This window comes from Microcaecilia unicolor, chromosome 14 (assembly GCF_901765095.1).
Source record: "Microcaecilia unicolor chromosome 14, aMicUni1.1, whole genome shotgun sequence".
Lineage (NCBI taxonomy): Eukaryota > Metazoa > Chordata > Amphibia > Gymnophiona > Siphonopidae > Microcaecilia > Microcaecilia unicolor.
In genome coordinates, this window is record NC_044044.1 from 48,363,815 (window position 1) to 48,507,993 (window position 144,179).

At 45.4% G+C, this 144,179-nt stretch overlaps 2 protein-coding genes across 3 annotated transcripts; one reads left to right on the forward strand and one right to left on the reverse strand.

Moving 5' to 3' along the window:
• Positions 1 to 2,690: 2,690 nt before the first annotated feature.
• On the reverse strand, positions 2,691 to 27,661 carry LOC115458346 (SLAM family member 5-like). Its single transcript, XM_030188242.1, has 4 exons — positions 27,520 to 27,661; positions 10,462 to 10,791; positions 8,271 to 8,561; positions 2,691 to 3,720 (listed from the first exon to the last, which is right to left on the reverse strand). The coding sequence occupies exons 1-4, from the start codon at positions 27,578 to 27,580 to the stop codon at positions 3,641 to 3,643; spliced, it is 762 nt and encodes a 253-aa protein (XP_030044102.1). The 5' UTR covers positions 27,581 to 27,661; the 3' UTR covers positions 2,691 to 3,640.
• A 10,736-nt stretch (positions 27,662 to 38,397) lies between these two features.
• On the forward strand, positions 38,398 to 110,922 carry SLAMF1 (signaling lymphocytic activation molecule family member 1). 2 transcript variants are annotated; one of them, XM_030188240.1, is made up of 7 exons: positions 38,398 to 38,448; positions 71,113 to 71,448; positions 72,234 to 72,509; positions 93,054 to 93,167; positions 94,853 to 94,906; positions 102,983 to 103,050; positions 110,355 to 110,922. In XM_030188240.1, the coding sequence occupies exons 1-7, from the start codon at positions 38,400 to 38,402 to the stop codon at positions 110,532 to 110,534; spliced, it is 1,077 nt and encodes a 358-aa protein (XP_030044100.1). In that variant the 5' UTR covers positions 38,398 to 38,399; the 3' UTR covers positions 110,535 to 110,922. The 2 variants fall into 2 exon arrangements, with proteins under 2 accessions (XP_030044100.1, XP_030044101.1); XM_030188241.1 differs by having other exon boundaries at positions 102,986 to 103,050.
• The last annotated feature ends 33,257 nt before the right edge of the window (positions 110,923 to 144,179 follow it).

Below are 144,179 nucleotides of genomic sequence, written 5' to 3' on the forward strand. Positions count from 1 at the left end.
ATGGTAGGTCTATCAAGTCTGACATGTATGCTGGGGCATCGCCATGGATGATTTTACGTACTAGGGTACATACTTTGAACAATAATCAGAGCGGTTAGGTAAATTGTCCATAGTAGACATGTACAGTCTCCCCCCCCCCCCCCCCACACACCCATGCCCCCAGTAATAAGTAATGTTTGCAAATGTTTTCTTTATTATTAACCTTTAGACTTTAATATAATTTCAACATTATATGGAGCGATCATTACAAAACAAGTTGAAGAATAGTAAACAAATTTCTTGGCCAAAAAGAATACAGACGTTCAAAAGGACCTGCAACAAGGTCGACAGATCCTTATCAGTGAGGAACCTGGATTTTTCTAGGCTGTAATGCTTTGTATTAGACCGATACCAGGATTTACAAAACGTGATGTGCATATGAGGTTTCATTATTATAGGTATAAAGGGGAGCTGGTTTCCCAAATATTAATACATATAAACACAGAAACCCAGTTATATATGTAAGCAAGAAAAAAGTCCTTCTCAAAGGATACATTTTTTCTGATATGTTCTGATAAATTACAGGAAAAAAACTTTTAAAATTAACACGGGGTTGTTTAAATTCTTTGCCCTTGTTTCTGGAGAGTTTTTGAACATCACAAGTTCTATTTACGGCCGCCATGTTGAGTGGACGGCTGCCCTTCATGCAACCGTCGGCATTGTGAACGGATTGTAAGCAATGATATCCTTATGCAAGAATGTTTTGCTTGGAGAAGTACAGAATTTTGAGGTTTTGTCTTTTTTCTTTTAGTATTCATGACCGTTGAATTGTCTAGCTGAACAGCTGTGGTCCTGAAGCAGCGTATGTGAAACGGGACCTGTTGACCACAGTTTGATCACGGTCTGGAAAGAAGGAGGCTGCCAGCCTGCCTAAGTTAAGTAATCCTTGAGGTTGTTTGGCAGAGCAATTTTGTTTATTAAAAATTTTTTTTTTTTTAATAATTATAATCAGGAGGTTTTTATCGCCAATGATGATGAAATTCTAGCCCTTGTCCCGCTATAAATACGGGAGACGTTTGTCTTGAGGCGTTTTACTCCTTTGAGAAGGACTTTTTTCTTGCTTACATATATAACTGGGTTTCTGTGTTTATACATATGAGGTTTCAAGCCACAGAGATTACTCTGAAGAAGGACCCCTGCCGTATCAAAAGCAGATGCACCTCAGCTCCTTTGCATACGTCTTCTATTAGGTCATTCAAAGGTTTGGCCTCTCAGAAATTGATACAGATGTTATGATTACTGCATCCAGCCAGTCCACAATTCCAACATTTTAAGAGGTGCAGGGTTTGAAAGTTGATCGATGGCTTGTGTCTTGTTCCATACTTTTAATTGTCAGTTTCAGTCTTTTGTTGGAACTGCTGATCTCTTCTCTTTGTAATTTATGTATGCTCAATTGTTACTCCTTCTTCTACTCTCTGCTCAACCTCTTTTATGCTCAAGTCTTCAAGAGATATTTTCTGTTTGCCTTAGTTTCCCATCGTGGAAGGTTGCCTTTGCACATCTGTCGAGAACAAATGACATCCTACCGACACAAACCTTTTTGGTTAAATAATGATCATAGGAGCAGTCAACTTCAATTCAATCACAAACAGTGGATGTGATGTTATCTAGGGATCCTCAACATCTCTGTAATTAAAGCTACATCTGTTTTCACTGGATATAGGTCCAGACAAAACAAGAATGGTGAGAGGGAATGTCCCTGAAATAGTCCTCTTCAAATCTTGATGGATCTACTGTTTCGGATCTCTTGGATACTTCTTAGTGACTTGGACTGGCTGTTGCTCAGGAGTGTGATGAACACCTATTTAACCTGGCATGGCATGTCTTAACATCCTTAAAAAGACCCCAAAGTGAGTTCTTAGAATCAAGAATTGACATTCCCTATTATATTACTACTTCTGTTTACACCACAGAAAGGTTTCTCCCACAGATGGGTCTACTGTACTTAATAGCCAGTTAAGTTTCCAACATTGATGCTGACCCGAGTTGCCTGTATATCGTCACCATACATTGCTTAATGTTCTGAAACACAGAGTCAAGCAGGTATACCAGTGAAAGATGAAGTTGGTTGGTTCAGTCATCCAGTGCTTGATGGTGGTATTCAAATATATTTATTTCTAGTATTTGTATCCCACATTTTCCCACCAATTTGCAGGCTCAATGTGGCTTACATTTGCCGTAATGGCGGTTGCCATTTCCGGGTAACAGAATTACAAATGGTAATGCGTTAAGTTGCATACATACATGGTAAAATACATGGAACATAACATACGTGGAACAGATTACTACTACTACTACTACTATTTAGCATTTCTATAGCGCTACAAGGCATACGCAGCGCTGCACAAACATAGAAGAAAGACAGTCCCTGCTCAAAGAGCTTACAATCTAATAGACAAAAAATAAATAAAGTAGGCAAATCAAATCAATTAATGTGAACGGGAAGGAAGAGAGGAGGGTAGGTGGAGGCGAGTGGTTACAAGTGGTTACGAGTCAAAAGCAATGTTAAAGAGGTGGGCTTTCAGTCTAGATTTAAAGGTGGCCAAGGATGGGGCAAGACGTAGGGGCTCAGGAAGTTTATTCCAGATCATGGTATAGATATATATCGTGTGCATATACATGGTAAGGAAGAATAAATTATGGTAATGCATGAAGGTTCCTGAGTAATAAATTGGGTTGTAGCATAATTTAGGTCATCGACTATGGAGAGACCATATTGACCATATTCGACATATATGGGGAAGTTCAGTTGATTTTCTTCTTTATGTAGGGTGCAATGAGGTTCTTAAGAGCATTTATGACCATTGGTCCTCAACGTTTGTCCAGAAAATCAGTCTGGGCAAGTGTGTCTCAAGGACTGGGTTAGAGAAACATCTGTGTGAGATGATTTAGATATACCAGATCCTGTCTGGTGGTAGGTAGTGCAGTAGATGCCTCTTGAGGCCTCTTTCAACATTGTCTTTTCTACAAACAACCAACATGATATTCTTAATCCATGTGTCCTGGACCGACCAAAAATACCAAAGTAATATGAAACTACAAAGAAATACCATATAGAATACAAAACATTAATAGAGCAGATACTCCCAGGTCTGATCCCACAGACATGCTCATGACATAATCAAAATGGTGACGAAGAAAATTTTGCTTGGAGACGGACCTTGGCACAGCCTACAGTGAAACATGGATTCATGTCTGTGTAATACGTCTCCTTAACACTTGGGAAAGTGCAATGCTGAAAACTCCTAATGAAAATTATATGGAGCTAAGTACTTTTTTTATATACACGTTTATGTGGGAATTTGTCACAACAATATAAATGAATTGAAAAAAAATATACAAAAATTTCAAATGCAAAGATATCAGATGTAATACCGGATCGATGACGATTACATGCCCGCCCTGATCGATGTTCTAGCTTAAGAGAATTGCCAATGTAGTGGTCGCATTCGCATCTGACAGATCCAATAGTATTACTTTGTAAGAGGTTTTGAGAAGAAGTGATGCCGTTGGGCGCTGGGAGTTTCTATTGACGCATAATCGAAGATTTGATACAAACAGCCTTTGGGAATAAAATAGCTCCTGCTTCCATTCCTCATCCCTACTCCAGCAACACCAGCAAGGAGAGCAGAAGCCCCACCACTATGGGGGTCAGAACACTTCTCTGGATATTTCCTGTTCCTGTAGATGGAAAGAAAAAAAAAGACATCGAAATTTAATTCACAAGTGCAAAAACAATGAAGTTGTTCTGCACCCCTAGCCTGCAGGACTATCAGTGTTCTCACAACGAATACGTATGATATAGAAACAGTGGCGTAGGAAGGGAGGGGCGGTGGGGCGGTCCGCCCAGGGTGCACGCCACTGGGGGGTGTCGACTCTGCTGGTTCACTGCTTTCTCTGCCCTGGAACAGGTTACTTCCTGTTCTGGGGCAGAGAGAGCAGGGAAACAGCGGAGCCGATGCAGCTCCCAGCGACGTGCACTCGGGGCGGAGCGGCCCTCCCGTCCGCCCTCTTTGGGGTGTGCTCGTGCGCTGAGGGGGGGGGGGTGCGCCGTGCTGCACCCGGAGGGGGGGTGCGCAGTGGCGAACCGCCCCGGGTGTCAGCAGCCCTCGCTACGGCACTGTATAGAAACACATATACTGCAAGGTATAATCCTAAACAAAGGCATAGAGGAGGTAACTTGCATGTTCTGCACAGAGTGGCATCTTGCTGGGCAGACAAGACGGACCATGCTAGTCTATCTGCCATTTACCACTTATGTTACTATGGAGCTCATTTTCAAAAGAGAAAAATGTCCAAAACGTTGTATAAATCTGCATTTGGACGCTCTTCTCACAAAAACATTCAAATCAACATTTTCTATGAAGTCCGTCAGAAGTGCGTTCAAATCACAAGGGGGTGTGTCAGGGGCTTGTTAAGGGTGGGATGTGGGCATTCCTAACACTTGGACATTTTTCAGCCATAATGGAACAAAACAAAATTGTCCAGGACTGAAACTAAGATGTTTTGAGCTAGACCTGTTTTTATAACGAATAAGGCACACGAATGTGCCCTAAATGACCAGATGACCACTGGAGGGAATTAGGGATGACTTCCCCTTACTCCCCCCAGTGGTTACTAACCCTCTCACACCCCCACCCCCCAAAAATGTGATTAAAAACATTAGTTGCCAGCCTCAGATGTTATACTCAGGTCCATTAGAGCATCATGCAGGTCCCTGGAGCTGTCTAGTAGTGGGTGCAGGGACTGCAGACAGGTGAACTCAGGCTTCTACCTCCCCCTACCTGTTCCACTTGTGGAGGAAACTGTGAGCCCTCCAAAACTCACCAGAAACCCACTGTACCCACATATAGGTGCCCCCTTCACCCTAAGGGCTATGGTATTTATTTATTTTATTTATTTAGGTCATTTATACCCCGCCTTTTGCCACAGTTTTGCAGCCTCAAAGCGGCTTACAATGAACTAATTAGATAATTACAATGAGAGTTGAGAAGGTAGAAGGAACAGGGAAAGGAAGGGAGGAAAGGGAATATAAATGCAATTTTGAAACAAATAAATAAGGAGGCCGGGAAATGCAAAAGCAAAGAAAGTGAAGGAAGGAAGGAAGAGTTCAGAATCAGGTCTTGACTCGCTGAGACTCATGAGGCAGGCGAGCAGGACAGCAAAGCCGAGAAGGCAGCGCCTGATGTTGAGACAAGCAGTGTAGGTGACGACCGTGGCCTTGCCGCTTGGTGTCAGGTTGAGCCGGCAGTGCCGAAGACAAAGATGAAAATTAAGATGGGGGTAGTGGGTTTTGAGGGGGCTTAGCAGACAAGGTAAGGGAGCAATGGTGAGATGTGTACTTGGGAGCATTTTATGAAGTCCACTGCAGTGCTCCCTAGGGTGCTTTATTGCTTTTCTGTGATGTCAGGGGGACCAGTCTACTAAAAATACTGGCTCCTCCTACATCCCAATGGCTTTTTAATGGACCAAAAAATAAAACATTCAAATCACAAAACTTTGTTCAAAACAGTATTTTCGAGAAAAAAAAGATTGATATTTTTCTTTTTTGAAAATGACCTTCTTTCCTATTCAGATTTTGGATGTCTTTTTTGCAAAATGTCCAAAGTCAGTTTTAGACGTCATATCGAAAGTGCCCCTCCGTGTTATTTATGTAAGTGCTGGTCCACTGAAAATTTACCCCATGACTTTTTTTCCCCCCTGATAGCTTGGTTCGAATCATTTTATTTGATAACATAATGAGACCTCTGTATCCAAACTATCCATCTTCTCATTTAGATGTAAAGTAGGAACCTGTTTCAAAAAGTACAGAGACTAGGGCACACTCCATGAAGTTACAGAGTAATAGTTTTAAATCAAATAGGAGAAAACATTTTTTTTTTCATGTAACTCATTGTTGTGCTCTGGACCTCATTGCTAGAAGATGTGGTAAAAGCAATTAGCATAGCTGGGTTTAAAAAAAGGCTTGCACAAGTTCCTGGAGGTACAGTCAATAAGCTGTTATTAAGGCAGACCTGGGGAAAACCACTGGTTATCCCTAAGGCAGTGGCGTTCCTAGGGTGGCTGACACCCGGGCTGGATCGCCGATGCGCCCCCCCCCCCCGGCGAAACGCCCCCCTCCCCGGGTGCATTTTAACCTGCTGGGGGGGGGGGGTGCCGCGCGCCTGTCGGCTTTGCTCGTTCCATGCTCCCTCTGCCCCGGAACAGGAAGTAACCTGTTCCGGGGCAGAGAGAGCACGGAACGAGCGAAGCTGAGAGGCGCGTGGCACCCCCCCCCCCCCCAGCGGTGTGCACCCGGGGCGAACCCCCCCCCCCTAGGAATGCCACTGCCCTAAGGGTCAGTAGCATGAAATCTTGCAACTTTGTGGGAGCTGCCAGGTACTGTTAGAAGCAAGATACTGAGCTAGATGGATCTTTGGTCTGACCCACTATAACAATTCTTATGTTCTTACGTTCACACACACACGTACACGTTAGATCTTTCTACGGTTCAGAGAAGGACAAGTTGGAAAACTTAGACAAGTCCAGCAAAGCATCAATGAAAGGGAACTTGGTGGTTGTACAATTGAGAACATGGAAAATGTGCTGAGGTATAGCAATTTACATGTTCTGAATTTCCCTATCCATAAATTTATATCAGCTGAGGAAATAAACAGGGTAACCTTGGTGACCATTTTCTTAGAGGCTTCAGAGAGAGGATATTTTAATTATATTTTAAGAATTGGATATCATTGTTTCAGTACAACATATTTGGGAATTTCCAGATGCGTCAGCTGTAACAAAGGAAATTAGGAAGAAATTTCTATTATTGAGACCTAAGTTTTAGCCTTTCAGATTTTTTTTAATGCCTCAGGAAGTGCTTAATTAACTACAATGAACGATATTTATTGTTCATTGTGCCTTCTCAGTTGAAGGTTTTGTTGGTTGGTAAACAGTGAGAGTCCATTTCAATCCCAATTAAGTCGGTCCAAAGTTGTTTTTTTCCCCCATTGCACTAGAGTTGCCAATTGCCATCTTATTCAAGGTCCATATGAAGAAATTGGCCCAGTTCTGCATTGTCCCACGGCACTAAGAGCATGCCATCCTGTTTTTTCATAGGGAAATTGGAACGACATCACCATGCATTCAGTAAGGCTAAACCAGAACCGAGTGGATCTGGGATCAGGTGGCCAGTGGCAATCCTAACTCAAAGCCTCATGGGATAAGCTCGAGCAGAATTGACAATAAGTAATGCCACACTGGGAAAAGAGCAAAGGTCCATCGAGCCCAGCATCCTGTCCACGACAGTGGCCAATCCAGGCCAAGGGCACCTGGCAAGCTTCCCAAACGTACAAACACTCCACACATGTCTTTCCTGGAATTGTGGACCTTTCCCAAGTCCATTTAGTAGTGGTTTATGGACTTGTCCTTTAGGAAACCGTCCAACCTCTTTTTAAACTCTGCTAAGCTAACCGCCTTCACCACATTCTCCGGCAATGATAGGTCAGCATACAGCCCCCCAAGGTCCTGTATGGCATTGCTACCACATGGCTAAGCCACTTTTTTGGTGATTGAGAATCCTTCGACTGGAAACTCTTAGTTGCAAGCATGGAAGAAAACTCTGGTAAATTTTTAACAACAGGCTCTTTCTCTGGACGTAGCCAGCTCTGCAGTTGGAAGGGCTAGGGGTGGCCGGGGTGGGGGGGGGAGCAACACTTGCCTCTCTCTCCTCCTTCCCTTCGTGCGGGCACGCTAGGCATACCTTTGCTGGCAGCCAATAAATGGACTGCCACCACTCCCAACGTCTTGCTCTGAGCAGCATGCTGAAACTTCCCACACATGCTGAAGAAGTCCCAGCCTGCTGCTCAGAGCTGGAAACAAGGAGCGGGGAGCAGCAGCAGTCTATTTACTTGGCTGGCAGGGCTCAGCATCCCCACCAGCAAAGTAAAAGAGAATTCAGCAGGGGGCCCAAGCCCACATTTTGGGAGCCAGTTGTTAAAGCAGCCATGAAGGGCCCTACTTTAACAACCAGCTCCCAAAATTTTTTAAAACTTAACAACCGGCTCTTGCGAGCCTGTGAGAGCCTGCTCCAGCACACCACTGCCTGTGGTGCACTCTTAGGTCAATCAACCCTCTTTCAAGCCTTCTACATTCACATTGCAAAAATGACCAGAAGCCTACATTGGAAAACGTGTTTCTTCTACAATTAATTACATTAGAACAAAACCAACTCTGTTTTAGGAGACAATTACCATTACCACCGAAGGCCATATTATTTTTGCAGTAGACGAAGGGCCTGATTTCCTTGAATGCCTCGCTGACAGGGTTCATTGCCTTGCAGGCGTAGGCGAGTCTAGAATCATCAGCCGTGAGGCTGAGCTGGAGAACGGGCCCCGCATAAACCTGTTTATTTTCACCTCCCTTGCTCCAGGTGTAGACAACCCCTTCTCCAGCCTCTTTCACTGTACAGCTCAGCGTCACCTTGCAGTTCATACTCGAGCCTTCCACACTGGTAACATTGATGTCTGGAACTGGTACCCTCTCTGGAAAAAAATAGAAACAAACTGATCAGTCAGCTCTGGGAACTTGTCTCCTAGTTTACCAGTTGAGTTCCCTTACTGCCAGTAATTCATCTCTTTTGGTGGTTCTTTATAAAGTCATTGTACGTCATTTGTATCATGCTGGAAAAGCCTCCAGCGACTCATCCTATAATCTAAAGATGATGCGCTGTTATACTCTGCTGAAAATCCAGAGGTGACACAAATGGCATATTAATAGCTCATAAGTACATAAGCATTGCCACACTTGGACAGACCAAAGGTCCATCAAGCCAACTGGCCAATCCAGGTCACAAATACCTGGAAAAATCCCAGAAAAGCTCAATACATTTTATGATGCTTATCCCAGAAATAAGCAGTGGATTTTCCCAAGTCAATTTAATAACGGTCTATGGACTTTTCCTTTAGGAAGCCGTCCAGGCCCTTTTTAAACCCCGCTAAGCAAACCGCCTTTACCACATTCTCTGGCAACGAATTCCAGAGTTTAATTACACGTTGCGTGAAGAAACATTTTCTCAGATTCGTAATAAATTTACTACTTTGTAGCTTCATTGCATGTCCCCTAGTCCTAGTATTTTTGGAAAAAGTAAACAAACGATTCATGTCTACCCGTTCCACTCCACCCATTATTTGATAGACCTCTATAATATCTCCGCTCAGGCGTCTCTTCTCCAAGCTGAGGAGCCCTTACAGATCAGCAACGCATCCGCGCTGGAGAAGAGGACTTTGGCTGGCTGCAAAGGTACCCGACGATGGCGGGAGGGGGGTTCGAAGGGGTTGGCGGGGGGGGGGGCAGGGCCAAATCTACAGGGGTCCATGCCCCCGTGGCCCCACGTAGCTACAGCCCTGCTACACACTAACTTAGATCAGTTCTTTATCTCTTGCTGAACTATACAACGAACTTGACTTGACTTTAAGAAACTATCAAATTATCCCAACTGTTCCCATTATAGATCTGCTCTTGGTCCCTCAGCTATATGGAAAGCCATATTGTAGAAAATCTTTAGCATCATATCTCTGTAAATTGAATGTTCTAATGCGTGATTATTAGGTATATCATTAGTATTATGCTAACATTGTATTATATCGTTAACATTATAAGTTTTGAACCCTGGCTTCCTTGGTTCTCAGCCACTCCACCTCCACTCCTTTTGGTTGGTCTGATGTAGCCTCCTGGGTGCAAGAGTATTGGCCACTTAGGCAAATCTCCAGATTTACACCCAGTGGCCACTCTACCATTAGGCCACCTAAGGCGAGGGTCTCAGGCAGCACTTTTACTGGAGTGGCATCTCCCCCCCCCCCCCCCCCCCCCCCACTTCCTTCCTCCACTCCTTTTCCTGAATTTACCTTCCTTGCCCATTTTCCAAAAGGCAGCCGAAGCGGTTCCCATATGCAGCTCTGCTGCCGGCACCAGCCTCGTCTCTTTATTGTGGCCCTCCTCTCCGATGTCACTTCCTGTTTCCTCAGAGGCGGCCGCTGTAAAGAGAAGAGGCCGGTGCTGGGAATCGCTGCCGCCTTTTGGAAAATGGGAAAAGAAGGTAAACTCGAGGAAGGGGGTGGAGGAAGAAAGGGGGGAGATGCCAGATCGTGGTCCCAGGGGGAGGGGGCGGCAGCATGTCAGCCCTGCCTTAGGAGACATCTTGCTTTGGGCTGCCTCTGTTTACATCCCTTTCAGGCCCCTAATTTGCCTCCTTCAGTACATCATGCTTTTAAATAATAAGCTTTGTTACAAATGTGTGTGTTTTTCTCCATCTCTCTCTCCCTCTCATGCCTGTCAGGATCTATTGTTTGCATTGACTGCAGCTGCTCTTTGACACTCCCCAGAGCTGCCCTAGGTGACTGCCCACTCTTACCTAATGGTTGAGTCGACCCTGAATACACTTACGGAATACTTGAAGTTCGTAATCTCTTTTCATCGTGGCCAAGTCTGAATAGACTGTGACACTGTAGGAACCACTGTCCTCCATTTTCAGCCCCTTGATCTGTAAGGCGTAGTTCTGATTTGGGGTTTCCACCCTTGCTTGATAGCGCACATCTCGCACAGTGATATCCCGATCTGGCCTTATCACTGCTATGATTTTCTGCGACGCCACCAAGATCCAGATGACAGATATCACATGATATTCTTCTGGAATCTCAGGATGGAACGTCACCGACCCTCCCAGAATCCCGTTGAGTTCCACTGGGGCTTGCAGGACTTCTGAGGAATGAACAGCTGGGAAGGCAGAGCACAAGAAGACATTGTAACTAGGAAAGGGAATCTGTACATTTCAGGACAAATACATAGATAAAACTATGCCACCCAGCTCCCAATACAGTTATGAATAAATCATCGTAGGGAATGTCTTAGGACCCCAGCTACGAAGATGTTTGAGCCACGCATTCTATTACTTAAAGCTTTGTTTAATAACTACTAATAATTATCAGCTTTTTCTATATGCAAGATTAGTTCTTAAGTAACTTCATAATCGGTATAAACTCTTTCCTTCCCCGTGGATGACAAAATTCATTTTCTCTGATGGCCTAGTGCCCCCTACCGTCTTTCCTCTCCCAAGCCCTGGTCGGAGGCTCAAACTCCTAGTATACAGGTGTTCCCTCCTTTAAGCCACACCCCTTCTAAATTAAATTCAAGATGGAAGTTCAGGATCCCATAATCCCTCTTCATCCGAAAGCCTGATTGCACCCCAAACTACAACAAACTGGAAGGAGGCGGGAATAATCCCCATTTCGCTCCTGCCAACAGAAAACCATGTCTTTTTCAAAAACAGAGAACACAGATACTGCCTCACCCCGTATAGAATAAGTAACCACAAACTAAACAAGGAAATATGTAGACAAAGATTAAACAGAACCCCCATGAAGCCAGATTCTGCATACAATGCAACATCACAGTCCTTGAGAGGACCTTAGTGTCCTTGGAAGTGTGTAGGGGATCGTCCTATTCTTCAGGTTCTCAGGGCCATTTCCTTTAAGGGCCTTGAAGATCAGACCTAGAGTTTTAAATTTAGCCCTGTATTGTTCTGGTAGCCAGTGAAGTTGTTGCAAAAATGGTGTGATGTGGTCATGCCGCTTGCAACCTTCTACGAGTCTTGCTGCTGCGTACTCAATCAACGGAGCTGGCGCAAACCCTTTGTAGTCAGACCATTGTAGAGTGCGTTACAGTAATCCAGTCTTGTAATTGTCCCATCGATTTCCCTTAACTAATGTAAACTACAGGTCCGTGCAAAACCAAGACTGGATCAGCCCGTTTGGTCAACCTGGAGTGAGCTGGCAACCCTAAGAGGAACAGGCAATGCCACGCCCTTGGCACAGCACTAGGAAAAGAGTTGCCACAGTGACTGTTTATAACAGGGAGCATTTCCTGCCCCACGTTGGTAACCACAACAAAGATTCCCACCTCTCCTGCATTTCACTGGGTGTTTGTCATTAATTTCCTTTCATGTTTCATGCTTAAGGGCCTCTTATCAAGCTCTGGCACCTGGTGCGGTAATGCGGACTATGCCCTTTTTTGCTCCATCACATTGGCGCGTAGGAACTGCTAGCGCAGCTCGATAAAAGAGGCACTAATTATCTTTTTATTTGTATTTTATTTGGGGGTCTCACTTTTGCCATTTAGGGTGTCATTTTAAAAATCATTAATGTACATAGAGGGTTCCTTTATAACAGAGTGGTCTATTTATTTATTGGAATTTATTAACCACATTTATAATGAAATTCACTCAAGGAAGGGTACAGAAAGATGACGATTTAATAAAAGCTCAATAAATAATCAAACAGTAAGAGTATATAATATCATCCAATAGACAGAACTCTACGACCTTAAAGCTTTCAAACAGGTAGAAAAAGCGACGGCCAAAGCCAGAAGGATGTTTGGGTGCATAAAGAGAGGCATGACCAGCAGGAAAAAGGAGGTGGTAGTGCCCTTGTATAAGTCTCTGGTGAAGCCCCATTTGGAGTACTGCGTGCAGTTCTGGAGACCACACCTCCGGAAAGATATAAACAGGATGGAGTCGGTCCAGAGGGCGGCTACAAAATTAGTAAGCGGACTTGAATGCAAAAATTATAGGGACAGGCTTATGAATCTCAACATGTATACGCTGGAAGAGAGGAGGGAGAGAGGAGACATGATAGAGACGTTTAAATATCTCAAGGGCATTTATGTACAGGAAGAGAGCCTTTTTCAAATGAAGGAGAGCTCTGGAATGAGGGGGCATATGACTAAGTTAAGAGGGAATAGGCTTAGGAGTGACCTAAGGAAGTATTATTTCACAGAAAGGGTGGTGGAGGCGTGGAATGGCCTCCCGGTAGAGGTGGTGGAGTCGAGGACTGTTCATGGGATAAGCATGTGGGATCGCTTAGGAACAGGAAGAATTAGGGGTTACAGAGGATGGGCAGACTGGATGGGTCATTTGGGCTTTATCTGCCATCATGTTTCTATGTTTCTATAATAATAATAAACACCTTAGAAACCAATTTCAGGAACCTCAGCGATACCACTCTGGTAGCTCATAGTCATCGCTACCTAAGCTTTATGTACCAAAGTCATCGTTTCTAAGTTTTGCAAAAATGCTTAAACGTTATGGGGCTGATAGTTAGACTGCCAGAGGTAGCCAGCCAGAGCTGAGCTCAGATATTTAATGCCAGGCCGTTTCTGCTGACCAGCGTTGAATATCGAGTTTATTTTTGGCTGGTTTCTACTTGGCCGGCCAAGCCGATTTTGTGCGCTGGCCAGTTAAGTTGAAATTAGCCAAAGATATATCTGCTGTTGACTTAGCCAAATATGGCTGCCAATCTTAGCCAATGATGCACCGATATGATATAACCAGCTATCCACTAAGTGCTAACCGACAATATTCAGTGGGAGACAGCAGGTTAAGAGGGTCTTTTACTAAAGCACAGGGGCGTAGCTACGTGGGGCCATGGGAGCCTGGGCCGTAGATTTGGCCCTGGACCCCCCCTGCTGACGACCCTCTCAAGCCCACCCCTCCCACAACCAGCCCGCCGTCAACCTGCCTTCGTCTACCTTTGCTGGCGGGGGACCCCAACCCCCGCCAGCCGAGGTCCTCTTCTTCCTTTGTTCTCTTTCTGAGTCTGACGTCCTACGTCAGACTCACAGAAACAGAATGAAGCCTTGTAGATCGCATAGGCTTTGTTCTGTTTCTGTGAGTCTGACGTCCTGCACGTACAACGTACAGGACGTCAGACTCAGAAACAGAACGAAGGAAGAAGAAGACCTCGGCTGGCGGGAGTTGGGGTCCCCCGCCAGCAAAGGTAGGCGACGGTGACGGCGGGGCAGGAGGGTTGGCGGCGGGACGGGGGGGTCGAGAGGGTCGGCGGCAGGAAGGTGGTGGTGGCAGCGGGGGAACTTGGCAATGGCGGGGGGTGTCGGCAATGCTGGGGGGGGGGGCTAAAATGTACCCCCCTCACCTCGGGCTCTGGACCCCCCCTCCCGCTGAAGTCTGGCTACGCACCTGCTAAAGCGCGCTAACATTTTTAGTGTGCTCTAAACGCTAGAGATGTCAATGTATTCCTATGAGTATCTGTAGCGTTTAGCACGCACCTATTTTTAACGTGCACTAAAAACGCTAGCGTGCCTTAGCAAAAGACCCCCTAAGTGCCATTTAACCGGCCAGGTGCCGTTCCTGGTCGGTTAAAAGGTTTTGAATATCGGGCGGTACCTTTCTTTGTTTATATTCTACTTCACAGACAAAAAAAGGATAGTGGGAAGTAGACCAGGAGCAACGCAAATACTTCTAATGATGATAAAAACATTTATTGGTGAAGACGCGACACAGACCTATGTTTCAGCTGTTAGCCTGCGTCAGGAGTCTTCATATAATGTGTGTAAAACACAAACAGGTGAATGGTGGTTGATAACAGTAGATGCACTGTTATCACGATTCACTTGTTTGTGTTTTACCCACATTCTGTGAAGACTCCTGAAGCAGGCTAACTGCCGAAACACAGGGTCTGTGTCGAGTCCTCACCAATAAATGTTTTATCATCATTAGAAGTACCTGCGTTGCTCCTGGTCAGCCTGGTCTACTTCCTACTATGCTTCTTTGTCTGTCTGTTATCCTGAGATTTCAGAGTTCCTCTGCTTTGGCAGCCTTTCACTATATATATTCTAATTCACTCCAGTGTAATACATGAATATAAAAGTCAGGAAAGCACTTAGCTTAATCCTAAATTGTAACAGTAAAGTAAAAGCAACACAAGTGCCCGTGTGCCTTTCTAAATTAAGAATCCAAAGCCAGACCCAACACTCTACAAATTTGCACCTTCTCTGAAGAAGGTTTAAATGTGGGTGGGGATATTACACATATGGTAGCACGTCCGCCCATTGTGCTAGGACTGAGGGTGACCCCAGGGGTGGGTACACACATTGGCAGGGCGGCCCAATCGTTAGGCCACCTGAAGCGGGGGGCACCAGGTGGCATTCTTCAGGAGTGGCATCTCGGGGAGGGGGTGTCGGCTTCGCGGCATTTTATCTGGTCATGGTGACTTTCCAAACTCAGCAGCAGTAGCAGCGATTCCCATAAGCTGCACTGTTGCTGCTGGCTCCCACCTCTTCCCTTTGCTGTGGCCGCCTGAAGTAACTTCCTGTTTCGCTCATGCAGTTTCAGTAAAGGGAAGAGGCAGGTGCCGGCAGCGGCAGGGCAGCATATGGGAATCGCTGCTGCTGCTGAGTTTTGAAAGTCACCGTGACCAGGTAAAACGCCGGGGGGGGGGGGGGGGGGGGGGGGGGGGGAGGGGCATGCAATCTCTGCTTCAGGCGGCATCTTGCCTTGGGCCGACACTGCACATTGGGTTGATATTCAGAAGGCGGCAATCAGAGTTTTGCTGGCGTTAAACCCGGAAATGTAATGCCGAGCCTTGTCCAGGCTTTTGGCATTGAATTTCTGGGTTTGCGAAGCCGGCTAAAACACGGTCAGTTAAGAGCAATATTCAGCACTTAACCGGCTATGGTGAACTGCATAAAGATAGGACTGACTTCTGAATATCGGCACTTAACCATTCAAGTGCTCACTCTGCCCCCAGAATGACCCTTAAAGTAGCTGGTTTTGAAACAGATGACACTAACCAGTTAAAAGCTACTGAAAATGATCAGTTAGTTCCAAACAAGAAATTTAATCAGCCGAAACCCGTTTCTGTCTGGTTAAATCACTTTGAACATCAACCCAATTATTTTTGGTATCTGTGGCGAGAGAGAGAGAAGAGGAGGAGCTTAACGGTTAGCGCACTGGGCTGACAAGAAGGGATGCCAGGTTGAAACTCCTCCTTGTGATCTTGGGCAAGTCACTTAACCCTGTCTATTACCTGTTACAAACTTAGGGGTCCTTTACTACTACTACTTAACATTTCTAGAGCGCTACTAGGGTTACGCAGCGCTGTACAAATTAAACAAAGAAGGCCGGTCCCTACTCAAAGGAGCTTACAATCTAAAGAACGAAATGTCCAGTTGGGGCAGTCTAGCTTTCCTGGGTAGAGGTGTAGAGGTTAGGTGCCGAAGGCGACATTGAAGAGGTGGGCTTTAAGCAGTGATTTGAAGATGGGCAGGGAGGGGGCTTGGCGTATGGGCTCGGGGGAGTTTGTTCCACGCGTGGGGTGAGGCGAGGCGGTGGTGGAGAAGGGTACTGAAAGGAGGGATTTGTCTTGAGAGCGGAGGTTACGGGTAGGAACGAAAGGGGAGATGAGGGAGATGAGATCAGGGAGCCCAGGGAAGAGGTGTAGATAGAGAAAAGAAGGGGTCCAAGGACAGAACCCTGAGGGACTCCAACAGAGAGCGGGATAGGGGTGGAGGAAGAACCATGAGAGTGTACTCTGAAGGTACGATGGGAGAGATAAGAGGAGAACCAGGAGAGGACAGAGCCCTGGACAGAGCCTTTTACTAAGCTGCATTAAAAAATGGGCTTAACACACCCTTATGTGGGTCCTTCCCATGGGCTAAGCCCATTTTTAGCGTGTCCATGAAAAAGGCCTTATTTATTTATTAGGATTTAGTTATTTATTTACAATGAAGTGATATACCGTGAAGGACCAAAAAAATGTCTTCTATGCAGTTTATAATGAAATCAAAGCTGCCTAGAGAAGAGAAGAAAAAGCTGAGTTAGTTGGTAGAGAGGTACAGAGCCAGCCCAAGGCAAGATGACTCCTGAGGCTAACATGCCGCCCCCCCCCCTCCCCAAGGCATTTACCTCATCACTATGACGTTCCAAACCCAGCAGCGACATCGATTCCCATACGCTGCCCTGCTGCCGCCGGTATCCGCCTCCTCTCTTTACTGCGGCTGCCTGAGCCTCTGACGAAACAGGAAGTTACTTCAGAGAGGCAGCCACAGCAAAGGGAAGAGGCGGGTGCCGGCGGTGACAGGGCAGCATATGGGAATCGTTTCCACTGCTGGGCTTGGGACATCACCATGATGAGGTAGAACACCACAAAACCGGCCCCCAAGATGTCGCTCCTGAAGAGTGCCACCTGAAGTCCCCACCTCAGGTGGCCTAGTGGTCAGGCCGCCCCTGGAGAGGTATACCATTGTGAAGAGGTATTTTTTTAGACCTGCCTTAAACTTCACGTAGGAGGTCTCTGAGCGGAGGTGGGCAGGGAGCGAATTCCAGAGCCGTGGACCAGCATAGATGGCAGTGGAGCAGGTCATGTCAAGGCGAACAACAGAAGGCAGCAGTAACCAAAGTGTAACCAGCAGTAGAGGAATGAAGAGGTCGAGAAGGCGCGTAGGGTATAAGCAGGCGCGCGAGAGAATCTGGCGATGACAAGAGGTGAGATTTGAAAACAAGAATGTAAACTTTGTATTGAATTCGAACGGAGAGCGACAACCAGTGTTCAGTTTTGAAGCAAAGGTGTAACATGCTCAAAGTGCTTTGAATGATAAAGTAAGCAGACTGCGGTGGATAGAACTAGTTGAAGCCATTTAAGGGAGGAAACAGGAAGGCCTGTATAAAGAAAATTACTGTAGTCAATATGAGTGATTACCAAGCTAAGCAGGAATGAGCAAAAAACTATGTTACCCTGGAGTAGAGTCAAAGGGCAAAGGCCATAAATCGTGAGGCCCAGGAACTTATGATCTGATCCTTACGGCCAAACAGGCCTGAAGGAGGAAGCATAAACAAACATGGGAATGTGGTTTAGCAGGTGAGAAAAACCAGATGACTTTGAAAGAAGGCAGGATGATCCTGGGTAAGATAGCTTGTTGAGGCATTGTAAATCATTATTAAACACAAGTGTATAAAAATAGCTGTTTCAGTCCAGTATGTTGGAGCGATAGATACAGCCAGCATATTTATGCAGTAGTTCTATTCTCCCATGAGAAAATTAATTGTATCAATACTTGGTAAGTGAATAAAATTACCTCTCATAGACGCGCAACCTTGGTCTTTTACCTCTGCAAATTGTGGGTAACTGATATATGAAGATTTGTAGAGGTGGTAAAAAGACCTAAACATTTACACCGTGTACTAACCAGTTAAGTATGCAGTAAACTGTTCCGGGGCAGAGGGAGCACAGAACGTAGCGGGCAGGCACGCGGCACCCCCCCCAGCAGCGTGCACCCGGGGCGGACCACACCCACCGCCCCCCCCCCTAGGAACGCCACTGCTGGGCAGGTGTCAAGAAGGCAGGTTGTAAGCCGTAGGCCTTTCAGGATTTTTTCAAGAGCTTCCTCTGTGACCCGGTGGAATGAGTTCCAGATGGTTGTGCATGGTAGGGGAGATGGAGCGTTCTCCTCATTAGGTGGTGAGAGCTTTGAGGGGGCTGTCTGTAGGTCCTGATAGAGACCTTGAATTTTGTTGGTAACGTATGTAGCAAAATCATGGCTGGTTGCTCTAACTGGGAGGGCTGGTTCTGTTGGGGGGTTTGCAGTAGGCTGTTGTTCAATGTGTTGAGAGAAATATTGTGGTGGTGCATTGCCATGTGTTTCTTACAGTTGAGCCTGTCTCCATCTACGTGAGATTTTCACCGTTTTCTTTCCAGTTGACGTCCTTGATGCTTAAGGACACATAGTTCTGGGGAGAACCACAGGGCACATTTGTGCGTAGAGCTTATGACCTTTCCTCTTAACCTATCACTTCCCTCGGTTCCCGTCTTAAGTCTACTCACCGTGCCGCCTTTTTCTGTACTGCCCCGTCTCTCTGGAATGCCGTTCCCCCCAACCTCCAATCTGAGCAGTCCTTTTCTCCCTGGTCTTTCCCTTAATTTCCAATGCAGCTACTAATCCAAGCCTGTCCGTCCAGAGCTACCTGACCTCTCCCCAACTTCTGAACTGTTCTATCCCTGTTCACGCTTTGTTGCAGTTCCTTTCCACTGTTTTAATTTGTAATTTTTAATATTTGTACACCGCTCTGATTTATCTCTGAAGGGCAGTGTATCTTCTTTAGAGGGACTGTTTTTGTCTAATGCCATTGCATAAGCGTGCATTCCAGATATCAACCTGTGCTGACACCGTCATCATCTTTTTATCCCCATGGGGATATGACAAGACCTCTAGGAGTTATCAGCAGTCAGATTTCTCATGTCTTGAATTTCCTTCCAAACATTGGTTGGGTACATCTGTTTTATATAGCCCTTAATAGAAATTGTGATAAGAAAATGATTGGCCCATGATGGGGGGGGGGGGGTATCTCAATGCCACCAGCCTTGTGTTCAAAGTTGTCGACCCCTTTGCAGAACACCAAGTCTAGCATATGGCCCTCACTGTAGAAATGATTTGTAGTAGTTGGGAAGCTTGCCAGGTGCCCTTGGCCTGGATTGGCCGCTGTCGTGGACAAGATGCTGGGCTCGATGGACCCTTGGTCTTTTCCCAGTATGGCATTACTTATGTACTTATGTACTTAGTAGTAGTAGTAGTTCATGGGTTGGAGATTTGATCACCTAAGTAAATCCTAAAGCTGCCATTGTATCAATTAATAAGATCCATAAATTTGTACGTTCTTGCCATGACTTACAGCTATGATTCATGGGCCCTTGAACCGTCTAGTAATGAAAGTCTGCACTGCAAAAGAGTCTCTGCTGCTGAGAATGTTTTAAAGGACAATTAATATGACGCTAATCGTCACGCTGCAGTTCATGCTGAGGCCCCGCTCTTCCTATGACCCATCCCAACACACATCTCCAGCAGGGAACCGTTTCCATGTGTTCATACAACACAAACAATCTTAATTGATTCTGCTAATTTTTTTTTACTCAGGAAAAGGATCACAAAGGGGCAGAATGACCAGACCCGAAGATCAAAGATTTGGCAGCAGCTGAATCGTTTCCTCAAGCTGTTTGGAACATGGAAAGTCTCTTTTTTCACCCCTTTAATGAACTTTCTGTTCACTTGAGACTTGTCTGTGCTCTTGACACAGGTCAGCAGGAACTGATGTGTACTGTCATGAAAGGGATTGTGTAAAGATGCACTCACAGGTTCTGGCCCATCTTGGATGTCGGTTCTGAGACGCCTGGCCAGTTTTAGGTATTTTGAGGTACTGAGAATATTTTGAGTTGAAGTTCAGATTTTGGGGGTCAGTATTGGTTGGCATGATTTGGATTTTTCAACTTAGCTTTCTTCCATTATAAATAGAGCATGCCTTCTGTCCCACCCCACCTGTCCACAGTCCTGCAGCTCCTCTTCCCTTCTCTAACCCCCCACCTCAAATCACCAGCATCTCCCATTCCCTATCCTCCTCCAGTGTCCAGCATCTCTCTCCTTCCTCAACCTCAGGCATCCTTTCTATCTCCTCCCCCAAAGTGTCCACCATCTCCCCTTCTTCCGCTCCCCCGCTATTGCTGCCTCTGCCCCCACCATCAGAGCTGAGCTGGGAGCCCAATCCACAGGGCATGACTTTCAACATCTGCACAAGGCCTGCCACTTCTCACCCTTTTGAAATCTCTCAGAGGGGCACCAGGACATGGCAGATCTCAAGCATGTGCTGGCAGATGCTGCAAAGCCTGCCGCTAATAGAATGTTGCTGCCCCCAAAGCCCGTTGCCCTAGGCGGAAGTCTAGTCTGCCTAGTGGCTAGGCTGGCCCTGAGAATATGTTAATATGCACTCCTTTAAATAAATTTGGCTGGAGTGTGCTCCAACTCATCAGAATCTAATGCAACGAGAAAAATCCTCTAGGGTCTTAGGTTACAATTCCAGGAATAACATGTATAGAATGTTTGTACGTTTGGGAAGCTCGCCAAGTGCCCTTGACCTGGATTGGCCGCTGTCGTGGACAGGATGCTGGGCTCGATGGACCCTTGGTCTTTTCCCAGTGTGGCATTACTTATGTACTTATGTCCTCTACTTGGCTCACTTTTATTACATAGAGCAGTGATTTAACCTATTGTGATGTCATAGTGGCTCATTCCACCAATAAGAGCCAACCTCATTAGTGATGTCACAATGGCTTGATTGTATAGAATGTTTGTACGTTTGGGAAGCTCGCCAGGTGCCCTTGGCCTGGATTGGCCGCTGTCGTGGACAGGATGCTGGGCTCGATGGACCCTTGGCCTTTTCCCAGTGTGGCATTACTTATGTACTTACTAGAAAAAAATGCCTGTTTCTGAAGGGAAGGAAACGGGCGCTAGCAAGGCCATCCCCCACCCTTCCTCGCTGTTCCAGACTCCGCCCTCCCTCCATTTTCACCCCCTCCCCCGCACCGCGTTACGGACCCCTGTACCCCCCCTTCCGCGACCCTGTCGACCTCCCTTGTTGGCGAAAACCGTCCCCCGCCGCCGTGGAGTACCTGTGCTGACGGTGGACCCCAACCCCCGTCAGCTGAAGTCCTGTGCTGGCCTTTGCGGCACTGTTTCCTCAATGATCATCTGTTGAAGTTCCTCTGCGTGCGTGTGACGTCAGACGCACACAGAGGAACTTGAAGAGAAGCTCTTTGAAGAAGGAACGCCGCGAAGGCCAGCACAGGACTTCGGCTGATGGGGGTTGGGGTCCCCCGTCAGCAGAAGCACTGGACGGCGGCGGGGGACGGTTTTCGGTGGCAAGGGGGGTCAACAGGGTCGCGGAAGGGGGATACAGGGGGCTGTAACACTGGGGGGGGTGTTGAAATCGGAGGGAGGGCGGAGTGTGGAACTCGGTGGGAGGTGTGTGAGGGGACAGGGGGTGTTGATGCTCGTCGGGTGGGGGGACGGGTTGGTGATGCTGATTCCCATGCAGGTGGAGGAGTAGGGAAACACGCTCCTCCCCTTGCTTTGGAATCAGCTGTCACTGACGTCAGTGCTTGCCACCTCTGAGGGAGGCACGGTTTCCAGGCACATTAGAACGTTGGAGGTGAGAATTATTATATAGGGTGTACTACTATTTTGGATACTCAATTGACAATGAATCCAAAGATAAATTATTTAAGAAGTTACTTTTATAAATTATGACGATCGAGGGCAATAGATCTATGTTTTTTAGTGAACATTTCATATATTGGTTCAGGCTATTGTACTACCTCAGCTGAATTAGTGTAGTGTTTTATACGTTGGATTAAGTTCAAGATTAGTTAAATGGTTACAGTTATTGCAAAATACTGGAGACAAAATGATCTTTGACTGTTCTCACTATGATCACATCCACATGACACCTTTGCCTAGAAGCCTACACCGGTTGCCAGCCTTTAAGATGGCTTGTATTGTATTAAGTGTACTACAGGGGAATTATTCCTCCCTTCTTCCACAGTTGAGAGCTTACCCAACTCTACGAACGAATTCCCGTTTTCATTCTACTTTATTGTTAGCATTTCCACCTGTTAAAAGAGTTTGCTATAAGCAATTTCACGACGGCTCTTTTAAATTGTGGAATTCTATATCTGCACAAATTTGGGTGATTTTGGGCTATTTAACAATTCCGTAAATGATTGAAGACCTATCTTTTAACAAGTAGTTACTACTACTACTTAACATTTCTAGAGCGCTACTAGGGTTACGCAGCGCTGTACAGTTTAACAAAGAAGGCCAGTCCCTGCTCAAAGGAGCTTACAATCTAAAGGACGAAATGTCAAGTTGGGGCAGTCAAGATTTCCTGAATAGAGGTGTTGTGGTTAGGTGCCGAAGGCGACATTGAAGAGGTGGACTTTGAGCAAGGATTTGAAGATGGGCAGGGAGGGGGCTTGGCGTATGGGCTCAGGGAGTTTCTTCAAAGCATGGGGTGAGGTGAGGCAGAAAGGGCTGAGCCTGGAGTTGGCGGTGGTGGAGAAGGGTACTGAGAGGAGGGATTTGTCTTGAGAGCGGAGGTTACGGGTAGGAACATAAGGGGAGATGAGGGTAGAGAGGTAATGAGGGGCTGCAGATCGAGTGCATTTGTAGGTTAGTAGGAGAAGCTTGAACTGTATGCGATACCTGATCGGAAGCCAGTGAAGTGACTTGAGTAGTTGAATGAATAACTTTTGTAGGGCCTTTTTGATTTTAAATCGAGCGTTTTTGAACTCATGTAACCTGCTTAGACTTTGCAATGATATTAGCGGAATATAAATACCTTGAATAGAATAGAATGAAGCACAGATGGCCCCTTTTACTAAGCGGGCTCACCGCTCACTAAACAGGCAGTACCGCCGGGCTACCGCAGCAGGCCCGGTGGTACTTCCCATCCCTAGCGTGACGTCATATCCGGCGCTACAGAAGTATATTTTAACTTCAGGAAGTCACTGAAAACCAACTTGTTTAAGAAGGCCTACCCCCCCCCCCCCCGACCCAAATTAACTTTCTACTTCTTGCGACACAGCAAAACTATGGACCGTATTGGACTTTTATCACCACCCCCTCTTTATTTATTTGTTGCTTTTATTTACGTTTCTTATATGCCTATTACTATATTGTGTATTTGTATTTTCCCGAACCGGAGCCTGCCTCTACGGTATTATGTAAGCCACATTGAGCCTGCAACTAAATGGGAAAATGTGGGGTATAAATGTGTTAAATAAATAAATATTTATTTATTTTTGCAGCTCCGGAGTGTACCCGGTGGTAATTGGGCAGTGCCACACGTTTGCCAGTTGCCGCCAGGAGAGCATGGGAGCCCTTACTGCCACCTCAATGGGTGGCAGTAAGGGTTCCCCCTGAAACGGCAGTGCGGCAAGTATTGTACTTGACGCACGGCCATTTCCTGCAGGAAAGAGACTTCCCTTTTCCCTGCTGCGGTAAAAGGTGGCCTTTGCGCGCGTGAAAAACGTGCGCCGACGACAGCGCAGGCCCCCTTTTGCCACAGCTTGGTACAAGGGGCCCAGAGTTTGTCTAGGCTGGAGAAAGATGTCCAAGCCTGGATGTTCCACAGGTTTGGTACAATTTTCTGAAAGATTCACTGAACACAAGCTTACGGTAAAATATATCTCAGGGTATGGAAAAAAATTCAGATAATCAAACATTTTGCAAAAAGAGCAACAGCGCTTGAGGCTTTGTACATATAACTAGCGCCAAATACACGCGTTAGCGGTAGAATTTGCCAAACTGCACATCTACGAGGCAGTAGCTACAGAGACAAGCTCCAAAACGCCAGCTTTACTTTTTGCTTTCGTAGTGATTTTCAGCACCAGAAAGGTAAATCCAATTCCACCTCCTCATTCCTCCAGACAAGCAGTTAGTCAGTGCGACTCAGAGCAAGAGAAAAGTATTATGAAGGGTACGTGCATTCCCGTAGCAAACTCAGAAATACACACATACTGAGAAGGTGTGTCCGAGCTGTGATCAGAACATGGCCGCTTCCGATCTGGGTGTGTCATCTGCATAAACTTAGAATCAGCGTCTCTTCTACAACTGCTAATTATACATGCAAATGAGGAGGGCTTTTTTTTACATGCATAAACCATTTTAAAATTGTCTCAAAGCACAAATGCAACACAATAGTCGAAGAGCAGATCTTCATTTGAGCCCTGTGCAGACATCACATCAATACAGTTAAGGCATGACTACAGCACAGACAGCTGAACATTGGACCTTTATCAGAGACAATGGAAGCATAACACTGATACAGGTAAGGCATGACTACAGCACAGACAGCTGAACATTGGATCTTTATCAGAGCCAATGGAAGCATCACACTGATACAGGTAAGGCATGACTACAGCACAGACAGCTGAACACTGGATCTTTATCAGAGCCAATGGAAGGATCACACTGATACAGGTAAGGCATGACTACAGCACAGACAGCTGAACATTGGATCTTTATCAGAGCCAATATAAGCATCACACTGATACAGGTAAGGCATGACTACAGCACAGACAGCTGAACATTGGATCTTTATCAGAGTCAATATAAGCATCACACTGATACAAGTAAGGCATGACTACAGCACAGACAGCTGAACATTGGATCTTTATCAGAGTCAATGGAAGCATCACACTGATACAAGTAAGGCATGACTACAGCACAGACAGCTGAACATTGGACCTTTATCAGAGACATATATGCATCACACTGATACAGGTAAGGCATGACTACAGCACAGACAGCTGAACATTGGATCTTTATCAGAGCCAATGGAAGCATCACACTGATACAGGTAAGGCATGACTACAGCACAGACAGCTGAACACTGGATCTTTATCAGAGCCAATGGAAGGATCACACTGATACAGATAAGGCATGACTACAGCACAGACAGCTGAACATTGGATCTTTATCAGAGCCAATATAAGCATCACACTGATACAGGTAAGGCATGACTACAGCACAGACAGCTGAACATTGGACCTTTATCAGAGACAATATATGCATCACACTGATACAGGTAAGGCATGACTACAGCACAGACAGCTGAACATTGGACCTTTATCAGAGACAATATATGCATCACACTGATACAGGTAAGGCATGACTACAGCACAGACAGCTGAACATTGGACCTTTATCAGAAACATATATGCATCACACTGATACAGGTAAGGCATGACTACAGCACAGACAGCTGAACACTGGATCTTTATCAGAGCCAATGGAAGCATCACACTGATACAGGTAAGGCATGACTACAGCACAGACAGCTGAACACTGGATCTTTATCAGAGCCAATGGAAGGATCACACTGATACACCTACAGCAAGAATAAAGCATGTACAGCTGAAGAACTGATCTTCTTTAGAGCTCCATGCAGTCAGGATACTGATACTGAAAAAGCCTGAATACAGCATAGAAAGCTGAAAAGCAGATCTTCATTTGAGCCCCATGCAGACATCACACAGATATATGTGAAACATGAACACAGCATGGACAACTGAAGAGGAACTGTTCATTGAAGCCCCATGCAGGCACTATGCTGATACACATCAAGCATGAATACAGCACGGACAGCTGAAGATCAGTTCTTCATCAGAGCTCCATGCAGGCTTCATACTGATACATATAGGTGCAGTTCTAAAATTGAGCACCCATTATTAGGTAACCAGAGGGCGCTGAGTAAGAGCTCATTCTATATAGGGTCACAGGAGCTTTCTGCCTTCTTTCCTGTATACACAGTGTCCGGGAAAAAACAGGACCCCTTACATTGTTCCAAAATACTTTGTAATTGTTTAAACATTTAGTATGACCTTTGAAAACGCATTAGTATAATGGGTTTCTCTCTTAGTTGATTCATAATTTGTGTTCAAAGTGTCCCCGTTCACACTTGACACAGTCACGAAATCTTCGACACGGCTGAGCTGTTGGCTCAATGAATTCTGGGGTTTCATTAATTAAGACCTCAACTGTTTTGCGAGCTCGAGGCACTGAAGTTCCATCCGGTTGGAAAATAAAGGAGTCAGAAATGTCTCCAATTCCAGGCAGAAGTCCCTGCTGCAGTAGGATGATTTTGGGCTATTTGGAAAAATGTTGGGGTCCCATTTTTCTGGATACTGGTATACATAGCAATGTAAGATACTTGCATGTTTACAGAATAGAGTTTAGACGGAGCTGGTCATATTCATGCATGTGTATTCACATAGACAACGTATATAAGCATTATTCCAACCACCTATGCATGTAATCAACATGTAACTGTAAGCACATTCTTTATAAAATGGTCCTGGTAAGACATGAATACAGCACAGACAGTGATCTGACCACCCTAAAGCTTCTGCAAGAAGACCTGCAGTCATCTGTGCAGAATGCATTATTCAGAAGGCAAATTCATTCCAGCCCCTTATTAAAAACTGTTTTTACAACACCTAGTTACTGCTCTGAGAAAATGGAGCATGAAGCTCAGGATGTGTTTTTCTCGTAGCCAATTCTTTGGCCAGATGCTTGGAGATGTCTTTAAAAATCATTTGACTGCATCGGTCCTGGAGATAAGTAGAAATTCTGAACAGATGCTCAGAGCTTTTATTGTGGGGCTCAGGATGAATCAAACAGGGATGGTGAACTTGGAAAAGGGGACTTGTATGGTCTCCAAAGTTCACACAGGCTAAAAATGTTCATTTTGTTTAGTTTCTTGTGTCCTTTTCAAGATTTTTTATTCTGATTTATTTATTGCATTTGTATCCCACATTTTTCCCACTCTTTGCAGGCTCAATGTGGCTTACAAACATCATGAATGGTGGAGAAAGTATAAGAAATAAACATTAGTATTACAGAAGGATTGTGGTACATTATAAAGAAAAAAATCATGATAACAGTATAGCACGCAGATATTATAAGACAATTCTGGGTGTATGTGGAGGAGTTCACATTTTTTTAAGAGTTTTTTTTTGTCTTTTGGAAGCAATGTTGTAAAGATCATGCACTGTTTCACAAGAGTGTGCCCTTGTATTCAGATAGGATACCCATTGCTCGCGGTACTTTCTCGTGTCATTTCAAACTAACTTTTGTATTAGAATTTATTTACACCTTTTTTGAAGAAATTCACCCAAGGTGGGGTTGTAGAGCTTCACATCCCTTATCATGTCTGGTCATTTTATACGATGTCCAATAGAAAGGTATGGGACCCTACGGGGAATCTGAAAAATCCCGAATGGACCCATCCTATGACAATTGTTCAAAAACAGAGGAGACGTTTACCTCCAAAGCTGATGAGAGACAAACCGCACAGCATTCCTTTCTCCTGTATTGATTTTTTCATATGCCCTCCACTGCCATGTCCCCTGCTACAGTGCCGTGGCTCCTCCGCTGGCTTCTCCGTAATCTTGGACTGAATGAAGAGGACAGCACGCTGTTCCTCAAAATTATACTCTCCATCTCAGAAAGGAAATAAGGAAGCTAGAGCTGGTGCATCCGTGGAAAGGAAACTGACCGTATCTGTCTGAGCTGCAACTGTGTTCATTAATCGAGATCACTGCGGTATCCAATTTATAATGGACCGAATTTCTGGATCATTGGAATAGGGTTCAAAAGGGGGTGGGGGAGGGAGGATGTCTCTCTCTGGCTATTTGTATTAACTAGTGGACAACTTAGAGGCAGGGATCAGTCCGATGCATCGACAGCGGCACATCAGAGCAGATAGATCATCACACAGTAGTAGCAGGGGCAACAGCTACATGGGGACACGGGGCATGGCCCCTGTAGATTTGCCCTGTCCCCCCCCCCCCCCCCCCCCCCCCGCTGCCAACCACTTCGAGACCTCCCCCCTCCCGCCGCCCGGATACCTTTGCTGGCGGAGGGTCCCCAACTCCTGCCCAGCCGAAGTCCTCTTCTCCGGCGCGGCCTGTAACCAGAGGTACCTTTCTTGTGCAGCCAAGGATAGAACAATCTCGTTCCCCGCCACAGGCTCGCCGGTACAATTAGTAGTTCCAATTCTCATAACAAAGGAGAATAAAGGAAAAATATGAAGAAAAGATTCAGTACTTTCAAATTCCCCTATTACTCTGTAACCCATATATGCAATAAAATAAAAATGAAATGAAAAGATACACAATAAAATAAAGTGATGTGTGAAATATAATGTACAATATAAAACAAATAGACCACCAAGGTATTAAAATTGTTTAAAATATATACCACAACTCTCTGACTCAAGAAGACTCCGACTTTGTCTGTCAATCCATAATTGTCTGACAACACACAGAAAAAAAATAAGTAAAAATAAAATAGTCACAATTAATATCTTATACACCAATATGCCAGCCGTCAACAATATGAAGCTAGCAAGGGATCAATAATATCACAATTCTCATTTAGAGCACAAACACCCTTTTAGAGAGAGTGTGTCATGATTTAGGCTCTACACCCTTTCCGATGTTTGGTGCCACCTTAGTAAGGCCAACACACAATCTCTCCACTGCAAAACACTATACACAAACTTGTGCAAAAAACACCTCATAACCTTAACAAACCATAACAGCACTAATTCCAAGGACAGAACGAGCTACAACCTTATATGTAGCGTGGAAAGGCAACTGTAATTACACCGGGCTCTAAAACACCAGTGCACAACCTAGTGAAAAAAACAACAAAAAGGGCTGCAAACTATACGCTAGCAGAATACTGCACCTTCCTTGATCACACCTGAAAAACACATGAAGGCAAAATACTGAACTGGAAAGTTACCTCAAGAAGTCAGACTCAGCATCCAGCAATACTACGCCAAGCCCCCTCCCTGCCCGTCTTCAAGTCTTTGCTTAAAGCCCACCTCTTCAATGCTGCGTTCGGCACCTAACCCTTACCGTTCAGTGAATCCAGACTGCCCAATTTGACTGCCCCTATCGGAACCGACTGTTCACATTGTCTATTAGATTGTAAGCTCTTTGAGCAGGGACTGTCTCTCTTTGTAAATTGTACAGCGCTGCGTAACCCTAGTAGCGCTCTAGAAATGTTAAGTAGTAGTACTACAAAAATTGAAACTTACATGAAAAATATCACAGATGCACATTTCCAAAAACTGACATATTCCAATTAATAAATCCTGAATAAAATAGTTTTTTCTACCTTTGTTGTCTGGTGACTTTGTTTTTCTGAACATGCTGGCTCAGTATCCGATTGTGCTGCTATCTGTCCTCTTAACTCCGTTTCCAGGGCTTCCTTTCCATTTATTGCTTTACTTTCCGCTTTCTTCTTCATTTCTTGCCACTACATCCGTAAGTAAAAGCTGGGTCCTCCGCAGACTTGACTGTCCAGTGGATCTAGCTTCTGCCTATTTTCTATATCCATGTGCACTTTTTCTCCTCTCTTCCTTTTCCCTCACCTCATCTCCTTCCTCACTCTTTCCCTCGCCTCCATCCATGTCCACATTTCTTCTCTCTCCTCCATCCACCCATGTCCAGTGACCCTCCTGTCCCCCCTGCCTTCCATCATGTCCAGAAACCTCCCTCCCCTGCCATCCACCCATGTCCAGCAACTCCTGTCCTCCCTGCCTCCCCTGCCATCCACCTATGTCCAGAAAACCCCCCTCCCCTCCATCCACCCACTGTCCAGCCGACCTCCTGTCCCCTCTGCCTCCCCTGCCAACTGCCATCCACCTATGTCCAGTAACCCCCCGTCCCCCCATGCCCTCCACCCATGTCAGCGACGTGACTCTCCTCGCTCAACTGACCAGCATTTTTTTAAAAATCTACAAGCGGCGGTGCCTCGCATCCATTGGCTGGCCTTCCCTCATGTCCCAGAAGTTACATCGAGGGCGGGACATGAGGGAAGGCCGGCCGACGGACGAAGCGATTTTCTTCTTTTACTCAGACACGATGGCACCGCCGCTTGTAGATTAAAAAAAAAATGCTGGGTCAGGTGAAGTGCCGGCGGGGTCATGTGGCAGAAGAGGGTCGTTTGGTGGGTCGGGCAGGGGGGGCTCAGACGGAAGGGGGGCTCAGGTGGCTGGAGGGAGAGGGAGCAGGGGAACGAGGAGAGTCACGTCGCTGGACATGGGTGGAGCGCAGGCGAGCAGCGGTGGTGGTCCGGAGAGGCGAGGCAGAATTGAGGCACGCCGCGTGGGCCCCCCTTAGGCGCGGGGCCCTATGCGGCCCGCCTCGGTCGCCTCTGCCTAAGACCCGGCCCTGTCCAAGGGTTTTCAGCCTGCAACTTTCTCTCCTGAACTGAACTCCTGAGACTCCTGCCCACCTGCCTAATCAATCCCTGGCTTCAGCTACCACCACCAATCATTCTCCTTCCATTAGCTTCCTCCCACCCATACCAGCTGAGAAGCATTAGACTAATCAGACCAATGATGAACTCCTGCACACAGGGTTTCCTAACTCTCTTTCCACCTAGTGGCAGCCACTCTACACAACCTGCCAACTTACACCCATGTCTTTCCCGATTGCAGCTAGGAGTTCAGTCCGGGTTCTTCATCTCACCCTCTGGCTCCTTGCCTGCAATGCCTTCTGGGACTTGTATTTCCGACTGAAACTGCCTTAACCCAACTATCCTGGATATGACTTTATCACAGGCTGCATTGCTGATCTGCAAGGCTTCTGTTTCTGTGAGTCTGACGACCTGTACACTGTGCGTTGCTGATCTGTACCAGCACAGGGCACTTTCAGGCCTGCCTTAGTAAAAGGGCACCTAACTTCCTAACAGACCTTTAAATTTAGTCCACCAGGTGGCAGCAACTTCTCAGAACCCACTAAGAACATTTCAAAGACGAAGGGTCAAAAAAGATGAATTTATTCCCTTGACAGTGAACAACGGATTTTCAAGTAAATTTCATGCAGAAAGTGATACCTAAAGCCTACTACTGTAAACTGGTTAAATGAAGATAAGAATAAGAACTTAAGAATGGGTCAGACCAATGGTCCTTCTAGCCCGGTATCCCGTTTCCAACAGTCGTCAATCCAGGTCACAAGTCCCTGGCAAGATCCAAGAGAGTAGCAACGTTCCAGGCTACCATCCCAGGGCAAGCAGTAGCTCCCCCATGTCTATCTCAATAGCAATCTATGAACTTTTCCTCCAGGAACTTTCCAAATCTTTTTTAAAGCCAGATATGCTAACCGCTGTTACTACATCTTCCGGCAGTGAGTTCTTGCACTTAACTATTCTTTGAGTGAAAAAATATTTCCTCCTATTTGTAATCCCATTGAGTGTCCTCTGGTCTTTGTACTTTTTCAAAGAGTGAAAAATTGATTCACTTTTATCCGTTCTACACTACTCAGGATTTTGCAGACCTCAATCATATCTTCCCTCATCCATCTTACTCTTACTCTTCACTACCAATTATAATGTTCTAGTACATATTGTGTTGTCATTGCAAGTAGTATACCATGCCATACTTTGTATTGTTGTTCGAATATTTTTACTGCTGTAATTGCCTACTGCTCATGTTTGAGTGGTGGGAGGCGGGACTGTTGGTTGGGAGGCGGGGATAGTGCTGGGCAGACTTATACGGTCTGTGCCAGAGCCGGTGGTGGGAGGCGGGGATAGTGCTGGGCAGACTTATATGGTCTGTGCCCTGAAGAACACAGGTACAAATTAAAGTAGGGTTTACATAAAATTAGCACATATGAGTTATCTTGTTGGGCAGACTGGATGGACCATGCAGGTCTTTTTCTGCCGTCATCTACTATGTTACTATGTACACCGCATTGCGTGAATTTCTTCAAAAAGGCGGTAAATAAATCACACCCAATTTTAGTCTGCACCAAAAACGTGAGTGCGCCTTAGTAAAAGACGGCCTTACTGCGCCTTTGTAAAAGAAGCCTTAAGTGTCAGGGACTGTGACATGCACAGTATGCTGGTCTTATTCCTGGTTCCTCTATTTCTGACCCCTATCCCAGCTAATTTTCACAGGAATAAGTTTGATCCCTCTTTCCTCCTTTTCATGTTTCTCATCTTTGTTCACCTCCTACAATGTGGTTTATTTTATACAGATTGCAAGACTCGAGGAAATGAAATCCTTGTCCAGATGTTGTAGCTTGAAGACAAAGATGTGCCTCAAGGATGAGAGCAGAGCTTCACAGACATGTCTTGGATGCTCCACAGCCAATCAGGTTTTCCGGATATGCGCAATGAATATGCATGAAATAAACTGGCATACTCTAGTGTATGCAAATTCAATATTGAGAATTGGCCCAATTTCATTTAGCCGGCAATTCTGTACCAGTGCATCTATACACGTTGGGAGGAGTAATCCATAGGGGTGCTTTTACTAAGCCGCATAGGCCCCTATGCCTTCCCAATGCGCATCAATTCACAGTTACCACCCGACTACTGCGTGGCCCGGGTGGTAATTTCATTTTTTATGCATGTCCACTACGCGAGCCAGAAAATAATGTTTCTTTTCCAACGTGCGGCAGAAACCGGGTGGTAATCGTCATTCTATGCATTTAGACCATTACCGCCCGGTTAACGAATGAGATCTTACCACTAAGTCAATGGGTGGCGGTAAGGTCTCAGACCCAAAATGGATGCGCGCCAATGTTTATTTTGCCACACGTCCATTTGCTGCCCCCCCCCCAAAAAACCTTTTTTTGCAAGTCCACTGAAAAATGGGCCTAAGCGCATCCAATACATGTGTCTACACCAGCACCTTAGTAAAAGGACCTCATCGTTACCTGATGCTAGGGTCCACCTTGGGAGTCAGCACCCAAGAAAAAGATCTAGGTGTCATTGTAGGCAGTACGCTGAAATCTGCTGCCCAGTGTGCAGCAGTGGCCTTAAAAGCAAACAGGGTCTGCCTGTTCTTCTTTTTTTGTGACCCACATTGAGCCCTAATGAGTATTAGCAACGTATAAGAATTTTATCTAATGTAATGCAATTATTAGGAAAGGGATGATAAGACCAAGAATATTATAACATCTCTATATCGCTCACCTTGAGTATTGCGTTCAATTCTGGTCGCCGTATCTCAAAAAAGGTATAGCGGAATTAGAAAAGGTTCAAAGAAGAGCGATCAAAATGATAATGGGGATGGAATTCCTCCCATATGAGAAAAGGCTAAAGAGGTTAGGGCTCGTCAACTTGGAAAAGGGATGGATGAGGGAAGATATGATTGAGGTCTGCAAATTCCTGAGTGGTGTAGAACGGATAAAAGTGAATCAATTTTTCACTCTTTGAAAAAGTACAAAGACCAGAGGACACTCAATGGGATTACAAATAGGAGGAAATATTTTTTCACTCAAAGAATAGTTAAGTGCAAGAACTCACTGCCGGAAGATGTAGTAACAGCGGTTAGCATATCTGGCTTTAAAAAAGATTTGGAAAGTTCCTGGAGGAAAAGTTGTAACATATAGATGAGTAAGAAAGTAGGAAGAATTAGAAAGCAGCTTACATAGTAATAGGTAACACAAAATTTTGTTATGTAAAGTAGGAAATTAAGTATAACATAATAGAAGGATGGATGGGTTGAATAGTCAAGAGCTTCCAAGTCACAGGGACAGTGAACCCACGCTGGTCTCTTTGGCATTTTGACCACATTAAACATCTTTTTGATATATTTTCTGTGTATTTGTAAAGTTCTTTTGCAGCTCTGGATGTTTTTTTGGTTACGTTTCTGACCTGTATACGTTCTTATATTCCGCATACATCTTCACAAGTTCAACATGGATCTCAAACAGAGTGATGTGGACTTACTTCCTGGAGCGTTAGGTTCTGAGAATTGGCCCATTAATGTCTTATGTTCATTTGTAATCAACTGAGTATGAAAAGGAATAGCAGACTATAAATCAGTGGCATACCAAGGGGGGGGGGGCGGTGGGGGCGGTCCGCACCAGGTGCACGCACGCACCAGATGCTACTCCTAAGTCTACCTCTCTGTAACCTCCATTCATGCCCTTTAGTTCTACCACTCCTATGTCTCTGGAAGAGGTTTGTTTGAATATTAATACCTTTCAAGTACTTTAATATCTGTATCATATCACCTCTCGCTCTCCTTACCTCTTACATGTACATATTCAAGTCCTCGTCCCTTCTCATGCGCCTTACGACACAAACCCTGTACCATTTTTGTTGCCTTTCTCTGAACCACCTCAAGTCTTTTTATGCCCTTGAAGAAATAACAGACTCCAAAACAGGCCACAATACTCCAAGTAGGGCCTCACCAATGACTTGTACAGGAGCATCAACACCTCGTTTCTTCTGCTGGTTATGTCTCTCTCTCTGCAGCCTAACATTCTTCGGGCAACAGCCATCGCCTTGTCCCATTGTTTTGCCACCTTGAGATCCTCAGACACTTCTTGATACTATAATTTACACACATCCTCGCTAACATCTAGGCATGGAAATTAACGCCAACTCTAAGGGCTGCTGTAAGCAATTGCACCTTGTGTTTTTAGCCATTTGCTAAGAAAAGAAAAGTGGGCAATACACAGTACTTTTATTGTCTTTGGTCTATATTGTCCTTTGCTTTTTCTTTCTTCTCTTGCCAACCTTCTTCATCTGCTCTCCCTCTCATATCTTTGGTTTCCTAAGTACATAAGTTCATAATTGCCAGACTGGGTTTACCTATCCTGGCTTAGGAGTGAGGTTCACTGCTGTAATGGTATATTTCATTTAATTTTGGTATTTATATACCACTTAGACCTAAGCAGTTTACAGTTTCATTTTACAGGTACTGGGTTTGTCCCTAGCAGGCTCACGATCTAAGTAGTACATTGTACTACTGTTGTACCTGGGGCAGCAGAGGCTTAAGTGACTTGCCCAGGGTCACAAGGAGCTGCAGAGGGAATTGAACCTGGTTCCCCACGATCTCAACCCACTGCTGACCGTCAGGCAGCAACAGGAATTGACCCAGTTCCACAAAAATAAGCCATTAGGTGAAATTGCCACCGGGACAAACCAAAGATCCATCAAGTCCAGTAACCTGTTTGCAACAATGGCCAATACAGGTCAGAAGTATCTGTCAAGATCCCACCTTAATAATGGTTTTATGGGCTTTTCTTTTAAGAACATGTCCAAACGTTTTTTAAAACCCTGCTTCGCTAACCACTTTTACCACATTCTCTGGCAACAAATTCCAGAGTTTAATTACACATTGAGGAAAAGCATATTTTCTCTGATTTCTTTTAAATTTACTACTCAGTAGCTCCACTGCGTGCCCTCTTGTCCTTGCATTTTTCTAAAGAGTAAACAAGTGATTCACATCTATCTGTCCAACTCCACTCAGTATTTTGTTGACCTCTATCATATCTCCCCTCATATCTCCAAGCTGAAGAGCCCTTGCGAACACAAGAACTGAGCTGTTTTTAAGATTTGGTGATATGCCATTAGAGAGCTGTTGCTAAAAACAGGAAATATTTATTCACTCCACGAACAGTTAAGCTCTGAAACTTGTTGCCAGAGGATGTGGTATCAGTGGTTAGTGTATCAGGATTTAAAAAAGGCTTGGGCAAGTTCCTGGAGGAAAAAGTCCATGGTCTGCTATTGAGATAGACATGGGGGAAGCCACTGCTTGCCCTAGGACAGTGATGGGCAACCTTTTGAGCTTGGTGTGTCAAAATTCGCCAAAAAACCAAGCATAACTCGGTGGTGTGTCACTTCGAGAAAAATCACTGCTACTAGGACCGCCCCCAGGCCCCCCCTACCCGAGATCGCTGCCCACCCGAGGTCGCCGGGCCCCCCCTCCACCCGCTACCGGGCCCGGAACTAACCTTAAAGCCTCCTTTCACGTCGCAGCAAGCAGCAGCAGGGCAGACCTCTCCTCCTTCCTTCTGTGCTCTGCCCTCACGGACGTTACGTCAGGCGAGGGCGGGACATGGAAGGAAGGAGTGGCCTGCCCTGCTGCTGTTTGCTGAGACGTGAAAGGATGCTTTAAGGTTAGTTTCCGGGAGCGAGGAGGGAGGGCGGACCACATTGCGGCGGCGCCACGTGTCATCAAAAATGGCTACGCATGTCAGTGCTGACACGCGTGTCATAGGTTCGCCATCAGGGCCCTAGGATTTGTAGCATGAATTCACTCCAGATGGTGTACAGTAAGAATAAATCAAACATGAGCAATAGACAATTACAGCATGGCATGGTATACTACTTGCAATGACAACACAATACGTAATAAACCTTTTAATTGACAGCGTAGGGTATAAGCAAAGATGGAACATATAGATAGGTAAGAGAGTAAGAGGAGTTGGAAAATAAGGTGACTAATTTAAAGGAAGTTGTACATGAGGTCAGAGAGGTGATTAAATATTATCTCAACTAGGGTAGGAGTGGATAAACATGTCCTGCTGCAGTATATGCAGCCCGTGTCACTCCTTGTGTATATGAGTGAGACTAAGTTAGTTACTTCTTCCATTAAAGGCCTGGTTGAACAGCCAAGCTTTCACCTGCTTCCTGAAGTAGAGATTGAGGGGCATTTTCAAAAGGGTTGTCCAAGTTTTGATTTGGATGTCCTTGCAAAACGTCCAAATTCAGGGGTGGGGAAAACCGTATTTTCGAAAGAAGATGGACGTCTATCTTTTGTTTTGAAAATACCGTCAGGTACGACCAAATACTTAAATTTGAATGTCCCTAGGATTTGGACGTCCTTAGACATGAACGTTTCTGACTTTCAGCAATTTTCGAAACCAAAGACGTCCCATGTCAGAAATATCCTAATGCAAGCCATTTGGTCATGGGAGGAGCCAGCATTTGTCACTACACATCATTTGCACTGGTCCCCCTGACATGCCAGGACACCAATCGGGCACCCTAGGGGGCACTGCAGTGGACTTCATAAAATGCTCCCAGGAACATAGCTCCCTTACCTTGTGTGCTGAACCCCCCAACCCCCCCCCCCCCCCAAAACCCACTATCCCGAACTGTACATCACTACCATAGCCCTTACGGGTGAAGAAGAGCGCCTATATATGGGTACAGTGGGTTTGTGGTGAGTTTTGGAGGGCTCGCTGTTTCCTCCACAAATGTAACAGGTAGGGGGGGTATGGGCCTGGGTCCGCCTGTGTGAAGTGCACTGCAGTACCCACTAAAACTGCTCCTGGGACCTTCATGTGCTGTCACGGACCTGAGAATGACATCTGAGGCTCGCATACAGGCTGGCACAAAATCTTTTGAAAGATGTTTTTTGAGGGTGGGAGGGGGTTAGTGACCACTGGGGGAGTAACGGGAGGTCATCCCCGATTCGCTCCGGTGGTCATCTGGTCATTTTGGGCACCTTTTTGTGCCTTAGTCATAAGAAAAACACAACCAGGTGAAAACGCCCAAGTGTTCATCAAGGACATCCTTGGTTTTTTCGATTATGGGTCAAGGACGTCCAAGTGTTAGGCACGCCCAAGTCCCACCTTTGCTACGCCTCCGACACGCCCCCTTGAAATTTGGACGTCCCTGCGACGGACTGCAGTTGGAGACGTCCAAAATCGGCTTTCGATTACACCGATTTGAACGTTTTTGTGAAAAGGATGTCCATCTTCCGATTTATGTCGAAAGATGGACATCCTTCTCTTTCGAAAATAAGCCCAATAGTCTACTCCGGAGAAGGCTCGCTTTTGGAGAGGGTGTGCTTAGGGATACCCCTTGGAAGGAACTTAGTGTCCTTGGAGGTGTAGCCTAGTGGTTAGGGTGGTGGACTTTGGTCCTGGGGAACTGAGGAACTGAGTTTGATTCCCACTTCAGGCACAGGCAGCTCCTTGTGACTCTGGGCAAGTCACTTAACCCTCCATTGCCCCATGTAAGCCACATTGAGCCTGCCAGGAGTGGGAAAGCGCGGGGTACAAATGTAACAAAAAAACAAAAAAAAAAAACCCTCAAAAAAACTATTTACCCAGATTATTCTGGGAGGGGTGCTGCTGAGGTGATCATGATAGCTGGGGTCCCAAGGGGTCTGAAAGTTCATCGGGAAGGCCAGAGGCGCATCCTGTTCTCCAGTATGACCACTGAGAAGGCGAAGCTCTCCACACTGAAGTGACGCCCTATCCAGAAGTCTCCAGTCAGCTTGAAAATACGATTAGGAAAACATGAAAGCATAATAAATTAACTGCAGACTCTGATGATGAGTTAAGTTGCTCCTTCCCTCAAACGGAAACCAACATTTTGCATAAGCAGAGAACGGGGACGCTGGTAGGAAACATTTGGTTATTTCCTCCAGAACCATGGACTGTGTTTGCTGGCTGTTACTCATTGCCTCTCTGTTCACTGTAGGTGAGTTTTTATTAAATCCATTTCTAACAGCCAAGATTTCACTTTGCATAGCTATGACTGTTTATTCTGTGGTGTTCAGTAATGCTGCCTGTCCTGTATTAGCCTTACTGCAGAGTTCTCTTCTAACAAACTTGGTTTAGAGTTTGTTTAGATACAGCATAAAGCAGAGACAGCCGGGGGATAATGACGTCACTGGAAGCACTCTGGTTATTAATTATACTGTTAACACGACACGGCTGTGTTTCGGCATGTGCCTGTGTCTGAGGTCACATACCTTAGCCTCTCATATAATCCAACTGATATTGGAACAGAAAGTTTTCACAAGCTCAGACATTCATGGTTGCTGCAAGGATAAATGAAACGTCTGAACGGAGTCGCAGTATTTTGTTTGGGTCCACTGATTGCATGAGAGGCTACAGTTTTAGCTACATTGACAGGCTAAAACCGAGCATGTACATTCCCTGAGGGGAAGTAGGGCAGCCAATGTGTAGAGGACAGCGCTGGAGAAAGGCTTCAGCTGATGGGGGGGGGGGGGGGGGGGTGTTGGAGACCCTCCTCCAGCCGAGGTATGTGGGGTTGTGTTGGGGAGGAGGGCCAAACTGTGCCCCCCTCCCATACTTTGGGTTCCAGACCCCCCAAATGTTGAGGTCTGGCTATGCCCTAGCCCTGCACAAATGATTTAACTAGCCAGCAGCCTCTCCTGCCTGGTTAAATCGCTTTGAGCTAGATGGACCATTGGTCTGACCAAGTATGGCTACTCTTCTGTTCTTATTTAGAACTTAAGAGTTTGTTTTGTGACTTTGTGTGTGTGTGCTTTCAGCTGCTTTAGGACAGATGGTTAGGGTGTATGGAGATGGTCTAGGGGGATGGTTAGAAGAGAAAGGATAGTTTGGTTGAGTGGTTTGGGTGGGAGGTGCATAATGAGGATGGGGTGGGGGTAGAAATTTGGAGACGACACTGGATAGCAGTTACACACTTCCGCTCTGTGTTCAGAATAGATTTCCAATCAAATTTTGGTTTGCTGATTATATGAGCCCCCCAGCTCATTATTTTACATAGACTGATTCCTATTGACCCCTGATGTAGGTGTTTGATGCTGAAACATGGCCCGTGTCGGGTCTAGGACTCTTGACTTTGCCACATTTAAAAGGCCCTTGCAGTTTTTTTAGGCTGATTTTAATTCCAGAGTTCAATTACACGTTGAGTGAAGAAATATGTTCTCCAATTCATTTTAAAATGTACTACTTTGTAGCTTCATAGTATTTTTGGAAAGAGTAAACAAGTGATTCACGTCTACCCATTCCACTCCACTCATTATTTTACAGACCTCTATCATATCTCCCCTCAGCTGTCTTTTCTCCAAGCTGGAGAGCCCTAGCCGCTTTAGCCTTTCCTCATAGGGACGTCATCTCATTTTCTACTACTACTTATAATAACACTACTAAACATATGCAGTACTGTACATGAAAAGACAGTCCCTGCTTGAGAGAGCTTACAATCTAATTAGGCCAGACAAACAGGACAAATAAGGGATAAGGGAATTACTAAGGTGGGAATGATAAAACATGAATACTGAGCAAGTGAATAAGGGTTATGAGTTAAAAGCAGCATCAAAAAGGTGGGCTTTTAGCCTAGATTTGAAGAAGGCCAGAGATGGAGCTTGATGTACCAGCTTAGAAAGTTTTTTCCAGGCTTAAGGTGCAGCAAAATAAAGGAACGGAGTCTGGAGTTAGCGATGGAGAAGAAGGGTGCAGATAAGAGAGATTTACCCAGTGAATGGAGTTCCTGGGGAGGAATGTAGGGAGAGATGAGAGTGGAGAGGTACTGAGGAGCTGCAGAGTGAATGCACTTATAGGTCAATAAGAGGAGTTTGAACTGTATGTGGAAACGGATAGGAAGCCAGTGAAGTGACTTGAGGAGAGGGCTAATATTAGCATAGCAACACTGGTGGAGCAGAATTCTGAACGGATTGAAGGGGTGAGAGATAGCTAAGTGGGAGACCTGTGAGAAGCAAGTTGCAATAGTCTAAGTGAGAGGTGATAATTGAGAATGGTTCTGGTAATGTGCTCAGAAAAGAAAGGAAATAAGGATGAATTTTGGTAATATTATAGAGAAAGAAATGGCAGGTTTTAGCAGTCTGTTGAATATATGCAGAGAAGGAGAGACAGAGGAGTTGAAGAAGACCCCAAGGTTACGAGCTGATGAGAGAGGGAGGATGAGAGTGTTATCCACAGAGATAGAGAATGGAGGAAGAGAAGAGGCTGGTTTAGGGGAAAAGATAAGAAGCTCAGTCTTGGTCATGCTTAGTTTCAGATGGCAGTGAGAGATCCAGGCAGCATATCAGACAGACAGGCAGGCTGATACTTTGGCCTGGATTCCTGCTGAAATTTCTGGTGTGGCGAGGTAGATATGGGAGTCATCAATATAAAGGTGATACTGAAAACCATGGGATGAGATCAGAATACCAAGGGAATAAGTATAGATGAAGAAAGAAGAGGTCCCAGGACAGACCCCTGAGGTACACAAACTGATAGTGGGATAAGTACATAAGCACTGCCATGCTGGGAAAAGACCAAAGGTCCATTAAACCCAGCACTCTATCTCCGACAGCGGCCAATCCAGGCCCCAAGAACCTGGCAAAAACCCAAAGTTTTCAGCACACGCCTGCTGCAAATCGCCAAGGTGGAGCGAAGCATTTGCCCACCAGCTGAGATATTTTTTTTGGGGGGTGGAGGGGAAGAACACTTGGTGCCCATCCTCTTCTTGCCTAGGCCCACCCAAAATCTGCTGTCTGGCTACGCCCCTAAACTTGCAGTTTCCTTTGTTAATGATTTTAAAAAGCTATAATATGGTAGTTTCTGTTAGGACGGGCCTACAGAAGTATAGTTATACTTCCATCATTAAAGAGTTCCTTTGTACCAGGGCATAAGTTATTTTCACAATTATGTTAAATGAAAAAAAGTAATATATTTACATATTTCTCACAGTGCCACTAGGCAGTTTACAAAGTAAAAGTACAGGAAACATGCATATCCATGTATGAACATATGTATATAAATGTCAATATTTTGACCAAGGCCAGTTTTAGGCAGGGGTGACAGGGTCGGCTGCACAGGGTCTCATGCTTCCAGGGGCCCTACAGCCCCATCACGTCCCACCACTGTCACTCGGAACCAGGCAGGGACCCCCTTGTGCAACGTTCCTTCAGCTCTACGTTGCTTTGTGCAGCAGTTACATAGAGGGGAATAATCGAACGGCGCCGGCAAAATAGATTGCCGGTGATCTATTTTGGCGGCGCCGCAAACAGCTGGCCGGAACCGTATCATCGAAAAAGATGGCCGGCCATCTTTTTTTCGATAATACGGTTTAGCCCGGCCAAATGCCGTGGAGTTCGTCGGGTTTGAGATGGCCGGGTTTTTTTTTCAGCGATAATGGAAAGTTATGTCGGCCATCTCAAACCCCGGCCAAATTCAAGGCATTTGGCCCTGGGAGGAGCCAGCATTTTTAGTGCACTGGCCCCCCTGACATGCCAGGACACCAACCAGCCACCCTAGGGGTCACTGCGGTGGACTTCAGAAAAGCTCCCACCACGTGCATAGCCTCCCTTACTTTGGGAGCTGAGCCCCCCAAACCCACTACCCACAAATGTACTGCACCCACTAAAATTGCTCCAGGGACCTGCATACAGCCTCTAGGACTTATTGCTGCTGTATAACTTTGGCACACCAGTTCACACCTGAAGACTAATCTCTCTGAAAAAGTCCTTTCTTGAAATAAGCACGTTTACTCACAGTTAACTGCAGATCAGAGGTTGTGCCCCACTGGCAAAGAGTCCCCTGTTATTAAGATTAGCAGTAGGTCAGAGCTGGCACAATGGTGTACAATGCCCTCTTTCAGCACCATTCAAGGTAAGAACTACGTTCTCTAACGTGGGTAACACAGGAAAGGGAACTAAAACTGGCTTGCAAAAATGGCCACTACCGCATGGACTACAACAGGAAACAAAACAGGGCACACTCTGACCCAGTTAGCAGGGGGGGGGGGGGGGGAAAGCACCAGGGGAGTAGAGCCCAGTACCCTACACCCACCACAATGCATTGCTAATGTGACTCTGCAGGGCACCTAACAGAAAAGGTGTCACACTCACCCAAGAGCCACATCGCAACCAGGGAAAGGCTGTCGGAGGATACAACACATTCTGCTGTCATGGAGGTGGGTACGGCATTTGAGGCTGGCATACAGGCTGGCAAAAAAGGTTTTTAGTTTTATTTTTTTAGTTTGGAAGGGGATTGGTGACCAATGGGGGAGTATGGGGAGGTCATCCCCCATTCCCTCCAGTGGTCATCTGGTCAGTTGGGGCACCTTTTTGAGGCTTGGTCGTGAAAATAAAAGGACCAAGTAAAGCCTGTGAAATACTATTTAACGCCGCTTTTTTTTTCCATTATCGGCAAAAGCCGGCCATCTGGTAGCCACGCCCATGCCCGCCTTCGCTTGCCTACCGATACGCCCCCTTGAACTTTTGCCAGCGAAGCAACGGGAAAGCGGCAATGCAGTCAAAAATGCCACTTTCAATTATACCGATTTCGCGGCTTTTAAAAAATCGCCGGCCATCTCCCGATTTCTGTCAGAAGATGGCCGGCGATCACTTTCGATTATAAGCTGGATAGTAACATAGTAGATGACCGCAGAGAAAGACATGCACGGTCCATCCAGTCTGTCCAACAAGATAAACTCATATGTGCTACTTTATGTGTATACCTGACCTTGATTTGTATCTGCCATTTCACAGGATTCCTTTATGTTTATCCAACACATTTATGAGTTCTGTTACCATTTTCATCTCCACCACCTCCCGCGGGAGGGCATTCCAAGTATCCACCACTCTCTCCGTGAAAAAATACTTCCTGACATTTTTCTTGAGTCTGCCCCCCTTCAATCTCATTTCATGTCCTCTAGTCCTACCACCTTCCCATCTCCGGAAAAGGTTCGTTTGCGGATTAATTGGTTGAATCAGTTGATGCATGGCATGCACTGGACAAAGTCGGCAAACAACCTCCTCCTCCGAGTCCCAGCCAATTAGGAGAACCCTTTTGGGCACCAAACAGCTCCCTGACCAATCATTGCTGAGTTGAGAGCAAGGGTGTAACTACCAGGGGGCCTTGGGGGCCCAGGTCCCTCCAAGTCTGGTAGCCAGTCAGGTGCCTGGTTTCTTGCCATGTTTGCCACTGCTGACGGTGCTGAGTGCATTGGGGGCGGCAGCTGTTTTGTTGTGCCTGTCCCTGTCTGCCCCCCCCCTCCCGCACTGCCCGAGGTCAGCTTGGTGGCTCCCAGACGCAGACAGCAGGCAAGTACCCAGACCTCAATTTTTGGGGGGCCTGAGCCAAAAGGAGGGAACATTTTTAGTACATAAGTACATAAGTAGTGCCATACTGGGAAAGACCAAAGGTCCATCTAGCCCAGCATCCTGTCACCGACAGTGGCCAATCCAGGTCAAGGGCACCTGGCATGCTCCCCAAACGTAAAAACATTCCAGACAAGTTATACCTAAAAATGCGGAATTTTTCCAAGTCCATTTAATAGCGGTCTATGGACTTGTCCTTTAGGAATCTATCTAACCCCTTTTTAAACTCCGTCAAGCTAACCGCCCGTACCACGTTCTCCGGCAACGAATTCCAGAGTCTAATTACACGTTGGGTGAAGAAAAATTTTCTCCGATTCGTTTTAAATTTACCACACTGTAGCTTCAACTCATGCCCTCTAGTCCTAGTATTTTTGGATAGCGTGAACAGTCGCTTCACATCCACCCGATCCATTCCACTCATTATTTTATACACTTCTATCATATCTCCCCTCAGCCGTCTCTTCTCCAAGCTGAAAAGCCCTAGCCTTCTCAGCCTCTCTTCGTAGGAAAGTCGTCCCATCCCCACTATCATTTTCGTCGCCCTTCGCTGTACCTTTTCTAATTCTACTATATCTTTTTTGAGATACGGAGACCAGTACTGAACACAATACTCCAGGTGCGGTCGCACCATGGAGCGATACAACGGCATTATAACATCCGCACACCTGGACTCCATACCCTTCCTAATAACACCCAACATTCTATTCGCTTTCCTAGCCGCAGCAGCACACTGAGCAGAAGGTTTCAGCGTATCATCGACGACGACACCCAGATCCCTTTCTTGATCCGTAACTCCTAACGCGGAACCTTGCAAGACGTAGCTATAATTCGGGTTCCTCTTACCCACATGCATCACTTTGCACTTGTCAACATTGAACTTCATCTGCCACTTGCACGCCCATTCTCCCAGTCTCGCAAGGTCCTCCTGTAATCGTTCACATTCCTCCTGCGACTTGACGACCCTGAATAATTTTGTGTCATCGGCGAATTTAATTACCTCACTAGTTATTCCCATCTCTAGGTCATTTATAAATACATTAAAAAGCAACGGACCCAGCACAGACCCCTGCGGGACCCCACTAACTACCCTCCTCCACTGAGAATACTGGCCACGCAATCCTACTCTCTGCTTCCTATCTTTCAACCAGTTCTTAATCCATAATCCATAATCACTGTCTCCCTGCTGTTCTTTGCCCCCGCCGTGACCCCACATACCTGGGCTGGTGGGGGTCCTCTCCACTCAGGTTAAAAAAAATGTATGATCCATGCTGAGCTTTTGGGAGGGGGGGGCAGGAGATTGAGAAAGTCAGGGGTTGATGCTGGGCTGTGGGGTTTAGAGCTACATTGATGGATACTGTGTTGTGTTATGAGGGGCACAGGATGGCAAGTTTTGGGTGGTATTTTGTGGGTTCCTTCACCACTAAGCCTTCGCGGTGGGAATGTGCATGCAAAGCACGGAACGTGGCATGGATGGCACACGGTCAATAGCCACGTGCACTTTATCTTTACTCCTGGTGGAATTCTACGCTACCGCGCAATGTAGAATTTGCGCAGGATTCCCCACCCGCAGAATCCTGTGCAGTCTGCTTTTGCAGTGCAGAGAGGAACTTTCCGGCTGCCTCCCTCCCAGCACACTTACCACTCCAGCTCGGGGAAAAGGAAGAAGGGTGCTGCACTGCTGGAGGCTGGGCTGTTTCCTCTTCTGCTGCCTCGGTCATCGGAGGTCCACACGGCTCCAAGAACAATCGGGCCGGGGACAGCAGAGGAGCAGGAAGCCGCCTGATTCATTAGAGTCTCAAGAGAACCTTCTATAATTGATGAATATCTCTCCACTGCTTTATTGGTGAGTTTGGTGAATAAGGAGTGGCCTAGTGGTTAGGGTGGTGGGCTTTGGTCCTGGGGAACTGAGGAAGTGAGTTCGATTCCCGGCACAGGCAGCTCCTTGTGACTCTGGGCAAGTCACTTAACCCTCCATTGCCCCATGTAAGCCGCATTGAGCCTGCCATGAGTGGGAAAGCGCGGGGTACAAATGTAACAAAAATAAAATAGATACTACTGGAGATTCTACATGGAATGTTGCTACTGTTGGAGATTCTACATGGAATGTTGCTACTATCGGAGATTCTACATGGAATGTTGCTACTATTGGAGATTCTACATGGAATGTTGCTATTCCACTAGCAACATTCCATGTAGAAGGCTGCGCAGGCTTCTGTTTCTGTGAGTCTGATGTCCTGCACGAAGCAGAAGCCTGCGCGGCCACATTGGTGATCTGCAAGGGCCGACGTCTACATGGAATGTTGCTAGTGGAATAGCAACATTCCATGTAGAATCTCAAATAGTAGCAACAGTGGAAGTCACTTAACCCTCCATTGTCCTATGTAAGCCGCATTGAGCCTGCCATGAGTGGGAAAGCGCAGGGTACAAATGTAACAAAAATAAAAAATAAAATAAATAATGTGGAAAGAGATAGACTGTTGAAAATATATTTCTGTTATATTGATTGTTTCTTTAGTGGATCTATATGTGTCCTGATATTTCCAAGGAGACCCAGAAGAGCAGAAAGTTATTTTTGCTTCTGCAGCTTGAAGTGCTCTAACTGAGAGCAAATGTTTATTTAAAATCCCCCTGTAAATGTTTTGTGATTTTGTCTTTAGTGAAATATGTCTTTTTGGGAACCTACACACTTGACCATCTTATTTTGGCTTCTAGGGGATCTCTAGTGTTGCCTGTCTGAATTGGTGGGTTACAGTAATAGGGGAAATTGAAAATACTCTGTCCACATACCTGGATTTTTTGCTTAGTTAATTAATATTTTTTTTCCTTTATTCTCCTCTATGTTTTGAGAATTGGAACCCCTAATGGGCTTGAACTCAATAATTTCTGGTTAATTTCATTGCTTAAGACTAGGTTTTCAATGATAGCATTGTGCTTATTTGAATCACTTTTTCTGCTTGCCTTGTCTTTATTTAGAATTTCAAAAACAAAAAATAATCATTTTTATCCATCTTGTCAATGGGGGGGGGGGGGGGGAGTGCAGGGCTAGGCAGGAAGCCCCATCGAACTGGTCTACACAGGGCCCCCACAATTGCTAAGACTGGCCCTGATTTTGGCTACACATTATTCTATGTTTGGCATTCACATGGGCACAGTTTGGGTGGAACCTTGCTGGAGTTTGGGTGGAGCCTGGGCAGAGTTTGGAATTTATATGGGCGGGGTTTGGGTGGAGCATGGGTGGAGTTTTGAATTCACATGGGCAGAGTTTGGGTGGAGCCTGGGCAGAGTTGGAATTCATATGGGCGGAGTTTGGGTGGAGCATGGGTGGAGTTTTGAATTCACATGGGCAGAGTTTGGGTGGAACCTTGCTGGAGTTTGGGTGGAGCCTCGGCAGAGTTTGGATGGAATTCACATGGGTGGAGTTTGGGTGGAGCCTGGGCGGAGTTTTGAATTCACATGGGCAGAATGCACATGGGCGGAAATAAATTTACACACATAGATTATGGAATACTGTAATCTGCATGTCTTCATGATCAGTTGTATGGGCATGTGAGTGGTGACACCTACAATATACCCACATATATTACTGGTTATGCTGACACTCTAGAAAGGAAAGCAGGCACCTACATTCTTTTATAAGACACGATCCAAACAGCCTATCCTTCTTGGCACCCAAGGGTAAGCACCCTTCATAGACCTGCCCTCTGTGTAACTTTTGTCACCTCACCTCAGGTCAGTCAAACAGGCTGATCCAGTCCTGCTTTTTTCCCCACTGTGTGGATGGAATTGTAGCTCTTGATGATTTTCTAAAAAGATCCAAACCATGTATCTATACAAGAACTGGGACAAAACCAGGACAGGATCAACCTATGCAGCTGACTCAGGGATGATGTGGCAATCCCAGTGTGCCCACTGTTATTTCTGGTGTCTGACTCAATCTGTCTACTTGCCAAATAAATGGACAGTCCAGACAATGCTCATGTGAGGATGTTATAATGTCGTTGTATCGCTCCATGGTGCGACCGCACCTTGAGTATTGTGTTCAATTCTGGTCGCCGCATCTCAAGAAAGATATAGTGGAACTGGAAAAGGTGCAGCGAAGGGCGACTAAAATGATAGCGGGGATGGGACGACTTCCCTATGAAGAAAGACTAAGGAGGCTAGGGCTATACAGCTTGGAGAAGAGACGGCTGAGGGGAGACATGATAGAGGTATATAAAATAATGAGTGGAGTGGAACAGGTGGAAGTGAAGCGTCTGTTCATGCTTTCCAAAAATACTAGGACTAGGGGGCATGCGATGAAACTACAGTGTAGTAAATTTAAAACAAATCGGAGAAAAGTTTTCTTCACCCAACGCGTAATTAAACACTGGAATTCGTTGCTGGAGAACGTGGTGAAGGTGGTTAGCTTGGAAGAGTTTAAAAAGGGTGTAGACGGTTTCCTAAAGGACAAGTCCATAGACCGCTACTAAAGGGACTTGGGAAAAATCCACAATTTGGGGAATAACATGTATAGAATGTTTGTACGTTTGGGAAGCTTGCCAGGTGCCCTTGGCCTGGATTGGCCGCTGTCGTGGACAGGATGCTGGGCTCGATGGACCCTTGGTCTTTTCCCAGTGTGGCATTACTTATTTACTTATGTGAGTTTGAATTGACACCAGACCCCTCCTTCCTGTAAGCACTCACTTCAGAGAAGCCCGGAGCTGTAGGTAGGGTTGCCAACTGGATCCAGATTCACTCAACAAGGCTGATCCAGTCTTGGGTTTACCCCAATAGTTCCCAAACCTTGTTCTGGATGCACCCTAGCCACTGAGGTTTTCAGGATATCCACAATAAATCTTCATGAGAGAGATCTGCATGCAGTGGAGGCAGTGCGTGCAAATCTCTCTCATCAATATTCATTGTGGATGTCCTGAAAACCTGTCTAGCTGGGGTGCCTCCAGGACCAGGTTTGGGAACCACTGGTTTACCCCATTGCTTGCAGGGACTTGTAGTTCTGATTTCCCCATTGCATTCCCTAAGCAAGACTACAAGTCCCTGCATGCAATGGTGTAAAACCTGGACTGAATCAAACCTTGTGGCAAATCTGCATCCAGTTAGTCCAAGAGGCTAAACAGCTATGCAGTGTGGTCACTGAATACCAAATTGCAAAAAAGACAGAGATGCTTTACTGTCTTGTACTGAAAGGCAATGGGAATGTCATACCTCTCTTAAACAGTCCTAAAAGGTCTGTATATTAAGAACCCTTCTAAATGTTTGTTTTCCCTTGCTAATAACCTGACTGCTTTGTTCCAGTCTTCCTTCAAATGCCCGAACCTGAGATTCTAGCATGATTTTTTCATGAAATGGTTGAGGTGCTTCAACATTCATTTACTGGTACAAAACCCCCTAGTCTAGTGGATAAGGAGGTGACTGTGAGACATTTCTCTTCTTCAGCAGTTCAGTCTGATGTTAGTCAAATTTTCATGCTATATCTTTCTAAGATTCTGGTTGATATCCTTCAAGTACTTCCCTACTTGATCCTATTCAGTCAACCTTCATTTAAAAAAAAATCCAGAAACAGGTCCCTTTCAGTCTGTTCTTCACCTTGGTAATCACAACCTCTGAAAATGGCATTTTCCCTTTTTGTTGGATAATGGATGCTTCGGTGCATCCACTATTAAACCTAATATTGACCCTCAGTCTATTGTGCACTACCATCCCATCACCAATACACTTTATCTTCCTAGATGCTGGAGAGGGTTGTTCTGTCATATGAATGCCCTTCACTTTCACAGTTCAGCTTCCGCACACTTTGAAGCAGTAAACCTTGTTAAAATACTTTATACAGTGATGATTTGGGGAAATTTGTACAGGTAATTGTTATTTCACGATCTCTCTGCTGCCTTGACATGTGTCGGGGAGCATGCTGCATGTCAGCATGATACCAATGAACCCCATAATAAGCACGCATTACAACATTCAAATAACACAGATATAATACAATGTCAGCATAAGATTAATGAGTCACAAATAAGCACGCATTAGAACATGCAATAACAGATATACAATGTCAGCATAAAACCAATGAACCACCTAATAAGCACACATTAGAAGATTCAAACAACACAGATGTAATACGTCAGCATGATATCAATGAAACACCTAATAAGCATGCATTAGAACATTCAAATAACACAGATACATAGTAACATAGTAGATGACGGCAGAAAAAGACCTGCACGGTCCATCCAGTCTGCCCAACAAGATAACTCATATTTGCTGCTTTTTGTGTATACCCTACTTTGATTTGTACCTGTGCTCTTCAGGGCACAGACCGTATAAGTCTGCCCAGCACTATCCTCACCTCCCAACCACCAGCCCCTCCTCCCAACCACCGGCTCTGGCACAGACATTATAAGTCTGCCCAGCACTATCCCCGCCTCCCAACCACCAGCCCTGCCTCCCGATCTTGACTAAGCTCCTGAGGATCATTTCCTTCGGCACAGGATTCCTTTATGCTTATCCCACGCATGTTTGAATTCCGTTACTGTTTTCATTTTCACCACCTCCCGTGGGAGGGCATTCCAAGCATCCACTACTCTCTCCGTGAAAAAATACTTCCTGACATTTTTCTTGAGTCTGCCCCCCTTCAATCTCATTTCATGTCCTCTCGTTCTACAACCTTCCCATCTCCGGAAAAGGTTCGTTTGCGGATTAATACCTTTCAAATATTTGAACGTCTGTATCATATCACCCCTGTTTCTCCTTTCCTCCAGCGTATACATGTTTAGTTCAGCAAGTCTGTCCTCATACGTCTTGTAACGCAGGTCCCATACCATTCTCGTAGCTTTTCTTTGCACCGCTTCAATTCTTTTTACATCCTTAACAAGATACGGCCTCCAAAACTGAACACAATACTCCAGGTGGGGCCTCACCAACGACTTATATAGGGGCATCAATACCCCCTTTCTTCTGCTGGTCACACCTCTCTCTATACAGCCTAACAACCTTCTAGCTACGGCCACCGCCTTGTCACACTGTTTCGTCGCCTTCAAATCCTCAGATACTATCACCCCCAAGATCCCTCTCTCTGCCCGTACCTATCAGACTCTCCCCGCCTAACACATACGTCTCCCGTGGATTTCTATTCCCTAAGTGCATCACTTTGCATTTCTTGGCATTGAATTTTAATAGCCAAACCTTAGACCATTCTTCTAGCTTCCTCAGATCCTTTTTCATGTTTTCCACTCTCTCCCGGGTGTCCACTCTGTTACAGATCTTAGTATCATCCGCAAATAGGCAAACTTTACTTACTAACTCTTTGGCAATGTCACTCACAAATATATTGAACAGAATCGGCCCCAGCACCGATCCCTGAGGTACTCCACTACTCACCTTTCCTTCCTCCAAGCGAATTTCATTCACCACCACCCTCTGGCGTCTGTCCGTCAACCAGTTCCTAATCCAGTTCACCACTTCAGGTCCTATCTTCAGCCCCTCCAGTTTATTTAAGAGCCTCCTGTGGGGAACCGTGTCAAAAGCTTTGCTGAAATCTAAGTAGATTACGTCCATAGCTCGTCCCTGATTCAATTCTCCTGTCTCCCAATCAAAGAACTCAATGAGATTCGTTTGGCACGATTTCCCTTTCATAAAACCATGTTGTCTCGGATCTTGCAACTTATTGGCTTCCAGGAAATTCACTATCCTTTCCTTCAGCATCGCTTCCATTACTTTTCCAATAACTGAAGTGAGGCTTACCGGCCTGTAGTTTCCAGCTTCTTCCCTATCACCACTTTTGTGAAGAGGGACCACCTCCGCCGTTCTCCAATCCCTCGGAATCTTTCCCGTCTGCAAGGATATATTAAACAAATCTTTAAGAGGACCCGCCAAAACCTCTCTGAGCTCCCTCAATATCCTGGGGTGGATCCCGTCCGGTCCTATGGCTTTGTCCACCTTTAGCTTTTCAAGTTGTTGATACACACTTTCTTCCGTGAACGGTGCTCTATCCACTTCATTCTCAATTGTATTATTTCCAGTCCATCGCGGTCCTTCTCCAGGATTTTCCTCTGTGAAAACAGAACAAAAGTATCTATTTAGCAAATTTGCTTTTTCTTCATCATTTTCCACATAGCGGTTCGCAGTATCTTTTAGTCTCACAATTCCCTTTTTAGTCATTCTCCTTTCACTAATATACCTGAAGAAATTTTTGTCACCCCTCCTTACATTTCTAGCCATTTGTTCTTCCGCTTGCGCTTTTGCCAGTCGTATCTCTCTCTTGACTTCTTTTATTTTCATCCGGTATTCCTCCATGTGTTCCTTTTCTTGAGTTTTTCTGTATTTCTGGAACGCCAACTCTTTAGCCTTTATTTTCTCAACCACTTGCTTGGAGAACCATATCGGTTTCCTTTTTCTCTTGCTTTTATTTACTTTCCTTACATAAAGGTTCGTGGCCCTATTTATAGCTTCTTTCAGCCTGGACCACTGTCCTTCCACTTCTCGTATTTCCTCCCAGCCCATCATCTCCTTCCTCAGGTATTCCCCCATTTTATTAAAGTCAGCACGCTTGAAATCCAGGACTTTGAGTTTTGAGTGTCCGCTCTCCACTTTAGCTGTTATATCAAACCAAACCGTTTGATGGACACTGCTACCCAGGTGGGCACCCACTCGGATATTTGACACGCTATCCCCATTTGTGAGCACCAGATCCAATGTCGCTCCCTCCCTCGTGGGTTCCATCACCAATTGTCTGAGCAAAACACTTTGGAAAGCATCCACGATCCCTCTACTTCTTTCCGATTCCGCAGACGGAACCTTCCAATCTACATCCGGCAGATTGAAATCTCCCAGCAACAGCACCTCTCTCTTGCTTCCCAACTTTTGAATATCTGCGATCAGGTCTTTATCTAATTCCTCTAATTGTGTCGGAGGTCTGTAGACAACACCTATGTAGACAGAGGTTCTATCATCTCTTTTTAAGGTGATCCATATCGCTTCTTCCTTTCCCCAGGTCCCTGTCATTTCAGTCGCAGTGATATCATTCCTCACATACAGAGCTACTCCGCCACCTTTACGACCCTCTCTATCCTTCCTAAATAGATTATAGCCTGGTATGTTTGCATCCCATTCAGGGGAACCATTTAGCCACGTCTCTGTGATTGCAACAACATCCAAGTCTGCCTCCAACATCAGGGCCTGAAGGTCATGAACTTTATTGCTTAGACTGCAAGCATTTGTGGTCATCGCTTTCCATCTACATTTCCTGGTATGCGTTTCAACATTAGTGATTTGGGGGTTTCTTTTCTCTTTGGGTACCTTCATGTCTTTTTGTTCCACTTTCATTGCTTTTTCTTCGGCTTCCGTTCTGTTTTTAAGAACATCGCGGTGCTGTAATGGAGTAAAAGAATTTTGTAGGGGCAACACTTGTGAGGTCGGATGTTTTCTTGTCATATAACGAAGTCTGCCTGAGCCTACAGTGATCCATCTATTTTTAGGTGGTTTTATCCTTTGTGGTAGTGGTGATAATTTGGTATGATTCTGTGCAGTATGATATTGTGCGGTCCTAGATGCTGCTTTAAGTGCATCTAGTTCCTGTTTTACTTTACTGAGCTCGTGTTTTAATCTAGTGAGCTGCAGACAGATAGGACAAGCCTTAAGTCTCCAGATAATTGGTCTTGAAACTAAAGCACCACAATTATTACAGAGAATAAAAGTCATCCTGATTGATTGAAATGGGTATGAACAGGTATGATATAGTGAGAACAGCAGCCTATGGGTCTGTTGGCTGAGATTCTTATTTTTAGAGCAGTAATCCTTAGCTGGTGAGTAGAAGACTGGGGATTCCTGTGATAATGAGGGGTTTTCTTTTCAGAGACCGTTGTAATATGGGTGGAGTTAAATTGTGATAATTAGTGTATTTGTGGAAGTTATTTATGAAGTGTGCGTCTTGGGGTGGGTGGGTTGAGGGGCAGGGTGGGTGGGCTTAAGCTTACGACTGTAGGAATGTCTCCTCTGTAACCTATCTGAAGAGCTGCACTTAAATTCACCAGAAGAATTGTCTAGGTGTACAGCTCTAAGGATTGGGACATGCAAATCACTATTTTAGCAGAGTATGTAACAAAACAGGAAAGATATAAAGATATAAATACAGAATTAAGCCAGAATTAAGATATAAATGCAGAATTAAGCCAGAATTAAGGCAGAGCAATTCTTATTTGTGTGCATCTTTCAGGCAGGAGCCAGTGAAGACCATGTGGTTTAACTGCTCCTCCTACAACACAACTCACCTTAGCCTACAGATTTACAAGCCAGATGTAATACAATGTCAGCATATCAATGAACCAACTAATAAGGACGCATTAGAACATTCAATACCAGATATACAATGAGGCTCATTTTCAAAGCACTTAGCCTCCCAAAGTTCCATAGAAACCTATGGAACTTAGCCTCCCAAAGTGCTTTGAAAATATGCCTCCTTGTCAGCATAGAACCAATGAACCACCTAATAAGCACACATTAGAAAATTCAATAACATAGATATATAATGTCAGCATAAAACCAATGAACCACCTAATAAGCATGGATTAGAACAGTCAAATAACACAGAAGATGTAATACAGTGTCAGCATAAGATCAATGAATCACAAATAAGCATGCATTAGAACATTCAAATAACATAGATAACAGATATAATGCATTGTCAGCTTGATATGAAACATCTAATAAGCACACATTAGAACAATGTCAGCATAAAACCAATGAACCACCTAATAAGCACGCATTAGAACATTCAAATAACACAGATGTAATACAATGTCAGTATATCAATGAGCCAACTAATAAGGATGCATTAGAACATTCAAATAACACAGATATAATACAATGTCAGCATAAGATCAATGAATCACAAATAAGCATGCATTAGAACATTCAAATAACATAGATAACAGATATAAAGCATTGTCAGCTTGATACCAATGAACCACCTAATAAGCACGCATTAGAACATTCAAATAACACAGATGTAATACATCGGCATGATACCAATGAACCACCTAATAAGCATGGATTAGAACAGTCAAACAACACAGAAGATGTAATACAGTGTCAGCATAAGATCAATGAATCACAAATAAGCATGCATTAGAACATTCAAATAACATAGATAACAGATATAATGCATTGTCAGCTTGATATGAAACATCTAATAAGCACACATTAGAACAATGTCAGCATAAAACCAATGAACCACCTAATAAGCACGCATTAGAACATTCAAATAACACAGATGTAATACATCGGCATGATACCAATGAACCACCTAATAAGCATGGATTAGAACAGTCAAACAACACAGAAGATGTAATACAGTGTCAGCATAAGATCAATGAATCACAAATAAGCATGCATTAGAACATTCAAATAACATAGATAACAGATATAATGCATTGTCAGCTTGATATGAAACATCTAATAAGCACACATTAGAACAATGTCAGCATAAAACCAATGAACCACCTAATAAGCACGCATTAGAACATTCAAATAACACAGATGTAATACAATGTCAGTATATCAATGAGCCAACTAATAAGGATGCATTAGAACATTCAAATAACACAGATATAATACAATGTCAGCATAAGATCAATGAATTACAAATAAGCATGCATTAGAACATTCAAATAACATAGATAACAGATATAAAGCATTGTCAGCTTGATACCAATGAACCACCTAATAAGCACGCATTAGAACATTCAAATAACACAGATGTAATACATCGGCATGATACCAATGAACCACCTAATAAGCATGGATTAGAACAGTCAAACAACACAGAAGATGTAATACAGTGTCAGCATAAGATCAATGAATCACAAATAAGCATGCATTAGAACATTCAAATAACATAGATAACAGATATAATGCATTGTCAGCTTGATACCAATGAACCACCTAATAAGCACGCATTAGAACATTCAAATACGACACTAATGCCTTTCTATGTAGCTGAGGGGCCAAATGCAGATATATAATAGGGGCCAAACTGTGTGGTACAGAGTCAGTTGGGATAAATAGATGGGTGGCTAAACTCAAGTTTTTTGTACAGTTACACACGGTATGAAGAACTGGTCTAAGATGTAGGATGTTCAGCTAGCTAGAACAGGAACAGAATGAGTGTATAGTCAAGTCACCATTCCCCAGATTCTATACAGTGTGACCGAAATTACACACTTAAATCCGGTATTATTCTGGATTTGCGTGCACAATTTGATTACTTAACAAGCACACAACTGTGGAACGCATTACCAAAAGCCTTGAAAACTATGAATGACCACCTAAACTTCCGGAAAACACTAAAACTAACCTGTTTAAAAAGGCATACCCTACCGATCCAACATAAATGCCTGATCTCTGCAACACAACAAAACTAAAGAACGTAATGGACGTAACACAACTCTTCCGTTGTACGATTCCCTAGTGTGGCTGTGCCACATGAACTTTATCTTACCACAACATCACATTGTATTATGAACGCCTCTCCGGTACTATGTAAGCCACATTGAGCCTACAAACAGGTGGGAAAATGTGGGATGCAAATGTAACAAATAAATACAATAAATAAATCGGTACCAATACTTGCCACTTAATTATTGATACAAATTGGCATTAATTAGAATTTACACTCAGAACTTGCTAAGCGTATTCTGTAAAGTGGTAGGCGTAAATCTTAATGCGCACTGCCAAAAAGGGGGCATGGCCATGAGTGTGGAATGGGCAGGTCGTGAGCGTTCTGAAATTTTACGCACAGGGTTATAGAATTCATCTGCTCCGAACCTAACTTAGGCCCTGTGGTATTTACACCAAGTTTCACTGGACAGAACTAGAGTTAGGTGCAGGCATGACTGCTATACATATACTATAAAATGTGCCTAAATCTAGCACGGTTTATAGAATATGCCTAGGCGGAAATTTTTTCGGCGTTGATTTTACAGGTACCATATGTAGAATCTCGAGTCCTTTCCTCATTTGGGTACCTGCCGTCACACCAGATCTAGGGCTAAATTTTTATTGTTAGGGGTGAAACAAAATCAAATTGTGGATTCAAATTTTATGATTGATAGAAAATTATGTACGTTAGATCGCTCTATTAAGATTCTGAGAATTGAATTAGATGACAAACTATCTATGGAATCTCAGATTAATTCATTAGCGAGAAGTTCTTATGTTATGAGGAAACTAAGTATCATCCGGAAATATCTTTCTGAAGATTGGTTTAGACTGGTGGTTCAATCTCTAATTCTTAGTAAACTAGATTATTGTAACATCGTGTATCTGGGTTTATCAAAGTGTTTATTGAGAAGAATTCAAACCATTCAAAATACAGCTGTGTGATTAATCTTTTCTCTTTACAAATGGGATCGAATTATACCATTTTTTAATTAAGATACATTGGCTTCCTATCGAAGCTAGGGTATTATTTAAATTGGGGTGGCTTGATATTTATTATTTTGATTTTTTTATTTTTGTACCCCGCGCTTTCCCACTCATGGCAGGCTCAATGCGGCTTACATGGGGCAATGGAGGGTTAAGTGACTTGCCCAGAGTCACAAGGAGCTGCCTGTGCCTGAAGCGGGAATCGAACTCAGTTCCTCAGTTCCCCAGGACCAAAGTCCACCACCCTAACCACTAGGCCACTCCTCCACTGTTGCTACTATTTGAGATTCCATGTAGAAGTCGGCCCTTGCAGATCACCAATCTGGCTGTGCAGGCTTCTGCTTCTGTGAGTCTGACGTCCTGCACGTCCTGTTGCTAGTGGAATATCAACATTCCATGTAGAATCTCCAATAGTAGCTATTTTATTTTTGTTACATTTGTACCCTGCACTTTCCCACTCATGGCAGGCTCAATGCGGCTTACATGGGGCAATGGAGGGTTAAGTGACTTGCCCAGAGTCACAAGGAGCTGCCTGTGCCTGAAGCGGGAATCGAACTCAGTTCCTCAGTTCCGCAGGACCAAAGTCCACCACCCTAACCACTAGGCCACTCCTCCACTTTAAGATTAGTTATGGCTTGATACCCCAAATACATGATTACTCTTGTTTGTTTTTCAAAATTACGACAATTTCATAATGTTCAAAATCTCTCTCCATTTTCTTTTCATAGTCCCCAAGGGATTTTGTGTTAAAGAAAATTGTTTACCTACATTTTTGCATACGAGGTAGCTAGCCTATGGCGTTCTTTTCCACTCAAATTCAGGCATATTAGCGTTTATGATCTTTATAAGAGAGAGCCGAAGACATTTTTGTTTGTGAAACACATCATCGGGAAGTAATTTGCTAGTTTATGCTAGTTTTTGAAAGTATTGCTATCTGACATGAATTTCTGATATTAGTGATGTTGATTGATTTGTTACTACCTAGATCTATCTGGATCTAATATCTTTGATGTCATCCGCTGTGGACTATATGATTGGTACTAGTGGACTACAAATGAATGAATTGTAGCTGTAACTTCAGACACGCCAATGCCGGATAACGCTACTATTCTGTAATGGAATCTGGACGCCCAGATGTCCTTACAGAAAAGAGTCTCACCACATAGCTTCAAGGCACCTAAAAGGAGGTGCTCACTTTTAAAACTGTCTTCAAAGACTACTGCAGTTTCTTCATGCTCTCCCACTCCCATCCAAAACGTTCTCCATTGATCCAGTTTCAAAGCTGCTTTCTGGGAGAAATCTCAGTATAGTAACATAGTAGATGATGGCAGAAAAAGACCTGTACGGTCCATCCAGTCTGCCCAACAAGACAACTCATATGTGCTACTTTTTGTGTATACCCTACTTTGATTTCTACCTGTGCTCTTCAGGGCACAGACCGTATAAGTCTGCCCAGCACTATCCCCGCCTCCCAACCACCAGCCCCGCCTCCCACCACCGGCTCTGGCACAGACCGTATAAGTCTGCCCAGCACTATCCCCACCTCCCAACCACCAGCCCCGCCTCCCGATCTCAACTAAGCTCCTGAGGATCCATTCCTTCTGCACAGGATTCCTTTATGCTTATCCCACGCATGTTTGAATTCCGTTACCGTTTTCATTTCCACTACCTCCCGCGGGAGAACATTCCAAGCATCCACTATTCTCTCCGTGAAAAACTACTTCCTGACATTTTTCTTGAGTCTGCCCCCCTTCAATCTCATTTCATGTCCTCTCGTTCTACCACCTTCCCATCTCCGGAAAAGGTTCGTTTGCGGATTAATACCTTTCAAATATTTGAATGTCTGTATCATATCGCCCCTGTTTCTCCTTTCCTCCAGAGTATACATGTTTAGTTCAGCAAGTCTCTCCTCATACGTCTTATAACGCAAATCCCATACCATTCTCGTAGCTTATCTAATTCATCTGAGAAGCAGCGGGGTCAAAATTAAATTTTAAAAAACAATAGCATGGAAATACTACTGAAGAGACTTTCATTCAAAACAAAAAAGAGGGGTGGGTGGATAAAAATGTACTCATCCAGGGCAATGCACAAGTGGTAGACAGAGTTCAATCAGATGAATGAGTCATTTTCCAGGTCCTGAAGTCCTTCCCTTCCTGTGTGACACACATATTTTTTCCATGATTGAGCTTGTAAGCATCACTTTCAGAGAACAACAATGTTGAGGGAGAGACGCTTTGAATCCAGAATCCCCTTTACTGGGTCTGGGAAATATGAACATGCAGAAAGAGGAAAGTGGAAACACTGATCCTTAGTAGCTCATACAATTTCAACTTATAGGCACAGGCATGGCCGCTAAGTATATACTATAAAACGCGCCTAAATCTAGAATACGCCTAGGCAGAAATTTTTTGGGTGCCGATTTTACAGGTGCCATATATAGAATCTTGAGTCATTTCCTCATTTGGGCTTATAATCTTAACGGTGAGGGTGGGGAAGTTAAAATGAACTACTTGAGATCACACAGAGCGAGATGATGGAACTGGGCTGTTGTAGCAACAAAAACTTTTGGATTGATTCTGCAAATCTGAATAAGTTGAAAAGAGCACACTTAGCATGTGACATAATAGCGTGTTTCCCTTTTCCTCCCAAGACTCCAACACTTCACAAAGCAGGACAAGGAACAGTGGAGAAGACAAGAGCTGGTGTACAAATGCCCTTTAATAAATTTCTTCCCATCGATCCAACGACTTGACACAAGCTGTATTTTGGCTAAAAAGCTTGCCTCAGGAGTCTCACAGTGTACACATGGTTGACGACAATGTAGCACCAAAAGTCTACAGTCAACAATGAGGTCTTCGATAAACAGAAGTAAATTTCCTCCGGGAGAGTGACCTCTTGTCACCTTCAGCAGGGCAGAAGGAAAGCCCTAAAATATAGTGGTACAGTTAAAGGGAGAAGTGACAAGAGGTCAGGCTACCGGAGGAAGTTTATCTTCTGTTTACTGATGACTTCATTGCTGACTGTAGATTTTTGGTGCCACGTCAACTGTGTATACATTGTGAGACTCCTGAGGCAGGTTTTTTTTTTTTTAGCCAAAACACAGGATTGTTTGGAAGAAATTTAGGCTCTTAGGGAGACAGCTGAAATCCAGATTTTCCAGGGTGGCATTTTCAGAAATGCTTCCCTTCTACCCACAGGACCCAAGAGTCAGGTAAAGCTCCGAAGTCTGAAAGCATAGTTGAGATGATGGTGCAGGGATGTGGAATTTAGATTTGTTAGAAACTGGGCAGAATTCTGAGGAAGGGAGAGCCTATTCCGAAAGGATGGACTCCACCTTTACCAGGATGAAACCAGGCTGCTGGTGCTAACATTTAAAAAGGAGATAGAGCAACTTTTAACTATAATGGGGGGAGGGGGGGAGCTGACAGTCACTCCAGAGCATATGGTTTGGACTGGGGTATCCTTGAAGGATCCCAATAGAGAGGTTTCAACAATAATGAAACAAAGCCAAGAGTGTTTAAGGGGAAAGCAGAGTAAAGGAAGCAAATTATCCCCATCAACTTGTAAGCAGCTTGTAGATGCAAGGAAAAAACACAATTTGAAGTGTCTCTATACAAATGATAGAAGCCTAAAAGATAAGATTGGAGAGTTAGAGTATATTGCACAAAATGCAGAGGTAGAAATAATAGGTACTCTGAGACCTGGTGGAAAGAGGACAATCAATTGGACACTGTGTTATCAGGATACAAATTATATCACAATGATAGAGTGGATAAATGTCACATCAGGGACTGCTAGGGAGGTAAAATTCCTAGATGTAATAAATGACTGTTTCTTAGAGCAACTGGTTCAGAAACCAAGTGGGAGCTATTTTAGATCTAGTCCTTAGTGGAATGCAGGGCTTAGTACGAGAGGTAACAATGTTGAGTCCATTGGGGAACAGTGATCATAACATGATCAAATTTGAGCTAAGATCTGAAGTGGTCACTAAGGAAATCTACTGTAGCAGCATTTAATTTTCGAAAGGGTAACTATGGTAAAATGAGGAAAATGGTTAAAAAGAAGCTAAAAGGATCAGCTGCAAAGGCTAGGACATAATTTAAAAGTACCATCTTGGAAGCCCAGACCAGATGTATTCCACATATTAATAAAGGTGGAAAGAAGAGCAAATGACAGCCAGCATGGTTAAAAAGTGACGTGAAAGAGGCTGTTGGAGTCAAAAGAACATCCTTCAAAGAATGGAAAAAGGATTCAAATGAAGAAAATAAGAAGCAACATAAGCACTGGCAAGTTAGTAGAAAGCATTGATAAAGAAGGCTAAAACAGAATATGAAGAAAAACTTGCCACAGAAGCAAAACTCATAGTAATAACTTTTTCAGGTCTATCAGAAGCAAAAAACCTGTGAGGAAATCCATGTGACCATTAGATCATCATGGAGCATTCAGAGAGGATAAGGCCATAGTGGAAAGACTGAATGAATTCTTTGTTTCGGTCTTTACTGAAGATGTAAAGAAATCTTGGTAAGCCTGGAAGATGAACTGAGCCAAATCAACAAACTAAAGAGTAGTAAATCAAGTGGACTGGATGGCATGCACCCTATGATACTGAAAGAACTCAAATTGCTGATCTGCTGTTAGTGATCTGCAACCTGTTAAAATCATTCATAATGTCTGAAGATTGGAAGGTGGCCAATGTCACACTGATTTTTGGAAAGAGTTCCAGTGGTGATCCGGGAAATTACAGATTTGTAAGCCTGGACTTCAGTGCCAGGCAAAATAGTGGAAACTATTATAAAGAATAAAATCATTGAATACATAGACAAACATAGTTTAATGGGACGGAGTCAGCATGGATTCAGCCAAGGGAAGTCTTTCCTCACCAATTTTGTTCATTTCTTTAAAGGTGTAAATAAACATGTGGATAAAGTTGAGCCGGTTGATATAATGTATCTATATTTTCAGAAAACGTTTGTAAAATTTCTCATGAGAGACTCATGAGAAAATTAAAAAGTCATGGGATAGGAGGCAATGTTCTGTTGTGGGTTAGGAACTGGTTAATGCATAGAAAACAGGCCATTTTTCTCAGTGGAAGAAGGTGAATAGTGGAGTGCTGCAGGGAACTGTACTGGGACCAGTGCTATTTAATATAGTTATAATGATCTAGGAAATCGGAACAGCAAGTGAGGTGATTAAATTTGCAGATGTCACAAAACTATTTGAAGTTGTTAAAACACATGCAGACTGTGAAAATTGGAAGACTGGGCATCCAAATGGCAGATGAAATTTAATGTGGACAAATGCAAAGTGATGCACATTGGGAAGAATAATCTGAATCATAGTTATCTGATGCTAGGGTCAACTTTAGGAGTCAGCTCTCAAGAAAAAGATCTAGGTGTCATTGTAGACAATACTTTGAAATTTTCTGCCCAGTGTGCGATGGCAGCCAAAAAAGCAAACAGGGTGCTAGGAATTATTACCCCCACCCTCCCACTCTGTCAGACTGTCAAAGTAATGCTTTGATGTTTCTCTTATATATACTATCTGCTAACACATTTGCTTATTTCCGATCTGACGAAGAAGGGCAACCTTCGAAAGCTAATCAAGAAATGTATTAAGTTATGTCCAATAAAAAAGGTTTCATCTTATTTTCTTTTCCATGTTTTATTTTGTTTGATTTCTATTGATAACCTTTAAGAGTGGACTAACACGGCTACCACACCTCTCTACTTAGGAAAGGGATTGAAATTAAGACAGATATTACAATGCCTCTGTATCGCTCCATGGTGTGATCTCACCTTGAGCATTGCACGCAATTTTGTTATTATAACTGAACTAGAAATGGTTCAAAAAAGGGTGACAAAAATGATAAAGTGGGTGGAACTCCTCTCATACGAGGAAAGTCTAAAGAGGTTAGGGATCTTTAACTTGGAAAAGAGATGGCTTTGGGGGGATATGATAAAGATCTACAAAATCCTGAGTGGTGTAGGAAAGGTAAAACTGAATCATTTCAAAAAGTACAAAAGGCAGGGGACACTCAGGAGTCCTTTTACTATGATGCGCTGCAAAATGGCCTGTTATAGTGTAGGTGAGTGTTTTGGATGCACGCAGATCCATTTTTCAGCGCACCTTGTAACCAGGTGCCCCTAGGTGCAGCCAAGGATAGAACAATCTCCTTCAGCCACAGGCTCCCGGCACAATGAAGAAATAGATGTCCACCAGTAATTTCAATCTTAAGGACTTTTATTCCATGCAGGTTTCTAGTTCACAGTTCCAACAGCAGCATAGCACAAAGCAGGATTCAATACAGGCTTCAGTCTGGGCTCTTTATCCAGTGCACAATAAACAGTACTTCAATTCCCAAGACAAACAGTTCTTTCAGTTCATCATCACAATTCAGTCACCAAGCAGCATTTTCTACCTTCTATCCTCTTTACCTTCAGGAGAGTTCAATATTTTAGGGACTCCTTCTACCCAATGGTTTTCCCCTGCATCAGCTTCACAATGAATTCAACACTTTTGGGACTTCCTCTCACCCAAGGAATCTCAGCCTGCTTCAGTACTTTAGGGACCTCCTTGCCCAAGGATTTTCAGCCTGCAAATACTTTAGGGACCTCCCTGCCCAAGGGTTTTCAGCCTGCAACTCCTTCTCTCCTTCTGCCTCTCTCTCCTGAACTGAACTCCTGGGACTCCTTCCCACCTGCCTAATCAATCCCTGGCTTCTGCCTTCACAACCAATCATTCTCCACTCATTAGCTTCTCTACACACCCATACCAGCTGAGTTGAGCATGAGCCTAATGAGGAGCTCCTGCACACAGGGTTTCCCAGCTCTCTTTCCCCCTAGGGGCAGCCAATCTACACATCCTGTCAGCTTACACCCATGTCCTCCCTTATTGCAGCTAGGAGTCCAGTCCGGGTTTTCCATCTCACCCCCTGGCTCCTTGCCTGCAATGCCTTCTGGGACTTGTAGTTCAGACTGAAACTGCCTTAACCCAACTATCCTGCAGGTGACTATCACAACCTGTAAAAAAATGCCCTTTTTTTGGCCGAATATGGACATGCAGCAAAATGAAAATTGATGCTCGTCCATTTTGGGTCTGAAACCTTACCTCCGCCTATTCACTTAGTGGTAAGGTCTCACATGTTAACCGGGTGATAATCGTCAACGCACATACAATGCCAATTACCACCTGGTTAGCGCCGCGTGCCAGAAAATAAAATATATTTTCTGGCGCGTGTAGTGGATGCACGTAAAAAATGAAATTACTGCCCAGGCCACATGGATATAATTATACCTTCAGAACCCTTTAGTGTCCAATGTTCCCGTAATAAGCCATATGGGAACAGATTGATGGGAACATTGGACACTAAAGGGTTAAAACAAATAGGAGGAAATACTTTTTCTCGCAACATATAGTTAAGCTCTGGAGCTGGTTGTCAGAGGATGTGGCTACAGTGGTTAGCATATCAATCTCTCGCCACCTTTGGATTTCCGCCCTCCAAGTGCATCACTCTGCACTTCTTTGCATTAAATTTAATTAGTTCTCTTCTGATTCCATATTTATAGCTGCTTTCAGCTTGGACCACTGTTCTTCCACGTCTCCTATGTCTACCCATACCATCAGTTCTTTCTTCAGATGCTCCCCCATTCTGCTAAGTCAACACGTTTGAAATCCAGTACTTTGAGTCAGGGACGTAGCCATGGGTGGGCCCAGGCACTTTCCCTCCAGGCCCACCCATCCACATCCTTGCTCGCTGTTGCTGCCTTTTCTCCCACGGCTCCGCCGGGTACAGCCTTCCAGGAGGCAGCGTTCAGCGTAGCCTGCCTGTCCTTAATTCTTCTCCCCAGGCTCCGCTTCGCTGCGTCGCTCTACCGCTCCCTGCATTCTTCTCGCCTGTCACGCAGCGTTGCCATTCACACAGGCAGCTGCGCTCCCCCCTACCGCGTCCATCCGGTCCTAACAGGAAGTGCATCAGAGAGGACCGGATGGACGCGGCAAATGGGAGCGCAGCTGCCTGTGTGAATGGCAGCGCTGCGTGACAGGCGAGTAGAAGAATGCAGGGAGCAATGGAGCGATGCAGCGACGCGGAGCCTGGGAAGAAGAATTAAGGGCAGACAGGATTTGCACATGTGCAAAAATTGAGCACGCGCAGGACAGAGCCAGTGGCTGACAGATGTGGCTCGCGGACACTGCCACTGGCCACCCAAGAGGAAGGGAGGAAGTCTTAAGCTGGCGGGGCTTGAGGATCCCTGCCAGCACAGGTATTCTGTTTACTTTGGAGGAAGGGGGCACAGGTAGGGGGAGGAGTGCAGATGAAATTTTTGACCCACCCACTTTGGCCTTGGGCCCACCCTACATCGGCTGTCTGGCTACGCCACTGCTTTTGAGTCCATCTGCACTCTGCTTTAGTTCTTATATCAAACTATTGCCTAGTTGGGCACCAAAACACTTTCTCCATTTGTGAGCACTAGATCCATTGTCACCCCTTCCCTCGTGGTTCTGATACTATTTGTCTGAGCAGAGCACTTTGACGGGCATCCACGATCTCTCTGCTTCTGCACGATTGGTTCCAATTCACATCAGGCAAGTTGAAATCTCCCAGCGACAGTATCTCCCCCGTCATTCCCAGCTTATGGATATCTTCCAATCAGATCTTTGTCCAGCTTCTCTGTTTGTGCCGGAGATCTGTAGATAACGCTTGTGGTTCCATCTTCTCTTTCCAGGATGATCCGTATCACTTCCTGTTTTCACCAGGTTCCCTGCATTTCAGCCACTTTAATATTGTTTTTCATGTAAAACACTACTCGACCACCCTCTCAGTCCTCCCTATTTTTAAAAATTTTTTTTTATTTTTGTTACATTTGTACCCTGCGCTTTCCCACTCATGGCAGGCTCAATGCGGCTTACATGGGGCAATGGAGGGTTAAGTGACTTGCCCAGAGTCACAAGGAGCTGCCTGTGCCTGAAGTGGGAATGGAACTCAGTTCCTCAGTTCCCCAGGACCAAAGTCCACCACCCTAACCACTAGGCCACTCCTCCACTGTTGCTACTATTTGAGATTCTACATGGAATGTTGCTATTCCACTAGTCGGCCCTTGCAGATCACCAATGTGGCCGCTCAGGCTTCTGCTTCTGTGAGTTTGACGTCCTGCATGTACGTGCAGGACGTCAGACTCACAGAAACAGAAGTCTGTGCAGCCTTCTACATGGAATGTTGCTAGTGGAATAGCAACATTCCATGTAGAAGTTAGCCCCTTGCAGATCACCAATGTGGCCGCGCAGGTTTCTGCTTCTGTGAGTCTGACGTCCTGCACGTACGTGCAGGATGTCAGACTCACAGAAACAGAAGCCTGCGCAGCCTTCTACATGGAATGTTGCTAGTGGAATAGCAACATTCCATATAGAATCTCCAATAGTAGCAACATTCCATGTAGAATCTCCAACAGTAGCAACATTCCATGTAGAATCTCCAATAGTATCTATTTTATTTTTGTTACATTTGTACCCCGCGTTTTCCCACTCATGGCAGGCTCAATGCGGCTTACATGGGGCAATGGAGGGTTAAGTGACTTGCCCAGAGTCACAAGGAGCTGCCTGTGCCTGAAGTGAGAATCTTCCTCAGTTCCCCAGGACCAAAGTCCACCACCCTAACCACTAGGCCACTCCTCCACTGTTGCTACTATTTGAGATTCTACATGGAATCTTGCTATTCCACTAGCAACATTCCATGTAGAAGTCGGCCCTTGCAGATAACCAATGTGGCCGCACAGGCTTCTACATGGAATGTTGCTAGTGGAATAGCAACATTCCATGTAGAATCTCCAATAGTAGCAACATTCCATGTAGAGTCTCCAATAGTAGCAACATTCCATGTAGAATCGCCAAATTTTTGTTACATTTGTACCCCGCGCTTTCCCACTCATGGCAGGCTCAATGCAGCTTACATGGGGCAATGGAGGGTTAAGTGACTTGCCCAAAGTCACAAGGAGCTGCCTGTGCCTGAAGTGGGAATCGAACTCAGTTCCTGAGGACCAAAGTCCACCACCCTAACCACTAGGCCACTCCTCCACTGTTGCTACTATTTGAGATTCTACATGGAATCTTGCTATTCCACTAGCAACATTCCATGTAGAGTCTCCAATAGTAGCAACATTCCATGTAGAATCTCCAATAGTATCTATTTTATTTTTGTTACATTTGTACCCTGCGCTTTCCCACTCATGGCAGGCTCAATGTGGCTTACATGGGGCAATGGAGGGTTAAGTGACTTGCCCAGAGTTACAAGGAGCTGCCTGTGCCTGAAGTGGGAATCGAACTCAGTTCCTCAGTTCCCCAGGACCTGAGTCCACCACCCTAAGCACTAGGCCATTCCTCCACTCCAACCATCCTACAAATATTATAGCCCAGTATGGAGGGGAATCGTGTCTCTGTAATAGCAACAATATCCAAGACTGCCTCAAACATCAGGGCTTGCCTGACCTTTATCAGTCAAACTGCAAGTGTTGATGTTCATTGCTTTCCATTTGTTGCTAATGAACGATTTTGTTTACAAGTTTTTTTTTCTATTAACTTTATCTTCTCTTCCACTGTCATGCTCTAGCAGTTGCTGGTGGTGATTTCCTAAATACCTCTGCTTTGCTAGTTTTCTTGTGTTTAGCTTTCTGGTTTTCCCGTGTGTGTTTTCCTTTGCTTCTGGAGCTTCAGCCCTAGTCCTGTCCGCTGCCAGTACTCCTTGCTACTGGAGCTCCAGCCATAGTCTTACTGCCTGCTGCCTGACCCGACTACTGCCTGAACCCGGATATTCTCTGCCTGTGGCCAGACCTGACTATTGCCGGAACCCGGACATTCCCTGCTTGTCTGCCTTGCTTTCGCCTAGGTGCCTGGGGGCACTTCTGTATCCTGATTCCTGTTGTTCCTGCTTGCTAGTTCCAGTTCAGGTTTTCCTGTAAGCCCTGCCGGCTGCCCGAACCTGAGGGCTCAACCCTCGGGGAACGGTGGCTAAGCGTAGGTGAAGCCTAGGTCCAGTGTGTTCCTGTCCAGCGGGTTCCGGTCCCGTGTGTTCCAGTCCAGTGGGCTCCACTCCAGTGTGTACCAGTCCAGTGCGCACCCGTCCGGTGCGTTCCAGTCCTGTGTAATCCAGTGCAGAACTCCAGTCCGGGGTTCCAGTCCAGCCTTGCCTCGTCTCTGCTTTGAAGGTGACCTTGCCTGCCACTGCCACTCCACAGTAGTGGTCCAAGGGCTAACAAACCCAGTGCTTCCAGGAAAGAAGCCTGACAACAGGGTCTTTTGGACTGACTTACCTTCTTGATCTCTTGCTCCATCCACCTCAGAACATCACAATGCTCCAGTGTAGCAAAAAAATTACAGAGGAGCAGTGACTAGAAGGAAGAATGCGTCTGTCTCATAGGTTTTATTCATGATTTACATGGTAACATAGTAGATGACGGCAGAAAAAGACCTGCACAGTCCATCTAGTCTGATTTGATATACCACTTTAGCTGTCAGGCAGGACACAACAGTTAATCCAATAAAAGGTAGAGGAAAGGAACTAGAATACATTATGGAAAAGTAGCCGGGGTTGTTTTATACTCTATGGCAATAAGCTGCAATTCTAGATAAATCAGGAAATGGTTAGAGTCTAAAGAAAACAAGTGTGATTTCTTTTAAAAAGCAAAGAAGCGGTAAACTGCATGAAAGCGGAATAGAGAGATATAAAAATAGAAATTGAAAGAAAGCTAAAGCTGTAACCTATGAACCTTGAAATCCTTCTCCCCAAATCAAATGTTGAACTAGACTTTTTAAACAATGATATACCTTAAATCTCAGAAAAGCGTTTAGAAAATGAATTTCAAAGGGGCTATGTTAATTCCAGCATTTTATTTCCATTAAAAAAAACTCCCAATTCACCCAAGTTCTTTGAAAATTATAAAGCAGTTCTTTGGTGAGGACACTTGTATTTATTGGGATTTATTTACCACCTTTTTGAAGAAGCTCACTCACGGCGATGTAGGAGCAAAGCAATCTGAACACAGGCAACAGACAATTTCGGCAAAAATAAATATTAAGGGAATGGGACTTGATATACTGCCTGTGTTTTTTGCAACTATATTCAAAGCAGTTTACAGGTATTTATTTGTGCAATGGAGGGTTAAGTGGCTTGCCCAGAGTCAAAGGAGCTGTAGTGGGAATTGAACCCAGGTCCCCAGGAATCAAACTCTGCTGCTCTAACCACTAGGCTACTCCTCCACGAGCAACATTCCATGTAGAATCTCAAATAGTAGCAACATTCCATGTAGAATCTCAAATAGGCTGGGATTCTGGAATCTTGCTATTCTTTGGGGTTCCATATGGAATGTTACTACTCTGAGATTGTGCATGGAAACTTTTTTTTTTGTTACATTTGTACCCTGCGCTTTCCCACTCATGGCAGGCTCAATGCGGCTTACATGGGGCAATGGAGGGTTAAGTGACTTCCCCAGAGTCACAAGGAGCTGCCTGAAGTGGGAATCGAACTCGGTTCCCCAGGACCAAAGTCCACCACCCTAACCACTAGGCCACTCCTCCACTGTTGCTACTATTTGAGATTCTACATGGAATGTTGCTATTCCACTAGCAACATTCCATGTAGAAGTCGGCCCTTGCAGATCACCAATGTGGCCACACAGGCTTCTGCGAGTCTGACGTCTGACTCACAGAAACAGAAGCCTGCACAGCCTTCTACATGGAATGTTGCTAGTGGAATAGCAACATTCCATGTAGAATCTCAAATAGTAGCAACATTCCATAGAATCTCAAATAGACTGGGATTCTGGAATCTTGCTATTGTTTGGGGTTCCACGTGGAATGTTACTACTCTGAGATTGTGCATGGAATCTTGTTAATAGGACTTGACATACCACCTTTCTGTGGTTTTTGCAACTACATTCAAAGCGGTTCACATAGTAAATACAGGTACTTATTTGTATCCGGGGCAATGGAGGGTTAAGTGACTTGCCCAGAGTCACAAGGAGCTGCAGTGGGAATCGCTGCTCTGTTCCCCAGGGTCAAAGTCCGCTGCACTGAACACTAGGCTACTCCTCTGTAACTGCATAACGATCATGTGCATAAGTGTTAGTATTGCATCATGATAAATCTACCTCTAGGACTTCATCAACATTCAAACAATATTTCCATTGGCGGGGGTTATATCACAACGTAGATCACTTCAAATCATACCCAGCACCCATCTTCTTGAGTTGGAATGATGGGCGCTGGGTACGATTTGAAGTATTCTATTATGAGCATAATTAATACCTAACTTTAGGAGACCTGTTATAGAATGAGGGGGTATATATTTTACGTTGCTTATTTTTATATGTTATATGTTATTTTTCTATTCCACTGAGGACTATATGAATTGGATTACTGGATTATAGATTTTTAAATTTAAAAAATGAAGTTAAATAAACTGGCTCCAGATGGTCAGAGTAGGTCAATTCAGTCCTGGTTTTATCCTACTGCCAGCAGGAAATTCTAGGTCCAGTGTCTCTAATTTATTTTCCTAAGAAATGCAAGGCTGCAATTCCCCAGAGGAGAGGGAGTAAAACCAGGATCGAATCATTCTACCCTGAAAATGTGGAGTCAATTGCCAACCTTATATATAACACGGAGAAACTACATCAGATTAACGAAGCAGCTTGACTGATCATGTGTGCATGAATTGACTTACAGTTACTGCTGCCTCTAGGCCAGACCAGTTGGCCAGAACTCTTGAAATGGGGATAAATCAATGTTCGAGACAATCTGTGACTTCCGGGATTTTGTTATTGGGATAAAATGTTATTGCTTCTTTTTTTTTACTGCAGGGATCAACCTCCAGTCTCCCACCAGGATAAACGGGATCCTAGGAAAACCTCATTATTTATCCCTAGAGCCAACCGAGACAGAATTGGCTGGGTTTGACACAGTTCAGGTGAAGCTGGTGGTGAAAGAAGATACCAAACAGACCATCTTTTGTTGCAACGTGGCTAGAAATGAGACTCCAGTCTATGGAGGACATTTGCAAAACCACAGCAGATTCCACCCAGAAAACCTCTCCCTTGAGATCTATGAGATCACGAGACAGAACGCAGGATTCTATGTGGTGGTATGGACTAAAGGACATGTTGACAAAGAAAACTACCTACAGCTGGACGTATACGGTAATAACTTGTTTGGCTTTAAGATGGGGAAATGATGTAGGATAAGCAATAGACGTAAAGAGATAGGGAGATGATTCAGGGAGTGGGGTAAAATTCTGGATGGCACTGAGTTGGGGAAGGAGAAGAGAGTGCCATGGGAGGAGGGGTGAAGTTCATGCCCTTTGCTCTCCATACTAATTTTCCTACCCCCCTCCAATTAGTCAAACTGGGCTTATGAGTGACTGCCCCATGATGAATAATTACAGCACTAGGCCCTGTAGAAAATGAACTCCCTCCAATAAAGTATTACAGTGATTAACCTTGCAGGGGGAAAAGATCCTTAAAATGCAACATTACAGAGACTGACTCTGGGAGGAAATGACTCCTGAGGTACAGTTGCAGAAATCGATAAGAGATAAATGACCCTCATGAATTATAGTATCTGGGTCTATGGAATAAATGAATCTTATGATGCAACTCTATGGTGATCAAATGTGAAACATGGCAATTATTGGAAATACTGTGCGAAGCTTGTAGGGGAAAATTTATTCAGCAAAACTATATTAGGGATGAGCAATTTTGAAAAAGAGCTGTTCCTTTAACTGAAACCACTATTAAGAGTGACTCAAAGGTGACACCTTGTGTTTGTAATATAGATTCTGGTCTTCATTCCCTTCAGACTTGGTTTTTCCCTTGGAGTTTCTGTTTCCAAGTTGACGTGTGTTGAGTTCTTCATCTAGAATAATTTCTGCTGTTCTTGTCAAGCTAAGGTACCTAGAAAACGCCAGTCTGTGTCTCTTCTCCAGAGCAGATATCAGCTTCATCCATCCCCGTTACCAAAATGCTAGAGAATGAAACCTGCACCATGCTGCTGAACTGTACCGTGGAGAAAGGTGACAACGTGACCTACAACTGGACCCAACGCCATGGAAACATCACCCGGCAACTGGCGCACAACGCCAGCATTCTGACTATCACCCCAGCACCCGGAGACACCTCTCTGTCCTACGACTGCATGGCCAAGAACCCCGTCAGCCAGAGCTACCACGTCTACAACCCATGGACGGAGTGCTACCCTTCAGGTGACCAGCTCAAAGGATTCCTACTGACATGATCTTAGCACCAAACGAAAAGGGAGTCTTGTAAAAGACAGGATTAAGTGTTAGGGTACTCAGAGGGGAAAATCACACAGTTCAAACTGCATTGACATGGGAATTTGTTTTACTGATCTACACAGCATGCTCTACACTTTCATAAACCATATTCATGTGTAAAATGCTGATTTACATGCATTAATGAGCATGTAGGAAATTATGTCACCCATAAAATTATGAGCAGTGCAAGCCAGCATGCACTTATACAGTAGGGGGGGGGGGGGTTATTCTACAGATGGTGCCTCGTTTTAGGTGCTCCAATGCCGCATGGAGAGCCTATTCTATAATGACATCAGGGTGTCCAGATTCCCTTATAAAATTCTAGCAGAACCTGGTTTTGGCAGGGCCAGTCTTAGGAAGGGGCAACAGGGGCAGCCACTCAGGGCCTCAAGCTCCCAGGGGCCCCACGGCCCTCCCCAACCCTACCTTAACGCAAAGCACACGGTGGTCTAGTGGCTTCTTCAGGGCATGAAAGAACCCCATTCTTTACTGCCCGCTGCCACTGTTGCTGCGTTCTTCAAAATGGCTGCCAAGACTTCCGCGGAAGTCTCATGAGGTGGCTGCTTGAAGTCTCGGCAGCCATTTCGAAGAAAGCACAGCAGCCAGGAAAGAATGGGGCTCTTTCTTGCCCTGAAGAAGACCACCAGGGAGCATTAAGGTAGGTTCAGGAAGGACTTCCTGAGGCTCAGTGGGGTGGGGAGGGGAGGTCATGGCACAGAAAGGCATAGCACCTTGAGGCTCAGAAGGGAGAAAGGGCAGAGTCCTCCGAGGTTCTCTCCTCCCGTACACATACATTTTTTTAGAAAGAGCGTTTTGTAAGAAGGGGGTGGGACTAGCTGGGTGCAGACTGGCAAGGAGCCGGGGGTGCAGCCCCTCCAAACGTCTGCACAGGGCCCCACAATTGCTCAGACTGGCCCTGGGTATTAGAACACCTAAAATCTAAGCCGTAGACCTGGTGCAACTCCAGGCTCATAAATGCAGAAAGGGTGCATGTAACTCACTGTATTCAGTAAGGTACATGCCTAAATGGGAGCCCCCCCATTCCCCCTCCCATGAGAATAGCCTCTTGCACTTATGTACTATGCCACTTAAGATCATCCTTACAGAATAGCGCTGAGGAGGAATATTGGCATTTACTTGTGCATGAAGAGATGTACGTGCTTCAATGTCAGGATTCTGTACACTTATGCACTTACCCCTTAATCTACTACTACTACTTATCATTTCTATAGCGCTACTAGACGTACGCAGCACTGTACACTTGAACATGAAGAGACAGTCCCTGCTCGACAGAGCTTACAATCTAATTAGGACAGACAAACAGGACAAATAAGGGAAAAGAACAAAGAGTAGCAAGATTCCGTGCAGAATCTCAAAGAGTAGCAAGATTCCGGAATCCCACTGTAGCAACATTCTGTGCAGAATCCCAAAGAGCAGCAAGATTCCGGAATCCCAAAGACTACTACTACTACTTACCATTTCTATAGTGCTATTAGACGTACGCAGCGCTGTACACTTGAACATGAAGAGACAGTCCCTGCTCGATAGAGTTTACAATCTAGAAACTTGTACGCCCAATTTTATACTTAGCATGCAACGTTGTTCTTACAAGTTACATAAGAATATAAGACTAGCCATACTGGGTCAGACCAATGTCCCATCAAGCCCAGTATCCTGTTTCCAGCAGTGGCTAATCCCAGTCACAAGTACCTGGCAAAAACCCAAATACTAGGAAGATTCCATGCTACTGATCCCAGGGACAAGCAGTGGCTTCCCCCATCTCTGTCTCAATAGCAGACTATGGACTTTTCCTCCAGGAACTTGCCCAAACCTTTTTTTAAACCCAGATACACTAAAGGCTGTTACCACATCCTCTGGTAACGAGTTCCACAGCTTAACTATTCTTTGAGTGAAAAACATATTTCCTTCTATTTGTAGCTTTTTGAAAGAGTTAAAATTCTATTTACTTTTACCTGTTCTACACGTCAGTCAGAATTTTGTAGACCTCAATCCAATCTCCCCTCAGCCGTCTCTTTTCCACGCTGAAGAGCCCTAACTTCTTTAGCCTTTCCTTACTTGGGAGGACTTCCATCCCTTTGATCGTCTTGGTCACTGTTCTTTGAACCATTTTCTAAATTGTGCTCTATCTTTTTTGAGATATGGTGACCAGAACTCTACACAGTACTCAAGGTGAGGTCGCACCACGGAGCGATACAGAAGCATTGTAATATTCTTGGTCTTCTTTTCCATCCCTTTCCTAATAATTCCTAGCATCCTGTTTGCTTTTTTGGCCACCACCGCACACTGGGCAGAAAATTTCCGTGTATTGTCTACAGTGACACCTGGGAGCTCATTTTCAAAGCAAAGCACTTATAGATTTACAAAGTTCCATAGGTTACAATCCACCTTATAATTGAAAGAGAAAAACGCCTAGATTTCGACCCAAATCGGGAGATAGACGTTTATCTCACAAAAACGAATAAATCGGTATAATGGAAAGCTGATTTTGGACGTTTTCAACTGCACTCCATCGCGGAAGCGTACAAAGTTGACGGGGGCGGAGGCGTGGCGAAGGTGGAACTGGGGCGTGGTTATCGGCCGAGGAGAGATGGGCGCCTTTCGCCGATAATGGAAAAAAAGTATGCGTTTGTAGCTAGAATTTAGGGCACTTTTCCTGGACCCTGTTTTTTCACGAATAAGGCCCCAAAAAGTGCCCTAAATGACCAGATTACCACCAGAGGGAATCGGGGATGACCTCCCCTGACTCCCCCAGTGGTCACTAACCCCCTCCCACCACAAAACATGATGTTTCACAACTTTTTATTTTCACCCTCAAATGTCATACCCACCTCCCTGGCAGCAGTATGCAGGTCCCTGGAGCAGTTATTAGGGGGTGAAGTGGACTTCAGGCAGGTGGACCCAGGCCCATCCCCCCCCCTACCTGTTACAATTGTGCTGCTTAATGCTTAGTCGTCCAACCCCCCCAAACCCACTGTACCCACATGTAGGTGCCCCCTTCACCCCTTAGGGCTATAGTAATGGTGTAGACTTGTGGGCAGTGGGTTTTGAGGGGGATTTGGGGGGCTCAACACACAAGGGAAGGGTGCTATGCACCTGGGAGCTTTTTTACCTTTTTTTTTGTTTTTGTAAAAGTGCCCCCTAGGGTGCCCGGTTGGTGTCCTGGCATGTGAGGGGGACCAGTGCACTACGAATCCTGGCCCCTCCCACGAACAAATGCCTTGGATTTATTTGTTTTTGAGCTGGGCGCTTTCATTTTCCATTATCACTGAAAACCAAAAACGCCCAGCTCACAAATTGTCGAATAAAACATGGACGTCTATTTTTTTCGAAAATAAGGTTCGGTCCGCCCCTTCACGGACCCGTTCTCGGAGATAAACGCCCATGGAGATAGACGTTTTCGTTCAATTATGCCCCTCATTGTAACTTTATAAGTCTAAGTGCTTAAGATCCTTTTCTTGGGTGCTGAATTCCAAGGTGGACCGTATTATACAATAATGTCAGTTATGTGCATAGCTTAATTTAATAACTGGCTGCTAAATGGTATTAACTATCAATTATTGACTATGATTGGTGTTGACCCTAATTAATAATTATGTGTGTAACTGCTCATAGTTGGCATTCTATAAATAGCACATACGAAATCTATTGTGCACAACTGCAAGGCCTCGTGGACCTGGGAGGGCCATGGGCGGGTCAGGGTTGTGCCTAGCACTGTGAGAGAGCATTGGCAGGCGGGGGTGGGGGGGGTTAGCTAGTAGATGGGGCATGATTCTGATTCTCGTGTCCTCATGTCTGGTATGGGAGCAGCATCAAGCCATCATACTATTTGATATATTTAAATATGATACCTAAACATCAAATCTTTGTGTCAGTAAATGTTAGGGGGCTTAATTCACCTAATGTGTGTTTTGTTTTGTTTCCAATAGAACAAAGGCCAGAAGCAATGGGGTTTGCATTCTGTTCGAGAGTTTTATGTCCCTGATTTATTTATTTTTTGTTACATTTGTACCCCGCGCTTTCCCACTCATGGCAGGCTCTATGCGGCAGGCAATGGAGGGTTAAGTGACTTGCCCAAAGTCACAAGGAGCTGCCTGTGCCGGGAATCGAACTCAGTTCCCCAGGACCAAAGTCCACCACCCTAACCACTAGGCCACTCCTCCACTGTTGCTACTATTTGAGATTCCATGTAGAAGTCAGCCCTTGCAGATCACCAATGTGGCCGTGCAGGCTTCTGCTTCTGTGAGTCTGACGTCCTGCACGTACATGCAGGACGTCAGACTCACAGAAACAGAAGCCTGCGCAGCCTTCTACATGGAATGTTGCTAGTGGAATAGCAACATTCCATGTAGAATCTCCAATAGTAGCAACATTCCTTGTAGAATCTCAAATAGTAGCAACATTCCATGTAGAATCTCCAATAGTAGCAACATTCCATGTAGAATCTCCAATAGTATCTATTTTATTTTTGTTACATTTGTACCCTGCGCTTTCCCACTCATGGCAGGCTCAATGCGGCTTACATGAGGCAATGGAGGGTTAAGTGACTTGCTCAGAGTCACAAGGAGCTGCCTGTGCCGGGAATCGAACTCAGTTCCCCAGTTCCCCAGGACCAAAGTCCACCACCCTAACCACTAGGCCACTCCTCCAGTCAAGATGTTGTGAGAAATGAGGAGGGACAATAGCCCCTTCTTAAAGTGGAGCTTGAGCATCAACTATATACTTTGATAAATAAATATTATGCGCCGAATGCTGCTCAAGGTTTATTTTTTGGAAGCCTTGGTCAACTCATCCAAGAGGGCAGAAAGTGGGCTTATCATTGGACGGGATTTTAATATAACCTTAAAATACTTATTTGGACAGCACAGCTTGGGTAGGAGAATATGGCAAGGCAGAAAGGAGGAAAAATATACAATCTCCCCTCAGACTGGGATTTAATTGATATCTGGAGATTCCACCATCCTAGCGGTAGGGATTATACGCATAACACAACATAACACAAAAATCTTCTCCACCATAACCACACCTGTCTCCCAAAACTTGAAGATTCTAGGAGTCACCATTGATCGAAACCTTACTCTTGACGCCCACGTGAAAAACACGATGAAAAGGATGTTCTACTCCATGTAGAAACTCAAAAGAGTAAAACCTTTCTTCCCGAGATACGTATTCCGTACCCTGGTACAGTCAATGGTAATAAGTCATATTGATTACTGCAATGCACTGTACGCAGGCTGCAAAGAGGAGAACATCAAGAAACTCCAAACTGCCCAGAATACTGCAGCCAGACTCATATTTGGGAAACCTAAATATGAAAGTGCAAAACCCTTAAGAGAGAAACTCCACTGGCTCCCACTTAAGGAACGTATTACATTTAAGATCTGCACACTGGTACACAAAATCATCCACGCAGACGCCCCAACTTACATGTTAAACCTTGTGGACCTACCTCCCAGAAACGCCACAAAATCATCCCGCAAATTTCTCGACCTGCACTTCTCCAGCTGCAAAGGACTAAAATACAAGCTGATGCATGATACCACCTTCTCGTACATGGGCACAAAGTTGTGGAACACATTACCTAGAAACCTGAAAACAATCAATGAAACAACTATCTTTCGCAAATCCCTCAAGACATATCTCTTCAACAAAGTATACAATGAAGACCCAGAACCTTACTAATCCACTGCTGAAAACCTACCGTCTACTATACCTAATAAATGCCTTCCTTCTACTCTTTACTTCTTCGCTTAACTAATCTCTATACAACAATAATTGTACCTGACATCCAAGAATAATTGTGTTAACAAAACTATGTAAGCCACTTTGAGCCTGCAAATAGGTGGGAAAAAGGTGGGATACAAATGCAATAAATAAATAAATAAAAAATTATTCTAGAGTTCACGACACCTGCTCTAGAACTGATATGCGAATGGTAGGTAAGGATTTGTATTCATTGTTGGGCACCTCAAATACGTTATTACTTGTATGGTCAGCTCATGTCCCCTTTACGCTATATCAATGTCCTTAGTGGTGGAATCTCAGGATGAAATATTGGCGGCTGGATGGTGGCTTATTTTTGGATCCCTAAAATGTTTTGCAGTTAGAGAAGGAATGGAAGGAGTACTTTGGAATTTAGGGGACTTTTACTACGGTGTGTTATACGAGCTCACGATTAACGAGCTCTAAATGATAAGACGTCCATAGGAATATAATGGGCATTTTATCATTTAGCGCATATCGTTAGAATGCGCTAAATCTGTTAGCGTACCTTAGTAAAATGACCCCTTAATGATTTAGAAGAGATTTTGCCTCCAATATTTTGGGAGGACCTAAAAGCTGTCATGAGGGGTAAGGTTATAGCTGTGGCAACTCACAGTCGAAAGGAGCAATCTCAAAAGAAAAATGTCTTGAGGCAGCAGTTGTTATCAGCTTAAGAATATAAGCATGGTGGAGTATCTTGCACCTTGCTGCCTCAAACAGAAAAAATTTGCGTTGAATTACAGGAGATGAACCTTGAAGGTATTAGTGAAAAGCTAAAAAATCTTGCAGAAGGAATACTTTGAGTTGGCCAATAGGGCAGGAAGGTTGATAGCTCATAAGCTGAAAAAACGAGCGCAGAGAAATTCCATTTTGAGGTTCTTAGATATTGGGGGGGGGGGGGGGGGGGGGGGACAAGATTGACTATCATTACAGCAAAATCAGCAGATGTTTGTTAAATTTTACCAAATCTTATATAAACCAGAGCAGCAGATGCCTCCTGAAGAGATAGACTGTTTTTTTATAAGCAGGGCCGCTGAGAGGGGGGGCAGGGGAGACAAAATTCCCCGGGTCCAGGCCTCCAAAGGGAGCCCAGCGCCGCAGTCCCCTCCACCCGTCCCCCTCCGTCCACCAAATCATGCAGTCTGCAGATTGCCTCCCTTCGGGCCTTTCCTCCCAGTGTCCTGCCCTCTCGCAAGTTACGTCAGACGAGGGCGGGACACGGGGAGGGAAGGCCCGAAGGGAGGCGATCTGCAGATTGCCGCTGCTCCGCTTCTTTCACACAGAGCGAGGTCGAGGTGAGGTGCTATGATTTGAATTCAGGGGGTCCCGAGGGAGGGAAGGCCTGAAGGGAGGCGATCTGCAGACTGGCGCTGCTCTGCTTCTTTCACACAGAGCGAAGTCGAGGTGAGGTGTTATGATTTGAATTCAGGGGGGCCCGGCCCGGTGGTGGATGGAGGGGGACAGGTGGAGGGGACTGCGGCGCCGGGATCCCTTTGGAGGGATCGACTTAGGGGCCCAGTCCGGTGGTGGACAGAGGGGGGCGGGGCCCCGGGGGTGGCCTTGCCCCGGGTCTGGCCCAGTCTCTCGGCGGCCCTGTTTGGAAGGGTTTGAATTGTCCAAATTGGCACTGGCAGAGGCCATGACGGAGGATGAAGTCCCTTGGGTCATCTTCCTCCCAGTGTGTGACGGTGGTCAAAAAACCAATCATGATGCTAGAAATTATTAGGAAAGGGATAGAAAATAAGAGCATGGATATTATAATGCCTCTATATCACTCCATGGTGCAACTGCACCTTGAGTATTGTGAGCAATTCTGATCGCCATATCTTTAAAAAGATATAGCAGAATTAGAAAAGGTTCAAAGAAAAGCAACCAAAATAAATAAGGGTTGGAACTCCTCTTATATGAGGAAAGGCTAAAGAGGTTAGGAATCTTCAGCTTGGATAAGAGACACTGAGGAGAATATGCTAAAGGTCTACAAAATAGTAAGTGGTGTAGAATGGGTAAATGTAAATCGATTTTTTTTCACTCGTTCAAAAAGTTCAAAGACTAGAGGATACTTTTAAAACAAATAGAAGGAAATATTTTTTCACTCAACAAATAGTTAAGCTTTGGAACGTGTTGCCAGAAGATGTGGTATCAGTGGTTAGTATATCTGGGTTTAAAAAAGGTTTGGACAAGTTCCTGGAGGAAAGATCCATAGGTTCTATTGAGACAGACATGGAGAAAGCCACTGCTTGTCCCTGGGATGAGTAGAGTGAATCTTGCTACTATTTAGGATTCTGTCATATTCTCGTTACCTAGATTGGAAACAGGATACTGTGCTAGATGGACCATTGGTCTGACCCAATATGGCTATTCTTATGACCTTAAGGATTTACCCCACGGGAAAGCCCCAGGATTAGATGGATGCACCATTAAATTTTACAAGCTTTTAAAGAATTATTTGGCAAAGCCCTTGACTAAGATGTTAACAGTTTGGGTGAGGGGTCTGTGTTGCCACATTCATGGCACCTGGTGGGGGTGACACTTATTTTAAAGCTGGGGAAAGATTCCACAAATTGTGGATTATATCCATCCATATCTTTGTTAGATACAGACTATAAATTTTTAACTAAAATTATGGCTAAACAGTGATGACGTCTGGGTTTATTTTGAGTCAACAAACGTTTGACAATATTATGCAATCCTCTCCCCTTCCCACCCCACAAACAAAGTGCGTCTGCTCAAGCCCCCACCCATTTACCTCTGTAGGCCCCTGGGCCTATCTGGAGAAGTCCCTGGTGGTCTAGGGGGAAATCAGGCCAGAGCAATGCCCACTCACCCCTGCCTGGCGCCAGCCTCCAAATCAAAATGGCTGCCGTGATCTCTATCAGCAGTCTGTGGTACTTCAAGTCTCATGCAGGTTCTGACTGAATAGTGGCTCTGGTGTCCAAGGCATCCATAATGGCCTGGCACGGACTATCCTGGGCTATTTTAGCCAACAACAGTCAGCATTTATGAAAATGCTGACCACTGCCAACTGAATATCTGGCGAGATATGTCCTTTTAATTTGTTGAACGGTAAATCGATATTAAACATCAAATAAAGTATCCTGATATTTAGGTAAATTTAAAGTGGGATGCAGAGATCTGAGAAAGGCTCTAGGTCAGTTCCCACCCATAACTTAAAAAAAAAAATTACAAAATGCACTTGGACAATTAATCTCCGTCCCCTTCCAGAGCATTTGGGGGGGGGGCAAAGATCCCCCCAAACATCACCGTTTACACATCCCTTTCCACTTCCAGACATGCAGTTCATATAGAGGGGCGATGCCCCCCCACACCCCCTCTAACTCTGAATTTTACCCACAAACTGTGCTAGGTTTCCCTATAATAATCAGCCCCTGAAAACGACACACCGTTATTATACCTCCTCTGTGTAAATCCGTATGATGGCGCGGACAAATGATCCTCGCAGCGCCACAACCCCGGTGCCTTCCCGCTTTCTCAACCTCCTGTAACCATTCAAAAAAAGCAGCACCGAACACTCACACAGCGCAACGTGATGCACCGCTTTGCCTCATGGGGAAAAAAACGTCGCCGATAAGAGAGTGAAAAGAAAAGACGATAAGGTTTTTTTTTTAAAAAAAAAAGGATATTGGGGGTGGGAAAAGTCCCAGTGGGAATAGCCCTAGGTGGGTGCTGTCCAGGGGGGAATTGGTGGGTCGGAACTGTCCTGATAACATCAATTGAAAGAAAAAAGTATTTCACAAACAAACAGCATATGAAAAAAAGGGTACCCTGCTCTTTAATACAGTGCCTACAAGAATTATCCGTACGCGGACCACTTTCTCCATGGCGTCCACAGTGTGTGATGAGCCATAAAAAATAGGGATTGTTGGAGAATACTAGAGAGTATAGGTCTATTAACTTTTTTTGTATGGCAATTTCTTTTTGAATCATTGCCTCTACTTTTTACACGCACCTTGTACTTGCTCTAACATCTGCTCCTTTCACTTTGTGTGGGCAAGACAGGAAGTGGGTTCCTGCTCAATGAAGCACATATACACAAGTAAACACACCTCCTCGCCACTGGTATTTTCCGCTCTAGCTTGCTGCAGAAACAAAAACAAAAAAAACCACACCTCTTTATAGGTTATTCTGGTCTGTGTATTTCCTGCTTTCTTTGGTGTTCAAAAGTACCTAGCAGGAATGTCTTATAGGTGCAAAAGCTGCATTGCTTCAGCCGGGGCCAATGCAAGGGTATTGGATACACTAGATGACTTTTCTGCTTTGAACTGCGCCACACCGTCTACCAATGGCCGCTCAGCACAGTTCTCCCTCCTACCAGTGGCAACAGCTCATTTCATTAGATCTCTTTCCCCCTATCCAGTACCTTTGCTTCTCCAACAGCACCTCCCTCTCTGTTGCCTCCCTTGTTACTTCCTTTCCTTGCATCCAGGAGGTCTATTATTATTTGCTACATTTGTATCCCCCGTTTTCCCACCCTTTGCAGGCTCAATGTGGCTTACATAACCGTTAATGGCGTATAGGTGTAAGTAATGCTTGGTATACCCCTAAATAATGCCTTAGAGTGCACTGGCTTCCGGTCAGATACTGCATTCAGTTCAAGCTTCTCCTTCTTACCTACAAATGCACTCAGTCTGCAGCCCATCATTACCTCTCTACCCTCATCTCCCCTTACGTTCCCACCCGTAACCTCCGCTCACAGGACAAATCCCTCCTCTCAGTACCCGTCTCCAACACCAGGCTCCGCCCATTCTGCCTCGCCTCACCCTATGCTTGGAATAAACTTCCTGAGCCCGTACGCCAAGCCCCCTCCCTGCCCATCTTCAAATCCTTACTCAAAGCCCACCTCTTCAATGTTGCTTTCGGCACCTAACCTTTATACCTATCAGGAAATCTAGACTGCCCCAATCTGACGACCCCTACTTGACTGTTTGTACATTTACCTTTAGATTGTAAGCTCTTTGAGCAGGGACTGTCCTTCTATGTTAAATTGTACAGCGCTGCGTAACCCTAGTAGCGCTTTAGAAATGTTAAACCGTAGTAGTACTTGATAATGGATTTCTAAGTAAACAGTCTGCCCTGCATTAACATAAACCACATGCACGCTTATGGAAACATTGGAATCACTGACATTTTTTAAAGAAGTTGAATTATCCCATAACTTAAACTTTGCCATTAGGTGTGAAATTCCTTCAAAAAGGTGGTAAATAAATCCTAATAAATAAATAAAATAGTACACGAGTCTGGTCGATCTCTCAACACACATCACCGTAGCCTGGAAAATAGTTACTGCAGTAGCACATATACCTCAACTATGCTTTATACATAGTAACATAGTAGATGACGGCAGAAAAAGACCTGCGCGGTCCATCCAGTCTGCCCAACAAGATAAACTCACATGTGCTACTTTTTGTGTATACCTTACCTTGATTTGTACCTGTCCTCTTCAGGGCACAGACCGTATAAGTCTGCCCAGCACTATCCCCGCCTCCCAACCACCAGCCACGCCTCCCACCACCGGCTCTGGCACAGACCGTATAACAAATATAGAATGCCTTATTGAGCTCTATTAATAAAATACGTCTGCTTGCCCCTTCCTCTGGTTCTACTACTTTCTCTCCCTTCTGAAGCCGAAATTAACCAGTTCTAGTTCTTGGAGCTCCCGACAGTGTTCCTTCCACCCGCTTCTCCTTACGAAAGGGCAAATAAAGGATTGTCTACCAAATTACTTTGCGAAGTAACATTAAATCCAGCAAAAAAGTTTCTCAGACTCTCAAACATAACAGCAGCAATTCTGAACACACAAATATCAGTAACTCTACCTTTAAAAAGGCAGTAGTGTATATACAGAACTGCAATATTGGAAAAGCCAGACAAGTCAGACTCCTATGGATCCATACATTTTCAATATGGTAATACTAGAGCCCAGCTTAAGGAACAGGTTATTTTGAGTTAGTCTTCACTGAAGCAAACTTGTGCCACCACAAGCTGGATAGGCAGTGTCTAAAAAGGTGGAGGATAACTCGAGTTCAATGCGGCTTATATTTGAAAATACAGTGAGACAGAATAATAGAATTCAAGGTGGAGGATAACTCGAGTTCAGTGCGGCTTATATTTGAAAATACAGTGAGACAGAATAATAGAATTCAAGGTGGAGGATAACTCGAGTTCAATGCGGCTTATATTTGAAAATACAGTGAGACAGAATAATAGAATTCAAGGTGGAGGATAACTCGAGTTCAGTGCGGCTTATATTTGAAAATACAGTGAGACAGAATAATAGAATTCAAGGTGGAGGATAACTCGAGTTCAGTGCGGCTTATATTTGAAAATACAGTGAGACAGAATAATAGAATTCAATTATATCATGGAAGCAAGTAGACGGATGTGTCTGAAACATTTAACAAAGTTGAGATTATATACCCAACTGGGCATTTTAAAGTCTGTCCTTTAATGATGCCATATGTTCAGAAATCACAGCCATATGAATAGACATGCACATATCTGAACAGGCATCCATGCACACACTGCAAAAGTAAACAACTTCTACAGAGTACATTCAAAACTTAATTTTTATTTTCTCATTTTCATCTTCCAAAATTCTAGGCAGCAGATGTACAGATCAGTAGAACCCAAAGCAGTCCAAAACAAGTAAAGTCAGAAACAGCACAGTATCTACCTAATCTGTTCAACCACCCTTAGGATTCACCTTTGGTTTAAAAAGCAAAGCCATGTGCATTTAAGGACTGGATAAACACATTAAAACAATAATGAAACAGTGATGGAATATTTTTTTTGTTACATTTGTACCCCGCACTTTCCCACTCATGGCAGGCTCAATGCGGCTTACATGGGGCAATGGAGGGTTAAGTGACTTGCCCAGAGTCACAAGGAGCTGCCTGTGCCTGAAGTGGGAATCGAACTCAGTTCCTCAGGACCAAAGTCCACCACCCTAACCACTAGGCCACTCCTCCACTCACATAGAAGTCACTCTGAGCCAAAAGATTTATTTTCCACTGAACATAATTAACTTTGTATGAACTTGGCCACATTTAGACTGACTATGGACAGAACCTTTGCATGAAGGAAGCCTTTTTTATAATATACCACTGCATTCCACAAAACAAAAGGAGCTGTCTCTTAAAGCCCAAGGCAAATACTTCTCTAGGATTTTAGTCATTTCAGTTCACACTGCATATACACTGTTGCTCTGCCTCTGCCTAGAATCTGGCAGTTCCTTAATTCCTTAAACATAAACCAAGAACATTTAAACTCCTACCTTTATTACAAGTCTTGACAACTAATCCTCAAGCATTCTCCTCCTAAGGGGTTTCTCCTAAAGCTATCTTTCTGGGTGGTCTTTAGTCTGAGCTCCATGCTTGTCCTCTGCCTCTCCTGTTTGTCTTCTCTGCAGATAGCCTGGCTTTTTCTTGCATTCTTCAGCACACTGCCTAATTAGCTGCAGGTTCTTAATGGACTTCACATGTGGGCTGTGACTGATTGCCTCTGTAGCTCACTTCCTGTCAAGACTCCCAAGAACTAAAACTTCCAGTGTTCCTATGCTCTGGAACTCTCTCTAGTGTTCAACCAATGTTTAAAAAAACAGTGGCATAAATGTATGGACGATAGGAATGACTCTGAAGCCACACATTGCAACCAGATTAAGTGATATTCTGAAGCATTAGCACTCATTGACAACAGAGGCTGAAGATTGTTCTCTACCCTAGCCTTCATTTTGAAAATGCAGCAGAGATAGGAAGGCCACAGGGGGAGAGCTGGCAAACAATTCAGACTCCTTTACCACTGCTCTCCTTATTAACCAGGAATCCTTACTCAGGAGTAAGAATATCAAACAACGATCTGTGCTGCCTCCAACAGATAATAGGTGGCAGTATTGGCAATCATATCTCTATATATAAAAGGCACCTCCAACGTTCTAAATTTGTAGTTGCAAGATCCCATGAGTGTCTGCCCCACCACCGCGTCACAACGTGATGACGTTGAGGGCGGAGCAATGACACTCAACAAATCAGATTGTCATTCGGTAATCTCTGTTTCCACTCCCCAATGCAGCCGTCATTCCCATATACTCAAAACCAACCAACATCGGCGCTGGACCCTGTCCCCCCGCCCACAGTCCCCCTCACCCACCCTCCCATAGCCGCTCGCTCACCGTTCCACCGCCCTCCTTCTCCTCTCCGACTCCAGCCATGGTGCATGACGATTACTACACACAAGCAAGGAAGCCCATTGGTTAATCTCTGTTTCCACTTCCCAACACAGCCGTCATTCCCATACACTCAAAACCAAGCACACAGACGTTTTTTTTTCTTCCGATGAGCACACACACACACACACACATTCACTCTCTCACACACACTCACTCTCACATACACTCTCTCAAACATACACACTCCAAGGAAAACCTTGCTAGCGCCAGAAACGGGCATTTTTTAATAGTCTAGTAATATGGACAGCCAATGACTCTGTCCATTCCACTTTTATCATAATTGCCCTTTTGAAAATTAAATGCTGCTATAGTAGATTTTTTTTAGTGACTTCACTCCAGTTATTAAGTCAAATTTGATCATGTTATGATCAATGTTTCCCAGAAGACCCAACACCCTTATTTCATGTACTAAGTCCTGCAATCCACTAAGGACTAGATCTAAAATAGCTCCCCCTCTTGTTGAACCTATAAAAGTTGCTCCAAGAAGCAGTGGAGGAGTGGCCTAGTGGTTAGGGTGGTGGACTTTGGTCCTGGGGAACTGAGGAACTGAGTTTGATTCCCACTTCAGGCACAGGCAGCTACTTGTGACTCTGGGCAAGTCACTTAACCCTCCATTGCCCCATGTAAGCCGCATTGAGCCTGCCTTGAGTGGGAAAGCGCGGGGTACAAATGAAACAAAAAAAAAATTTTTACTTCCCTAGCGCTCGCCGATGTAACATGTATCCAGTCAATATTGGGGTAATTGAAATCATCTGCAAAAAAAACAAGGAAAATGTGTAAGGAAGGGGACCAGAAACGTACTAAATTTATGAAAAATTGTGAAGAAAAAAGACCTCAGTCAAAACCGAGTTGAGTGGGGGGGGGGGGGGGGGCAGAGGGAAAAGAGAAAAAGAGACCTGGAGCAAAGTGGAGGGGGCAGATGTTGGAGAGAGAGGGAGAGAGGACCAGGGGGGGAAAGAGAATGGACTAACAGAAGGAGGGAGAAAGAGATGCCAGAGCTGGGGGGGGGGGGGGGGAGGAACAGGAGGAAGGAACATAGGAAGGGACAGAGACACAGAAGGGAACAAAGGGGCAGGGACACAGAAGGGCAATACTGGACAAAAGGGGAGGAATAGGGACACAGAGGGGGCAGATGTTGGAGAGAGAGGGAGAGAGGACCAGGGGGGGAAAGAGAATGGACTAACAGAAGGAGGGAGAAAGAGATGCCAGAGCTGGGGGGGGGGGGGGGGGGAACAGGAGGAAGGAACATAGGAAGGGACAGAGACACAGAAGGGAACAAAGGGGCAGGGACACAGAAGGGCAATACTGGACAAAAGGGGAGGAATAGGGACACAGAGGGGAATGCTGGACAAAGTAAGCTATGAACGAAGAGAGGAGATACTGAACAATGGGGGGGGGGGGGGTACACAGCAGGGAGACATTGGACAGGACAGATAGGGACACTCAGAAAAGATAAATGCTGGACATAAAGAGGAAGTGTTGGGCAGACTGGATGGACCACGTGGGTCTTTATCTGCCATTATCTACTACGTTACTACATTACTGGTTTCCCTTTTCGTCCCTTCCCCATCCTCCCCATTATTACTTATGTAGGTTTTATTATTTATTGCATTTGTATCGCACATTCCCCCCACCTATTTGCAGGCTCAATGTGGCTTACATAGATTTGTTGACGTTATCATATCAGGGAAACAGATATGGTTGGTACAGTGTAGCGGAAGGGAAGGGGGAAGAAGGAAGAGAGTGATTAGGTTAGTTATAGAGGTGGGTTTTCATGATTGATTGGACAGTTGTATTAGCTTAATATTACTGCATTGGCGTCTGCCTCTGCGGTGCACTGTAAGCCACATTGAGCCTGACGCTGTTGGGAAAATGTGGGGTACAATTGAGATAATAAATAAATAAATTACTGGCATCGACCATAATGTGCAAGGGCAGCTCTTAATAATCACAAGTCTAAAAAAACTCTACAAAATTAGAAAATCAATTACCAAAAACTCTCCCCCCGGTCCTCAAACCCTACATTCAAAAAAAGAAAATAATTCAATTACAATACTGGCCACCAGCCAAAATTTAATCTCAGAATTGCTTCATATAAATCGATCATATACAATTGTTTTATATACAGCTTCAAAGTCTCATATAATGATCACTTAATCTCCAGCAGATGAGTAAACGTGTCCGACAGGGGTTTCTTGTTTCGCCATTCCAGCTGCTTCAGGGGAAATCTGTGACTTGACCGGATTGCTCCGCCAACATGAACGGAAGTGGATATTTACTTTAGGGTCTGTGACTCCTACGGGGCTTAACGTTGCCATAGACTGGAGATCCTTTCTTTGAAGCTGTGATGATGTCATTACGTTGATGACATCAGCTGGGAAGGTTATTAACGCTGACGTTTTTCTGTGTCCCGCAGCCATCTTTGTTTGAGAAAAGCCGATTGAGTACTGCAGTTTGATCAAGTCACAGATTTCCCCTGAAGCAGCTGGAATGGCGAAACAGGGAACCCCTGTCGGGCACTTTTACTCATCTGCTGGAGATAAGTGATCATTATATGAGACTGTTTGAAATTGTATATAAAACAATGCTATATGATCGATTTATATGAAGCAATTCTGAGATTACGTTTTGACGAGTGGCCAGTATCGCAATTGAATTATTTTCTTTTTTTGAATGTAGGGTTTGAGGACCAGGGGAGAGTTCTTGGTAATTAATTTTTTAATTTTCTAATTTTGTATAATTTTTTTGACGCACAATTATGGAGAGCTGCCCTTGCAAATTACAGTGGATGCCAGTAGGGCTGGACTTGGTTTTGACGGAGGTCTTTTTTCTCAACAATTTTTTGTGAATTTACTACATTTCTGGTCCTCTTCCTTACACCCTATGAGATAGCATTTTTTTGTGTTGGCAATTGAAATACTGTTGGCAATTTTGCTAGCTTTCCTAACTTCCGTTATCGTTTCTTCATCTGTGTTCGTTCTGGCCTGGCAGATGGTAGTACAGTCGTACCAATATATTCTTTGGCATTACTTTTGACTCATAACCACTTGTAACCACTCGCCTCCACCTACCCTCCTCTCCTCCTTCCTGTACACATTAATTGATTTGATTTGCTTACTTTATTTATTTTTTGTCTATTAGATTGTAAGCTCTTTGAACAGGGACTGTCTTTCTTCTATGTTTGTGCAGCGCTGCGTATGCCTTGTAGTGCTATAGAAATGCTAAATAGTAGTAGTAGTACTTGTGACCTGCATTGGCCACTGTTGGAAACAGGATGCTGGGCTTGATGGACCTTCGGTCTGTCCCAGTGTGGCAACACTTATATACTTATGTACTTGGGATTCTGAATGGAATCTTGCTACTCTTTGGGATTCTATATAGAATGTTGCTACACTTTGAAATTCTGCATGGAATCTTGTTATTCTTTAGAATTCTAGAATCTTGCTACTCTTTGGGGTTCTACATGGAATGTTGCTACTATTTGGGTTTCTGCCAGGTACTTGCCCCTATGTCTTGCCCCATCCTTGGCCACCTTTAAATCTAGACTGAAAGCCCACGCTTTTGACTCTTAACCACTTGTAACCACTCACCTCCACCTACCTTCCTCTCCTCCTTCCTGTACACATTAATTGATTTGATTACTTTATTTTTTTGTCTATTAGATTGTAAGCTCTTTGAACAGGGACTGTATTTCTTCTATGTTTGTGCAGCGCTGCGTACGCCTTGTAGCGCTATAGAAATGCTAAATAGTAGTAGTAGTAGTAGTACTTTCCCTTCACACATGGAATTTCTATCCATTCCATGTTGCTGCCTGTTTCCTGCAGGATTTTAATTTTGTTTGATGAGGCCTTTCAGCAGAGGCTTATCATCATGCTTACACCCTGCCACATCCTGCTCCCTCCAATGCAAACCTTTTGTTGAAGGGGGAAGGATGCATCAGGGTTTGAGCATGGGTCTATGCTGGAAGATCCCATCCTGCACTGAGAGCAGCTTTACCGTCCTACTCTGCTCCTGTCCAGAGCTGCACTACCTCCCTACCCCCCCGTTCCCAAAAAAATAATTCTGCCACCCTAGGCAGATGCCTAGTCCAGTTAGGGGCCGGGCTGGCCCTGGAGCCAAGAGGCACGAATGATAATTGGGGGAGAAGTGTAAGGTTGAAGGTTCACCTACGACATCTAATACCATTGCACCAGCCCTCTTTGAAATAAGTTTGCTAAAAACATGTTGGTATTCCTTGAAACTCCAACAGTTAGCTCAAGGTTATGTGTGTTTTGGGAAGAATGTAAATCCTGAAGATGAAATATATCTGCCTTCCACTTGTAAAAAGTCCATTCATACCATACCAGAACATGCTCCTTTGATATCTTTGCTAGCCTCTCTCAGGGGTTGAGTTGCATAAACTACAACAGCAACGCCAAAAAGCATAGATCTATCTATCTACTTAACATTTCTATAGCGCTACAAGGCATACGCAGCGCTGTACACCATACACAGAAGACAGTCCCTGCTCAAAGAGCTCACAATCTAAATATGGAATGTTGCTAGTGGAATAGCAACATTCCATGTAGAATCTCAAGTAATAGCAACATTCCAGAATCTCAAATAGTAACAACATCCCATGTTTCACTGCACTAACCACTAGGCTACTCCTCCACTAGCAACATTCCATCTAGAAGTCTGCCCTTGCAGATCAGCAACGCGGCCGCGAAGGCTTCTGTTTCTGTGAGTCTGACGTTCTGCAAGTACGTGCAGGACGTCAGACTCACAGAAACAGAAGCCTGAGCGGCCGCGTTGCTGATCTGCAAGGGCAGGCTTCTACATTACTACTACTACTTATCACTTCTATAGTGCTACAAGGCATACGCAGCGCTGTACACCATACATGAAAAGACAGTCCCTGCTCAAAGAGCTTACAATCTAGATAAGACAGGTAAACAGACAGAACAATTAAGGGGGTAAGGGAATAAAGAGGTGAGGACAAAGGACAGGGTAAGTGAGTTAGGAGTCAAAAGCAGCGGTAAAGAGGTGGGTTTTGAGTTTGGACTTGAAAACGGCTAAAGATGGGGCTAGACGCACAGGCTCGGGAAGTCCATTCCAGGCGTGAGGTGCAGCAAGATAAAAGGAACGGAGTATTGAATTAGCGGTAGAGGAGAAAGGGACGGATATGAGAGATTTATCAACAGAACGGAGCACTCAAGGGGGAACGTAGGGGGAGACAAGAGTGGAGAGGTGCTGAAAAAGCACAGGCAGGATAACGCTGCAGCCACAAAATACACAGTCGCTGGGAAACAACCAAGAAGGCTTGTTTTGGGTATCAATAAACTTGTTTTGAAGCTCTTACTCTAGTGCTTGGGCTGGTCATTTGGGCTCGGTCTTGGAAGTCATTTTGTCATCCTGCAATCCCTGCGCTGCTTCCTTTGGATTTTCATAGAGGCTGAATTCTGCTACTACTACTACTTATCATTTCTATCGCTACTAGACGTACGCAGCGCTGTACACTTGAACATGAAGAGACAGTCCCTGCTTGGCAGAGCTTACAATCTAATTAGGACAGACAAACAGGACAAATAAGAGAAAAGGACAAAGAGTAGCAAGATTCCGCGTAGAATCCTAAAGAGTAGCAACATTCCGGAATCCCAAAGACTACTACTTATCATTTTTATAGTGCTACTAGATGTACGCAGTGCTGTACACTTGAACATGAAGAGACAGTCCCTGCTCGACAGAGCTTACAATCTAATTAGGACAGACAAACAGGACAAACAAGAGATAAGGGAATATTAAGGTGAGGATGATAAAATAAGGGTTCTGAACAACTGAATAATTTATTTTTATTTATTTATTTGCATTTGTATCCCACATTTTCCCACCTATTTGCGGGCTCAGTGTGGCTTACAATACATTGTAAATGATGGAAGTACAATTGGTTGCAGTACAATTATGGGTTACATTGTGAAGAGTTATATAAGACAGAGTAATTTCAGGATATTATTAGGGAATAGAACAGTGGAATGTAACAGTGGTGAGTTGAGAGGGGGACAAAACAGTATCGAGGGAACAGGGAGGTTTGACAATTTTATCTGTGGGTAGGGTTTAAGAGTGGTGAGAGCGCGGGAGAAGAGATTTCAGAGAGTGTATTGGTGCGTGTCTATGAGATTGTATGGGCTTCATGTGTTTAAAGCAGCATCTAAACGGTGGGCTTTTAGCTTAGATTTGAAGACGGCCAGAGATGGAGCTTGACGTACCGGCTCAGGAAGCCTATTCCAGGCATATAGTGCAGGAAGATAAAAAGAACAGAGTCTGGAGTTAGCGGTGGAGGAGAAGGGTGCAGATAAGAGAGATTTACCCAGTGAACGGAGTTCCCGGGGAGGAATGTAGGGAGATGTAGGAATGTTTTGGTTGTGGCACCTGTTTGAATTTTTATACATTTTCTTTTCACATATAAACAGCATTGCCAAGTGAGGCCGGACTGCTCGCCCCGATCGTTGCTGTTCCCGTTGTTCTCATTGCGCTGATCATTGGCGGTGTCGTATTTTGCTGGCGGTACAAGCAAAGACAGATGGGTGAGTTACCAAGTTCATTTCACAAGTCTTTGGGCTGGTGCAGAGCTTTGGGATATATGTCCGGATTTCCTTTGCTGGACAGAGCTGCTGGGTACATCGTCGGTTCACGATTGTGATTCTGCAGCGAACTGAGCCAGCAATCAATTGCCCCCAAAGAAATTCCCCCTGGTTTGGCACAGGCTATGACCAGCTGGATCCTTTTACTTACTTGAATATGGGTCATATATTTGATATACTGCCTTTCTGTGGTACAATCAAAGAGCAGTTTACATATTGCATACAGGGGGGAAAGGGTCTTGATATATTGCCTTTCTGTGGTTTTTGCAACTACATTCAAAGCAGTTTACATAGTAAATACAGGTACTTATTTGTACCTGGGGCAATAGAGGGTTAGGTAACTTGCCCAGTCTCACAAGGAGCTGCAGTGGGAATTGAACACAGGTCCCCAGGATCAAAGTCCACTTCACTAACCACTAGGCTACTCCTCCACTAGCAACATTCCATGTAGAATCTCAAATAGGAAAAGGGAAATGGGACTTGATATACCGCCTTTGTGTGTGGTTACAATCAAAGTACTTTACATACTATATACAGGTACAAGTCACTTAACCCTTCATTGCCCCAGGTACAAATAAGTACCTGTATATACTACGTAAACCACTTGGAACGTAGTCGCAAAAACCACAGAAAGGCATTATATCAAGTCCCATAAACAAAATTCCATGCACAATCTCAAAGAGCAGCAACATTCCATGTAGAACCCCAAAGAATAACAAGATTCCAGAATCCCAGCCTATTTGAGATTCCACAGGGAATGTTGCTAGTGGAGGAGTAGCCTAGTGGTTAATGCAGTGGACTTTGATCCTGGGGAACTGAGTTCAATTCCCACTGCAGCTCCTTGTGACTCTGAGCAAGTCACTTAACCCTCAACTGCCCCAGGTAGAACTAAGTACCTGTATATAATATATAAACTGCTTTGAAAAACCACAGAAAGGCAGTATATCAAGTCCCATCCCCTTTCCCTTTTACTAAAGGGTTTCCTTGTGGCAACCCAGAACTACCGTTGGCCCAACGTGGGTGCTGGTGGTAGATTCACCCACAGCGCGCACCGTTTCCGGTGCTAGTGTAAAGAGTTTTAAATATTTTCACAGGGGGTTACCCAGCGGAAATCGGGCATCGCACGCTGCCCGGTTACCGCCAGACTAGTGTGGGAGCCTTACCGCCACCTCAGTGGGGTGGCGGTAAGTGCTCTTCCCAAAATGGCCGAGTGGCAAGCGTGAACTTTACCGCACAGCCATTTCTTTTTCGGCCTTTTTACTCGCTGCGGTAGAAGGGACCCTGGTGCTGGCAAGAACGCTTGGCTACCACTGCTAGTGCAGGGCCCTTTTTACTGTGCTTTAGTAAATGGGCCCTTTCCTGCTTATGTAGGAGGTAGTAAATGCTCCCACATTGATCATTTTTCATGTCATAAGCTAACGCTAACATTAGCACACAATCAGAAAGTGAAACAATGGAAAAAGGCCCAAATTATGGGTTCAGTAGAAAATGGCTCAGCAATGATTTCACGTTACTGTTAAGTTTGTTTTTAAATGTTTACAATGTCACAATGCTTTGTAGTTTGTTACAGCTTTTTATAGTGCACCTCAGTTTTCAAATGTCACACGTTTTTCCTTTTTTTTCCAAAGCAAGGTCCAACTTATGTTTAAACGAAGAAACACAACCAGAGAGAACAGATCAAGGTAAGCTACGCAAATTCACATCCTGGGCAGATGCAAATCACAATTTATTTATTACATTTGTATCCCACCTATTTGTAGGCTCAATGTGGCTTACATAGTGCCGGAGAGCTGTTTTCAGATTCCGGAGTAAACAAATACAAGGTGATGCTGTGGTTGGATAAGGTTCATGTGGTAGGACCACGTGAAGAAATCGTACAACGGAAGAGTTGTGTGATGACCATTACGAACGTTAGTGTAGTTGTGTCGCAGAGATCAGGCATTTACGTTGGGTCAGGGTATGCCTTTTTGAACAGGTGGCTCTTAAGTGTTTTCCTGAAGTGTAAGTGGTCGTATGTAGTTTTCAAGTCTTTTTGGTAGTGCGTTCCACAGTTGTGCGCTGATGTAGGAATAACTGGATGCGTAAGTTGATTTGTAGTTGAGTCCTTTGCAGCTGGGGTAATGGAGATTTAGGTACATTTGTGTTGATTCGGATGTGTTTCTAGTAGGTAGGTCGATCAAGTCTGTCATGTAGCCCCGGTGCATCGCTGTATATAATTTTGTGAATCATAGTGCAGATTTTGAAGGCAATGCGTTCTTTGATTGGGAGCCAGTGTAGTTTTTCCGCACAAAGCGATTAATCTATCATAAATACAGAACATGGGAGTGAATTCCGAAGCATCTGATTGACTCGGACACAGGCAGGACTGTACCAAGCTGTAGTTCCATCCTGTGCAATTTGCCCACTGGTGCCCTTTCCTCTGCTCACTCCATTACTTCCTGTTTCCTCTCTGGCAAGGCGTGGCAGAAGGAAGCCTGCAAGGCCAGTGCAGGCAGCAAATGTGAATCGCTGCTGCTGCTGGCAGTTCACAGGTAGAGCTGGGAGGGGAGGGAGGGTTCAGAGAGTTGTTCAGTGGAGGAGCGGCTGATGCTGGATTTGGGGACAAAGAAGAGGGAGACAGGGGAGTGAGGCTAAAGCGCTACTCGACAGAGCTTACAATCTAATTAGGCCAGACAAACAGGACAAACAAGAGATAAGGGAATATTAAAATGAGGATGAGAAAATAAGGGTTCTGAACAAGTGAATAAGGGTTAGGAGTTAAAAGCAGCATCAAAAAGGTGGGCTTTTAGCTTAGATTTGAAGACGGCCAGAGATGGAGCTTGACGTACCGGCTCAGGAAGTCTATTCCAGGCATATGGGGCAGCAAGATAAAAAGAACGGAGTCTGGAGTTGGCAGTGGAGGAGAAGGGTGCAGATAAGGGAGATTTACCCAGTGAACAGAATTCCCTGGGAGGAATGTAGGGAGAGATGAGAGTGGAGAGGTACTGAGGAGCTGCACAGTGAATGCACTTATAGGTCAATAAAAGGAGTTTGAACTGTATGCGGAAACGGATAGGAAGCCAGTGAAGTGACTTGAGGAGAGGGCTAATACGAGTATAACGACACTGGCAGAATATTAGTTGTGCAGCAGAATTTTGAACAGATTGAAGAGGAGAGAGATGGTTAAAGTGGGAGACCTGTGAGAAGCAAGTTGCAATAGTCTAAGCGAGAGGTGATAAGAGTGTGGATGAGGGTTCTGGTAGTGTGCTCAGAAAGGAAAGGGCGAATTTTGCTGATATTATAGAGAAAGAAACGACAGGTTTTAGCAGTCTGCTGAATATGTGCAGAGAAGGAGAGGGAGGAGTCGAAGATGACCCCAAGGCAGTGGTGTGCTGGAGCCGGCTCGCTCCGGCTCGCAAGAGCCGCTTGTTAAATTTTGACAGCTCTTGCGAGCCGGTTGTTGTTCGGGGCGAGCCGGCTCCATTGCAGGAGGTAAGCATGACAGGAGGGTGCCATGCTTACCTCCCCTCCCGCTCCCAAACATGCCCAGCGATTGCCCTTCGCCCCCACCGTGCCCTCCCGCTCCCATCCATCTTTTTTAAATGCCTCCTCGCCGTTGAAGCGCCGCATTAAAGCCCTGCTGCTGCTGCCCAAGCTTTTCCTCCATTTGCTGTAGTTCTTCGCGTGAACTTCGTGCCCTTAGTCCCGCCTTCTGACGTATGACGTCATACGTCAGAAGGCGGGACTAAGGGCACGAAGTTCTCGCGAACTGCAGCAAACAGGGAGGGAAAGCTAGAGACAGGCAGCAGGACTTTAATGCGGCGCTTCAATGGCGAGGAGGTATTTAAAAAAGATGGATGGGAGCGGGAGGGGACGGTGGGGGCGAAGGGCAATCGCTGGGCATGTTTGGGAGCGGGAGGGGAGGGAGGAGAATCGCTGGACATGGATGGGAGCAGGAGGGAAGGGCAGGGGAGGGAGGAGAATCGCTGGACATGGCTGGGAGCAGGAGGGAAGGGAGGAGAATCGCTGGACATGGATGGGAGCGGGAGGGAAGGGAGGAGAATCGCTGGACATGGATGGGAGCAGGAGGGAAGGGCAGGGGAAGGAGGAGAATCGCTGGACATGGATGGGAGCGGGAGGGAAGGGCAGGGGAGGGAGGAGAATCACTGGACATGGCTGGGAGCAGGAGGGAAGGGAGGAGAATCGCTGGACATGGATGGGAGCGGGAGGGAAGGGCAGGGGAAGGAGGAGAATCGCTGGACATGGATGGGAGCGGGAGGGAAGGGCAGGGGAGGGAGGAGAATCGCTGGGCATGGATGGATAGAGGGGGGCAGGGCAGAGAAAACAATTGCTGGGCATGGATGGATAGAGGGAGGCAGAGGAGAGAAGACAATTGCTGGGCATGGATGGGTAGGGGGGCAGGGGAGAGAAGAGAATTGCTGGGTATGGATGGATAGAGGAGGACAGGGGAGAGAGGAGAGTTTCAGGACATGGATGGAGGGGAAGGCAAGAGAAATTCTGGACATGGATGGTGGGGAGGGAAGGGAAAGAGAAGAAATGCTGGACATGGAGGGAAGATAGAGGAAGGAGATTAGATGAGGGAAAAGGAAGTGAGGAGAGAAACTGCACATGGATGGAGAAAATAGGCAGAAGCTGGATCCACTGTACAGTCAAGTGTGCAGAGGACCAGAAATGAAGAAAGGAGGAAAGAAAAGAAATAAATGGAAAGGAAGCCCTGGAAACGGAGTCAAGGGAACAGATAGAGAGCAGCAGAATCAGATACTGGGCCAGCATGATCAGAGAAACAAAGTCACCAGACAACAAAGGTAGAAAAACATAATTTTATTTTCATTATAGTGTTTGGAATATGTCCACTTTGAGAATCAGGTGCTGAACATTAAAAGTTTATATTTATTTACTTATTTATGGCATTTTATCCCATATTAAACATGAATTAGATTGGAACCTGGGATCATTTAATTTTTTTTTCCTGGAGAGAGTAATGCAGTGCCCCTCCCCCTGGCTACAGCCAGCGCTACAATTTTGGGGGGGGGGCGCAGAGGTGGATGGGGGGGTGCAGAGGTGGATTGGGGGGTGGTGCAGTGGTGGACGGGGGGCGCCGAGGTGGACCGGGGAGAGAGCCTGTTGTTAAAATTTTACCAGCACACCACTGCCCCAAGGCTACGAGCTGATGAGACAGGAAGGATGAGAGTTTTATCCACAGAAATAGAGAATGGGGGAGGAGGAGAGGTTGGTTTAGGGGAAAAGATAAGAAGCTCAGTCTTGGTTATGTTTAGTTTCAGATGGCGCCGAGACATCCAGGCAGCAATGTCAGAAAGGCAGGCAGATACTTTGGCCTGGATTTCAGCTGAGATTTCTGGTGTGGAGAGGTAGATCTGGGAGTCATCAGCAAAAAGATGATACTGAAAACCATGGGATGAGATCAGAGTACCAAGGGAAGAAGTATAGATGGAGAAAAGAAGAGGTCCCAGGACAAATCCCTGAGGTACACCAACTGACAGTGGGATAAAAGTAGAGGAGGATCCACTGGAGTATACACTAAAGGTACGCTGGGAGAGATAAGAAGAAAACCAGGAAAGAACAGAGCCCTGAAATCCAAGTGAGGACAGCGTGTTAAGGAGTAGGCTGTGATCAACAGTGTCAAAAGCAGCAGATAGATCGAAAAGGATGAGGATAGAATAGAGACAATTGGATCTGGTCAGGAACAGATCATTGGAGACTTTAGCATGCGCTGTTTCAGTTGAATGAAGGGGGCAAAAGTCAGATTAAAGTGTATCAAGAATAGCTTGAGATGAAAGAAAGTCAAGGCAACAGCGGTGAACATCACGTTCATGTATCTTGGATAGGAAAGGGAGGAGGGAGATGGGGGCGATAGTTGGAAGGACAGGTAGGGTCCAATGAAGGTTTTTTAAGGATTGGTGTGACTACGGCATGTTTGAAGGCATCAGGAACAGTCGCAGTGGAAAGTGAAAGATTGAGGATATGACAGATAAAAGGGATGAAAGTAGGAGAGATAGTGTTAAATAGATGGGTGGGAATAGGATCAGAGGAACAGGTAGTTAGTTTTGAGGAGGACAGAAGATGTGTAGTTTCCTCTTCATTGTTCAATCCACTGTTCTTCCACACCTAGACTACTGCAACACTCTCTACTCAGGTTCCAAAGAGCAAATCATAAAGAGACTCCAAACCGTCCAAAATACAACAGTCAGACTCATTTTCAGGAAACCAAGATATGAAGGAGCCACCCCTCTACTACAAGTACTACAAAGCTTGCATAACCTTCAAACTCTGTACCATGGTCTGACTCATAATCCATGGCAAAGCGCCTGCTTACCTATCAGGCATGATCATCCTATCCCCTCAAGAACACACTAAAAGAGGCGAGGAATTACCGGACCCTTCACTACCCCAGCTGCCACAAACTCGTCTACAAATCCATTCACGCTGAAAACTTCCCCTACCTAAGCTCCAAGATGTGGAATGCCCTGCCAACATCTCTAAGGTCCCTAACGCCCCCACACTACGTTTAGGAAACACCTCAAGACCTTCCTATTCAAGAAGTTCCTACCCACAGCCAATAAAAATCGAACCAACCTCAGTCTACAATTGACTACGTAGAATCCATGGATTATGACAGATTACGACCAAATAAAAACTTTTTCCCTATCCCTTGCCCCCTCCCTTTCTCTGTCTATTGTTCATCTTAAATGGAACGATTTACCCCTGCATAACTCTCTACCTTGATATCTTCTGTTGAGATTTTCGACATCTTTAAAACAGTTTAAGATCTGAAAACAGACCTTTTTCTCCAGGCTTTTCCTATCTGATCATTTTTTGAAGTCTCGATAGTGCAGGTAATGTTGTATTAGAATTTTTTGTCCACAATTAAGATCCAGGATATACACTTAGCAGAACATTATCGATAACTAAACAGGAAATTAAACAGGTCCCCCCCCCCCCCCCCATCAGTGTCCCTTTTCATTACAGAGCTATTCACTTCATAGAACTTCTGGCTGTTATAAATTCAGAAAGTTGTACAGATTCATAAAACACATATTTCACCGATTGATGGCGTATTACTACTACTACTTAACATTTCTAGAGCACTACTAGGGTTACGCAGCGTTGTACAATTTAACAAAGAGAGACAGTCCCTGCTCAAAGAGCTTACAATCTAATAGACAAGTGAACGGTCGGTCCGATAGGGGCAGTCAAATTGGGGCAGTCTGGATTCACTGAACGGTAAGGGATAGGTGCCGAATGCAGCATTGAAGAGGTGGGCTTTAAGCAAAGACTTGAAGGGAGGGGGCTTGGCGTAAGGGCTCAGGAAGGTTGTTCCAAGCATAGGGTGAGGCGAGGCAGAATGAGCGGAGCCTGGAGTTGGCGGTGGTGGAGAAGGGTACTGAGAGGAGGGATTTATCCTGTGAATGGAGGTTACGGGCGGGAACGTAAGGGGAGATGAGGGTAGAAAGGTAGTGAGGGGCAGCTGACTGAGTGCATTTGTAGGTAAGAAGGAGAAGCTTGAATTGAATGCGGTATCTGATCGGAAGCCAGTGAAGTGACCTGAGGAGAGGGGTGATATGAGTATTATACACTTACAAGGGTATCGTAAAAGAAATGTAGCTCCCAGTTGGAGCACTCCTGGCTTTAACAAAAGAAACTGCCTGCGTCTTTAGAGACATCTGGAAATATACGGACCTTGAGTCCCAAGAACTCCTTTTCTCTATTTTTAAAGAATTTTTTCATAATTAGTATTTTATCCATAGATAAAACTAAGGTTATTAATAGAGTTGCGCTCGGCACCTAACTCTTACCTTTCAGGAAATCCAGGCTGCCCCAATTTGACTGCCCCTATCAGACTGACTGTTCACGTGTCCTTTAGATTGTAAGCTCTTTGAGCAGGGACTGTCCTTCTATGTTAAATTGTACAGCGCTGCGTAAACCTAGTAGCGCTTTAGAAATGTTTAGTAGTAGTAGAGTTGCAGAAGACATTAATTCTACTGTAGGTGTTTCCAGTATGGCTGAAATATCCAAAGATTGGTCTATTTGTTGCACAGATTCATCAGAAATCTTGGTGGGCAAATAATAAACGAGCCAGAAGGGGAAGAGTGTAATCTGTAAACCCTAATATCTCTCTCAGGTCTCTATTAAGCATTTCTCTTGGGGTAATGGTAACTACCCTAGGGAAATTCAGGTATTTTATGTTGTTTTGTTTGTATTTTATTGCGCATGTTCTGTTGTAAACTGCTTAGTAGTTCAGTGAGGTATACATTTTTTAAATAAATAAATATCTGATACCCTCTTTTGTTCATCTTAAACGTAACAATTCACCATTGTGCATCCACAATGTAACTCTCGACCTTCTTTTGTAAGCCACATTGAACCAAACATGTTTGGAAAATGTGGGATATAAATGCTGTAACATAGTAACATAGTAGATGACGGCAGAAAACGATCTGCACGGTCCATCCAGTCTGCCCAACAAGTTAACTCATATTTGCTGCTTTTTGTGTATACCCTACTTTGATTTGTACCTGTGCTCTTCAGGGCACAGACCGTATAAGTCTGCCCAGCACTATCCCCGCCTCCCAACCACCAGCCCCGCCTCCGGCACAGACCATATAAGTCTGCCCAGCACTATCCCCGCCTCCCAACTACCAGCCCCTCCTCCCAACCACCGGCTCTGGCACAGACCGTATAAGTCTGCCCAGCACTATCCCCGCCTCCCAACTACCAGCCCCTCCTCCCAACCACCGGCTCTGGCACAGACCGTATAAGTCCGCCCAGCACTATCCCCGCCTCCCAACCACCTGCCCCTCCTCCCAACCACCGGCTCTGGCACAGACCGTATAAGTCTGCCCAGCACTATCCCCGCCTCCCAACCACCTGCCCCTCCTCCCAACCACCGGCTCTGGCACAGACCGTATAAGTCTGCCCAGCACTATCCCCGCCTCCCAACCACCTGCCCCTCCTCCCAACCACCGGCTCTGGCACAGACCGTATAAGTCTGCCCAGCACTATCCCCGCCTCCCAACCACCTGCCCCTCCTCCCAACCACCGGCTCTGGCACAGACCGTATAAGTCTGCCCAGCACTATCCCCGCCTCCCAACCACCTGCCCCTCCTCCCAACCACCGGCTCTGGCACAGACCGTATAAGTCTGCCCAGCACTATCCCCGCCTCCCAACCACCTGCCCCTCCTCCCAACCACCGGCTCTGGCACAGACCGTATAAGTCTGCCCAGCACTGTCCCCGCCTCCCAACCACCTGCCCCTCCTCCCAACCACCGGCTCTGGCACAGATCGTATAAGTCTGCCCAGCACTATCCCCGCCTCCCAACCACCTGCCCCTCCTCCCAACCACCGGCTCTGGCACAGACCGTATAAGTCTGCCCAGCACTGTCCCCGCCTCCCAACCACCTGCCCCTCCTCCCAACCACCGGCTCTGGCACAGACCGTATAAGTCTGCCCAGCACTATCCTCACCTCCCAACCATCAGCCCTGCCTCCCAACCACCGGCTCTGGCACAGACCGTATAAGTCTGTCCAGCACTATCCCTGCCTCCCAACCACCAGTCCCGCTGTCCACCACCGGCTCTGGCACATAATAATGTGATTCGTCTGAGGTGAGAGGGGCAGGGGCAATGCTGGGACTACAACTGAGGGACAGAGGGGTAAAGTGACTTGATTCAAAGTCACAGAATCAGTAGAGAGCAAAGGCAATTGTTCACTAGTCGGTTTTGTTTTGTTTTTTTTCCAAGCAGGTAGAACTGAGATTGTCAACACACCTGACATCTTCACAATTTATTCTGCAGTTGAAAGACCAATGGTAAGTCAGAATGAGGCCAGGTGATTTCTTCAGTTACCCTTAAACAAATTCCCAGTGAGATGTGTCCTTATCTTAGCACTGCTGAACACAGCAGGTTCAAGATATCCAGGTAACTTTCTCCACATATCTTAGTCCTGCTATATCCAGGGCTTTTTTTGAGGGAGTACTCGGGGGTACTGAGTACCGGCACCTTTTCCAGTGTCTACTAAAATTGACCCATGGACCCAAGTTTTAATGAAAGAGCTCAGGCTTTACACACCAATTCTGCCTTGTCATAGATTCTGTGACTGGTTGCAGGGGGCCTGGCTATTGTGGGGTGGGTCCCTCAGTGATCACCCCACCCCGAAGGTTGGTCTGGCATTTTGAGTACTGGCACCTTTTCCATTGTCTGCTAAAATTGACCCACGGGACCCCAAGTTTTAATGAAAGAGCTCAGAATCTACACACCAATTCTGCCTTGTCATAGATTCTGTGACTGGTTGCAGGGGGCCTGGCTATTGTGGAGTGAGTCCCTCAGTGATCACCCCATTCCTGAAGGGTGGCCTGGCATTTTGAGTACCGGCACCTTTTTCGCTAGGAAAAATGCACTGGATAAGACCATAGATATGTGGCCACTACCAAGCTTTTAACCTCATCCCCAGAACACTACTACCCAACTCTCCTCTTCCCAAACAAGGATTGGGCAACCTGCGGCCCACAGGCCACATACGATCCACCATTAAATTTTATGTCGCCCCAAAGACCATGGAAAGTATACAGAGAAAATGTCATTAGCCAGAGTTTTGTTGTCAATGGAAGCGTTGATGGATAGAACCATGGGATAAGACTTGTTTGGAAAGACAAAAGTATATGGTAACTGGTAATAATTTTTGTTCATTCAGTCGTCACATTGAGTTTTGTTGGCAGAAAATTACATGTTCGTTTTGTGTGTGCGGCCCACTAGGGATAGTATTGACAGTCATGCGGCCCTCTGTGTACAAAGCCTTCCCAGCCCTTCTCCTCCTAAACAAAGGGGAGGGTCTATTCAGAGGTGTCAGCAAGCAGCTTTATTCAAATGTTTATTTATTTAGATTTTGCTCACACCTTTTTCAGTAGTAGCTCAAGGTGAGTTACATTCAGGTACTGTGGATATTTCTCTGTCCCAATCTAGCTTTGTACCTGAGGCAATGGAGGGATAAGTGACTTGCCCAAGATCACAAGAAGCAGCAGTGAGATTTGAACTGGCCACATCTGGATTGCAAGACTTGGGTTAAAAGCTTGGTAGTGGCCACTCCAGGCTGTTTACGGTGACCGACATTGAATATCTGCTTTATTTTTGGCCGATTTAAAGAGAACCGGCTAAGTTGATATCCAGACTTAGTGGGTTATCTTTAAACTGGCCAAAGATATACCAGGTTTTCATGCGGCCAAATATGGCTGCTAAACCAGCTCTAAAAATCGGCAGCTATCTGCTTATATCGGGTGTTATAAGCCGCTATCTGCTACCCTCTAACTGGGGATATTCAGTTATGTCCCACTGGATGTCAGCGAATAGCAATCTCCACTAAGCTTCTGAGGATCCATTCTTTCTGAACAGAATTCCTTTATGTTTATCCCATGCATTTTTGAATTCTGTTACCGTTTTCATCTCCACCACCTCCGGCGGGAGAGCATTCCAACATTTCAGAAGTAATCAATATTTTAGAGGCAATCAACATTTTTTTTTAGGCCCCAGCCAGCGTTACCTCTGGATATTCAATGCTAGGCTATGTCTGGGCCAGTACCATAGCGAGGGTGGCTGACACCCGGGGCGGGTCGCCGCTGCACCCCCCCCCCCCCCCCGGGTGCAGCACGGCGCACCCCCCCCCCCCCAGAGCGCATTCTTACCACTGGCATAGGAAAGGGGACAGGTGGGCGGGCCGCTCCGCCCTGAGTGCATGTCGCTGGGAGCTGCGTCGGCTCAGCTGGTTCCCTGCTCTCTCTGCCCCGAACAGGAAGTAACCTGTTCCGGGGCACAGAGAGCAGGGAACCAGCGGAGCCGACTCCCCCCCCCCCCCCCAGCGGCGTGCACCCGGGGTGGACCGCCCCCCGCTTCCTATGCCACTGGTCTGGGCACAGTCACTGAATATCTGGGAATGTGTGGCCAGGTATCTCTTATCTGGTTAAGTGCGATATTCAGCACTTAACAGCTTAAGCAAAACTGGATGAAGATAGGACTGTGTTTTCTGTGATCTGGCTGCTTAACGTAGGCAGTTAACTGCTGAATATCGGCACCTAACCGCATAAATGTTGACCCCACCCACGGACCACCCACAAAATAGCACTGATTCTCAGAGGCACTAACTGGTTAAGTACCACTGAATATCAGCAGATAGGCCCGCACCAGAGGAGTAGCCAGACCGCACAATTTGGATGGGTCACTGGGCAAACTGATGAGCACATGTTCTGTAGTCTCACACTACCCCTCCCCCATGCCAAGTCAAAACTTTACAGAGAATATTTGTGCTGGTGGGAATCCCCAAGCTCCACCAGCTGCGGGGGGTCCTCCGGTGGCAAGAACGGCTCCCTCTCCTTCTTGCTTCAACTGGCGGCACTATCCACACGCCCTACCCCTTTGCACATGCTTGGTTTTCATGCATGTGTGACAACTGAGTGTGTGCGGCAGGGGGAGGCCAGCACGATGGCAGGGTGCAGATAGTGCCAATGGCTAAAGCAAGTAGGAAAGGGAGCTGTTCTTGCTGTCAGAGGACCCAGTGGCCAATCCAGGTCACAAGTACGTGGCAAGATCCCAAAAAAGTACATTTTATGCTACTTATTCTAGAAACAAGCACTGGATTTCCCCCAAATCCATTTTAATAATGGTCTATTGACTTTTCCTTTAGGAAGCTATCCAAACCTTTTAAAAAACCCCGCTAAGCTAACCGCTTTTACTACATTTTCTGCCAACGAATTCCAGAGAATGATGTGGTTACTAACTAAAGATTTATTTTATTTTTGTTACATTTGTACCCCGCGCTTTCCCACTCATGGCAGGCTCAATGCGGCTAACATGGGGCAATGGAGGGTTAAGTGACTTGCCCAGAGTCACAAGAGATATCCTATATAATAATTCTCACCTCCAACGTTCTATGCCTGGGACCATGCCACACTCTGAGGTGGTCTGGTAGGCTGTGTAGATCACGCTGACATCATCACAGCCATTATGATGTCAACTTCAGAACCCGGGAGGGAAAAAAAAAAACATGCCTCACAGCTGATCCATGTCCAGAGGAGGGTCACTGGACATGGGTGGCTGCAGGGGGGGCAGGGGAGAGAGGGGGGTCGCTGGACATGGGTGGCTGCAGGGGGGGCAGGGGAGAGAGGGGGGTCGCTGGACATGGGTGGCTGCAGGGGTCGCTGGACATGGGTGGCAGGAGGGGGGGCAGGGGAGAGAGGAGGTTCGCTGGACATGGGTGGCTGCAGGGGGGGCAGGGGAGAGAGGAGGTTCGCTGGACATGGGTGGCTGCAGGGGGAGAGGAGGGTCGCTGGACATGGGTGGCTGCAGGGGGAGAGGAGGGTCGCTGGACATGGGTGGCTGCAGGGGGAGAGGAGGGTCGCTGGACATGGGTGGCTGCAGGGGAGCCGAGGAAAACCTTGCTAGCGCCCTTCATTTGTATCAGAAACGGGCCTTTTTTACTAGTATTATTATAAAGGTTTAGCTTGTTTTCAGAGAGTAGTCATTTCTTCTTGATTTTGGCTTGTATTTTTATCTCTTTATGTTCTTGGAAACTCCTTACTTGTGGATTACAAAGAGCTTTTATTTCTTAACTTAAATTTTACATAGATGAAGCTCTATTTCTGTACAAGTGTGATACTTGATAATGTACATTTAAAATTGCATAAATAAAAATGAGGTAGATAGTGGGTGGCACAGAAATTATATACTGGCCACCACTGTCACTGCTGTTGTCTTTGGAAGACTCTGAACAAATGTCCACTGGAAACAAGTTCCAGAGAGATTAAGAAGTAGAATCAAATTCATCTCTTCCAGATACCTCTAAAGACACTGTCATGGGTAGAAACTAGCAAAATCATAATCTCGTGTAGTTTTGGCCTCTAGCTGTCAGTATTTCCCCATGAAACAGTGCTAAGAATTTCCCCTTGAGGATTGGCATGGGAAGGTCATTAGGTTTTTTGACTATTTTTGAACTATTTAGCTGGAGGTCGCAGAGAAACCCAAGCCAGCCAGTAGCGTGAAGGCTCTTAACTAATATATTTTGCCAAAAGGACACAATTATTTTACAAACAGGCTGACTCTGCTCTGCTTATTGTAAACTTCACGTGAAGAGGAATTCTACCACTAGGGGGTCAATATTCAACCGGCAACAGTGAGCTTTTTTCAGCTGCCACCGGCTTTATTCCTAATACCGGGTTAAGTCCGGGAACCGGCATGGAACATCTGGGTTTATGTTGCTGGCTCTGGCACTTAACCGCATAAGCAACACTGCATAAAGATAGGATTGTGTTTTATGAGGTGTGAATTGTTTTTTGTGTGTGTTACATTTGTACACCGCGCTTTCCCACTCATGGCAGGCTCAATGCGGCTTACATGGGGCAATGGAAGGTTAAGTGACTTGTCCAGAGTCGCAAGGAGTTGCCTGTGCCGGGAATCAAACTCAATTCCTCAGTTCCCCAGGACCAAAGTCCACCGCCCTAACCACTAGGCCACTCCTCCACTGTTGCTACTATTTGAGATTCTACATGGAATGTTGCTATTCCACTAGTGAAGTCGGCCCTTGCAGATCACCAATGTGGCCGCGCAGGCTTCTGCTTCTGTGCAGGACGTCAGACTCACAGAAACAGAAGCCTGCGCAGCCTTCTACATGGAATGCTGCTAGTGGAACAGCAACATTCCATGTAGAATCTCCAATAGTATCTATTTTATTTTTGTTACATTTGTACCCTGCGCTTTCCCACTCATGGCAGGCTCAATGCGGCTTACATGGGGCAATGGAAGGTTAAGTGACTTCTCCAGAGTCGCAAGGAGCTGCCTGTGCCGGGAATCAAACTCAATTCCTCAGTTCCCCAGGACCAAAGTCCACCGCCCTAACCACTAGGCCACTCCTCCACTGTTGCTACTATTTGAGATTCTACATGGAATGTTGCTATTCCACTAGCAACATTCCATGTAGAAGTCGGTCCTTGCAGATCATCACCAATGTGGCCGCGCAGGCTTCTGCTTCTGTGAGTCTGCGCAGTCTTCTACATGGAATGTTGCTAGTGGAATAGCAATATTCCATGTAGAATCTCCAATAGTATCTATTTTATTTTTGTTACATTTGTACCCCGCGATTTCCCACTCATGGCAGGCTCAATGCAGCTTACGTGGGGCAATAGAGGGTTAAGTGACTTGCCCAGAGTCACAAGGAGCTGCCTGTGCCTGAAGTGGGAATCGAACTCAGTTCCTCAGGACCAAAGTCCACCACCCTACCCACTAGGCCACTCCTCCACTGTTGCTACTATTGGAGATTCTACATGGAATGTTGCTATTCCACTAGAAGTCGGCCCTTGCAGATCACCAATGTGGCTGCACAGGCTTCTGCTTCTGTGAGTCTGATGTCCTGCACGTACGTGCAGGACGTCAGACTCACAGAAACAGAAGCCTGTGCAGCCTTCTACATGGAATGTTGCTAGTGGAATAGCAACATTCCATGTAGAATCTCCAATAGTAGCAACGTTCCATGTAGAATCTCCAATAGTAGCAACATTCTGTGTAGACGTCAGCCCTTGCAGATCACCAATGTGGCCGCGCAGGCTTCTACATGGAATGTTGCTAGTGGAATAGCAACATTCCATGTAGAATCTCCAATAGTATCTATTTTATTTTTGTTACATTTGTACCCTGCGCTTTCCCACTCATGGCAGGCTCAATGCGGCTTACATGGGGCAATGGAGGGTTAAGTGACTTGCCCAAGATCACAAGGAGCAGCAGCAGGATTTGAACCGGCCACCTCTGGATTGCAAGACCAGTGCGCTAACCACTAGGCCACTCCTCCACTAACTTAGGTGGTTAAGTGCTGTAATTTGTGTTATATTCTGTACATTATTATGCTTTATTCACTTTATTGTTTGTTTGTAAGCCCCATTGAACTTACATCTATATCAGGCTAATATGGGGTATAAATGTCATGAATAAATAAATATTTAACCGCATAAGTGGCAACTCCAGCCCCAGACGGCCCATAAAATGCCCAGCTTGTCAGCCCACAATATGGCCGGCTTTGAGTTTAGCGGTCTGTGGTGATATTCAGCAGCACCAACCAGGTTAAGTGCCGCTGATTAGCAGTGGGTAGCCCTGCAAGAGCGCTTTAACTCGCCAGGATCCGTGTACAGTCCTTGCAAAAGTGCTGTCTCAAACACTTAGCTAGACTGTCAGCTAAACCAGAGTTCAGAACATCACTGTGAAAGAACTCTTGAACCAGAATCTTCTTTAATACAAAGCCAAACAAAAGGAAATAACTTACAGTTTGATGTGCTAGTTAAGAGTCTCTGCCTTGCAGAACTGGGAGTCTGTTCTCTACCAGCTCACCCTGTGTACAAGGGAAACCAGACATCTCAGCACCAAGCTGGGAGAGAGTAGATGCTGTGAATACTTTTAAATGATGAAAATCTGATGATGTTACAAAGCTTTTGAAAGGCTTAAGGTACAGTGTTAGTTACAGTTCATAACAAGCATGTTGCAGGCAGAGCCCTTTCGCTCAATGGAGAGCGAATTTGCAGGCTACAGCCCAGCATACACAGGGACAAAGGGCCAGCCAATAGGAAAAGTCCCACAAGGCCTTGGGAACAGGAAGAGCCTATCACAAGAGAACTACAATTACATCACTTTGTAGTCCTATCCTACTTAAAGAGCACCCTGCCTCCAGGAATATGGGGGTAGAACAAGCTATTTCTGCCCAATTAAACTGCTTTGACTATCGACCCCCTAGGTGTCCCCTTGCACACCAAAGTGTACACTTACCTGCAACAGTGCCAGCCCAGCAGAGTTCCTAAGCGCTATTGTAAGAGGGCCTGTTAAGTTGCAAAACTCATAAATGCAAGGGCCGTATACATGGGCGGAGTTTCCACTTACACGTGTGTCTTGCAGTTACTGCATTCCTACCGCATTTACGCACCCATAGTCAGGTTATGGCTGATGAAACTATGGGCGCTGGTGTTCATTAATGACATATGAGTACCCAGATGCCACTGTAGAATAGACTCTTACCATATGGCATCTGGGCACCCACTTAGAGAATTTTCTTCCGTGTCCTTTGTAATGTTTTTCTCTTTTGTTCCATTTATAGCCAACAAATAATGTTCCCCACACTGCTGAGAACCATGAATCTCTGACCGTTTATGAACTGGCGTGGCCACCTCAGGCGTCATCTGCTCTTACTTCTGCAACACACCCGCCTAACTACAACAGCTGCAGGCCAGGAGGTCCTGGTCCAAAGGAAAGCTTGTCATGTGGGCCAAACCTGTGAGTGCTCAGCAGGCTGCCACTTCTGATAGACTTTGTCTCCACAGCCCGTGGAAGAATCCGTGACTCCTTGATTTAGTCCACCCCCTGGGGAACCTCCCAGTCTGTCAGGTTTTCAGGATATTCTCCGTGGCTACTAAGGCTATTACTGCAGGACCAGTAAAGCTAAAGCCTTGATATGATCAGCTTACAGAGACAACGCCAAGCAACAAACAGAAGATAAGATTATAGTGATATTTTTGTACTCAAAAATGTGGAACAAGGGGCCATAGATTAGAAAGAGAAACATACAGACTAGATCTGAACTGAAAATCCTGTTGCAGTGCAACGCTGGAGAAAAAGAAATGTATTTTCTCTTGCACTTTGTAAAATGACATAAGAGATGCATTTTCCCAAAGCTGAAATTTTCCAATCAGTAAATTGAAAAATATATATTTTTTATACCTCTGTAGTCTGGACATATTTATTCAGCCACCACATTGGACATTTATTTCAAAGGCCAACCACAGCATTCGAACAAAAATCCAGGTAGTCAGTGGCCAGCGCTGAATATCCGGATTGAGTGGAGACCAGCAGCAATATCCGGAGAGTGGCGATATTAGGCACCTCTGTCCAGAGAACTGTCCGCATTGCTATGTGTTAGACAGTGGCAGTATCTGGATAATTCGACACCGCCCTTGCTCCGTGCACAGACCATCCTGGCGCTATCCAGATAGCGCTACTGAGTTATCACTTAAGAGTTCAAATCTTTTTATTGATATTTCATATGAACAAACATAAGCAGGGACGATATCCCCATAAGAATCGCCAGAGGAAATCTAAACTCTGCTAAGCCTCTTTGTTCACCTCCTTGAGCCAGATAACAGCACCTGTCATCCGGATAAGTGGTTTTGAATATTGGGCACTTAATTTTCTAATTGGTCCCAATCTCTCTTTTTCATTATTCTTCACCTACATCTCTCTTCATGGTCTCCTTTCCATTTTCTGTTTCTTCTTTCTCTCCTGTCGTCTTTCTCCCCTTCATCTCTATCCTTCCCTTTCATCTTGTTTCTCTGTTTCTCTCTTTTTAGATAGATTTCACCCCTCCTTCTGCTTCTCTCGCCCTCCAGCCTTTCTTCTCCATTTATGAACTCCTCTAGCTCTCCCATTCTGCCTCTTTCTCTTACCACCTCTCACGAAATTCCTCTGACTCTCATCCACTCACCAGCCTCCTTTACTGTTGCCCCTCTCTTCCCCGGCTTCCAGTTGCTTTTCTCTGTCCCTTACCCCCTACCCAGCATCCCATTCCCTTTCTTTCACCTCCTCCCAAACATTTCTATCATTGTTTCCTCCTCCACAGTCCCCCCTCTTTCTCCCACTCCCTCCATAGCTCTGTCCATATCAACTGTCTTTCAGCCTCTTCAGTTTTTTTTTTTGTTACATTTGTACCCCGCGCTTTTCTACTCATGGCAGGCTCAATGCGGCTTACATGGGGCAATGGAGGGTTAAGTGACTTGCCCAGAGTCACAAGGAGCTGCCTGTGCCTGAAGTGGGAATCAAACTCAGTTCCCCAGGACCAAAGTCCGCCACCCTAACCACTGGGCCACTCCTCCACTGTTGCTACTATTTGAGATTCTACATGGAATGTTGCTATTCCACTAGTCGGCCCTTGCAGATCACCAATGTGGCTGCGCAGGCTTCTGCTTCTGTGAGTCTGATGTTCGTACATGGAAGGCTCATGGCAGGCTCAATGCGGCTTACATGGGGCAATGGAGGGTTAAGTGACTTGCCCAGAGTCACAAGGAGCTGCCTGTGCCTGAAGTGGGAATTGAACTCAGTTCCTCAGGACCAAAGTCCACCACCCTAACCACTAGGCCACTACTCCACTGTTGCTACTATCTGATGTACATGCAGGAAGTTAGACTCACAGAAACAGAAGCCTGCGCAGCGTTCTACATGGAATGTTGCTAGTGGAATAGCAACATTCCATGTAGAATCTCCAATAGTAGCAACATTCCATGTAGAATCTCCAATAATATCTATTTTATTTTTGTTACATTTGTACCCCGCGCTTTCCCACTCATGGCAGGCTCAATGCGGCTTACATGGGGCAATGGAGGGTTAAGTGACTTGCCCAGAGTCACAAGGAGCTGCCTGTGCCTGAAGTGGGAATCAAACTCAGTTCCCCAGGACCAAAGTCCACCACCCTAACCACTAGCCCACTCCTCCATTAGGCCACGCCTCCACTGTTGCTACTATTTGAGATTTGCTATTCCACCAGCAACATTCCATGTAGAAGTCGGCCCTTGCAAATCACCAATGTGGCCGCGCAGGCTTCTGCTTCTGTGAGTACGTGCAGGACGTCAGACTCACAGAAACAGAAGCCTGCGCAGCCTTCTACATGGAAGAATCTCCAATAGTAGCAACATTCCATGTAGAATCTCCAATAGTATCTATTTTATTTTTGTGACATTTGTACCCTGCACTTTTCCCACTCATGGCAGGCTCAATGCGGCTTACATTGGGCAATGGAGGGTTAAGTGACTTGCCCAGAGTCACAAGGAGCTGCCTGTGCCTGAAGTGGGAATCGAACTCAGTTCCTCAGGACCAAAGTCCTCCACCATACTAACCACTAGGCCACTCCTCCACTGTTGCTACTATTTGAGAAGTCGGCCCTTGCAGATCACCAATGTGGCCGCGCAGGCTTCTGCTTCTGTGAGTACATGCAGGACGTCAGACTCACAGAAACAGAAGCCTGCGCAGTCTTTTACATGGAATGTAGCTAGTGGAATAGCAACATTCCATGTAGAATCTCCAATAGTAGCAACATTCCATGTAGAATCTCCAATAATATCTATTTTATTTTTGTTACATTTGTACCCCGCGCTTTCCCACTCATGGCAGGCTCAATGCGGCTTACATGGGGCAATGGAGGGTTAAGTGACTTGCCCAGAGTCACAAGGAGCTGCCTGTGCCTGAAGTGGGAACCAAACTCAGTTCCCCAGGACCAAAGTCCACCACCCTAACCACTAGCCCACTCCTCCATTAGGCCACACCTCCACTGTTGCTACTATTTGAGATTTGCTATTCTACCAGCAACATTCCATGTAGAAGTCGGCCCTTGCAAATCACCAATGTGGCCGCGCAGGCTTCTGCTTCTGTGAGTACGTGCAGGACGTCAGACTCACAGAAACAGAAGCCTGCGCAGCCTTCTACATGGAAGAATCTCCAATAGTAGCAACATTCCATGTAGAATCTCCAATAGTATCTATTTTATTTTTGTGACATTTGTACCCTGCACTTTTCCCACTCATGGCAGGCTCAATGCGGCTTACATTGGGCAATGGAGGGGTAAGTGACTTGCCCAGAGTCACAAGGAGCTGCCTGTGCCTGAAGTGGGAATCGAACTCAGTTCCTCAGGACCAAAGTCCTCCACCATACTAACCACTAGGCCACTCCTCCACTGTTGCTACTATTTGAGAAGTCGGCCCTTGCAGATCACCAATGTGGCCGCGCAGGCTTCTGCTTCTGTGAGTACATGCAGGACGTCAGACTCACAGAAACAGAAGCCTGCGCAGTCTTTTACATGGAATGTAGCTAGTGGAATAGCAACATTCCATGTAGAATCTCCAATAGTAGCAACATTCCATGTAGAATCTCCAATAGTATCTATTTTATTTTTGTTACATTTGTGCCCTGCGCTTTCCCACTTATGGCAGGCTCAATGCGGCTTACATGGGGCAATGGAGGGTTAAGTGACTTGCCCAGAGTCACAAGGAGCTGGCTGTGCCTGAAGTGGGAATCGAACTCAGTTCCTCAGGACCAGAGTCCACCACCACCCTAACCACTAGGCCACTCCTCCACTGTTGCTACTATTTGAGATTCTACATGGAATGTTAATGTTGCTATTCCACTAGCAACATTCTATGTAGAAGTCGACCCTTGCAGATCACCAATGTGGCCACACAGGCTTCTGCTTCTGTGAGTACATGCAGGACGTCAGACTCACAGAAACAGAAGCCTGCGCAGTCTTTTACATGGAATGTAGCTAGTGGAATAGCAACATTCCATGTAGAATCTCCAATAGTAGCAACATTCCATGTAGAATCTCCAATAGTATCTATTTTATTTTTGTTACATTTGTACCCCGCGCTTTCCCACTCATGGCAGGCTTACATGGGGCAATGGAGGGTTAAGTGACTTGTCCAGAGTCACAAGGAGCTGCCTGTGCCTGAAGTGGGAATCAAACTCAGTTCCTCAGTTCCCCAGGACCAAAGTCCACCACCCTAACCACTATGCTACTCCTCCACTCAGTTCCATCTCTTGACCCCTCCCTACCCTTCTATTCCCTATTTCACATCCCCTAGCCTAGCACCCTCCACTTATACCCCCCCCCCCCCACACACACACACACTTGCAGAATACTGTACAATTATCGAGTCTTTCCTCTCCCCAATCTCCCCAATTCCTTCAGTCCCAGGTCTTTTGTGTCTCCATCCCTCAGACCCTCCAGTTCTGAATTTGCTACTCTCCCCTATCTGCAAGTTCCTAGCGTTCTGAATCCCTAAGTGCCCTTAAGCAGCCACCCACTCTAAATCAACTCCCCCTCCAATGAGCTTCAAATTTGCCCCTCCTGTTTCCCAAAGCCCCCTCCTCTTTCCCTAACCTACCCCTCCATCAGATCTGCCATGTCATGTCTCCTGCATTAAAAGATGCGTTCGCATTAAGAGGGAGACTCCTGCTTTTGCAGCTCATCTCCCACAATCCAGGTGGGGGGGGGGGGGGCCAAGAACTCCCGCACTGCTGCCAGAGGGGGAAGTGACTTATTGGTGCTGCAACAGCAGAATTGAAGTGTGCCAGAGTGTGGAGCCAGGAGGTAGAATAGGCAGAGCTCGGTAGAATGGAGTGAGGCTGTGGGCATGTCCTAGGTCTTCCTTTCAAAATCCAGCCCCCCCCCCCCCCCTCCCTTGGCAGCTCTGTTCCATAGCTCAGCCCTGGTCTGCAGACAAGTACCCTGACACTTTTATCCTACTGGTACTGCTTCCATCACGTGTCCCTCACAGCCAGCTCAGGATCAGCAGTTTGATCCATACGGTGCTCTGGATATCTCCACAAAGCAGCATGTGGTTAACACAGCTGAGCTGTGAATCACACAGGAAACAGAGGTGCTGATGGACAAGCACAAGACTATTAGTGATGCTCTCCTGCTGGTCATCCCATGCCAGACCACTGAGTAGGGAGATGAAGAAGCTCTGAAACTGGGGAGGAAAGCCAGTCTAAGGACCCTTACTGACCCCTTTATTCCCCCCCCCCTCCCCCCACCACCACCACCACGAGTGCTACACGTTAGCAAGTGTTCAGGTTGGCCACTTGGCAGAGAGTCAGCCTGAGCCATAAGCATAACAATCAGTGAGTGTTTTCTAGCAAAAAAGGTGCCGGTATTCAAATGCCAGACCACCCTTCAGGGGTGGGGTGATCACTGAGGGAGCCACCCCACAATAACCAGGCCCCCTGCAACCAGTCACAGAATCTATGAAAAGGCAGGATTGGTGTGTAGAACCTGAGCTCTTTTACTATAACTTGGGGACCATGAGTCAATTTTAGCGGGGTCAGGCTGCCGGCGCTGCAGTCCGCGGTCTCACCTGCCTGCCTCCATGGCTCCGGGCCCCCTTCATTCAAAGCGGCAGTCGCAGATCGCCTCTCTTCTGGCCTTCCCTCCCTGTGTCCCGCCCTCGTCTGATGTAACTTCCGGTTTCCGCGCGGGCGGGACACAGGGAGGGAAGGCCAGAAGAGACGCGATCTGCGACTGCCGCTTTGAATGAAGGGGGCCCGGAGCCATGGAGGCAGGCAGGTGAGACCGCGGACTGCAGCGATGGGGGGCAGAGGCGGGGCAGCGGGAGGGGCGGAGGCGGGGTGGCCTTGCCCCGGGCTAGTCTCTCGGCGGCCCTGGACCGGGGAACTGGGGGTGTCAGCTGCACTGGTAGGGGACCCATGTGATTCTCAGTGCCCGGGAGTCCAGACCACTCTCAGTCCGCCCCTATGCAGAGTACTGGCATTTAACCAGCCACGTGCTGACTCCACTCCTGGAATATCCCCAAAATAGCCAGTTTGCAGTTTGGTGCTGACTGGTTATTTTCAGCAACATTAACTGGTTAAGTGCTGGTGAAAATTACTGGTTAGCTCTGAACAGGCAATTCAACCAGCCAGGAGCTGTTTCAGCCCAGTTAAATTGCTTTGAATATCTACCCACTTGAGTTTTCAAGCTATCCACAATCAATATCCATGAGCCATCCCCAATGCATGCAAATCTGTCTCATGCATTTTGATTGTGGATACCCTGAGAACCTGATTGGCTGTGGGGTCACCAGGACAGGTTTGGGAAGCCCGTCGATTTTAATCTCTTTTGAGATGAAGCGTTTCAGCCTTCAAAGAATCATGCAATAACCAGTAAGGTAGAGCTTCCCAAATGGATGCTACAGTGTGGTTTTCAGGAGAGCATAAGTACATTACATAAGTATTGCCATACTGGGACAGACCGAAGGTCCATCAAGCCCAGCATCCTGTTTCCAACAGTGGCCAATCCAGGTGACAAGTACTTGGCAAGATCCCTAAAAAGTACAATGCATATTATGATGCTTTTTCTAGAATAAGCAGTGGATTTTCCCCATCCATTTAATAATGGTCTATGGACTTTTCCTTTAGGAAGCCATCCAAACCATTTTTAAACCCTGCTAAGCTAACCACTTTTACTACATTCTCTGGCAACGAATTCCAGAGTTTAATTACACGTTGAGTGAATAAAAATTTTCTCTGATTCGTTTTAAATGTACTACTTTGTAGCTTCATCGCATGCCCCCTAGTCCTCCGTGAATACGAATACACATGAGAAGTTTTCATATGCTGGATCATCGATGTATGCAGATTTATCTCTTGCATATTCATTGTGGATATCCAAAAAGCCCAGCTGACTGTGTGATGGGGAAGCGGAGAGGGGGAGGATTGGATTTCCCCGCTGCTGGGTGGAAATGGAAGAAGAAGTGAAACCCCCTATGAAGTGTGGTGAATCAGATCAAGAGTTGAGGACAACAAACCCCTTGAATTAAACAATCCAGGCTGCGATTTGAGGAGTGATAACCTTCCTCAGAGTCTAGACATTAAGGGAATCCCAGGCGGGGTTCATGGTTTCCTCCCTGGTGAGGAGGTGTTTGGCTCGGTATGGACATTCCTTGTTCTTCTATAATATCCCTCCCTCTCATTTGCTCTTTTGCCATATTATTCACCCGAAAGACAGGGGAAACTTTGCAGACTGAGAAAGGAAGCACCTGTCTGTCAGGGTTCAGTTGCGTTTTATGTCCCAGCTCAGAAATAGCCTTCATTTAACAGTCAAACACAAAAGATTTATTGAGAATTTCTTTTGAAAGTCAAATATGTATGTCATAAGTACATAAGTAATGCCACACTGGGAAAACACCAAGGGTCCATCGAGCCCAGCATCCTGTCCACGACAGCGGCCAATCCAGGCCAAGGGCACCTGGCGAGCTTCCCAAACGTACTATCATTCTATACATGTTATTCCTGGAATTGTGGATTTTTCCCAAGTCCATTTAGTAGTGATTTATGGACTTGTCCTTTAGGAAACCGTCTAGCCCCTTTTTAAACTCTGCTAAGCTAACCGCCTTCACCACGTTCTCCTTTGATTTTTAGAGGGTTTATACATATACCGGCTGATAATTCAGCCTGCGGGAGGCAAGCTGGCCTGGATATTCAATGCTGGACTGTTTCCAGTGACTGGGATTGAATATCCAAGGTTTTTTTGGCCAGCTTAAATTTAACCTTTTAGGTGCCTACACACGTCCAACATGCGCCAAATTGGAAATACTGCCCGTCTACCAAGCACCCCGGACGGTAATTCCATTTTTGACACGCGTCTAAAACAAGGCGGTAGAAAATATTTTCTACTTTCCACCATGTGGCGCTTACCCAGCGGTAATTGTCAGTTTATGTGCACTAACGCTTATTGCCCAGTTAGGGCATGAGACCTTACCGCTAAGTCATTGAGTGGTGGTGGTGGTGGTAAGGTCTCAGGCTGAAAATGGACGCGTGCTTTTTTAAAATTTTGCTGCGTGTCCATTTTCGGACACAGGAAAAAAAAGGCCTTTTTTTCTAGGCGTGCTGAAAAATGGACCTGCGTGCCTCCAAAACACACGCCAGTGCAGGCCACTTTTTGGAGCGGCTTAGTAAAAGGGCCCCTAAGGGAATATTCAGCACTGGCCAGTTAAGTTTATAGCAGCCAAAGATAGGCCTAGGATTTAAGTGGCCCGATTTGGCCGTCAAACTTAGTTAGCCAAGCGCTGAATATTACATAAGTACATAAGTATTGCCATACTGGGAAAGACCAAAGGTCCATCGAGCCAAGCATCCTGTTTCCAACAGTGGCCAATCCAGGTCACAAATACCTGACAAGATCCCAAAAATGTACAAAACATTTTATACTGCTTATCCCAGAAATAGTGGATTTTCCTAAGTCCATTTAATAACAGTCTATGGACTTTTCCTTTAGGAACCTGTCCAAACCTTTTTTAAACTCTGCTAAGCTAATCACCTTTACTACATTCTCTGGCAACGAATTCCAGAGTTTAATTACACGTTGAGTGAAGAAACATTTTCTCCAATTCGTTTTAAATTTACTACATTGTAGCTTCATCGCATGCCCCCTAGTCCTAGTATTTCTGGAAAGCGGGAACAGACGCTTCACATCTACCCGGTTCAACTCTACTCATTATTTTATAGGCCTCTATCATATCTCCCCTCAGCCGCCTTTTCTCCAAGCTGAAGAGCCCTAGCCGCTTTAGCCTTTCCTCATAGGGAAGTCGTCCCATCCCCTTTATCATTTTCGTCGCCCTTCTCTGATATAGCCAGTTAGCCACAATGCGTTAAGCGCTGATGTTCTACAGGTCTAACTGGCTATCTTGTGCTGAATATTAGCGTTTAGCCAGCTTAGCTTTATTAAACCAGCCAGGAGCCATTCCTGACCACTTAAATAGCACTGTATATCGGTCAGATAGAATTTATTTCTTTCCACATCTGTTCGTAGCAGCCTTCCTACCACAGGGTGAGGGTGGCCTCATAGAGGTTCACAAACAGTAGTGGAAAACCCCCACAAAATTGAAAATAAAGGATGAGGGAGGCAGAATATCCCAAGTCTTTCACTTAAAGAACCAAAAAGCACTCAAAAGCCCTGAAAAAAAAAATATGTCACCAGCAAGTGGGGGAGGGGGGAGGAGGGGATTACCAAGTAAAAACGCCTTTATTTGGTGATTTTCCTTATTAAAGTATATACAGGGAAAACCCAAGACAAAAACACGAGGGCCCAATCAAACGTCTCTTGCCTTAAGCTCCTGGCTCTTCAGCGGGCTGCTTCTCCACTTCCTCTTCTGGGGCCCTGGGGGGTACGGTCTCCCCCTCTTTTTTTCTTTAGCCGGGGACCCCAGCCTCTTTTGAATCTCCTGTAATACACACACAGTTCTCTCAAAAAGCAGGACCTCTTTAGAACTTAAACCAAAATTCATTCAGTAGTGCATCTGGATTCTCACGAGGAAAAAAAAATTTCAAAAATCACTTCTCACAAAACATACCCCCTTGTAGGGGAGATTTTGAAATATAGGGAAAACGTCTCTTCTCCCCAAACTGGAAAAGCTAGGAATTTCTTAAAACACATAAATTCATATGTATTGCCACACTGGGACAGACCAAAGGTCCATCAATCCCAGCATCCTGTTTCCAACAGTGGCCAATCCAGGTCACAAATACCCGGCAAGATCCCAAAAATGTACAAAACATTTCATACTGCTTATCCCAGAAATAGTGGATTTTCCCCAAGTCCATTTAATAATGGTCTATGGACTTTTCCTTTAGGAAGCCGGGCCAGACCTTTTTTAAACCCCGCTAAGCTAACCTCCTTTACCATATTCTCTGGCAACGAATGCCAGATTTTAATTACACGTTAAGTGAAGAAAAATTTTCTCCAATTCCTATTCAATTTATTACTTTATAGCTTCATCGCATGCCCCCAAGATCACTCTCTCTGAGTATCTGGGTTGCCAGGGTAGAGTGGTCCCTCACAGAACAAAACTGGACTTCCCAAGGGTAGTGATGAGCCACCCCAGTTGGCTACTCTTGCATACACTCTTCTCGACATGGGCGGAGAAGTGGGGGGTTGGGTGTGTTATACCATTTGAGGCTTTTCTCTTGAAATCGCCTTACCTTTTGCATCCCTTCCCTAAACATGAATGATTTGTTATATTGACTTAGCATCCTCTTCTCACTTCTGCCCATTCTCTTCAATTGATACAATCTATTGTTAGCTCACATCCTCTTACCCTGATTTTAATACACACCTGGATGATCCTCACTCACACACACAAGGATTGACTCGGGCTGCACATACTGCAGCGGGACATGTTTATCCACTCCTACGCTAGCTGAGATAATATTTAACCATCTCTCTGACCTCACGTCAGGGGTGTGCTGGTAAATTTTTTAACAGGCTCTTTCTCCGGACGTAGCCAGCTCTGTAGTTGGAAGGGCCAGGGGTGGCCCGGGTGGGGGGGAGCAACACTTGCCTCTCTCTCCTCCCTCCCTTCGTACGGGCACACTAGGCATACCTTTGCTGGCAGCCAATAAATGGACTGCCACCACTCCCAACGTCTTGCTCTGAGCAGCATGCTGGAACTTCTCTCACATGCTGGAGAAGTCCCAGCCTGCTGCCCAGAGCTGGAAACAAGGAGCGGGGAGCAGCAGCAGTCTATTAACTTGGCTGGCAGGGCTCAGCATCCCCACCAGCAAAGTAAAAGAGAATTCAGCAGGGGGCCCAAGCCCACATTTTGGGAGCCAGTTGTTAAAGTAGCCATGGAGGGCCCTAGTTTAACAACCGGTTCCCAAAATTCTTAAAAACTTAACAACCGGCTCTTGTGAGCCTATGAGAGCCTGCTCCAGCACACCACTGCCTCACGTGCAACTTCCTTCAAATCAATCACCTTACTATCTAATTGTTCCTACTTTCTTACTCATCTATATGTTACAACTTTGCCTTACCTCTCACTACCAATTATAATGTTCTAGTACATTTTGTGTTGTCATTGCAAGTAGTATACCATGCCATACTTTGTATTGTTTTTGAATATTTTTACTGCTGTAATTGCCTATTGCTCATGTTTGATCTATTCTTACTGTGCACCGCCTTGAGTGAATTCCTTCAAAAAGGCGGTAAATAAATCCTAATCAAACATATAAACGGCGAGTGACCGTACTCACTGCAAATGCGCAGTAGAGACTTCCCTCTCTGTCCCGCCCCCGCGTCAATACGTGATGACGGGGGGGCGGGACAGAGAGGGAAACTGCGCCGCCGACGTTGCTACCGCTCCCCCCCCCACTCGGAGTCGCCGCCGCCACCCCTCCACCCGGCCCGGGCCCTCTCTTCCCTTCTGAACTTACAGATCCATTTGCCGAACGCAGCAACGCACATCAGCTGAGCTACAGTGAGCCCTTCCTTCTTTGCCTGTGGCCCCGCCCTCCTGTGACGTAACGTCAGCGAGGGCGGGACACACACAGGCAGAGAAGGAAGGGGCAGCTCAGCTGATGTGCGTTGCTGCGTTCGGCGAATGGATCTGTAAGTTCAGAAGGGAAGAGAGGGCCCGGACCAGGTGGAGGGGTGGCGGCGGCGACGACTTCGAGGGGGGGGGAGCGGTGGCGACTTCGCGGGGGGGAGGGGAGCGGTGGTGACCGCGGGGGGAGGAAAACCTCTATACCAGCCCGTTTTTACGGGCTCAACGGCTAGTAAATAAATAAACAGTGCAGAATTTCGGACTTTTGCATGAGATCTCAAACTCTTGTAGCCTTACACCCTTGTCCACCTCCCTCCTACAAACTCACTCAGGACTGCCCGTTCATACCTAACCCTCCATTTCCCTACGTGTTCTAGGCTGAAGTATAAGACCATGTATGCTTCCACCTTTTCCTACGTCAGCACTCACTTGTGGAGTACCCTGCCAAAATCAGTGAGAACGGTTCCGGATTACCTGGCTTTTAGGAAATTGCTTAAGACCTGCTTCTTTGAGCAAGCCTACCCCAAAGATCCTGTTCGCCCTCGTGGAAGAGTGGCCTAGTGGTTAGGGTGGTGGACTCTGGTCCTGGGGAACTGAGTTCGATTCCCACTTCAGGCACAGGCAGCTCCTTGTGACTCTGGGCAAGTCACTTAACCCTCCATTGCCCCATGTAAGCCGCATTGAGCCTGCCATGAGTGGGAAAGCGCAGGGTACAAATGAAACAAAAATAAAATAGATACTATTGGAGATTCTACATAGAACGTTGCTACTACTGGAAATTCTACATGGAATGTTGCTACTATTGGAGATTCTACATGGAATGTTGCTATTCCACTAGCAACATTCCATGTAGAAGTCGGCCCTTGCAGATCACCAATGTGGCCGCGCAGGCTTCTACATGGAATGTTGCTAGTGGAATAGCAACATTCCATGTAGAATCTCCAATAGTATCTATTTTATTTTTGTTACATTTGTACCCTGCGCTTTCCCACTCATGGCAGGCTCAATGCGGCTTACATGGGGCAATGGAGGGTTAAGTGACTTGCCCAGAGTCACAAGGAGCTGCCTGTGCCTGAAGTGGGAATCAAACTCAGTTCCCCAGGACAAAAGTCCGCCACCCTAACCACTGGGCCACTCCTCCACTGTTGCTACTATTTGAGATTCTACATGGAATGTTGCTATTCCACTAGTCGGCCCTTGCAGATCACCAATGTGGCCGCGCAGGCTTCTACATGGAATGTTGCTAGTGGAATAGCAACATTCCATGTAGAATCTCCAATAGTATCTATTTTATTTTTGTTACATTTGTACCCTGCGCTTTCCCACTCATGGCAGGCTCAATGCGGCTTACATGGGGCAATGGAGGGTTAAGCGACGTGCCCAGAGTCACAAGAGTTTATTTATTTTACTTATTTTTATTTATTTGTTGCATTTGTAAGCCACATTTTCCCACCTCTTTGCAGGCTCAATGTGGCTTACATGGTACCGTAAACGGCGTTAACCCATTCTGGTATGAACAAATACAAAGGTGTGAACAGTTACAAGGTGGTTTCACGGTAGAATGAGGTACATGTATGCTAGACACAATTGGGGAGAACTTTGAGATGGAGAGGAAGAATTAGGATGTGTCCGTTACGATCTTTGGTTACGTTGTGTCGCAAGTGTCCAGGTTTTTTATGTTGGGTCGGTGGAGTATGCCCGTCTGAACAGGTCTGTTTTTAGTGCTTTCCGGAAATTCAGGTGGTCGAGCGTAGTTTCTATTGCTTTTGGTAGTGTGTTCCACATTTGTGCACTCAAGTAGGAAAAGCTGGATGCATAAATGGAGTTGTATTTGGGGCCTTTGTTGCTTGGGTAGTGGAGGTTTAGGTATGATCGTGCTGATTTTATTTTATTTATTTATTTTTGGGCATTTTTACCCCACATTTTCCCACAAGAGCAGGCGCAATGTGGCTTCCATTAATTCAAGAGGATACGATACAATACAATACATAGATGGCACAGATACGGAATGAGACTGGAGGGGAAGGAACAGGGGATTACACGGGATCCCCCACCCAACTCTGGATTGTCCCCAAAGTCAATTTTGGAAAGTGCATCTGTACATCATTTCAGTGAAAGCCTCACCAATTTTCTGTTAGTTTTACATTTACTTTTGACACTCTGTGCTATAAATAAAATTATGTGAACATGAAATTAGCACGGGTTATAGTGAAGAAAAAAGCTTGAGGTTTTTATCACTTGATAAACCATATAGATAACGATATACATTTTCCATTACATGTAGGGTATAACAAAAGAGAGGGAACGAAGTACAAACTAAAGTCCAAACAAAAAAAAAACAGCACCACGGGCCTTTAAAAATGGAACACAGTTCTTTAATGAATGAGCCTTGACAAAAAGACCCGACACGGGCCGTGTTTCGGTGACTAGCACCTGCGTCAGGGGTCACAGTGATGACGTGGAAAACTTGGGGAATAACTCGAATATATTCCTCTACAATATATTATTCCTTACCCCACGTCTCATGTAGTAAAAGCTACAAAGCACCAAGGCACTTTCACTTTCTGTATCAAAATGGATGAAAAAAACCATTACATGTAGGGTTCATGGGTTCTGTTGCTTTGTCTAAAACCATCCCTACTGTTTGTTTATTTATTTATTTGGATTTAACTCCTGCCTTTTCAGTAGTAGCTGTCCCTGGTGAAGTTTACAGCCTAAGGTTTGTGCCTGAGGCCATGGAGGGTTACGTGAGGAGCAGTAGATTTTTGCTGGGGTTAGACAGTACACCTAAGATCCAGCAGAAGACTCGGGATACACACAGAAAACGCCACTCAAGGAGAGGGGTTTCTTTTATTGGTTTATTTCAAGAAATAGGGTACTCACCTGCAACTGGAGATCCTAACTCCAGTCCAGGTCCTGGTGTGAGGAGGTTAGCTCACGCAGTGGAAGAGGAGGTTCCGTTTTTTTCCGGTTGTGTGCACACATTTTCCTTTTTTGACGTTTGATTTTGGGACTTTTGAATTCTTCTTTCTTTAGCCGAGCACTCAAGCTGGGTTTTGGGACATCAAGGCTGAGGGGAGTCTGAAACAACAGAAAAGGGGATTTAACACAAGCTACTACTAATCATTTCTATAGCGCTACTAGACATACGCAGTGCTGTACACATTATATACAGGTACTTTCTCTGTTCCTAGGGGGCTCACAATCTAAGGGGTCCTATTACTAAGCCGCGTAAGCGTCTATGTGCGCCCAACATGTGCCAAAATGGAGTAACTGCCCGACTACCGCGTAGCTCTTGCGGTAATATCATTTTTGGTGCGCAGCCAATACGCACATCTGAAAAATATTTTTTTATTTTCAGACGCACGTAACGGACACGTGCCAAGTGGCATTTGGCGCGCGTAGGTCATTACTGCCCGGATTCTTTACCGCTAGGTCAATGGCTGGCGGTAAGGTCTAGACCCAAAATGGGCACGCAGCAAATTTGATTTTGCCACACGTCCATTTGTGGCAAAAAAGAGGCCTTTTTCACAGGCACGCTGAAAATGGATTGCCATGCGCCCCAAACCAGTGCCTACACTACGGCAAGCCATTTTCAGCGTGCCTTTGTAAAAGGACTCCTAAATTTGTTTGTTTTTTGTACCTGGGGCAATGGAAGGTTAAGCGACTTGCCCAGGGTCACAAGGAGAAGCAGTGGGAATTGAACCCAGGTTACCAGGATCAAAGTCCACTACACTAACCACTAGGCTACTCCTCCACTAGCAACATTCCATGTAGAAGCCTGCCCTTGCAGATCAGCAACGTGGCTGCGCAGGCTTCTGCTTCTGTGAGTCTGACGTCCTGCACATACGTGCAGGACGTCAGACTCACAGAAACAGAAGCCTGCGCGGCCACATTGCTGATCTGCAAGGGCAGGCTTCTACATGGAATGTTGCTAGTGGAATAGCAACATTCCATGTAGATTCTCAAATAGGGAAAGGGAACTGGGACTTGACATACTGCCTTTCTGAGGTTTTGCAACTACATTCAAAGCGGTTTACATATATTCAGGTACTTATTTTGTACCAGGGGCAATGGAGGGTTAAGTGACTTGCCCAGAGTCACAAGGAGCTGCAGTGGGAATTGAACCCAGTTACCCAGGATCAAAGTCCAATACACTAACCACTAGGCTACTCCTCCACTAACAACGTTCCATGTGGAACCTCAAATAGTAGCAACATTCCATGTAGAATCTCAAATAGGCTGGGATTCCGGAATCTTGCTATTCTTTGGGATTCTACATGGAATGTTGCTACTCTTTGAGATTCTGCATGAATTTTGTTTATGGGACTTGATATAATGCCTTTCTGTGGTTTTTGCAACTACATTCAAAGCAGTTTATATATCATATACACGTACTTAGTTGTACCTGGGGCAATTGAGGGTTAAGCGACTTGCCCAGGGTCACAAGGAGCAGCAGTGGGAATTGAACCCAGGTTACCAGGATCAATGCCCGCTGCACTAACCATTAGGCTACTCCTCCACTCCAAGCTATATATAGTTTCTGAAGCTGGATATAAACTTAACATTTGGCAAAACACTGAATGGTATTTACCGTTCATTGTGGTGGGCGCTCTCCTTCATAGAAGGTGCTTGGGTAAGTTTACCTTTAAAGCAGGATTGATGCCAGCAACACTTTGACGCAATGTTCACAACAGAGATTTTGAATTAGATTTCCAAAACCTTGCTAGCATTTTATTACCACTGGTGCCTTTTAAGATATTTGTGGATTTTTTTTTATTTTCTGCGCAATAAAATCTTGTTAATTTAAGAAGTCTGTGAGTCCCTTCCTAACTTATATCTGTTGGGGGGGGGGGGGGGGGGGGAGGGTTACCACTCATACCCAAGTATTTGCTGAAGTATTTAAATGACTGCAGCATATATGTGGAAGCATGCTCTGGATCAGGGGAAGCCAACCCTTCAACTACTGTACCACAGCAACGCTGAATCCTAGGCTGCCTTTTGACATACTGGATTTGTACACAGGAAGCCACATTTGCGCCATATATATATATACATAACCGTTTTTGGTTTTTCTTAGAATCCCATCTGTGCAAACATCCTGCACGTGCTGATCCTTCAGGACTGATAGCTGAACAGCTCCACACTACCAGTAATTCACCAGCGGCTGGTTCATAAGTATTGCCATACTGGGACAGACCAAAGGTCAATCGAGCCCAGCATCCTGTTTCCAACAGTGGCCAATTCAGGTCACAAATACCTGGCAACAGGGGCGTAGCCAGACTTTAGCAGAAGGGGGGGGGGGTCCAGAGCCTGAGGTGAGGGGGCATATTTTAGCCCCCCCCCCCCGGCGGTGCCCCTCCCCCATTGCCGCCGACACCGCCCGCAAGCCATTGTCGACTCCCCTTCCCTGACGACCCGCTCGACACCCCCTGACGATGACCAGCTCGACCCCCCCCTCCCGCCACCAACCCACCTACCTTTGCTGGCAGGGGACCCCAACCCCCCCGGCAGCCGAGGTCCTCCTCGCAAAAGGCTTCCTAGTCCTTCTGTTTCTGACGTCCTGATCAGCTGATCTGCAAGGCTTCGTTCTGTGAGTCGGACGTCCTGCAAAAGTACAAAACATTTTATGCTGCTTATCCCAGAAATAAGCAGTGGATTTTCCCCAAGTCCATTTTAATAATGGTCTATGGACTTATCCTTTAGGAAGCCGTCCAAACCTTTTTTTAAACCCCGCTAAGCTAACTGCCTTTACCACATTCTCTGGCAACGAATTCCAGAGTTTAATTACATGTTGAATGAAGAAAGGTTTTCTCCAATTAGTTTTAAATTTACTACTTTGCAGCTTCATTGCATGCCCCCTACTCCTAGTATTTTTAGAAATAGTAAACGGATGCTTCACGTCTACCCATTCCACTCCACTCATTATTTTAGAAACTTCTATCATATCTCCCCTCAGCCATCTTTTCTCCAAGCTGAAGAGCCCTATCCGCTTCAGCCTTTCCTCATAGGGAAGTCATCCCATCCCCTTTCTCATTTTCGTCGCCCTTCTCTGTACCTTTTCTAATTCCACTATATCAAAGAAGAGCGACCAAAATGATAAAGGGGATGGAACTCCTCTCGTATGAGGAAAAGCTAAAGAGATTAGGGCTGTTTTTGGAAAAGTGACGGATGAAGGGAGATATGATTGAGGTCTACAAAATCCTGAGTGGTGTAGAACGAGTGGAAGTGAATTGACTTTTTGCTCATTCCAAAAGTACAAAGACTAGGGGACATTCAAGGAACTTGCATGTAAATACTCTTAAAATAAATAGGAAATGGGGTAGCCATGTTAGTCCACTTCTAAAGGTGATCAATAGAAATAGAATAAAATAAACATAGAAAAGAAAATAAGATGATACCTTTTTTATTGGACATAACTTAATACATTTCTTGATTAGCTTTCGAAGGTTGCCCTTCTTCCTCAGATCAGAAATAAGCAAATGTTGATAGATGACAGTATATATAAGTGAAACATCAAAGCATTTCAGTGACAGTCTAACAGGGTGAGGGTGGGGTGGGTTAGGTGAGAGACAGGGAGGGCTGAGTGGATGAGGGACAGGGAGATATGCATGGTAATAAGAGGGTCACAAGGCAGTAGAATTTCTATGGCTAGAAAACCCAGATCTTTGTTAAGTCCTATCTGGTGGGTTTCAAAATATTTGATCATTCTGACTTCAAAGGTCTTACGTTCCTGTATTGTTTTAAAGTTCCTTTTTAGTATTCTCACCATAAAATCATTGGTACAGAATGATTAAATATTTTGAAACCCATCAGACAGGAAATCTTTTTTCACTCAACAAATAGTTAAGCTCTGGAACTCTTTGCTGGAGGATGTAGTAACAGCGGTTAACGTATCTGGGTTTTAAAAAAGTTTGGACAAGTTCCTGGAGGAAAAGTCCATAGTCTGCTATTGAGGCAGACATGGGACACAACTGCTTGCACTGGGAATTGTAGGATGGAATGTTGATACTCAGATTCTGATTGGAATCTTGTTACTCTTTAGGATTCCAGAATCTTGCTATTCTTTGGGGTTCTACATGGAATGTTGCCACGGTTTGGGTTTCTGCCAGGTACTTGTGACCTGGGTTGGCCACTGTTGAAAATAGGATACTGGGCTAGATGGACCATTGGTCTGACCTAGTAAGACTACTCTTATGTTTGTTTGCAACCCTAGGTCCCATCTGGCCATCACCACCTCCCTGCCCCAGTGCAGATGTCCCCAAAAATGGGCCCCTAAACTATCCACCATTCCCCTGCCCACCTAATGGCAGACAGCAGGGATTGCACACCCCTACGAAGGCCCCAATCTGGCCCCCCCCTCAGCTATCACAGCCTGTCTTAGGGGGCATAACAAAAGATGTAAAGTTACAAAAGGACACCACCTGAACCCAGTCTCCAGCTCGTGTTTCTGAGTGTTTTGGCATCCACTATGACCTACAGGTGCTCCGGCACCAACACTGGCAGATCAGAAGAGAGGACCCAGCGCTGATCCGGTGCCTAAGGGAGTGCCTCAGAGGCCAACATGAGTACCAGCAACACAGCACCTCCATAACAGGCATCCCCTGCAGAAACGCCAGAGTATCCAGTAACCCTCAATACAGTGTGCCCCCATATTCACAGACACCCCTCACCAAAAGACATGACATGGCAAGGTTGGGGGGGGGGGGGGGAAGATTATTGCACAGCACCCTTCTGTGAGCAAGAATAAGGGGCCCAGCATGTCACATACAGCTACTAAGGTGCCACGGCGAGGACCAAGCCCCCCCATCCCTTGTACACAGATCCCACAGCCTTACACAGTATGCTACCCTTCACAAACAGCTGACAAGACAAATGTTCATGATGGAGAACAGGGCAGTGGCCTCATAAGGCACTGCCCTGTAGTTTCTTTCTTTACAACATTCGTAAAATCCGCCCCTTTCTTTCCGAGCACTCTACCAAAACCCTCATCTACACCCTTGTCACCTCTCGTTTAGACTACTGCAATCTGCTTCTTGCTGGCCCCCCACTTAGTCACTTCTCCCTTCTCCAATCGGTTCAAAACTCTGCTGCCCGTCTCGTCTTCCACCAGGGTCGCTTTGCTCATGCTACCCCTCTCCTCAAGACCCTTCACTGGCTCCCTATCCGTTTTCACATCCTGTTCAAACTTCTTCTACTAACCTATAAATGTACTCACTCTGCTGCTCCCCAGTATCTCTCCACACTCGTCCTTCCCTACACCCCTTCCCGTGCACTCCGCTCCATGGATAAATCCTTCTTATCTGTTCCCTTCTCCACTACTGCCAACTCCAGACTTCGCACCTTCTGTCTCGCTGCACCCTACGCCTGGAATAAACTTCCTGAGCCCCTACGTCTTGCCCCATCCTTGGCCACCTTTAAATCTAGACTGAAAGCCCACCTCTTTAACATTGTTTTTGACTCGTAACCACTTGTAAGCACTCGCCTCCACCTACCCTCCTCTCCTCCTTCCTGTACACATTAATTGATTTGATTACTTTATTTTTTTGTCTATTAGATTGTAAGCTCTTTGAGCAGGGACTGTCTTTCTTCTATGTTTGTGCAGCACTGCGTACGCCTTGTAGCGCTATAGAAATGTTAACTAGTAGTAGTAGTAGTAGTAGTAGTAATAAGTAGTAGTAGTAGTCTTTGAGATTCCGGAATCTTGCTGCTCTTTGGGATTCTGCACAGAATGTTGCTACAGTGGGACTCCGGAATCTTGCTACTTTTTGTCCTTTTCCCTTATTTATCCTGTCTGTCCTGATTAGATTGTAAGCTCTTTGAGCAGGGACTGTCTTTCTTCTATGTTTGTGCAGCGCTGCGTATGCCTTGTAGTGCTATAGAAATGCTAAATAGTAGTAGTAGTAGTAATAAGTAGTCTTTGAGATTCTGGAATCTTGCTGCTCTTTAGGATTCTGCACAGAATGTTGCTACAGTGGGATTCCGGAATCTTGCTACTTTTTGAGATTCTGCACAGAATCTTGCTACTCTTTGTCCTTTTCCCTTATTTGTCCTGTCTGTCCTGATTAGATTGTAAGCTCTTTGAGCAGGGACTGTCTTTCTTCTATGTTTGTGCAGCGCTGCGTATGCCTTGTAGCGCTATAGAAATGCTAAATAGTAGTAGTAGTAGCACTCGCAGCACAAGGTGCCACCTTCGCAGTAGCTTCCCCGTGTCTGTATCAATAGCAGACTATGGACTTTTCCTCCAGGAACATGTCCAAACCTTTTTAAAACCCAGATACATGTATGCCTCCCAGTGAAATATACAGCAGGGACCATGAAACTTGCACCCCTGCCATCCCCAAACACGTGCACATGAGAGGCTGGATGCCAGCCTTACATAGGTCAAACAATCATATCTGCAGCTTCCTATCTAGGGGAGGGGAAGGGGAAGGGGAAGGGGAGGGCTATGGAAGTTATGTCATTTTGACTTACAGCTCTATGTTGTCACATAACATTTGATCTGTTCTACTTAATTTCTGGGGAAACTCTTGCAAATGCACTGTACATAGATGGAGACACAGGATTTCTAAAGCCCATCTCGAAAATATCCTCTGCTTCCGAGCCCACCACAGAGGAAAAAAATGACGGGCTGGATTTTTCTTCTTTTCTTCTGGGGTGAGTTTTGACTGTCTTAAGTTGTTGAGTGTTTCTGAAATAACTATTCTATCTTCTCACTCTCCATAAATATAGACTTCTGGTCTGGAAAAACACACATCCACAGTACCGCAGGCCACTTTTTTTTTTACCACGGCTTAGTAAACGGACCCCTCTGTGCTTGTTACACTCTTCTATCCCCCTTTCTGCACTTCCTGCATTGTATCATAAAATCACCGAATAGAATGTTTTTCCTGTGCTGTTTAACGTAGAAGTTCTACATAAGTACATACGCATCGCCACGCTGGGACAGACCAAGGGTCCATCGAGCCCAGCACCCTGTCGCCGACAGCGGCCAAAGAGCAAACAATTTGTCCCGGCCATCCTAGAAATATTGTATTCCCTCGTCCATTCAATAACATTCTACGGCTTTTGCCTCCAGGATGCCGTCCGAGCCTTTTTTGAAGTCCGCTAAGATAGCCGTCTTTTGTGGTTTGTGTTCTTGCCTTTCTTTCTTTTAAGCAAAATTTAACGGTCATAGATTTTTTTTATAACATAAATCATATGCAAAAGAATAATTCCTGAGTATTAGGAATAGAAAGTGATAATTTAGTACTGATGGTGGTGCGGGGATGATAAAGTGGTAAGAAATTCTTTTGCAATAATGAAAAAGTTGAAACCATTAGGAATTTTTTTTTTGTAAATCAAAATGTGTTTAGACGGTCGATTCAGTCTTTGCTTTTGGCACACTTTTGATTATTGCAATGTACTATATACAGGCGGTTCAAAACTTCTCATGAGTAAGTCACAAGTGCAGAATGCAGCTGTTCATATTATTTTTAAAGTTACACAAGTTCATAAGTATTGCCACACTGGGTCATACCAAAAGTCCATCAAGCCCAGCATCCTGTTTCCAACAGTGGCCAACCCAGGCAAGATCCCAAAAAGTACAAAACATTTTATGCTGCTTATCCCAGAAATAAGCAGTGGATTCTCCCCAAGTCATTTTAATAATGGTCTGGACTTTTCCTTTAGGAAGCCGTCCAAACCTTTTTTAAACCCTGCTAAGATAACCGCCTTTACCACATTCCTTGAAAGGTGGCCTAGCATTTGAGTACCGGCACCTTTTTTGCTAGCAAAATGCACTGGGTAAACTGCACAGTGTGGCAGTTACAACCCTAAACCCATCTCCATCATATAGTGGCAGCAGACTAAATGGGCCATTCTAGTATTTATCTCCTGTCAGTTACTTGGAGGATTTACCTGATGTTCCTTTATGGCATTTCTCAGTGATATAAGTTAATTGGGTAATAACGTGTTGCTTAATGACTGGTATACTCTCATGGTTCTTTGATATTGCTAGGAGTCTACTGTACTATATAGCATTGAGATTTAAGGATAAATTGATTTTTTGGGGCTGATATTCAAAGTTATATGGGCCCCGATTGAATATCAGCTGGGAGCCAGTGGTGCTGGAGAAGGCTCTCACAGGCTCTCAAGAGCCGTTTGTTAAGTTTTTAAGAATTTTGGGAGCCGGTTCTCCATGGCTACTTTAACAAATGGATCCCAAAATGTGGGCTTGGACCCCTCCTGAATTCTCTTTTACTTTGCTGGCGAGAGAGAGCCCCCTGTTAACAATTTACCAGCACACCCCTGGCTGGGACCCACATAACTTTTTTTTTCCACTCCTATGATCCCCCCTCCCCCAACTGCCGCTAATCTTGCCGGCACCTGCAAAACCACTGACTCCTTCCCAATGTCGCAGTCAGAGGCAATAACCAGCAGCACTGCCTGTTTAATTGCCGCTGAGTATCAGCAGTTGGGCAGCCCCAGGTGATTTAAACAGGGCAGAACCTCTCCTGCGTATGTGCCCCAACACGTGCAAATTTGGAACTACCACCCAGCTACTGCGTGGCCCGGGCGGTAATTTCATTTTTTATACGCGCTGGAAAATAGATTTTATTTTCCGGCGCACTGCACTAATCAGGTGGGAATCAGCATTGTACGTGTGCTGACGATTGCCGCCCAGTTAACGTGTGAGACCTTACCGCTAAGTGAATGGGTGGCGGTAAGGTCTCAGACCCAAAATGGACGCATGCCAATTTTCATTTTGCCGCATTTGCATTTTCGGTCAAAAAAAAAAAAGGCCTTTTTTTGCAGGTGCACTGAAAATGGACCTGAGCACATCCAATACATGCGAGTACAGAAGCGCAGGCCATTTTTCAGCGCATCTTAGTAAAAGGACCCCTTAACCCTGCATTGCCCCAGGTACAAAACTTAGATTGTGAACCCTCTAGCAATAGAGAAAGTACCTGCATATAATGTGTACAGCGTTGCATACATCTAGTAGCGCTATAGAAATGATTAGTAGTATTTGAAGTAGTTTTACAGCAAAACCAGATTTAGAAAAAGAATTTAATGCAAAGTGGAAAGTCCTTATGCATCTGTAGTCATTCTGCAGCAGATTTGTCAATCAGTTTGTGACAGTATCACTACACCCAATATTTATGTTCCTCTAACTTCTTTCGCCAATTCTGGTTGCCGCATCTCAAAAAAGATATAGTGGAATTCGAAAAGGTACAGAGAAGGGCGACAAAAATGGTAAAGGGGATGGGACGACTTCCCTATGAGGAGAGACTAAAGCGGCTAGGGCTCTTCAGCTTGGAGAAAAGGCGGCTGAGGGGAGATATAATAGAGGTCTATAAAATAATGAGTGGAGTTGAACGGATAGATGTGAAGTGTCTGTTTACACTTCCTAAAAATACTAGGACTAGGGGGCATGCGATGAAGATACAATGTAGTAAATTTAAAACAAATTGGAGAAAAGGTTTCTTCACTCAACATGTAATTAAACTCTGGAATTCGTTGCCAGAGAATGTGGTAAAGGCGATTAGCTTAAAAAAGGGGTTTAAAAAAGGTTTGTACGGCTTCCTAAAGGAAAAGTCCATAGACCGTTATTAAAATGGATTTGGGGAAAATCCACTGCTTATTTCTGCTTCAATTCCCACTGCAGCTCCTTCTGACTCTGGGCAAGTCACTTAAACCCCCATTGCCTCTGGTACAAATAAGTACCTGAATATATGTAAACCGCTTTGAATGCAGTTGCAAAAACCTCAGAAAGGCGATATATCAAGTCCCATTAACAAGACTCCATGCAGAATCTTAAAAAGTAGCAACATTCCATGTAGAACCCCAAAGAACAACAAGATTCCAGAATCCCAGCCTATTTGACATTCTTCCATGTACAAGCCTGCCCTTGCAGATCAGCAACGCGGTCACGCAGGCTTCTGTTTCTGTGAGTCTGACGTCCAACATTTTTTGCAGGTGCAAAAATGTTTTTTTTTTTTTTGGGGGGGGGGGGGGGGTTGCTGGGTTCTTGAAGCCTGGATTTGCCGCTGTCAGAGACAGGATGCTGGGTTTCATGGACCCTTGGTCTTTCCCCAGTATGGCGGTGCTTATGTGCTTATGATCTGCACGCACCCAAAACCTGTACCTACACTACCGCAAGCCATTTTTCAGTGTGCCTTATAAAAGGACCCCCCCTATATCTTAAAACATTGATAAGGAAGGCTACTTTTTAACGATCAGGATGACAACTACTAATAATGTTAGAAAGTATTTCTGTCCGTTGCTTTCCTATACACAGTAGTTATGAATATCAAAACATCCAGAAATTATATCTCAGATTTATGACTGTTCATTATAAATTGAATTGTGTGATGACAACCATTAAGATGTTTCAAAAATTCTTCTAACTGTAGATCTGTGCATGTCCAAATCAAAACAACGTCATCTATAAATGTGACCCACAATCTAACATGCGGATAAAATCGTGAAATCTGACAAGCAGCTCTTCAAACCAGATCATTAATAGATTTGCTAAGGACAGCCATTGTAGCTCCAATTGCCACTCTGGATGTCTGCAGAAACATAAAAAACGTTTTTTTACTCATAGCAAGATCTATAATTTTAAAAGAAAAGCAGTTGGAACCCTCTTTGGCGCAGATCATTGTTCGAAATAATGCTCTATAATGTCCTCTTGCTGGGGTATAACCAATATAAAGAGATATAAAATTAAACTCAGTGTCTGCAAAGGGGCAAATAAGGACCGATTGATTCATCTCGTCTGTCTGGTTAGCTAAGGCTCTGTCCCAGTTGACAGTTGACCACCTACAAGATGTCGTTCCTTATCGTCTTCTGTGGTCTTCTGCTGTTTGAAAAGATAAGTGTACAGGTTTCCATACTTAAACTTACACGGACCCCCTGTAATTTTTCTTCTTCTCAGTCTCTAACCCACTGCCATCTGCAACGTGTCACAGTGCTGCTATCCACCACCCCACTAGTCCGCAACTCCTAACATTAATCATCATCGCATTAAAGAAGTATTTGTTTCTTCTGAGCCTTAGTCATAGGCGGTCGGTGGCCCAACTGGTTGGGGAGGCTAAAGGGGCGGGGGTTAGGGGTAGGGCCAGGGGTGGAGCTTAAATCCATAATTGTCTGATAACACATAGAAAAATTAAATAAAAGTCACAATTAATACCTTTTATTAAATTTAGATATTAGATATGTATCATATGTCAAAGAATAAAGTGGTTGCTCAAAGCATATTCAAACCACAATCATAACTACAAAACACTATGCACAACTTTGTGCAAAAACACACTCAGAACCTTACTGTACCATAAATATTACACTGGGCAGAACCTAATACACCAATATACCACCCATACGGAAAATGCAGACCATCAACAATATGAAACAAGGGATCATATCATCACAATTCTCATGTAGAGCCACAAAACACCCTAATTCGTGTTTAATGTGGGATAAAATGCCATAAATAAGTAAATAAATATAAACTTTTAATGTTGAGCACCTGATTCTCAAAGTGGACATATTCCAAACACTATAATGAAAATAAAATGATCTTTTCTACCTTTGTTGTCTGGTGACTTTTTCTGATCATGCTGGCCCAGTATCCGATTCTGCTGTTATCTGTCCTCAGGTGTCAGTGCAAGTCTCATGTGCAGGTCAGGAAGTCATCCTCGTTAAATATCTCCCTGGCAAACCAGGACACCTCCAGTCAGCCAACCCCCCCCCCCCCCCCCCCCCCCCCGCAGTAAGGTAAACAAATTAAACCATAAACCAATTTCTACAACTGGTTACACAAGGCTTTCACTGCAGCTCCTGCTGTGAGGATGGAGGTAAATCAACAATTTAACACCCCCCCCCCCCCAGAGCAGCAGGACTCCACAGCTGATCCATCCTGCTGCAGCAGGGGAGGCTTAGCCTCCCCAAGCCTCTTATACCGGGCGCCTGTGGCCTTAGTCCTACTGTGTAGCATACTGAATACTCTAATGTTACCATTTCTCTTCTTTACTCCAGCAAGTATATTTTCAGTATCTTAAGCTTTTATTTGCAGGGATTTAAATCTCCCTACAGTTGCAGGCCTTGCATTATTTTAGCAACCCTTTCTGAACTTCCTTCATTTTTTGGATGTCCTTATAAAGTGAACATAGGGTGAATCTGCTGGCAACGCCTCTCTTCATACCACAATCCAGTGTCCTCTTTCTCACTCGGTGTCGGCACCCAGTTCACTTTCTGTTCTAGTCTCATACTGGTTAGTTTGGTTATCTTCTATGTAAAACCACGTCAAAAGCCTTAAGGAAGTCCTGATACTTTGCTTTCAAAATCTGCAGCCTGGTTCATAAAATTATCTACGGCGAAGCCCCGGGATACATGACAGATCTCATAGACTTACCAACCAGAAACACAACAGGATCAACACGAACATACCTAAATCTCCACTACCCAAACTGCAAAGGACTCAAATACAAATCAACTCATGCATCCAACTTTTCCTACATAAGCACACAAACTATGGAACGCCTTACCAAAAGCCGTGAAAACAAGCGCTTTCAGAGACAAGAGGCTGTTTGACTTCATGTCAACTTTTATTGGTTTTGGCATCTCTGGATGAGCTGTTTTTTTCAAGATAGAATCAAGGTGATTTCCTGTATATTCAGTTACAGTCGCTTTCCTTGTTATCATCATTATATTTCAATAGTGAAGGATTATTGTGTAGCCCCTGAAGCAGCCCAGTTGGGCGAAACACGGCCTGTGTCGGGCTATTGTATACATATTTTGATTGGTTTCATCAATAAAATATATTTTGGTCTTACAATGATCTGCTTTGTATATATTTTCCATCTTGGAGCTTGCTGAAGAATTTACAACATCTAATGCCTCCATAAAGCCATGAGCCCAGCTTTGTCCTTTTATCTCCACTGAGCAGACAGACCCACCAAATCCGGTGTTGTGAAGGTTGGCATTCTGTTTCTTGGGTTTGAATTTATTTTGCTCAGATGTTCTCTGCAGTGGGTTGGGGGGTCTGAAAACCACACTGCTCTGTTTGAGGTGAGTGAGGAGCTAAATTTACACTGGTACTAATGATAGACTGGATAATTAATTAGCCCAGTTTATATAATTTCATAGTACGGGGCAATTTGGGATCAATAGTCCAAAGACTTATCCAGCTGAAATCAAGTTTCAGCCTGGTAAATCTGCATATGGCCTTTCTAACAGCTACATATGTGTGATTAAAATTGTAAGCCACTTAAATTTTACTAGGTAAGAAAGGGATAAGGTCAGAGATATTTCTGGAATCTGTTCAAAGGGTTCCTAACCACACGATCATACCAAGTGACATCTAATTCGATACATCAGCTACATGGATACCTGAATGTAGAGTTCCACGGGGATACCTCCTCTCACCGACTCTATTCAACTTAATGATGATACCCTTGGCGAAACTACTATCAAATCAGAACCTTAACCCATACATATACGCAGACGACGTAACGATCTACATCCCATTTAAACAAGATCTAAAGGAAATTTCCAATGACATCAACCAAAGCCTACATATCATGCACACATGGGCAGACGCATTCAAGCTGAAACTCAATGCAGAGAAAACCCAATGCCTAGTATTCACCTCACAACACAATACGAACAAATTCACCACCATTGACACACCAAAACTGAATCTTCCAATTTTGGACACCCTAAAAATTCTTGGACTTACCATCGATCGACACCTAACACTTGAGAGTCACGCGAAAAACACAATCAAGAAGAGTTCCATTCGATGTGGAAATTAAGAAGAGTAAGACCTTTCTTCCCAAGAACCATCTTCCGCAGCCTGGTACAATCAATGGTACTCAGCCACCTAGATTATTGCAACACACTCTATGCTGGCTGCAAAGAGCAAATAATCAAGAAACTTCAGACAGCTCAGAACACTGCAGCTAGACTCATATTCGGTAAATCAAAATACGAAAGCCCTAAACCCCTATGAAAAAAGATGCACTGGCTCCCACTCAAAGAACGTATTACGTTCAAAATATGCACCCTAGTTCATAAAATTATTCACGGAGACGCACCAACCTACATGTCAGACCTGATAGACCTACCACCCAAGAATGCTAAAAAATCATCCCGCACATTCCTTAATCTTCACTTCCCAAACTGTACAGGTCGCAAATACAAACTAACGCATGCGTCAACCTTTTCCTACCTGAGTACACAATTCTGGAATGCGCTACCGCACAATTTAAAAACGATCTACGAACTAGCTAACTTCCAGATTCTACTGAAGACTCATCTCTTTAACAAGGCATACAACAATGATCAACAAATATGACCTCCTGGACACATATCCAGAACTGCCTCCAGAATATCTACTTGCCAGAATATTAACATGTTTTTCATTATCATGCTACCCAAGATCCTTCTGTTAACACTAAATGTATACTCTCTCATGTATTTCCACTACTCATGATGTATTGTAAGCCACATTGAGCCTGCAAAGAGGTGGGAAAATGTGGGTTACAAATGCAACAAATAAATAAATAACTTGAAATGAAGCTTGTTAGCATGATATTGAGTGCTAAATAGCTAAATTTAGTTGGCTAACCCTGGCAACACAAAAAGCAGGCCTAACTTGCCTGCTAAAATTTTCACCTGACAGATTTATGTTTATTCCACACTTGATATATTGCCTTTCTGTAGCTACAGTCAAAGTGGTTTACATACATACACTTATTTTTTGCAGGTACTTTTCAGTACCTATAGGGCTCGCAATCTAAGATTATTAGTACCTGGGGCAATGGAGGGTTAACTGACTTGCCCAGGGTCACAAGGAACTGCAGTGAGAATTGAACCTAGTTCCTCCCTTACCTGACGCTAAGGAGATTCCCCATAGGCCTGCTCCGGGGCTTTCCCTCCTCTGACTCCCGCCTTCTGCTCTAACTTCCTGATTAGCGAAACAGGAAGTTGCATCAGAAGGTGGGAGTCAGTCATTGTGGCATCCTGAAACCTGATTGGCTGAGATGCCTTCAGGACCAGGTTTGGGAACCACTGGGCTAAGTAGTTAAATATGGAGTCTCTCCAACACCAGCAAGAAGGCTGGCTCCAAAGCTGGGGGCTTCAGTAAGGAGTAGCTTAGTGGTTAGCACACTGGCCTGGGAACTAAGTTCAGTTCCCACTGTAGCCCTTTGTGACTCTGGGCAAGTCACTTAACCCTTCATTGTCCCAGGTACAAAATAAGTACCTGTATATAATATGTAAACTGCTTTGATTGTAACCACAGAAGGGCAGTTAATCAAGTCCCATCCCCTCTATGGACATACTTTTGATTTGATGCTGTTCTCCAACTACTGAAGCTGAATCTGCACCAGGGGCTTATCCAGACTTCGGCGAGAGGGGGGTCCAGAGCACATTTTAGCCCCCCCCCCCGGCGCCACTGACCCCTCCCTGCCGCCGCCGCCAACTTTGACAACCCCTGCCGATGACCCTCTCGACCCCTCTCCTGCCGCCAACCCTCCCCTGCCGTCGCCTACCTTTGCAGGTGGGGGACCCCAATCCCCTCCAGCCGAGGAGGTCCTCTTCTTCCCGCGAAGGCTTCGTTCTGTTTCTGATGTCCTGCACATTGTACGTACAGGACGTCAGACTCACAGAAACAGAACAAAGCCTTCGCAGGACGTCAGAAACAGAACGAAGCCTTCGCGGGAAGAAGAGGACCTCCTCGGCTGGAGGGGATTGGGGTCCCTCGCCAGCAAAGGTAGCCCACGGCAGGTTGGCGGTGGGAGGGGGGTCGAGAGGGTCGTTGGTAAGGGGGTTCAGGGCCAAATATATGGGGGCCCAGCCCCCCCCCCCCCCGGCTCCACGTAGCTACACCACTGATCTGCACAGCCATGATCCAGGCACAGACCATAGAAGTCTGCCCAGCACTGGTTTTGTTTCCCAATTACTGGTGTTGCCATTTAATCACTATACAGGATTGCTTTGTGTTTATTTTATTCATTTAGACTTACGATACTGCCTTCGCTAGAGTATAGTTCAAAGCGCTGTACAAATTTACAAATGAAACAAACAACACGCAGGAAAAGAACTACAATTTAAAATAGGACAGGAAAGAAGAAAAGAAAGCAAGCTGAATAGCAAAACCAAACTTCAAAAAAGACATTATACACAGTGAAACCCCGAAAAACACTTCATTCAAGTTATGGAAAAGGCTGGTTGGAAAAGCCTGGACGTAAGCAGGGATTTCAATATCTTTTGGGATGATTCTGCACGGATAGTGGAGGGGAGGGGCACAGAGTTCCAAAAGGGTTTGTGCAACAACATAGAATGCACGATGTCGTGTAGATTCTAGAATTACTTGTTTCGGGTTAGGGAGGACGAGACGATGATCATTAAGCGAACGAAGGGAGCGGGAAAGACAGTAGGTAGAGGGGGAGGCCGATACGAAGGGCTTGAAAGGTAAGTATAAGAACCTTGAGAATAATCCGTTGATCTATGGGTAACCAATGGTGCGATTTCAGAAGTGGGGAAACATGGGCTGACCGACGTGCGCTGCAGAGAAGCCTCATAGCAGTGTTTTGCAAAGCTTGCATTTTCTTTACTAATGAACGGCTGCAGCCCGAGTAGATAACGTTACAATAGTCAAGTTTGTTGTTAAATAGTAACGGGATCAAGGTATGCAGTGTGTCGTTTATTCTGCGCATTTTTGAATTCCATTACCGTTTTCATCTCTACTACCTTCCGTGGGAGGCAGTGACGATCCTAGGTCGGCTGCCACCCGGGGCGGAGTGCCGATGTGCACCCCCCCCCCTCGGGTGCAGCACGACACCCCCTCCCCAGCGCATCAACCCCCCACCCCAGGGTGCATTCTTAGCTGCTGGGAGCAGCCGTGTGGCTCTCGGCTCCCTGCTCCCTCTGCCCCGGAACAGGAAGTAACCTGCTCTCTGCACCCCCTCCAGCGGCGTGCACCCAGGGCGGACCACCCCCACCGCCCCGCCCTTGGTACGCTGCTTGTGGGAGGGCATTCCAGATATCTACCACCCTCTCCATCGAAAAGTACTTCCTGAAATTATTCCTGAGTCTCTGCAACCTCAATTCATGTCCTCTAGTTCTACCACCTTCCCATCTCTGGAAAAGATTTGTTTGTAAATTAACACCTTTCCGATATTTGAACGTCTGTATCATACCACCCCCCTGTCTCTCCTTTCCGCCAAGCTACACATGTTCAAGTTGTTGAAGTCTCGCCTCATTTATTTATTGGGGTTTATTTACCGCCTTTTTGAAAGAATTCACTCAAGGTGGTGTACAGTAAGAATAAATCAAACATGAGCAATAGGCAATTACAGCAGTAAAAATATTCAAATAACAAAGCATGGCGTAGTATACTACTTACAATGTCAACACAATACGTAATAGAACATTTTAATAGCACAGGGTGTAAGTAAATATGGAACATACAGATAAGTAAGAGAGTAAGAGGAGAAAATAGGTGACTAATTCAAAGAAAGTTGACAACACGCAATCTTCATCCATTCCGACCCTCCACTTATACCTCATACGATCACTATACAACTTTGTATTTGTTATCCACCGACTGGGCAAACGCCTTTGACAGTACTATGTAAGCCACAATAGGTAGGAAAATGTGGGGTCCGGGGAGGTAGAAGGACTCCAAGACTCGTGTAGGAAATGGCGAGCAGTGAGGAAAGAGGCTAACAGGCGACAACACAAGCTAAGTACAAGTTGAACGGAATTCAAACATGCGTGGGATATGCATAAAGGAATCCTGTGCAGTAGGAATGGATCCTCAGAAGCTTAGCCAAAATTGGGTGGCAGAGCAGGTGGGGGAGGAGAGGTTGGTGGTTGGGAGGCGAGGATAGTGGAGGGCAGACTTGTGCGGTCTGTGCCAGAGCCGGGGGGGGGAGGGGCGGGACTCAGTGGCGTACCAAGGGGGGGGGCGGTGGGGGCGGTCCGCCCCGGGTGCCAGTGGGTGGGGGGTGCTCCGCTCCCGCCGCCTCCCGTGGCCGTTCCTGCAGCGCCGCACATTAAAAAAACCGGCGAAGCAGCGTCGCAGGCAGCGCCTCGTGCCCTGCTTGTAAAAAAAAAAATCAAATCTCCTTCCTTCTTCTCCTCCTCATCTTGACGTCTTGACGTCGACTCGGGCCTTCCAATCAATTTGATTGGAAGGCCCGAGTCGACGTCAAGACGAGGAGAAGGAAGGAGATTTGATTTTTTTTTTTTTACAAGCAGGGCACGAGGCGCTGCCTGCGACGCTGCTTCGCCAGTTTTAACGGGATTGAGGTGGGGAAGGAGAGGGGCGAAAGGGACTCGGGTGGGGGTGTTCAGAGGGGAGAAGGGGACTGGGGTGGGGTGTTCAGAAGGGAAAAGGGGAGGGGAGAAGGGGACTGGGGTGGGGATCTCAGAGGGAGAAGGGGAGGGGAGAAGGGGACTGGGGTGGGGGTGTTCAGAGGGTAAAAGGGGAGGGGAGAAGGGGACTGGGGTGGGGGTGTTCAGAGGGTAAAAGGGGAGGGGAGAAGGGGACTGGGGTGGGGATCTCAGAGGGGAGAAGGGGAGGGGAGAAGGGGACTGGGGTGGGGGTGTTCAGAGGGGAAAAGGGGAGGGGAGAAGGGGAGGGGAGAAGGGGACTGGGGTGGGGGTCTCAGATGGGGGAAGGGGAGGGGAGAAGGGGACTGGGATGGGGATCTCAGACAGGGGAGGGGGAGGGGAGAAGGGGACTGGGGTGGGGATCTCAGAGGGGAGAAGGGGACTGGGGTGGGAGTGTTCAGAGGGGAAAAGGGGAGGGGAGAAGGGGACTGGGGTGGGGATCTCAGACAGGGGAAGGGAGAAGGGGACTGGGGTGGGGATCTCAGAGGGGAGAAGGGGACTGGGGTGGTGATCTCAGAGGGGAGAAGGGGACTGGGGTGGGGGTGTTCAGAGGAGAGAAGGGGACTGGGGTGGGGGCCTCAGACAGGGGAGGGGAGAAGGGGACTGTGGTGGGGGTCTCAGACAGGAGAAGGGGAGGGGAGAAGGGGGCTGGAACTGGGGGCTGAAAAAAGGGGCAGAGA

What these genes read in the sequence shown, in the direction of transcription:
- LOC115458346 (XM_030188242.1), bottom strand. Translation starts at nt 27,580, where the DNA reads ATGAAAAAATCAATACAGGAGAAAGGAATGCTGTGCGGTTTGTCTCTC. An exon ending in GTCTCTCATCAGCTTTGGAG is followed by an intron (nt 10,792 to 27,519) that starts GTAAACGTCTCC and finishes CTGCCTTCCCAG; the next exon opens with CTGTTCATTCCTCAGAAGTC. An exon ending in TATGGCCTTCGGTGGTAATG is followed by an intron (nt 3,721 to 8,270) that starts GTAATTGTCTCC and finishes TTCCATCTACAG; the next exon opens with GAACAGGAAATATCCAGAGA.
- SLAMF1 (XM_030188240.1), top strand. Translation starts at nt 38,400, where the DNA reads ATGGACTGTGTTTGCTGGCTGTTACTCATTGCCTCTCTGTTCACTGTA. An exon ending in ACCAGAGAGAACAGATCAAG is followed by an intron (nt 94,907 to 102,982) that starts GTAAGCTACGCA and finishes TTTTTTTCCAAG; the next exon opens with CAGGTAGAACTGAGATTGTC. An exon ending in CTGCAGTTGAAAGACCAATG is followed by an intron (nt 103,051 to 110,354) that starts GTAAGTCAGAAT and finishes TTCCATTTATAG; the next exon opens with CCAACAAATAATGTTCCCCA.